Below are 142,070 nucleotides of genomic sequence, written 5' to 3'. Positions count from 1 at the left end.
ACTATTACCAGCCAATAGCCACGCCTAGCCTTAAAATGGGCCATTGAGCAGTTTTCTGGTTCTAAAAACCATCGCCTTGGCCAAAGTTACGCCAGGCAAGAAAACTATAAACTCTTTTACCAGCCAATAGCCACGCCTAGCCTTAAAATGGGCCATTGAGCTCTTTTCTGGTTCTAAAAACCATCGCCTTGGCCAAAGTTACGCCAGGCAAGAAAACTATAAACTCTATTACCAGCCAATAGCCACGCCTAGCCTTAAAATGGGCCATTGAGCTGTTTTCTGGTTCTAAAAACCATCGCCTTGGCCAAAGTTACGCCAGGCAAGAAAACTATAAACTATTACCAGCCAATAGCCATGCCTAGCCTTAAAATGGGCCATTGAGCAGTTTTCTGGTTCTAAAAACCATCGCCTTGGCCAAAGTTACGCCAGGCAAGAAAAGTATAAACTGTATTATCAGCCAATAGCCACTCCTAGCCTTAAAATGGGCCATTGAGCTGTTTTCTGGTTCTAAAAACCATCGCCTTGGCCAAAGTTACGCCAGGCAAAAAAAACTATAAACTATTACCAGCCAATAGCCATGCCTAGCCTTAAAATGGGCCATTGAGCTGTTTTCTGGTTCTAAAAACCATCGCCTTGGCCAAAGTTACGCCAGGCAAGAAAACTATAAACTATTACCAGCCAATAGCCACGCCTAGCCTTAAAATGGGCCATTGAGCTGTTTTCTGGTTCTAAAAACCATCGCCTTGGCCAAAGTTACGCCAGGCAAGAAAACTATAAACTCTATTACCAGCCAATAGCCACGCCTAGCCTTAAAATGGGCCATTGAGCTGTTTTCTGGTTCTAAAAAACCATCGCCTTGGCCAAAGTTACGCCAGGCAAGAAAACTATAAACTATTACCAGCCAATAGCCATGCCTAGCCTTAAAATGGGCCATTGAGCTGTTTTCTGGTTCTAAAAACCATCGCCTTAGCCAAAGTTACGCCAGGCAAGAAAACTATAAACTCTATTATCAGCCAATAGCCACGCCTAGCCTTAAAATGGGCCATTGAGCTGGTTTCTGGTTCTAAAAACCATCGCCTTGGCCAAAGTTATGCCAGGCAAGAAAACTATAAACTATTACCAGCCAATAGCCATGCCTAGCCTTAAAATGGGCCATTGAGCTGTTTTCTGGTTCTAAAAACCATCGCCTTGGCCAAAGTTACGCCAGGCAAGAAAACTATAAACTCTATTACCAGCCAATAGCCACGCCTAGCCTTAAAATGGGCCATTGAGCTGTTTTCTGGTTCTAAAAACCATCGCCTTGGCCAAAGTTACGCCAGGCAAGAAAACTATAAACTCTATTACCAGCCAATAGCCACTCCTAGCCTTAAAATGGGCCATTGAGCTGTTTTCTGGTTCTAAAAACCATCGCCTTGGCCAAAGTTACGCCAGGCAAGAAAACTATAAACTATTACCAGCCAATAGCCATGCCTAGCCTTAAAATGGGCCATTGAGCTGTTTTCTGGTTCTAAAAACCATCGCCTTGGCCAAAGTTACGCCAGGCAAGAAAACTATAAACTATTACCAGCCAATAGCCATGCCTAGCCTTAAAATGGGCCATTGAGCTGTTTTCTGGTTCTAAAAACCATCGCCTTGGCCAAAGTTACGCCAGGCAAGAAAACTATAAACTCTATTACCAGCCAATAGCCACGCCTAGCCTTAAAATGGGCCATTGAGCTGTTTTCTGGTTCTAAAAACCATCGCCTTGGCCAAAGTTACGCCAGGCAAGAAAACTATAAACTATTACCAGCCAATAGCCATGCCTAGCCTTAAAATGGGCCATTGAGCTGTTTTCTGGTTCTAAAAACCATCGCCTTAGCCAAAGTTACGCCAGGCAAGAAAACTATAAACTCTATTATCAGCCAATAGCCACTCCTAGCCTTAAAATGGGCCATTGAGCTGTTTTCTGGTTCTAAAAACCATCGCCTTGGCCAAAGTTACGCCAGGCAAGAAAACTATAAACTATTACCAGCCAATAGCCATGCCTAGCCTTAAAATGGGCCATTGAGCTGTTTTCTGGTTCTAAAAACCATCGCCTTGGCCAAAGTTACGCCAGGCAAGAAAACTATAAACTCTCTTACCAGCCAATAGCCACGCCTAGCCTTAAAATGGGCCATTGAGCTGTTTTCTGGTTCTAAAAACCATCGCCTTGGCCAAAGTTACGCCAGGCAAGAAAACTATGAACTCTATTATCAGCCAATAGCCACTCCTAGCCTTAAAATGGGCCATTGAGCTGTTTTCTGGTTCTAAAAACCATCGCCTTGGCCAAAGTTACGCCAGGCAAGAAAACTATAAACTATTACCAGCCAATAGCCATGCCTAGCCTTAAAATGGGCCATTGAGCTGTTTTCTGGTTCTAAAAACCATCGCCTTGGCCAAAGTTACGCCAGGCAAGAAAACTATAAACTCTATTACCAGCCAATAGCCACGCCTAGCCTTAAAATGGGCCATTGAGCTGTTTTCTGGTTCTAAAAACCATCGCCTTGGCCAAAGTTACGCCAGGCAAGAAAACTATAAACTCTATTATCAGCCAATAGCCACTCCTAGCCTTAAAATGGGCCATTGAGCTGTTTTCTGGTTCTAAAAACCATCGCCTTGGCCAAAGTTACGCCAGGCAAGAAAACTATAAACTCTATTACCAGCCAATAGCCACGCCTAGCCTTAAAATGGGCCATTGAGCTGTTTTCTGGTTCTAAAAACCATCGCCTTGGCCAAAGTTACGCCAGGCAAGAAAACTATAAACTATTACCAGCCAATAGCCATGCCTAGCCTTAAAATGGGCCATTGAGCAGTTTTCTGGTTCTAAAAACCATCGCCTTGGCCAAAGTTACGCCAGGCAAGAAAACTATAAACTCTATTATCAGCCAATAGCCACTCCTAGCCTTAAAATGGGCCATTGAGCTGTTTTCTGGTTCTAAAAACCATCGCCTTGGCCAAAGTTACGCCAGGCAAGAAAACTATAAACTCTATTACCAGCCAATAGCCACGCCTAGCCTTAAAATGGGCCATTGAGCTGTTTTCTGGTTCTAAAAACCATCGCCTTGGCCAAAGTTACGCCAGGCAAGAAAACTATAAACTCTATTACCAGCCAATAACCACGCCTAGCCTTAAAATGGGCCATTGAGCTGTTTTCTGGTTCTAAAAACCATCGCCTTGGCCAAAGTTACGCCAGGCAAGAAAACTATAAACTCTATTACCAGCCAATAGCCACGCCTAGCCTTAAAATGGGCCATTGAGCTGTTTTCTGGTTCTAAAAACCATCGCCTTGGCCAAAGTTACGCCAGGCAAGAAAACTATAAACTCTATTAGCAGCCAATAGCCATGCCTAGCCTTAAAATGGGCCATTGAGCTGTTTTCTGGTTCTAAAAACCATCGCCTTGGCCAAAGTTACGCCAGGCAAGAAAACTATAAACTATTACCAGCCAATAGCCATGCCTAGCCTTAAAATGGGCCATTGAGCTGTTTTCTGGTTCTAAAAACCATCGCCTTGGCCAAAGTTACGCCAGGCAAGAAAACTTTAAACTCTATTATCAGCCAATAGCCACTCCTAGCCTTAAAATGGGCCATTGAGCTGTTTTCTGGTTCTAAAAACCATCGCCTTGGCCAAAGTTACGCCAGGCAAGAAAACTATAAACTCTATTACCAGCCAATAGCCACGCCTAGCCTTAAAATGGGCCATTGAGCTGTTTTCTGGTTCTAAAAACCATCGCCTTGGCCAAAGTTACGCGAGGCAAGAAAACTATAAACTCTATTACCAGCCAATAGCCACACCTAGCCTTAAAATGGGCCATTGAGCTGTTTTCTGGTTCTAAAATCCATCGCCTTGGCCAAAGTTACGCCAGGCAAGAAAACTATAAACTCTACCATCAGCCAATAGCCCCGCCTAGCCTTAAAATGGGCCATTGAGCTGTTTTCTGGTTCTAAAAACCATCGCCTTGGCCAAAGTTACGCCAGGCAAGAAAACTATAAACTCTATTACCAGCCAATAGCCACGCCTAGCCTTAAAATGGGCCATTGAGCTGTTTTCTGGTTCTAAAAACCATCGCCTTGGCCAAAGTTACGCCAGGCAAGAAAACTATAAACTCTATTATCAGCCAATAACCACGCGTAGCCTTAAAATGGGCCATTGAGCTGTTTTCTGGTTCTAAAAACCATCGCCTTGGCCAAAGTTACGCCAGGCAAGAAAACTATAAACTCTATTACCAGCCAATAGCCACGCCTAGCCTTAAAATGGGCCATTGAGCTGTTTTCTGGTTCTAAAAACCATCGCCTTGGCCAAAGTTACGCCAGGCAAGAAAACTATAAACTCTATTATCAGCCAATAGCCACGCCTAGCCTTAAAATGGGCCATTGAGCTGTTTTCTGGTTCTAAAAACCATCGCCTTGGCCAAAGTTACGCCAGGCAAGAAAACTATAAACTCTATTACCAGCCAATAGCCACGCCTAGCCTTAAAATGGGCCATTGAGCTGTTTTCTGGTTCTAAAAACCATCGCCTTGGCCAAAGTTACGCCAGGCAAGAAAACCATAAACTCTATTACCAGCCAATAGCCACGCCAGCCTTAAAATTGGCCGTCGTGCTCTATTTTCTGGTTCAGAGAACCATGGGTAGTATTAAACCTAGGAAGAGAGGTATAGATAGATATGTGATAACAGCCACTAGCAATCCGAATACCTCATGAAATTTCCTTAGTTTCACAATGATTTGACAGATTTAAGCATACTTTCAATCTGCCAATCAGAGCATTATAGACCATGCGAAGTTCTTAGGAAAATTCTAAAAGTCCAGTACACTTACAAATTAGCCATCACGCAGCACATAGACATAAACCGCTTCTCCACAAGAGACAATCAACAAGCCCAAGGCAAGCAAATTGATCCTAAATTAATATGAGACCAACACACAGTAAATAATGCCCAAAGAAATAGCCAGAATGTTCAAGAATAAATCGGAGAAATGTTGGAAGTATCACCAGATGCCGGGATCATATTACCATGTGGTGGACATGCGGCGAAGCCAAAAGATATTGGACTAAGATACACAAGTGTGGAAAAAATGATAGACACATTGACTTTAAACCAGAAATATTTTTATTAGGGATCTTACCAGAGACATATAATAGAGATTTGCAATATTTAATTGTGAATGTTTTATCAGCGGCTAGAATTGTATTTGCAAAAAACTGGAAAGGAGAGAAAATACCTACCGATGGAGAAATTATTAAGAAAATAATAGAATGTGCTGAAATGAGTAAATTGACATTTGAAATAAGAGAACATGAAGATAATCAATATTATTTATTTATTTATGCCGCCCTTCTCCGGAGACTCAGGGCGGCTTACAATGCGTTAAGCAATAGCCTTCATACTTTTGTATATACCTGCTTAGTAGGGCTTCCGGCCCCCCCTAAGCGGTGTTCTTTTTTATACAAAGTCAGCTTATTGCCCCCACAATCCGGGTCCTCATTTTACCTACCTCGAAAGGATGGAAGGCTGAGTCAACCTTGAGCCTGGTGAGATTTGCAGGCAGCTGGCAGTTATGTGCTACTTTTAACAGCACTTTAGTCTGCTGCGCTACCAAGGCTCCTTGGTGTTTTATACGAGGTATGTTTTATTGTTGGATAGGTAACAAAATATGGAGATGAAACATGATATATGAAGTGAAATTAAGATACATTGTGTAAAAATTTGTTTTTTGATAACAGTGTTACAGATTGATGTTTTGAAGATAATGTGAGCACAAAAGGATACTAACTGACCGATACACTGTAATTGTTTGAAAGGATATTTTTATGTTATTTTTGTTTGAAAATAAAAAATAATTTGAAAAAAAAATAATGCCCAAAGAAGTGCCAAACATGTTAACAAATAGCTCAACCAAAGAACCTCCAATACTACTTCCACCAACACTAAAACAAGCCGCCACTAAAACATAAGTTGAGAGCAAAATCTTTCCCTCCTAGCACTTCACTTGTTGGTAATGAAACATCTGCAAGAAAACCACCAAGCTCAGAGAACACCAAGAACCCCTCATTTAAAAACTGAGCCACAAATCTTGTCCTGTATTGTATACGGCATCGTATTAAAATGCATTACCAGGTTTACTTCCAGTGGTAAGAAGTCTGACTGGTACTGGCATTCTTTCTAAGGGAGTGAAGGTGAGATGGAGGTGATCCAAAAGGATTCCCTTCCAGTCCGAGTACTGAGGGGGTCCTCAGGGACTGGAGGCTTGCAACTGAGCACTCTTGACTCCTCTAGGCTGATTTGCCCTCACTGCTCACTCAGTGACTTGGAAGGGTCACCCAGTGGAACCCCAAAAAGACCATCCAGCGTGAGTCTTCCAGTGTGTGTGTGTTCAGGGATTGAATGAGATAGGCAGCGGCCGATTACCAGGCTCATTCAGTCTGAGTATCAGAGACTGGAAGCTCAGGGACTGAATGACCCCCCACAAGTAGGGGAGATCAGTTAGAAATGTATATGTTTTAGATACATTTATCACATTCATGCCTACTGTTTTATACAGCAAAACTTCACTAAAGCAAGCCTTAGGGTAAGCTTTAGCAAGGCCCAAAGGTTTTTGCCATAATTAATCTCATGTTGCCAACAGTACCTGTCAGGCTTCTTGGCTAAATGCGGTGCTGGATAGTTAATGAAACCAATGACTTACCTTTGATGTCTTCAGTTTTGACTGATTTTACTCAGTGAGTGCCTCTGAAATAAAAAAAAAAATTAAAAAATCAACATCACCAAATGTCCACCTAATGTTCAAAGACTAGAAAAACCGATTCAACAATTTCACAAATAGGCTTTTATGTGCTTTATCCTACCAGTGAAAAAAGATACAATGAATTGGAATGTTGTGCCCTTGAAAATACCTCAAACCCACAGGTTTCTACTGTTCCCAAAGATATGGCCTCCAGCCCTGAAGCAATTTTAGTTAACTTTTGCCTTTAGTTCATTGAAGAAGCTAGTCTCCTGCATGTTTTGCTTTTTTTAAGGGCTTGAGCCTTAGTTAGAATTACCTCAGGTGCCAAGAATTGACTTTATTTTAGAGAGCAAGATCAGCTCCTGGACTTGGAGTAATTTTTGGTTAACTTTTCCTTAGCCAACGTAGCTAATCCTCTTCACATTTTGCTTTTTTTTTTTTTTAGTTTAGATTAGAAAATGGAAGCCATAGGCCTTATTGGCCAAGTGTGATCAGACACACACAGAATTTGTTTTAAGAACTTGAGCCTTGCCTAAAATTACCTCAGGTCCCAAGAATTCACTTTATTCCAGACAGCAAGGTCAGCTCCTGATGTAATCTTACCTTTAAAACTATTTTTAAATCCGCCTCACCATGGTGGTTTGGTCCTTTTTAACATGGTCAAGATTTACCTCAGCCAATATTTTACTTTTAAGAACTTGACTTAAACTTGACTTATTTTACTTTAAAAACTCTAGCCTTGGCTAGAGGGTCTTATTTTCAGGAAAACATGGAGGGTCTTATTTACAGGATCTTATTTTTGGGAAAACATGGAAGTTAACTTCTTTAGAATAGAGTACTTTATTTGGCCAAGGAATTTTAGGAACTTGAGCCTTGACTAAAAGTACCTCAGATCCCAAGCATTCATTAATTCCTGAGAGCAAGGTCAGCTCCTGAGGTAACTTTATCTTTAAAGTTACTTTTAATTCTGACTTGCCTGTGGTTGTTTGTCCCTTTCAACAGGACATGGCTGAGATTACCTCAGGTTCCACCAATACTCTAAAAATTTAAGTTTTGGCTAAAATTACCCTCAGTTGACTATTTCAAGAAAGTAAGGTCAATTCATGGACATGAAGTAATTTTGCCTTTAGTTACTTAAAGTAGCTAGTCCTCTACATGCTTTGCTTCTTTTAAGAACTTGAACTTTGGCTAAAATTACCTCAGGTGCCAAGAATTAAACTTTATTCAAGAGAGGAAGGTCAATTCGAGAGATTGAAGCACAATTTTGCCTTTAAGGTGATTTTAACACTTCCACCTGTGGTAGTTTAGCCCTTTTAACTGCACCTGCCTAAAATTTAGCTCAGCTTTATTCATCCTAAGCTAATTTTAACTCTTGCTCATCTGTGGTAGTTTGGTCTTTTTTTTTTTTTTTTTAACAAGGCATGGCCGAAATTACCTCAGACTCCACCAATATTTCACTCCCTAAAAACTGGAGCCTTGGCTAAAACTATTCAGGACCCAGAAGTTTGCCTCATTTCCCTGAGGGAAACCACTTCGTGGGACTGACTGAGGTAACTGACCCTAGGTGAGCTGTGGTAATTTGGAGTCCTTTAAATAAGATGCAGAGATATTACCTCAGCCATCCCTGGCACTTTACTCCTAAGAATATTTTTACTCCTAGAGTATTTTTTTTTACTCCTAGGAGTATGTTTTACTTCTAAGCATTAAAATTACCCTAGGTGCTATACCTTACTCCCAGAGAATTGACTATTCACTAGCGCCCCTCTGTATCCCACACCACCTCCAAGAGTCTCCGCTCTAGAATTACCTCAGGACGGAAGAGGCTACGGCACGGTCCATGGCACGAAGTCTTCGGCTGCGGAAGCGCAGATGGGAGAGAGGGGTTTTGTTCTCACCCCCTCTCCCGCGCCCTTGCAGCGGCGTCTCTTTCGAAGGAACAAGAGACGCAGCGTCTCTGGAGAGTCTCGGTCACCCAGGTCAGGGTTGTCCCATGACCTGAAGTTTTGTTTTGTTTTGTTTCCCTCTCAAAGAGGCAACCGGGACTTTCTCTGTTTTTTCTTTCGAAGACCTTTCGCTTCTCCGAGAGACGCAGCGGCGCTTGCTGCTTCTGCAGCGCGCTCGCTTTATTTACCTCAGCATGAGGAGCCCGCCGGCTTTTTAAACTGTCCCCACCCCTCGGAAGGGAGGGGGGAAAGAGAGAGAGAGGGGGGGGAAGCCAATCAGCCAATCCGAGGGAACGGGTTTCCAAAGCAGCCAATCAAACAGCCGAGGGGGGCGGTCCGAGAGCGCCGGGCGGGAAAAGCAAGCGCGTGAGGTACACAGGTGGGACCGCTTTCGGCTAAGCCAAAGTTGCCATGGAAACGGCGCGCGAGGCGGCTCCTCCTGGCCAGGTGGGCCTCGGCCGCCCAGGTGAGGGCGATTGGAGGCAGGCAGGCAGTTTATGTGCACGTGTGTGTGAGTGTGCAAGTGCCTTCTCCTCCAGGCATCGCCCCACCTGGGGAACCCTTCGCCGACAGCCACACTTGTCTCAAATTGTATAGGTTCTTCATTCATTTCATTTCATTTCATTTCATTTCATTTCATTTCATTTCATTTATTGGATTTGTATACCGCCCTACTCCCGAAGGACTCAGGGCGGTGAACAGCCACAAAATAAAACACATAAATACAAAATTTAAAATTTAAATTTAAATTTAAAAACAGAATAAAACCGAATTAAACAATTTGGCCGATTTGCTTCAGCAGAGGGTTGGACTAGAAGGCCTCCGGGGTCCCTTCCATCTCTATTCTGATTGCTTTTAACCCATTTCAGATTGATGACCTGGGCCAAAGCTGGCTGAGGAATTCTGGGAATTGAAGTCCACAAGTTTTAATTTGCCAAGGTTGGAGACCCCTGACTTGGGCAAATGTGAAGCACTCTAGGCCACATTTCAACGAGTTGTAAGGAGGCAGATGCAGGGGTGAAATCCAGCAGGTTCTGACAGGTTCTGGAGAACCAGTAGCAGAAATTTTGAGCAGTTCAGAGAACCTGCAAATACCACCTCTGGCTGGCCCGAGTGGGGTGGGAATGGAGATTTTGCAATATCTTTCCCCTGCTATGCCCACCAAGCCACGCCCATAGAACCAGTAGTAAAAAAATTTGGATTTCACCACTGGGGAGATGCATGCCTTCTCCTATGAGTAAGAACATGTTTTTATTACCATGTGTCTGCTATGAGCACAGAGCACATAAGAGCCAGACACATGGACAAACATTTCAGTCCTATTTATATAGTTCTTCTACATGCTGGTCATAACATGATGCAGTTGCATAGAAACTAGAAATGTGAGTTTCTGCTGGCTGGGACTGTCACTGTTCAGCAATGGTGGACCCACTCGTAATGTTGGCCATGGAGACCTGCTGGAAATGACACCTCCTTAGTTATTTGAAGCTGCCTCATCCCAGTTCAAATGATTATCTGGCCAGATAGCAAATAATTCCCTAGCTAACTGTCCAGGTTTCCAGGGAGATGTTGGTCATATCACCTGCTTTTGACTCTCAAAGCAGGGGAAAAACAAAAGTCTTCCATACATAAACCCAAAGCTCCAGCATTCAGGCGTTTTGAAACTCAGTTAAGGAGCAATTATTTCTGTTTGCAAGTTTTCATACTATTTATTAAAAAGTTTAATCCCACCTTTATTACTTTATAAGTCAAGGTGGCAATCATGCATAATATTTTTCTCCTGTGTTCACCACAAAACAACCCTGTGAGGGAGGCTGGGCTAACAGAGAGTGACTGATCCAAAGTCACCTAATCTGCTTGCATGCTCAAGGTGGCACTAGAACTCACTGTCTCCTGGTGATTGGCCCAAAGTCACCCAGTTGACTTTCACACCTAATGCTGGACTAGACTCTGTCCCTGGTTTCTAGACTAATACCCCTAATTACTACACCAAACTGACTCCTTTATTGCAGAATCTGTTGTAAACTTTCCTCTTTTCATTCCATGAATCTGATTAGCCCTTTCACTAAGTCAATAATTTAGAAACTGACCACACACACACACACACACCTTCTGTTGGTTTAGAGATTGATGGGCTGCTTTAACACAGTCACAAGGAAAGCGGCTAATGAACAGGCTCTAAAACAATATAATAAATATCTCCTGGACTACGAAAACAATCAAAGCCACTAACTCAATTCCAAAAGTGAAGGTGCTCCACTTAAGTTATATTCTATCGAAGGCATTCATTTTCTTAACTTCCTGTTGTCAGGAATCCATTTGCTTGGATTTATTCCACCAATAACCAGAACATTTGCCAATTCTAATCTTCAAACTACTATAAAGCTGTCAGAATCAATGTAATTTAGCTCACATAACAATTACATATTCCAAAAGGTATTATTTATTTATTTATTTATTTATTTATTTGTTTGTTTGTTTGTTTGTTTGTTTGTTTGTTTATTTGTTTGTTCGATTTATATGCCGCCCTTCTCCGTAGACTCAGGGCAGCTTACAATGCATTATAGCAATAGCCATCATACTTTTGTATATACCTGCTTATTTAGGGCTTTCGCCCCCCCCCCCCAGCAGTGTTGTTTTTATACAAAGTCAGCTTATTGCCCCCACAATCCGGGTCCTCAATTTACCTACCTCGGAAGGATGGAAGGCTGAGTCAACCTTGAGCCTGGTGAGATTTGAACTCACACTAATTGCAGGCAGCTGGCAGCTAAGTGCTAACATAACAGCACTTTAGTCCACTGTACCACCAAGGCTCTTTATACTTTTTATGACTATATTATGTAATTCTGTCAAGCTGCAAAAACCAAGAAAGATACTCTGAGGCTCTTCTGGACAGTATTCTTTATTATTCTTCACCCAAAGACAGAAATCTTGCCAAAATAAAGCAAACTACACACATGGTTAAAGAGATATTCTGAGAAATCCTAAGGAGGAGCCATCTTAACTCTCTTCCACTCAACCAAACCCTCTAAACTTCGCTGTCTCTTGGTCCTCTGGAATGCAGCCCCTCCTTCCTGGGAATCAACTACAGGTCATCCTCAACTTACGATCACAATAGAACCCAAAATAAAGGAGAATATTTGTAGCTCAGGATTGAAATGAGTTGTCTTTGGTGCTCTCTGAGCTTGCTTGTTTTCTTGCAGACGTTTCATGACCAAACTAGGGAACATCATCAGTGCTAGCATTGATGATATTACCTAATTAGGGTAATGAAACGTTTGCAAGAAAGCAAGCAAGCTCAGAGAGCACCAAGGACCCCTCAGAACCCAAAATTTGTGTCGCTGTGAGACAGTTTTTAAGTGAGTTTTGTGCTATTTTACGACCTTCCTTGCCACGGTTGTTAAGTGAATCGCAGTTGGTTAAGTTAGTCACATGGTTGTTCAATGAATCTGGCTTCCCTGTTGACTTGTTAGAAGACGATCACATGACTCTGGGACGCCACAACCATCATAAATACGAACCAGCCACCAAATGTCCGAATTTTAATCACGTGACCATGGGAGAGGCTACAACGGTCGTCCCTTGTCCCTTGTCCCAGTGCCGTAACTTCAAACGGTCACTAAGTGAAGCATTGTAAGTCAAGGACTACCTGTACATTCCACTCCAAAATCAAACCAAAGGACAGCAAATGTTTGAATCTTGTTATTAGAAATTGCTTTCTAACGGCATCCATTTACGGGTGAGCAGCCAAAACACATTATGCCAGTGTTACAATACAAAGTTGTGTACTTTTGTACACGTACAAAAGATGTACAATTCCTGTTTCAACCTCGCCTTCGCCCTCTGGCCATTTTCTGACCTCCCTGCGGGGCCTCCTGACTGCTTGAAATGAGGTTTCCTGATTTTATTAAAACATAATAAAACTTGACAAAGAAAAAAAAAAATCACAGCTATGAAAGAAGCCATTATCTCAGTATTACTAGATAACAGCAGACAGCTCCTATGAAAGTTGGGGAAGGTAAAAAAGAGAACGTTTTCGCAACAAATGTCGGCTCCCGAAACAATATCGGAGATGGATTTTTCTAGAGCTGATTTCCAACAGGAGAAAGGTAGCATAAATGCCAAGGTTATACTTTCCGATAGAAATGCATCTCTGGAGGTTCGTGGCAGTTACAAATCCCCTAACACAATTAGCCAATTGTTTTGCAAGGCAAATCTTTAATTCCCCAATAAGCATTTTTTATGGGAAAAGGTGGTAATTGGCAAAAGTTTTCCCATATACCCACCCACCTGCATTTAAGTAAATGATCAAGGTGTCTACAAGGTGTCTACAAAATTTTCTCATTTTAACCTGCGTGTTCCCACATTTATTTTTATTTATTTGTTTCTTTGTCAAATGTATACAAGATAACAAGTATAGATATGAACATAAACTTAAACAATGGAGACAGTAAGACAGTGAAGGGAAACAATAATAAGGATATAATAAATAATACTAGAATATGATATACTGGTATACTAGATTCTGTAACCATTAGGTTCCTGTAATACATATATGCCTTTGTATTTGTATCACATATATTATGCCTTTATATTTGTATCTCCTGTAACAAACATATTCTGTTATTAGGCCTCTGCAATGTATCTGGTATTTGTCAAACATATGTCCCTGCCATTTGACCTGAACCCATATCAATCTTCTTCCTGTTTTTCTTGTGCCATCTAAAAGCATGGTACGTATCTCAGTTGAAACTACAGCCATCAACAAAGGGATAATTTACACCTCAGCCTAATTTATGTTTTGATCTGGATAAACTCCTGTCTTCCAGAGCCAGGGGGCTAAGTGGCCAATTGAGTAAACAAAGAAATGCTTAAGATAAAACTAATTGGGAAGTTTCTATTCCCCCTTGCAGGGCAACAAGGAATACACAAACCTAAATTAGGCGGCCAGAGTTGGGTACTAAGCTGACATCTCTGAGGGTATAAAAGGATGCCATACCTTCCCCAAGGTGTGGCTATCTCCTCGCATGCATTGTATCTGTGTGTTCTGGATATAGTTCCACCCAGTATTTTGTTTTTGGCCATAAATAAAATCTGCTTTTTTGCAAGCCTCGTCTTGAGTCTCTCTCTTTGGCATTCTGGTGACTCAAGTGTATTTTGGGACCTTACAACAGGAACGGTAGCAGAGGTGGTATTCAGCAGTTTCTGACCAGTTCTGGAGAACCGGTAGCGGAAATTTTGAGTAGTTCAGAGAACCGGTAAATACCACCTCTGACTGACCCCGCCCCCATCTATTCTCTGCCTCCTGAGTCCCAGCTGATTGGGAGGAAATGGGGATTTTGCAGTATCCTTCCCCTGGAGTGGGGAGGGAATGGAGACTTCACAGTATCCTTCCCCTGCCACACCCACCAAGCAACGCCACACCCACAGAACCTGTAGTAAAAAATTCTGAATCCCACCACTGGGTGAGTTCTACTTACCACAAACAAATAGGTTTTGAGAATAATAGCCACCACTATTGTGTGTATAAGATGCACTATCTGTATTCAACAGAGACTGTAGAGATTGTACCCAGATAGTATACGGTTAATATAGAAATTTTATACATAACCAAGAAAATTGTACAATAAAATAAAAATAACCTCGATAAAGGGAGCCCGTCTGAAAGAAGTTCCTAAGGATTTTTTTTTTTAATTTGCTTTTTTTAAATCAAAGCTAAGCAAAATAATGATCACAAATCATCATAATCCCTTGCGGGGTGGAGTGTATTAATGGCCGGATGCCCTTCCTGTCACCAATGCAGAGTTTTGTTCAACAGATATATTCTCAGAATGCCCAGAGAGAGAAATACCTGCCTCTACCTAGGATCGAACTCACAGCCTCCTGATTTGATTGTGAGGCGAGAGCACCACCTCTAGGCCACCTCACCACTCCAAATAATGATCACTAATGAAGGCGAATATATACATGTCTTAGGATAATGTTGCGGGATCCAATCTGGGTCGGTCACCAGGGTCCGAGGTTTTGTCTTCCGAGTTTTCGGACTCATACTGGAGCTCATCTTCAGGGAAGCTCTGCTCTGCTAGAGAAACGATTCCTGAAAATGGGCTTTAGCACAAATCTGAAAATTTGGAAGACACAGACTGGATACTGCAAAGAATGAACAAATCTTTATAACTGTAATGACATTTTACTGTGTACTGTAATGACATTTTAATATCAAATCAAATTCATTTCATCGCATCTAAAGCATTGCTTTCCAGAATACAAAGATTTTCTGTATTAAACCAGAACCAAACAAAATGCATTATGATCTGATGTATTGTTGCAATGCTTTTAATGACGGCTTATCCAGCAAACTGTGGTTCAGTAAACACACGGCTATCTAGGATGCAGGAAGTAGTTACAGGGCAGGGATAATTCAAAATAGATTGCACTGTGTAGTCATTGAAAACATTTTTTTTCCCCAAATTCAGCCCTGCATAATCCTGAACCCCTTTATTTAAGGATGAAATAAATAGTGTTGTCCCATGGACAGTAACTAGTTTCGGGGGCCACATTATAACATTTTTTTGGGGGGGGACTTGATGTGTTGCAGAAGCAGAGCAGGGAGGCAAAGTGGGTGAGGTCCTTTTTAAAGCAGGGGTGAAATCCAGCAGGTTCTGACAGGTTCTGGAGAACCGGTAGCGGAAATTTTGAGCTGTTCGGAGAACCGGTAGCGGAAATTTTGAGTAGTTCAAAGAACTGGCAAATACCACCTCTGGCTGACCCCAGAGTGGGGTGGGAATGTTGATTTTGCAATATCCTTCCCCCAGGAGTGGGGAGGGAATGGGGATTTTGCAGTATCCTTTCCCTGGAGTGGGGTGGGAATGGAGATTTTGCAACATCCTTCCCTGGAGTGGGGTGGGAATGGAGATTTTGAAGTATCCTTCCCCTGCCACGCCCACCAAGCCACACCACGCCCACCAAGCCACGCCCACAGAACCAGTAGTAAAAAAATTTGGATTTCACCCAATGGTGGGTTGCCACTGGTTCGGACCGGTTCTATAGAACCAGTAGTAAAACCAGCGGGAGGCTCCGCCCACCGACCCCGACGTCATCAGGAAGCTTCTGCTCGCACACATGCAAACCGGTAGTAAAGGTAAGTAGAACCCACCCCGGATGTCACCACTGAAGGACATAAACCCTCCATTTAACCGTGTTAAGAGCAACATTACAGAGTTACTCAAGTCACTCAATTCCTCCCTTTGCAGGAATAAATAGACTGCATTGTAAAGCTATTTTAAGAACACAGCCTTGACTTTGCATGTTGTATACATATTCTCGACCCATATGGTGCCTCTGTGTTTCGTTCAGTTTTATAGCTCACCTACCAGCTCTAAATAAACAGGATTTCCATTCAGGTGAGAGAGAACAAATAGATAGAAGAGGGAGGTGGGGAAAAAAAAACCTTATAAGTACCAATAATAACTGGAAGCCTAAATTTTGTGAGCTTGTTTTCAAAATCTGCGTAGTATCTCTTGCACACACACACAAAAAAAGCAGTTCAGTCTACAACACATCCTGTGGCAAATTCTTTTTTTTCCCTTCCTGTTTACTACTTCTCTGTTCTATTTTCTCCCTGCTTCAGAGCGAAACAGACTTCAGGTATCGCTAGTTGGATGTGAAGTCTCGCGCATTGCACTGCTCTATCCTTCCTCCTGTATCGCTCTTTTATCCATTTTGTGCTTTCTTTAAAAAAAGTCCCCCTGCCCAAAGATTATCTGAAGAGTTCTACAGTAAGACTCCCAAGCTTCGGTTTGTGCGAGCGTTTAAATTTTTTCAGGACGTCAAATGTGATTTATTGGGGAAGAAGATATTTGGGACTGTAAGATTAGTCGGATCACTTCTACAGTAAACAAAAATTAAAAGCAGATCTTCACGTTGAACGAAGCACCGGGGAACAAGTCAACAAGGATCCAAGAAAGGTGATGAAGGAAACGAGTTTATTTTCTCTCTATGAAATGCAATTCATTTTTCCTATCGCTTCTTTCCATTTTTATCCATCACTGCACAAGATGTTCTGGAACATCGGCTGCATTCTCCGACGTTTATTAAATCCCATGATCTTGTTTCAAGCAATCTTGGAAGACCTAGGCATTCTTATACCAAAAGCCTCTGTCATTTGCCTTGTAATCATAGTCCATTCTGGTCAGGGGTGAAATTCAGCAGGTTCGAACAGGTTCTGGAGAACTGGTAGCGGAAATTTTGAGCAGTTCAGAGAACTGGTAGCGGAAATTTTGAGCAGTTTGGAGAACTGGCAAATACCACCTCTGGCTGGCCCCAGAGTGGGATGGGAATGGGGATTTTGCAATATCCTTCCCCCGCCACGCCCACCAAGCCACACCCACCAAGCCCACCAAGCCACGCTCACAGAACCAGTAGTAAAAAGATTTGGATTTCACCACTGATTCTGCTCCATTCCAACAAAAAGGATGACTCAGGAGTAAGGCCAGGAGATGATTGGCCCCTCCCATAAGGCTTAAAAGACCAGCAACAGCTCTTGGGCTCTTTGTTGGAAAACAAATTTGATAGATTTGTTTCTTGTCTTGCTGCATTTATTTCTTGTCGGCGTCTTCTGCTTCTGAACTTTTGCCAAGAAAAGCCTTTGGCAGGTTGCCTAATTAAACCAAGGTTGGTGATGAGGCTGAAGAATTGTGTTATGAAGAATTTGTTTTGAATTAGTTTGGACTACGCTGAGAATGAGTTAATTCTCAGCTGTTCTAATAAAGTCTGTTTGTTTTCAAACTGATTGCGTCTGATAATACCTACTTGGGCCTGGGTCACAACAATCCTATTGAATAAACAGGATTTTTTCCCTCTGTAATCCAAGGTTAATCTCCAGGTGGACAAAATCGCACCCATGATCGTGAAGGGAAGGCAGAGACAGAGGTGGTCAGGGATCAGAAATGAGGACAGACCATTTCATGCTGGTTTTCTTTTTGGCTGATTTGGGACTGGGATGATCACACTTCAGTGGGGACAAGCTGCACCTTATCCTGCTGGATAGGGAAACAACCTACCGTATACGGCACTTGCTGTCTTGGTAGTTTTGGCTGGCATCGAAGACAAACGCAAAGCTGAGTAAAAAGCGACTTGGAGACAGTTCTCAATCAATCGAACTATTTCGGTTGCGAGTGCCTTCTTTGCTGATTTTGTATTTCACCATGTCCATTCAACAATTCCTCAGAAAAGTGAAGAAGGTGGCAAACAATTCACAGGGGGAAATGTACATTGGGTGACCGACAGGGATCAGACATCTTCATTCGCTAAATCCATAATTTGGCCAAGGAGGACTTGGAAACTTGGACGCTCTTCTGCTTTCTGGAAGAAAGAAGAGAAAGAGAGAGGAAATTGTTTCAAAAAGAGATAGACAAGGTAGGGGTGTTGTAGCCTAAATAAAATTCTTTCCCCTGGGAATCAAGGACATTGGTGCAGGTGTTCGAAAGATGGAGACTGAGGTCACCTAGCAACTGGACTGTATGCTGATTGGTCCATGTGACTGAAGACTCTGGGGGGGGGGGGAGAGTGATAAAGTTTTATTTTCATTGGGTGTAAAACCAGCGGGAATTTAGAGCTGTTTTTTTCCACCAGGAACATGCCAATTTGATATGTCCCAATAAAATGTTCTTTGAGGAATTTGCCTGCCTCAGAATTCTTACTGAATGGGATGTATTCAGAAGTGGGCTTCAGCCGGTTCGCACCGGTTTGAGCAAATCGATTGTTAACTTTTTGCCCAGTTCGGAGAACCGGCTAATCCCACCTCTGGCTGGCTTTGCCCACCCCACCCCTCCCAGGAGTCCCCCCAGCGGACCGTTTTGACTTCCAGGTTGGTGCAGGAGGCCGTCCAGGCCCAAAACAGGGCGGGTGGGGGGGCGTTGTGCACCCCCCGCCACACCCCGTTTTGATTGGCAGAGTGCTGCAGGAGGCTGAGTGCTGTCCCGCCCCTGGCCACGCCCACCCAGCCGGTCATTAAGGCAGAGAACCAGTTGTTAAATTATTTGAATCCCACAACTGGATGTATTACTTGGAACCTTGACATTGTCTTTATCTCCTCTCCCTACAGTTCATGGCAGTCTGTCACTGGATACCAGCGATGCCCCGCAAGCATAAAGTGACAGGCTGACATGGATTTCCTTTTGAAGCATCAGAGATCATTAATTTCCAACATTGGAGCCTTTGAAAATTGCTTCTCCCCCCCTTCAGCAAAGAGATATTTCCTCACACCTCCTCCTCATCACTGGGACGAATGAGACGGAAACCTACCTCATGCCAACAACTGTACATGATGGCGTAGACCCTGTCAGAGGCCAGCTGGGGACGGTAGAGGCGCAGCCCTTTGATGACGTGGTCAGTGGTCTCGCTGTTGGTGAACCTCTCGTAGGGCATCTTCCCCAAAGCATGGACCTCCCACATCAGAACACCTGTCCATGGTGAAAACATCACAGAACATCTGAAATGCCACTCAATTCTGCGTATAAGATTCCTAGCCTCTGGACCACAAAGTAGAATAGAATAGAATAGAATAGAATAGAATAGAATAGAATAGAATAGAATAGAATAGAATAGAATAGAATAGAATAGAAAATATGGAATGGAGTGGAGTGGAGTGGAATGGAATGGAATGGAATGGAATAGAATAGAATAGAATAGAATAGAATAGAATAGAATAGAATAGAATAGAATAGAATAGAATAGAATAGAATAGAATAGAATAGAATAGAATAGAATAGAATAGAAAATATGGAATGGAACGGAACAGAACAGAATAGAATATCTTCTTTATACTGTAACTGCTATTATAATAGCAAATCTTTAATAAAAGTTATTTCATTACATTCTTGATTAAATTATCTTTCCATTGATATATAATTTTATGGTACTACTCCCCCCAAAAAGTGATGTTATTAGCTAGTTTTAGAAAATACACTTTTCCCAAAAGATTTCCCAAACGACTGAATTGGAACCACCTTTTCCCCATGTCTGTTCTGGGACCTGGGAGCCGTATCAGTGGTACACTCTGTGGCCAAGAATATTTTGTCATTACGTTCATCAGCCATGATGGTTTCTCCCTCTGGTACATCATCTTCTATGCCCATACTTTATAAAGTACCATTTTATAAAGCCATAGTAAGACCACACCTGGAATCCTGCATCCAGTTTTGGTCACCACATTACAAAAAAAGATGTTGAGACTTTGGAAAAAGTGCAAAGAAGGAGGAACTAAGATGATTAAAGGCCTGGAGGTTAAAACACATGAAAAAATGGTTGGAGGACTTGGGTTTGGCAAGTCTAGAGAAAAGAAGGACTAAGGGGACATGATAGCAGTATTCCAGTATTTGAGAGGCTGCCACAAAGAAGAAAGGGTCAATTTATTTTCCAAAGCACGGGAGGGCAGCACAAGAAACAATGGATGGAAACTAACCAAGGAGAGAAGCAACCTGGAATTAAGGAGAAACTTCCTAACAGTGAGGACAATTGACCAGTGGAACAGCTGGCCTTCAGAAGTTGTGGGTGCTTCATCACTGGAGATTTTTAAGAAGAGACTGGACAGCCACCTGACTAAAATGGTATAGGGTCTCTTGTTTGAACAGGGGGCTGGATTAGAAGACCTCCAAGATCTATTTTGATTCTGATTCTGCTCACCAAAAGCCCAAACGTCTGATTTACTGCTGAACTTCCTATAGAGAAGAACCTCTGGAGGAGACCACCGGACTGGAAATTTGGTTCCCACGGAGCTGACGTAGTCATCATCCAAGACGTACCTGCAAGGAGAAGGTTGGGTTGGGCAACTTGACGCTATAATCCTCAAGCCAATAACTCAAGTGGCTCCCAGTCCATTGGGAGTCCAGTTCTCGACGTTGGCAACTTACTATCCCAAACCTGCAGACCCATTTAGCACTGAAACTCACCTGGAAAGGCCAAAATCGGAGACTTTGACCACTCCTTGTTCGTTGACCAAGCAGTTGCGAGCAGCCTGTGGCAGACAGAGGAAGCTTCTTATAAATAGTGTGATATCAATATTTGTTACAGTCATGAACCAGCATAAACTTAAAATTAACATATTCTGAGAGTCAGGATGCCCAAGCTTGTTACAAAGATTCTCTGGATAGAGAATTGACTGTAAATATTTTAAAGAAAGAAACTGTGAATTTTGGGGCACTTTGGGGCATCCTGGTGGCACTTTCACCCCTGGTCATTATCTCAGTTTGAGCAATCCTGATGGCACTTTCACCCGTTCTAGAACCTCCATCATTATGCCAGTTTGAACAATCCTGATGGCATTTTCACCCGTTCTAGAACCTGCTCTAGAATCTCCATCATCATCCCAGTTTGAGCAATCCTGATGGCACTTTCACCCACGTTGTAGAACCTCCATCATTATCCCAGTTTGACCAATCCTGATGGCAATTTCACCCCCATTCTAGAACCTCCATCATTATCAGTTTGAGCAATCCTGATGGTACTTTCACCCCATTCTAGAACCTCCATCATTATCCCAGTTTGACCAATCCTGATGGCACTTTCACCAGTTGTAGAACCTCCAACCTCCCTCATTATCTCAGTCTGAAGATCTGATAGCACTTTCACCCCAGTTCTAATATCTCCATCATTAGACTGAGGGTTCCTGATAGCATTTTCACCTGCGTTGGAGGAAGAAGTTATGGTCTTCCAGTATTGCCAGACAACTCCAGAATCCTGTACTACTAGATACGTTGGCTAAGGTCACAGAGATGTGTCCTGCAGCAACATCTGGAAAGTCACAAGTCATCCATGCCTCATCCATGACAAGGTCACCGGTGGTAGCACAACCCAAAGACATTGACTTGATTTTGCTCCCTTGGTGAGTTAAGCAATGCGTCACCTACCAGGTCCCTATGTAGAAACTGTTTGGATTCCAGATACTCCATGGCTTCACAGACATCCTTGCACATATCTAAAAGCTCAGTGGCCTGGAAGGACCGCCGAGTATCCCGCAGGTAGGTCAAGAGGCAGCCTTTGGACAGGTACTCTGTGATAATCAAGATTGGTCTTTCCTTCGTGCAAACCCCAAACAGCTGCACCAGGTTGGCATGGGAAAGATTCCTGAAAAGGAAAGCAAGGACCTCATTGGTTTAGAAATTCACCTTTGTCCTTCATCCCTGTTTTTCCCCATCCAATGGCGAAAATAAGGAGCAGATCAAAGCCATCATATAAATTGTTCAGCTTGGCCTTACCATGTTTCAGGAACTCAGCTGTGGCCGTTCAGACAATCAATATGTTGTGTTAAGCACCGACTGTGGTTTATTTAAGGAATAAATCCTGATTAAACCAACTTTAGTTGGCCTGGTGTGCAAACACTCTAAACTGGCTTTTCATAGAAGTGGCAGGAAGGAAAAATGTCCAAGAGTAACATTCAAATCCATTGCAAAGATAAGTCTTACTTCTAGCTACAGACAGAAGAGCATTGACTTCAAGTTAATAATTGAGAAGTATCTACCCAAGTACACTTCCTTTCACGACAGGGCTCCAACAAGAGCTGAGTTGAAATACGTTTGAGTCTCCAACATGTGTGATGGACCACACTGGGCAATCTGAAAATCCAGAGATGCCTTCAGAATTGGAACAGAATCCCAGCAAGCGTACCAAGAGGGGAAGGATGTGTTGTGGCCCGATGGCCACTGGCCCCTCCAGCACCCTAATCGGAGGAGGAGGAGGAGGAGGCGTGGCAGTCAGGGTCAGCATCAGGGCAACCTGAGAGCTTCGAGGAGGAAGAGGGAATGGAGCTGACAGAGAGAGAGAAAGAGACAGAGGCGGAGCCTGGGCCGTCCGTCAGCCCTCAGATGGAGAGTCAACTGTCTGGTTTGGTTCTACAACCCAACAGGACAGATACGGACTTCAGAGGATAATTAGAACTGAAGAAAAAACAATGGTTATCAACCTGCCTTCCATTGAGGTCCTGTATACTGCACGAGTCAAAAAGAGGGCTGTGAAAATATCTACAGACCCCTCGTATCCTGGACATAAACTGTTTCAACTCCTACCCTCAAAACGATGCTATAGGGCACTGCACACCAGAACAACTAGACACAAGGACAGTTTTTTCCCCAACGCCATCACTCTGCTAAACAAATAATTCCCTCAACACTGTTCAAACTATTCACTAAGGCTGCATTACTATTAATCTTCTCATCGTTCCTATCACCCATCTCCTCCCACTTATGACTGTATGACTGTAACTTTGTTGCTTGCATCCTTATGATTTATATTGATATTGTTTCCTGATTACTTATTTGTACCCTATGATTATCATTAAGTGTTGTACCTTATGATTCTTGATGAACGTATCTTTTCCTTTATGTACACTGAGACCAGATGCACCAAGACAAATTCCGTGTGTGTCCAATCACACTTGGCCAATTAAAAAAAAAAATCTATTCTATTCTATTCTATTCTATTCTATTCTATTCAACAGCCCCCAGGTCTGGAGGTGGCTGATGAGGAAGAGGAGGAATAGCTGGGTCCAGTGCCTGACATGCGGATGCATAGAAGGCAGAGGAGAGGAGAGGAGAGCAGTGGAAATCCATGGGTTTGACCCTTGGGAAGGAAGAGCTACCACTGCTAGCAACGCCCCACCCTAATTCTGAGGATAAAAGGCAGGGGGTGGAGATGAATAGATGTGGCAGACAACTACCGTATTTTTCGGAGTATAAGATGCACCGGAGTATAAGACGCACCTACCTTTTTTGGTGAGGAAAAGAAGAAAAAGAAATCTCCCTCTGCCTCTGAGCAATTTTGCCTCGTTGCAGCAAACAGCAAACAGCCTGCTTTACTTTCACTTTCGTTTTCAGCATAGTTTGATTAGCACAAGGGGGGAAAAAAATCTGCTGCAGCAATTTTCCTCCTTGCAGCAAGCAGCAGAGCCCTGCGCAAAACAGCTGAGAGCAAATCAGCTGAGAGTCGGGAGGCCGATCCAATCAATTTGTGCTAATTAGGTTGTGCTGAAGCTGAAAGGAGCTGTTTTTTCTTGCTGTTTGCTTGCAAGGAGGTAAACTGCTGGGAGGCAGAAGCCAAAAGGTGGGAGCCAGTGGGTGGGCGGGGCTACATTTGGTGTATAAGACGCACCTAAATTTTCACCCCCTTTTAGGGGGGAAAAAGGTGCATGTTATACTCCGAAAAATATGGTATTCATCTTCCAGCCAGATGGACTTGTTAGCCTGCGAGAGAAACTTTTTGCCAGGGCTGCCAGCATTCCTAATAAAGGAATCCTTTGCGTTCACGTCAGAGGGTTTGTCATATTTGGGGAGCTGGCTCAGAACAGGATGTTGGGAGTAGAAGTTGAACAACATCTGGAAGGTTACAAGTTCTTTACCCTGATCTAAAGGAAAGTCTTGATAGAGAGAAGAAGAAAAGGAGAGGTTGGCTCACATCATGACTTTGGCTTCATCGATAAAGGCATCTTCTGACATGCAGCCTTCTTTGATCATCTTGATGGCCACGTTGTATTGACCTCGCCACTTGCCATGCTTCACCACTCCAAACTGGCCTGTCCCCAACTCTTTCAGAAATGTCAGTTCTTTCAGGTCAATCTCCCAGGCCCCTAAGGATGACACAAAGCCCGGGGGTGGGTGAAAAATCCAGTTGGACGAGAAGAAGTCCACCACGGACCATTTCCAGCAATGTCCCAAAACATCTAATATAACGTCACTGAAGACCTTGTAGGAAGCCTTTGAGTCAGAACCACACATCAAATATAATATATAGGCTGTGTTCACTCAACGTGCTATTGAATTAACTGGGTTCACACAATATGCCCAACAAGAACTATAGAGTAGAGTAGAGTAGAGTAGAGTAGAGTAGAGTAGAGTAGAGTAGAATAGAATAGAATAGAATAGAATAGAATAGAATAGAATAGAATAGAATAGAATAGAATAGAATAGAATAGAATAGAATAGAATAGAATAGAATAGAATAACAGAGTTGGAAGGGACTTTGGAGGTCTTCTAGTCCAACCCCCTGCCCAGGTAGGAAACCCTACACCACTTCAGACAAATGGTTATCCAACATCTTCTTAAAAACTTCCAGTGTTGGAGAATTCACAACTTCTGGAGGCAAGTTGTTCCACTGATTAATTGTTCTGTCAGGAAATTTCTCCTTAGCTCTAGAATAGGATGGGATGGGATGGGATGGGATGGGATGGGATGGGATGGGATGGGATGGGATGGGATGGGATGGGATGGGATGGAATGGAATGGAATGGAATGGAATAGAATAGAATAGAATAGAATAGAATAGAATAGAATAGAATAGAATAGAATAGAATAGAATAGAATAGAATAGAATAGAATAGAATAGAATAGAATAGAATAGAATAGAATAGAATAGGAATAAAAAGAAGAAGAAGGAGGAGGAGGAGGAGGAGGAGGAGGAGGAGGAGGAGGAGGAGGAGGAGGAGGAGGTGGAGAAGGAGAAGGAGAAACAGAGAGTTGGAAGGGACTTTGAAGGGCTTAGAGGTCTTCTAGTCCAACCCCCTGCTTAGGCAGGAAACCCTACAGACAAATGGTTATCCAACATCTTCTTAAAAACTTCCAGTGTTGGAGCATTTACAACTTCTGGAGGCAAGTTGTTCCACTGATTAATTGTTCTAACTATCAGGAAATTTCTCCTTAGTTCTAGGTTGCTTCTCTCCTTGATTAGTTTCCACCCTTTGCTTCTGAGAGTGCACAGCGCACGACATGCCAACGAAAGGAAGGAAAGCTTAACAACTGCTAAGTTGTTTATGGATCTAGTTCAGTGAACCCAACCAAAGGCATCACACAGTTAAAGACATCCAGGTATTACCATATCCAAGTCCTGCAGTGGAAGGAGCAGATTTCTGTTGTGTTGACACAGGATACTTCAATCGGGAGATAAGTCCTAGTGGATAAAAATAACGAGGTTATTAGAAGGTTATTCAACATAAGAAGAGCCTGTTTGGTATAGTAACTGAAGGCGCTGGGCTAGAAACCAGGAGACTGGGAGTTCTAGTTCTGCCTTGGGCAAGGAGTCAACTGGGTGACTTCAGGCTAGTTCCTCTCTCTCAGCCCTAGGAGGAAAGAGGCAAGAGGAAACTATTTCTGAAAACACTGCCAAATAATAATTAATAAAATCATAAAATCGTATTAAAATAAAATAAAATAATAAATAATAAAAATAAAATAATAAAAATAATAAAAAATAAAGAATAGAATAAAATATAAAAAAATAAAATAAAATAAAAAGAGAAGAGAAGAGTAGAGTAGAGTAGAGTAGAATAGAATAGAATTATGGAATAGACTGGAGTAGAGTAGAGTAGAGTGTAGTGTAGTGTAGAGTAGAGTAGAGTAGAATAGAATTATGGAATAGAGTAGAGTAGAGTAGAGTAGAGTAGAGTAGAGTAGAGTAGAGTAGAGTAGAATAGAATAGAATAGAATAGAATAGAATAGAATAGAATAGAATAGAATAGAATAGAATAGAATAGAATAGAATAGAATAGAATAGAATAGAATAGAATTATGGAGTAGAGTAGAGTAGAGTAGAATAGAATTATGGACACCTTTACAAAACAGCTGCTCATCCTCACCTGCGGAGTTGTGTTGGTGATAGTTGATGAGCTCCGGGATAGTGCTGAAGTGGTGCTTCTCAGCCAGGAAATATTTGTTCTGGGGTGTCGAGCACACCACATAATGGCGGATGGTGCCCTGAGGTTCCCTAAGGAAGGAATCGGGTGTTTAAAAAGGGATCCCAAGAGAAACAAAGACCGTGAGGTGAGAAATTGGGACATCCGGAGGAAGGAACCCCTGCAAAGTGATGCCTTGTAGTGTGCTTAATTATTCTACATGAAACAACACTCACCCAGAGGACTTAGCAAACACAGAGACGGTGTATTTGCCTGTCTTGCTGACAGAATCTCGAACGATGAAACCACCATCTTTGCCCTGAAATATAGAAATGCCTAAATTTTTCAGTGGTGAAGATTGGAGAATGATTAATTTCTCAGTGTAAGACAAAGACTCGGGTCTCTCGATGGAAGCCCCTCTTGTGAGGTTGCTTCTAAGCCCTTGGATAAAGCCACGCTACATCCGGCTAAAATGCTGGATTACTAGCCCTAGTATAAGGTGACCAACTTTTTTACAATGAGAAGGAGGACACGTGCGTGTGTGCTGTGTTGTGTTTCGGTAAGAAGTAAACAAAACGTAGCGCACTCTCTCAAAACAATTCTCCTGTACGGAGCACATGCGTCTCATCATCACATCTCGCCACACTGTACCGAGCCTTGACAAATTGTCATGTCAAATACAAATACGTCACATCACACGTAACGGATCGGATCAGCATTGATTGAATACGGAGATTTACAGATTAGTCTACAAATATCAAAAAGGAGGACATGTAGGAGGACATTTTTCGAGAGAGGACAGAATTTACAAAAGAAGGACGGTCCTCCCTAAAAGAGGACAATTGGCCACCTTACCTAGTAGCAAGTAGTAGTTAGTAGTAGTAAAACTTAAGTAGGTTTGCCTGAACTCTACGCCTAAATCTACTGCACCCTTCACAAGGATTATAAGCAAAAAGAAATTCTTGGCATACAATTTTGGATCTTAGAATGAAATGATATGCTATACAAACTAGTACTCGGTCACATTAGCTACTCCTGATTGGATCCAGAAGCTAAGCAAAAATAAAAGGGGTACAAAACATACACGGTGTACACCAGAGGTCTTCAAACTTGGCAGCTTTAAGACTTGTGGACTTCAACTCCCTGCTGGCTGGAGAATTTTGGGAGTTGAAGTCCACAAGTCTTAAAGCTGCCAAGTTTGAGGACCCCTGTACACAGTCAAAGAGGTTTCCCCCAAATCCTTACTTCAACTTCCTTGCAGTTTCTTAAACTTGGTCAGTTGAAGATGTGTGGACTTCAACTCCCAGAATTCCTCAGCCAACAAATCTCCCCAAATAAAAAGCTGGCTGGGGAATTCTGGGAGTTGAAGAAGTCCACACAACTTTAATTTGCAAGGATCGAGAAACATAAATTCCTTGCAATGAAAGGAAGAGGAGGAAGGGCGGGCAAGACAGACACGAGACAATACCTCTTTCTTCAGCAATTCTTCTGCTTGCCTTCTGGTTATGTTTTTCAAATACCACCTAAAACACGATAAGATAGTTGTCAAGAAAGAACACCGAGGATGAAGGTCAAGCATAGAGCCTCGTGGGAGGGATTTATTTGGAGTAAAGAATGAAAATGAAATTCTCCAAAATTGTTCTGACCTAGGCTTCCTTAAAAAGCATGAAGAAGAGTCTTGCTCCCGGCAAAAGCCCTTTTATTTACACAACTGTGAATTCCTTTCATTCACAGTCAGCAAGGCTTGGCAAACAGTCTTTCAGAGGAATATTTATCAACACAGACCTTATCTCGCTTGGAAAGCTGCCAGATAACTAGTGTCCAAACACAGGGTAAGGCAAAACTTGGCACAGTCTCTTAGAGTCGCGAACAGAATTTTCCACTCTTGAAAGGACCGAATGAACAAATTGTTTCCTGCAAAAGTCCACTCCCCATTTGCTCCTCTTTTGTTTCCTATGGGAGGGGTCAATCACCTCCAAGGTGTGGCTCTACTCCCAAGTCGACCCTGCTTTCTGAGTTGTTCTTGTCTTCTGGCAGCTCTGAGCATGCGCACGCTGGGAACAGGCTCCAGCTGTTCCTCTGCCTCACTGCTGTCTATCTCCCTCTCTGCCTCCAATCCAGAGCCCTCATCTGAGCTTTCCCCAGCCCCCAGGACTGGCCCATGTTCCTCCCCAACCTCCTCACTGTCCGACTCTGCTGCCAGCTCCTCTGGCCACCAGCGGCCACAACAAAAATATTTGATTAGTGGTTTACAGTCACAGACCTTATCTGGTTTGGAGAGCGGCCAGGCTGATATCTTGGCAAGGAGCCTCTGAGAGTCACGAACCAATTAAGCGAACTAATTGTCTCCTGCAAACCCCACTCTCCTTTTGCTCCTCTTTTATTCCCTCTGGGAGGGGCCATTCATCGTCCACCTGTGGCCTTATTCCCAAGTCGACCATTATTCTTTAGCTGTTCCCTTTGTCTGACAACTCTGCACATGTGGACACTGGGAACAGGCTCCAGCTGTTCGTCTGCCCCACTGATGTCCGACTCCGAAGGCAGCTGACAACTGGCATACGGCCCTGGCCCCCTCTCTGCCTCCGACACAGAGCCCTCATCTGAACTTTCCCCAGCCCCCAGGACTGGCCCATGTTCCTCCCCAACTCTCTCGCTGTCCGACTCTGCTGCCAGCTCCTCTGGCCACCAGCGGGCCACAACAAAAATATTTTATTAGTGGTTCATTCCCAAACCTGCCCTCCTGTTTGATGCCAATATGGGACAAGACAATGTTGAGCATCTGGTCCCACCCATCTTATTACTAGCTGATCTTCTACGTCTGAAGTCCAGGTTGACAAGCTATAATCTCAAATGGTGGAGGAGGCATGAAACATCTGGAGAAAGAAATGACTGAACTGACAATGAGGCAGAAGATCCCAGACTTGGACTGAATAATAATACAGTCCGTCACTCTTCTGCCATCTGGACTCCATTCGATGTGTTAGAGTATATCTGTCATCTCCATGAATGGATCAAGCCCATGGCTCAGAGGACACTCACTCAAATATCTCCAGAGAATCTCTTGCTTCGGTGATGTAATTGGAGGGGATGTAACCTTGTTTCCTGGATGGAAGGAAGTAGAAGGGGCAGAGGAAGAGGAGGAAGGATGATAAGACCATTAGAGTTCTCGTGCAGAACATTTCAGGCTTCCTTTATTGTCTAAGATAATGGCAAATCCAAAAACTAGAATCTTGATGCTTACATATCATTACAAGTTGAATATAGGCATTGCCTTACTGAACACTGCTCAAAACTGACATTGTTTAGAATAGAATAGAATAGAATAGAATAGAATAGAATAGAATAGAATAGAATAGAATAGAATAGAATAGAATAGAATAGAATAGAATAGAATAGAATAGAATAGAATTCTTTATTGGCCAAGTGCGATTGGACACACAAGGAATTTGTTTTTGGTGCATATGCTCTCAATGTACATAAAAAGACAAGATACATTTGTCAAGAATCATAAGATACAACACTTAATGATAGTCATAGAATAGAATAGAATAGAATAGAATAGAATAGAATAGAATAGAATGGAATGGAATGGAATGGAATGGAATGGAATGGAATGGAATGGAATGGAATGATTTATTGGCCAAGGGTGATTGGACACACAAGGAACTTGTCTTGGTGCATACACTCTCAGTGTACATAAAAGAAAAGATACATTCGTCAAGAATCATAAGGTACAACACTTAATGATAGTCATAGAATAGAATAGAATAGAATAGAATAGAATAGAATAGAATAGAACAGAAGAAAACAGAAGAGAACGGAATGGAATGGAATGGAATGGAATGGAATGGAATGGAATGGAATGGAATGGAATGGAATGGAATGGAATGGAATTATTTATTGGCCAAGGGTGATTGGACACACAAGGAATTTGTCTTGGTGCATACGCTCTCAGTGTACATAAAAGAAAAGATACATTCGTCAAGAATCATAAGGTACAACACTTAATGATAGTCATAGGATACAAATAAGCAATCGAATCATATTAGGAAACAGTCAATATAAATCATAAGGATACCTTTTTTGCCAGTCCAGTGGGAAATTCCCATGATTAAAGGACTCAAGTCAGAAGGGATGGAACAGATATTTTAGCTGTGCATCTAAACTAAAGGCATTTGCATACACCCCCACACCCTTCAAAATAAACTCTTGGGAACTCTAGCAATAGCATTTAGACTTATATACTGCTTCACAGTGCTTTACAGCCCTCTCTAAGCAGTTTACAGAGTCAGCCTATGGCCCCCAACAATTTGGGTCCTCATTTTACCCACCTCGGAAGGATGGAAGGATGAGTCAACCTTGAGCCTGGTGAGATTCGAACTGCCAAATTGCAGGCAGCCGGCAGTCTGCAGAAACAGCCTGCAGTGCTGCACTCTTAACCACTGTGCCACCACGACTCTATCTCCTGAAATGCTAAGCCAACAGCAATCTAGACCAGTATGGTTGGCTGGGGAATTCTGGGAGTTGAAGTCCACGAATCTTAAAGTGGCTAAGGTTGAGAAACACTGATCTAGACCATAAACGAAACTACAATGAAGTCCAACCCAAGACAATCCAGCCATTGCCCTTCTCCCATCTCATACCCATTCTGGTCTTGTGCTCTCCACCATGATTCACTGCTCTCCTCCAGGATGAGATATTCTTCTCCTTTCTGTAGCTGCAAATCCTGGTCATTCACGGGGGTGTAATCGTAGAGAGCGATCACCTTCCTTGTCTTAGAAGGAACGCTGGGTATTGGTTTGGGTGGCAAAGGCTTCTTCATGAACTTTGGAAGGATGGGAAAAGCAAGGAGGAAAATAGTAAGGCCTTCCAGGGATCTGGCTACAAGATTGCCCAGGCATCAGTGGTGTCGAATGTACCCACACCAGGGGGACTGCGTTGGCTCACATGGTTAAGACACTGAGTCAAAAGACCACTGAGAGATCGACAGCTCAGCACATTGAAAGTGAAGAATGAGCCAAGTCATGGAATGAGCTCCCATCAGTTTGCTCCAGCTCCAGCAGTTCAAAAGCGTGCAAATGCAAGTAGATAAATAGGTACCACTTCGTCGGGAAAATAACAGGGGTGTGAAAAGAGCCCCCTCGAGCGACCCCTGGGCAACTGTGATGTCACCAGCTAATTCTTTCAATCCGGAAGCGCCTTAGAAAAGTTGCTTCCGACATGAATGTAGTAGCAGTAGTTGGGGTTAGGGTTGTAGTAGTAATAGTAGCCACACCAGCCCATAAAGTTACCTGATTCTCCTCTGGTGTCGGGGGCAATGGCTTTTCGGGCTTCTGAAGTGAACGGCCAGTTTTGAAACCTTCAAGGAAAGGACAAGTGTAATTGATTGATTGATTGATTGACTGACTGACTGACAGACAGACAGACAGACAGACAGACAGACAGACAGACAGGCAGGCAGGCAGGCAGACATGATACCCTACTTAGACTGGCTGACTGGCTGGCTGGCAGACAGAGACAGACAGATAGACAGACAGATGTGATACCCTGCTTAGACTGGCTGTCTGACTGACTGACTGACAGACAGACCGACAGACGTGATACCCTGCTTTTCTGGCCATAGGTGGCTAACCATTACAGGTAGTCCTTGGCTGAGGATCACAGTTGGGATCAGAGTTTCCACTGCTAATCAGTGGATAGTTGTTCAGTGAGTCCCACCCAATGTTATAACCGTTTTTGTCATTAAGTGAAACATGGGGCGTTAAGTGAATCCACCTTCCTTCCTTGACTTTGCTTGTCAAAGCCAACTGGGATGGTCGCAAATCACACGACTCCAGGATGCCGCAACCATTATAAAACCATGCCAGCGCCGTGACCAAGCACCTCATTTTGGATCACATGACTGTGGGGAAATGTCCTAAGTGCCAGGAGGACCAATTTTTTTCAGTAACTCTTAACAGCCACTAAACAAATGGTTGTAATTCGAGAACCTACCTGCACAAATAAAGGATGAAGGAAGAAAGGATGGAGGTTGAGATCAGAATGAAGACACAAGGAGAAGGTGAGAGATGATTTCTTACTTTGACTCCTGCCGGCCAAAACCTTGCAACCCATGGCCATTTTTGCAGTCTGGAAGCAACAAAGATATTGTCCATCCGTCCAGAAACAAGGATGATACTTCTGCACCAGGTTGCTGTTATAGTAGGTCACTGCAGCGAAGATGGAATAAGAGAGGAGCTTTCTGAAGAGCATGCCAAGAACTAACTCGGACATTGCGGTATGATTTGTTAAAATATTCACTTAGCCATTTGTCGGTGTAATGCAGATTTAAAGCTGACCAGCTGCTGTAAGGCTATAAAATGAGACGGTGAAATGAGAATGAAATCAGCAGGGTTATTGCCCCTTTAAGAAGCTGTTGTTGTGACCTAGGCTTCCTGAGTCATTAAAACACACGAGTAGTCCCAAAAACCTCTTTTATTGCAACAGCTGTGAATTATGTTCATTCACAGCTGAGTTCCAATTAGTTGCAAAAAGTCCTTCGGGAGAAGTCCTTCGGGATAATCACCAGCCTTTATTTCCCTTGACACTCTGCCAAAGACCTACTTGGCAAAGCCACACAGAGTCCAGAATCAAACAGAGATGCCGACTGGGAACAGAATTAACAACGTTGCTTTCCTGCAAAGGGCCCATGTGCCTTTGCTCCTCTTTTAAGCCCGAGGTGTCCCTTTTGTTTTAACTGTTCGTGCCTTCTGGCAGCTCTGCGCATGCGCACACTAGGAACAGGCTCTTCCTTTTCCTCTGCCTCTCTGCTGTCTGACTCTGGAGGCTCCGGAGTCTGCGCATCACTCCCAGGTGGCCCTGGCCCCATCTCTGCCTCCGACGCAGAGCCCTCGTCTGGGCTTTCCCCAGACTCCAGGACTGGCCCATGGTCGTCCCCAGCCTCCTCACTGTCCAACTCCGCTGCCAGCTCTGCAGGCTGCTGGCGGACCACAAGAGCTGTCTATATAAGGGAGGCCATGAGAAGGCATATCTCGCTCCTCGTGTATCTCTTTCCTCATCATGTTCTATCTGCATTGTAGTTCTCCGTGTAAAGTTGAAGATTGATTGCTTGCCTGGTATGTGCCTACCACGTATATGTCTGTATATAGAAGTCTTGTACATAAACCACTGTTTGTAATTACAAAACCTCTTGTCCTGTATTTTGCTCCTGCGTTGTCTCAAAATAGTAGTCACACTGTAAACACTCTGACACAATTCAACATTATGTCTATGTTCACTCCCCTTTACTTTAACCCTGTCTCAACAAAATACAAGGATTGTTTGCTGATCATGCAATGAGCCCAAACCAATCAATCATATTATTAAAGCTTAATCTGATGGCCTGATTCACATCTATTACCTAAAAATTGTCCTTTTAGTTGAATCTTGTACAAACCCAGCCATTATACCAGTGTTACGACTAGGAAGCTTGCTTGGTTGCAACCATCACTCTCATAATAAACCTCTTGTTCATTTGTCCCAAGGGTGCTTTTTCAAGAGGCAATTGGACTTTTCTGGTTTTTCTTTGAAGACGTTTCGCTTCTCATCCAAGAAGCTTCTTCAGCTCTGACTGGATGGTGGGGAATGGAAGGGTTTATATTCCTTGCAGACAGCTGGTCCTTTGCATCTTTTTAGAGAGTTGTCGAAGCACTTGGAGGTTTATCTGTGTCCTCAATGACCCTCTAAAAGGATGCAAAGGACCAGCTCTCTTCACGCCCACCACACCACACCACACCACGCCCACCAAACCACACCACACCACGCCCCCAGAACCGGTCGTAAAAAAAATTGAATTTCACCACTGGTGACAAGACAGCCTTTCTCTGATGCCACAACAGTTACACCTGTTTTAATCACATGGATACTGACTGTTCTTCAGTTGGTGAACCCAACGGGTCCGTAGTTCCTCCATGGGAGAGAAGACATAGAGGGGTCCTTCATCGTATACCACCTTGGGGACACACAAAGCAGAGATGACGAACAGTGGTTAAAATATGGATAGCCTCAACTTACAACCGCTGGTTTTAGCGACCTTACTACAAAGCTACGAGGGCACTGAAAAAAGGAGGAGTTATGATTGCTCCTCATGCTTCCGACTGTCGCAACATGGGTTACGTGATCCCCATTTTGCAACCTTCTGACGAGCATAGTTAATTGGAGAAGCCGGCTGGGGAATTCTGGGAGTTGAAGTCCGCCAGGCTTAAAGTTGCCAAGGTTGGAGACCCCTGCTCTAGAATAGTATTTCTCAACTGTGCCAACTTTAAGATAATAATAATAATAATAATAATAATAATAATAATAATAATAATAATAATAATAATAATAATAATAATAATAATAATAATTTTATTTCTATACCGTCCTTCTCCTGAAGGACTAGGGGCGGTGTACAGCCTATTAAAAGCACAAAGACAGACATCAATTAAAGATGCCTGGACTTCAACATCCTAGCTGGGAAATTCTGGGTATGGAAGTCCACACTTCTTAAAGGTTAAGTCTAGGGGTGAAATGCTCCCGGTTCGGACCGGATCACCCGATCCGGTAGCGATGGAGGCAGGTGGTTCGGACAACCGGTAGCAAAAATCCCTGTCCCCCTCCCCATGCCCAGCTGAGCTGCACAATCTTTTTTTTTACTTCTAAAAGCATTTTTTCTACAATCTCTTCAGCCGAAAAAATGCTTTTAAAAGTAGCTTCTGATGATCATGCAGCTCAGCTTGAATCGTCAGAGGCTTTTTAAAGATAAAAAGCCTCTGCAGATCAGGCAACTCAGCTGGGATCGTCAGAGCCTTTTGAAAGCATTTTTTTACAACCTCTTTGCTGAAGAGGTTGTAAAAAAAATGCCTTTAAAAGTAAAAAAAAAAATTGGCCACGCCCACCCAGTCACATTAAACCAAGTCACGCCCACAGAACCGGGAAGCTGATAGGAAAAAGAAACTTACTTGGAAGGGATAAGGAAACCTTTCTATAATGGAAATCTGCTCGTGGTCATTTGCATCTTCTTTTCGCTGCATGCAAAAGAGTTTGAAAATGAAATACATCCATCCATCCATCCATACATACATACATGCATGCATGCAGGAATGGGCTTCAAAAATTTTAGCAAGGGGTTCTCTGCCTGGTTGTTTGGTGGCTGTGGCCATGTTGGGCGTGGCCTAATCGGCCTCCTGCACCACGGCAGGGGGCCATTTTTGCCCTCCCTGGACTCCGGAGGCTTTTCTCGAGCCTCCAGGAGGGCAAAAACAGCCTCCCCAGGCTCCGGAGGCCTTCTCGAGGCTGGAAACAGGTGGTAGGTCCATTTTTTGCCCTCCCCGAGCCTCAGCGCATGCCCTGCACTTACCTGCATCCAAAATGGGCCATGTGGGGACTCCTGGAAGGGGAGGGGAAGAGTGGGTGGGGCCAGTGGGGAGTGGGATTTCAGGGCTCTCTGAACTGCACAGAATCTTAGCTAGAGTTTCTTCTGAACCCCTGAGAACCCCCAACAGCTCACCCCTGCATCAGAGGTGGGTTTCAGCAGGTTCTGACCAGTTCTAGAGAACTGGTAGTGGAAATTTTGAGTAGTTCGGAGAACTGGTAGTAAAAATTCTGACTGGCCATGTCTCCATCTATTCTCTGCCTCCTAAATCCCAGCTGATTGGGAGGGAATGGGGATTTTGCAGTATCCTTCCCCTGGAGTGGGGTGGGAATGGAGATTATACAGTATCCTTCCCCTGCCACGCCCACCAAGCCATGCCACGCCCACCAAGCCACTGATAACTGATAGTAAAAATTTTTGAAACCCACCACTGCCCTTCATGCACGCATACATACATACAATGAGTACATCAAAGCTAATTCTATGCTTCCGCATCAGCCTTCTGGGAAATTTGAAAAGTTGGGAGCGTTCCACCTGGCTCTCATAGGCAAAATGCAAAAGCATTTTAATTTTCATAATCTAACTGTGAAATTTCCCTCCTGCCAAAGCCAGTTAGACATCATTCTTTGTGGTTGGCTTTTCATTCCTAGCCATGGATCCTAATTTGGATACGACAGTAAAAAGCAAAACAGCAAACAAATGCTTTTTTTCATCGCTTGACTGACAGCTCCCTATAAGCAGGAGGGGCTGCAGTGAAAATGGCTCACCCACATGCCACGTATCTGGGATTAAACCAGCATTCTTAGAAGAGGAAGAAATGTCTGATTACCGATACCCGCCGTTCCGGAGGAGGGTTGTTTTCTGGAACCACAATCTCGACGCAGGTGATTTTATCAATGTCCACCGAGCCCTTCTTACTTCCTCTGCGCTGTAGGAAGACAGTGAAAATATTTGGAGGGTGTTTTTTTTTTTTTTTAAGAGACCTAAAATTTCAATCTACAATTTGTGCAGCTGGAGAGATGATACAGATTAACAGAGTTGGAAGGGACCTTGTAGGTCATCTAGTCCAACCCCCCGCCCAAGCAGGAAACCCTACACCATTTCTGACAGATGGCAGTTTGGTCTCTTCTTGAAAGCTTCCAGTGATGAAGCTCCCACAACTTCTGAAGGCAACTTCTGTTCCATGGGTTGATTGCTCTCACTCTCAGGAAATTCCTCCTTATTTCCAGGTTGAATCTCTCCTTGTTCAGTTTCCATCCATTATTCCTTGTCTGGCCTTTGGGTGCTTTGGAAAATAGTTTGACCCCCTCCTCTCTGGGGCAGCCCCTCAAATATTGAAAGACGGCTATCATGTCTCCCCTGGTCCTTCTCTTCACTAGACTAGCCATGCCCAGTTCCTGCAATCGTTCTTCATATGTTTTAGCCTCCAGTCCCCTAATCATCTTGGTTGCTCTTCTCTGCACTCTTTCTAGAGTCTCCACATGTTTTTTATAAGGGTAGTGACCAAAACTGGATGCAGTGTTTTAGGTGTGGTCTTACTAAGGCTTTATAGAGTGGTATTAGTACCTCCCTTGATCTTGATTGTATCCCTCTGTTAATGCAATTTAGGATTGCATTGGCTTTTTTGGCTGCACACTATTGGCTCTTATTTAATTGGTTGTCCACTAAGACTCCAAGATTCCTCTCACAGTTGGGTAAAATAGTGTGACCTAATCCAGTAGTAATCTCAGTAGACAAGATCTGCACAGCCATCCTGATCGGCAGAGACATTTTTTCTTTTAAATGCCTCTGACGATAAGGCAACTCAGCTTGGATCGTCAGAGGCATTAAAAAGAAAAAAAGTCTCTGCTGATCAGGCACCTCAGCTGGGATTGTCAGAGCCTTTCGAAAGCATTTTTTTACAACCTCTTCACGCCCACCCAGTCACATTACACCCCCCCCCGCCCCCACCAAGCCACATCCACAGAACCGGTAGTAACAAATTTTAGATTTCACCCCTGCATCAAACGTGCGCACGTAGTGCACCCCAAAAGGAGGCATAGGGTAAGTAGAACAGCGCGCGCAGGGTGGGTGATCAGCTTTGGTGCGCAATCTTTTTTTTTTTTACTTGTAAAAGCAATTTTTTACAAGCTATTCGGGTGAATAGGTTGTAAAAATATGCTTTTAAAAGTAAAAAAAAGGCTCTAATGATCATGCAGCTCAGCTGTCATCGTCAGAACCTTTTTTTTTTCTTTTAAAAGCATTTTTTTACAACCTATTCACCCGAATAGCTTGTAAAAAATTGATTTTAAAAGTAAAAAAAAAAGAGGCTCTGATGATGACAGCTGAGCTGTGCGATTGTCAGAGCCTTTTTTTTAATTTTTAAAAGCAAAAAAGCAAAACCTTCTGCACATGCGCAGAGGGTACAAAACACATTACCTCCTGGTTGTCGTTACTTCCAGGAAGTAACGACAACCAGGCGGGTGGGCAGAGCCTCGCACCATGATCGCTACCCAGTTCTCCGAACCACCTGCCACGATCGCTACCGGATCGGGCAATCCGGTCCAAACCGGGAGCATTTCACCCCTGCAACCAGGTTACTAACTTATCAACTGCATGTGTTTCACTTAACAAATGGGGCAAAACTCACTTGACAAATGTCTCACTTAACCACAGAAATGTTGGGCTTAATTGTAGTCATAAGTGAGGACTATATGTACTAACAAACTGAGGGATGAAACAGGTGATAGAGTGAGGGGATCCGGTTGTTGGATGTTTCTGAGACTTAATCCCTTTTTCCCTTCCAATAAATCTGGTTAAAGAAGACTTTGCGCCAGTCTTGTTTTCTGTCGTTAAGGTCTCCAAGACTCACCCCACGTTCGAAGTCGTATTCATAGTAAGAGAGCTTGCTTTCTGTCAGCAGAAAGAGGCGCTTCTTGAAATTCAGCGGAGAAGTCTTTTTCTTTTGCTGGGAACGTTTCAGGAAGATGCTCTCTAGGATAACATTGGACATGGCTCCTCTCGTCCTCCTCTTCCTCCTCTTCCTCTTCCTCCTCCGTGATCAATTTGCTGAACTGCCCCTGCCAACAATCATAAAAACGCTAAGCAAAATTGAACAGCGGGATGTATTTCTGTCCAATTATATATATATATATATATATGTGTGTGTGTGTGCCAAATTCTGTAGCCTTAAACAGTAGTATTTATTTCTATCCAATCATAGATAGATAGATAGATAGATAGATAGATAGATAGATAGATAGATAGATAGATAGATATAGAAAGATAGATACATAGATCATAGATAGATAGATAGATGATATAGATAGATGATATAGATGATATAGATAGATGATAGTTAGATGATAGATAGAGTAGATAGATAGATGGATAGATGATGGATAGATAGATGATAGAGATAGATGATAGAGATAGATAGATAGATAGATAGATAGATAGATAGATAGATAGATATAGATAGATAATGGATGGATAGATAGATAGATAGATGATACAGATGATAGATAGATAGATCATAGATAGATGATATGGATGACAGATAGATAGATAGATGGATAGATGATAGATAGATAGATAGATCATAGATAGATGATATAGATGGCATAGATAGATAGATAGATAGATAGATAGATAGATAGATAGATAGATAGATACAGTAGATAGATAGATAGATAGACAGACAGACAGATACCCTTTCCTACCCTTATCTATCCTTCCACCCCCCCCCCACCACCACCACTCCCCAGCCACCATTAGAACCGAAGAAACTGGATGAGAAGTTAAACGTCTTAAAGGAAAAACAAAGTCCAGTTTGTTTTGAAAAAGCACCTTTGGGACAACTATGACCTGAATGATTGAGAATCTCCGCTTGAGATATTGTAGTAGAAAGAGTGCAGAGAAGAGCAACAAAGATGATTAGGGGACTGGAGGCTAAAACATATGAAGAACGGTTGCAGGAACTGGGTATGTCTAGTTTAATGAAAAGAAGGACTAGGGGAGACATGATAGCAAGTGTTCCAATATCTCAGGGGCTGCCACAAAGAAGAGGGAGTCAAGCTATTCTCCAAAGCACTTGAGGGCAGGAGAAGAAGCAATGGGTGGAAACTAATCAAGGAAAGAAGCAACTTAGAATTAAGGAGAAATTTCCTGACAGTTAGAACAATTAATCAGTAGAACAACTTGCCTGCAGAAGTTGTGAATGCTCCAACACTGGAAGTTTTTAAGAAGAAATTGAATAACCATTTGTCTGAAGTGGTGTAGGGTTTCCTGCCTAAGCAGGGGGTTGGACTAGAAGACCTCCAAGGTCCCTTCCAACTCTGTTATTCTATTCTATTCTAAAAGTCAACTAGATAGAACTTGCTTCTGAGTCAATCTAGGCCTCTACAAAATGCCCATGCAAAATAGGAAGAAAGAGTGCTCCTCTCTTGAAAAATGCACGCATCTGTTAGACAGCGCAGCTGCCTCTTCTGTGTAATTTTTTTAAAAAAATGAAGAAGCACCTTGTAATGCATGAGTTATAAGCTTTCAGTCTGCCTAGAGTGGACAGCTGCATTCTCAGAGATTTGCAGGGCTGCGTTCCCAGAAAGGTGCCACGTTAGAGGAGCATGCAACAGACAGACACATGTAAATATTATGTAAATAAAATGTTGGCACTGAATTCATTTCTTCCCCAGGCATTAACCCAATACTGATATAGAGCAATGGTTGCCATTGCTTAAAAGTTCTTTCCTTGCTAGAATGAAGAGAGAGAGAGAGAGAAAGAAAGAGAAAGAGGGAAAGAAAGAAAGAAAGAAAGAAAGAAAGAAAGAAAGAAAGAAAAGAGAGAAAAGGATAGAAGGAAGGAAAGAAGGAAAGAGAGAGAGAGGAAAGGAAGGAAAGAAGGAAGGAGAAAGAGAGAAAAGGAAGAAAGGAGAGAGAGAAAAGGAAGGAAGGAAGGAGAGAGAGAAAAGGAAGGAAGGAAGGAGAAAGAGAAAAAAGGGAGGGAGGAAGGAGACAGAGAGAAAAAGAAGGAAGGAAAGGGAGGAAAAAGGAAGGGAGGAAAGAGAAAAGAGAGGAGGAAGGAAGGAAGGAGAAGAGATAGATAGATAGATATAGATAGATAGATAGATAGATAAAGAGAGAGAGACAGAGACAGAGACACACACAGAGAGAGAGAGAGAGAGAGAGAGAGATGATAGAGGAAGAGGTAGAAGTAGAAATAGAGGTAGAAGTGGAGAGATAGAGATAAAGAAACAAACTTACTTACTGGCTATTTCCTCTTTCTTTTCTTCCTCAGATTACAGGCAATCCTTTCAGCGAGGGCCCCCCAGATTCTGGCAGAGGTGACCCCCCCACTGCCTGTCTGATACTTGAGCAGAGGGTGACAGCGATGGCAGTAGCCGGAGACCGATTTGAAGAGCCGCATAGAACAACATGCAGCAGTCCAACTCTCATCTGAGCTAACCCCACCCTTTCAGTTCCTCTTTTCTCAGTTTCTGACCAAGCTGTCTCTTGTTTCCTCTCACCGAGAGGCCACATGGGTGCAGGACAAGATTTTTTATTTTATTTTATTTCTTTAGTTTCGGGGGGAGGGAGGGATCTCTAGTCTCTGCCCCCTACTCCAAAAGCAACGAAATCATCTCCAGGTCTGAAAAGGCAGCTGGACAACTGGATAGATGTGGAAGCCAACTATGGAGACCAAAAGGGACCAACAAAAGGTTTCCACGTAAGGGTTGCATACAGTATTCTTCTTCCAACTGTTAGATTGGAAGCGTCCTGTGGCATTCAAAAGCTTGCGACTACCAATCGCCCTTTGGAAGAACTGATGGCACAGCAAAGCACAAAAAAGACAGCCGAAGAGCTATGTTTGGGATGCAGAGTTTAGCTGAAAAGGGGGAACAATCCAAGGTAGACACTAATAAAGGAAAATATTTGTAGCTTGGGGTTGAAATCCGGGGTCCTTTGTGACTCTGAGCTTGGTGGTTTCCTTGCAGACGTTTCCTGACCCAACTAGGGAACATCATCACTGCTAGCACTGATGATGTTACCTATTTGGGTAAACACTGGATTCATTCACACACACATCAAGTCCTGGGATTGGTTGCGGTTTAGCTGTATACTGTGTAGTTCCAGTTCATACACTCCATCCATACTCTAAAATGTATGGCTCCCATAACCCAGCGAAATGAAGCTTATTCAGTAAACCAGGGATAAGCCAATAATAATAGAATAGAATAACCGAGTTGGAAGGGACCTTGGAGGTCTTCTAGTCCAACCCCCCTGCTTAGGCAGGAGACCCTATACCATTTCAGACAAATGGTTCTCCAATCTCTTCTTGAAAACCTTCAATGTTGGAGCACCCTCAACTTCTGAAGGCAGATCGTTCCACTGATTAATTGTTTTCACTGTCAGGGAATTTCTCCTTAGTTCTAGGTTGTTTCTCTCCTTGATGAGTTTCCATCCATTGCTTCTTGTCCTGCCCTCAGGTGCTTTGGAGAATAGCTTGACTCCCTCTTCTTTGGGGCAGCCCCTGGGATATTGGAAGACTGCTATCATGTCACCCCTGGTCCTTCTTTTCATTAAACTAGACACACCCAGTTCCAACAAACGTTCTTTACATGTTTTATAAATGGTTTGGTGTGTGGTACGAAGTCAATCCACAGAGGACATTCCTTTTGCAGCTTGAACTGGAGGTTTAATGTTAGTTGTAAAGATCCAGTTATAAGGGTCTTGTACAATAAGTGTCTCTGACCACGTACAAATTGTATTTACTGCATCTCTTTAGCACTGATTTTAGCCACAGCCTGTCTCATCTTTTCGCAATGATCAAAATTAAAAACTGGTTTTTCCGAACTGGTCTAATTCTACAAGGTCTCTTGTCGAAATTGTTAACCTGACTCTTTACTGCAAACCGAAAAATTTTATCATGACAATTCTTGGTCTTACAGACAGAGGAATAAACTGATTGATTATATAAGCAGGAAGAATCGAAATGGGGGTTTCAAACCAGAGGAAATAATTCCAAGAAGAGAACGAGTTTTCAAGATACATCAACCTCAAATCAAAATTCAAAAATTTTCGAAAATAAAAGCAGAGGGAGGAGCAATGCTGAAGAAGAAACTATTACTGAAGAAAAAGGACTGGAAAAAATATAGAAAGAAAGGAAGAATGGAAGATTAATTTCTTATTAATCTTTAACTTAACTAATCTTAACTAATTAATTAGTAATAATTATTGTTTTATTGAAGTAAAAAGGCTTAATTAGAATTGGTTAGCTTTTTGAAACTTACTGAAGTATTAAAATGGTTAACTTAAAAGTTAATGGATAGTTTTTTTAAAAAAAAAGTTTTGAAACTTATATTTTGAAGAATGTCTTATTGGTAAGAAGGTAGGGAAAGGATCCTAGCAACAATTGTGAAATGTGATAAGAGAAGATTAATTTCTTTTGAGGAGGATTTTAGTAATAAATCTGAAAAGTTTACTGTCTCATTGAAGTAAAAAGGCTTAATTAAAATTGGATAGCTTTCTAAAACTTATTGAAGTATTAAAATGGTTAACTTAAAATTTAATGGATAGTTTTTTTAAAAAAAAAGTGTTGAAACTTGTATTTTGTAGAATGTCTTATTGATAAGAAGGTATGGAAAGGATCTTAGTAACAAATGCGAAATGTGATAAGAGAATTTATAAAAGGAAGGTTGATGAATAATCTTTAAAAGTGGAGTTAAAGAGTGTGAGGGAGTTTTGAATCTAGTAGTAAGTTAGTTTATTTTAGCTTATGTTTGTTAAATGTTATACCCTGTTTTTGCTCTGGGAAGTCGGGGGGGGGGAGTGGGGGTTGAGGATAAAATTGTTGAAAAAACTTTTTTACTAAAATAAAAAGATAGATAAATGTATTAATAGAAAAGTAAGAAATTTGGGGGGAACGTTACAAGAGCCTTGATAGTACAGTGGTCTAAGCACCCTGTTATTAACACAGCTGCCTGCAATTTCTGCAGGTTCGAATCTCACCAGGCTCAAGGTTGACTCAGCCTTCCATCCTTTCTAAGGTAGGTGAAATGAGGACCCAGTTTGTGGGGGCAATAAGCTGACTTTGTATAAATATACAAAAGTATGAAGGCTATTGCTTAACGCACTGTAAGCTGCCCTGAGTCTCCGGAGCAGGGCTGCATATAAATCAAATTAAAATAAAAAAAAAATGAAATGATAAAATTAAGATATGATAAATAGTGGCGGAATAACAAGAAGATACAAAAGATGTACTCAGATGATACACTGTATGATTGATTAAGAATTGTATGTTTTATAAAAAATAAATTGTATGTTTATAAATAATTGTATGTTTTATAAAAAAATAAAAACTTTTTTAATACGAAATTGTTGACCTTACTTTGGTAGGCTGGATTCTGACATCTGGCTTGGCCCCCTTTGTTCAATCATGACTATAAGTCACATCTGATTGATTTCAAACCACAGACTAAGGCAAAAATAAACCAGCGGCCTTCTGGCTTGTTCTGTGCATGTGGTAAACCTGGCCTCAACTCGGATTGAAGTCCTAAGGTTGCAAAGCCATCCAGGCTTCCTCTTTCCGCGAATTTCGCTCCCAAGAAGCAATGACCTGTTTTATTTTTTTTTATTTTCTCTTCCAGAGAAAGATGTCAAACAAAAAAAGAAAAAAAAAGAAAAAAGATAAGGGTGGGAAACCACCCTTCTGCTTTTTTGCTTCTCTGGCACTTCAACACGGTTCCTCCTCTGGTCATTTGAGTGATTTGAACCTATATCACTGACCGCGCTTTCACGAAACGACGAAAAAAAAAAAGGGAATTATTATTATTGCAGTATTTGCTCTTGTACACCGCCACTTCCTCGCCTTTTCCGGCAGGGGGCAGCCGAGGTTTCCTCATTTCTTCCAAACTGTGTGGGCTGGGTATGGCACTCTATCCTCCAAGCTTCCTTCCTTTTCTGCTCTATGGTCTTTACTTCCGCTTCCGGCGAGAGCCTCTTTCTCTGGGCGCCGCTAACGTTGGCAAGATGGTGAGTTAACCGAATCCGGTTTCATCCGCCGCCGGGAATGAGGGTTAGGGCCTCGGAGTGGGGCCCAGGGAGGCGGCCAAGACCGAATAACGTGGCCGTGGGGCTCTCGTGGGACGCGGGGAAAAAGGAACGTGATTTTATATACGGTAAAGCCGGAGCGAAATATGGAAGGAATAAAAGACATGGTTCCCTTAACCGCTAACAACAGCATTGCCTTCGCTTAGGCCTAGTTCCCAGTGCAGTGGCCAATCAGATCGTTCAAAAAGACTTAAAGAACCGATCCCTGAATTTCAGTTTTCCGTCTCCCGCCCGTCCCGTTTTCCTCTCTTGTGCATCTTAAATTGTTAACAGATTTAACAAGAGTTGGAAGGGACCTTGTAGGTCATCTAGTCCAACCCCCCGCCCAAGCAGGAGACTCTACACCATTCCTGACAAATGGCAGTCCAGTCTCTTCTTGAAAGCCTCCAGTGATGAAGCTCCCACAACTAATCTGTATCTAAGGTTCTGAAGGCAACTTCTGTTCCATGGGTTGATTAAGTTTTAGCTGTTGATCCCCAAGCCTGATTATGCAATGCAATTCAATTGCATTCAAATTGAATTCAATTCAATTCAGTTCAATTCTTTATTGGCCAAGTGTGATTGGACACACAAGGAATTTGTCTTTGGTGCATAGGCTCTCAGTGTACATAAAAAGAAAATATAACATTCGTCAAGAATCATAAGGTACAACACTTAATGATAGTCATGGGGTACAAATAATCAAATCGTACTAGGAAGCAATATAAATCGTAAGGATACAAGCATTTTGAATGTTTCTTATTGGGCCAGCGTTGGCTTTTCCAACCCTGTTTCTTGTGAGTTAGGGATCGAAAGATCCTCACGGATCTCTCTAAGGATCAGTGAATCTTGACCATCCAGATCCAATCCAGAAATGAGTCTGGATTGTGGGTCATTTTGCAGTGCAGTGAAATGGTGAGAAATGGAGCTTTGGACAAAGTACATCAGCTGTAGAAACTGAGATATTCTACTCTTCTGGAGGAGAAAGACTGAAATAATTCCCTTGGGTGTGCTTATTGGAATAGCTCCTTGAGAAACCAACAAACTGGGTTAGAAGTAGCTTTCTCCCTGCTGTGGTGAATATCAGACTTAATATTGTCATTGCCAGGAACTGTTATCGTCAGGAAGGGTACAATCCAGAAACGTTAGTCTCGGCCCAGGTTTAATGGCTAATATTATTCTTACAAGGTGCTGAGATGATTAGCCTTGTTCCTAAAATGCTTCAAAATGCAAAATGTTTGCCTGTTCCTTTTGCACTGGTAGAAGAATGACGTCATGTGCAGCAAATTGGGAAGCTAATCCAGATTGACAGTTGCAATTAACAGAATAGCTAATCGTACAACTAGTACAGAGGCAGAATTTGCAACAAAGGCTAAAGTAAAAAATTGAGATTGGTAGTTTGTGGTTCTGCTTGTTGCAGGAAAGACCCTCTCTATCTTAGTAAGTTGGTGAGTCCTTCGTGGCCTTGAATTATTTATAAATTAATACAGGCGGAATAAAATAAAATAAAATAAACCTTGTTTCTTATGAGCCAAAAGCTTTTCCTAAGTTTAGGGACTTCAAAATTCCAAGCAGCGACCGTACTAGCAGGCCATACTTCTGGAGTTGAAGTTCATACCCTCAAAACAATGCTATAGAGCACTGCACACCAGAACAACTAGACACAAGGACAGTTTTTTCCCAAATGACATCACTCTGCTAAACAAATAATTCCCTCAACACTGTCAAACTATTTACTAAATCTGCACTACTATTAAACTTCTCATCGTTCCTATCACCCATCTCCTCCCACTTATGACTGTATGACTGTAACCTTGTTGCTGGTATCCTTAAGATTTATATTGACTGTTTCCTAATATGATTTGATTGCTTATATGTTCCCTATGACTATCATTAAGTGTTGCACCTTATGATTCTTGACGAATGTATCTTGTCTTTTTATGTACCCTGAGAGTCTATGCACCAAAGACAAATTCCAATCATACTTGGCCAATAAAGAATTCTATTCTATTCTATTCTATTCTATTCTATTCTATTCTATTCTATTCTATTCTATTCTATTCTATTCTATTCTATGACTATCATTAAGTGTTGTATCTTATGATTCTTGACGAATGTATCTTGTCTTTTTATGTACACTGAGAGCGTATGCACCAAAGACAAATTCCAACCACGCTTGGCCAATAAAGAATTCTACTCTACCCTACTCTACTCTACTCTACTCTACTCATATTTGTCTGAAATATGGAGGGTTTCCTGCCTAAGCAGGGGGTTGGACTAGAAGATCTCCAAGTTTCCTTCCAATTCTATTTGATATTGGGAAAAAGAGCAGAGTTGGAGAATTCTCCCTGGAATATTTGCATGCTTTTCCCCTATATGGGGAAGGTAGAATTCTGTTAATTGGTGTAAAACTGATTCCTTGACAGGTGAACGTCCCGAAAACCCGCAGGACTTACTGCAAGAAATGTGGCAAGCATCAGCCTCACAAAGTCACCCAATACAAGAAGGGCAAAGAGTCTTTGTATGCACAAGGTGAGTTGTTGCGTTTGGCGCATTCTTTGTCTCTATAATTAGCCCTCCATGCATTAAAGCACCGGGTTCTCACTTCCCGATTTCTTTTAATTATGAAAGCAAGGGGGCCTTATTTCCTTTCCACTCTTCGATTTATTCTTAGGCACAATTGCCGTTTGCATCAGTTTCTAAATATATACGCAATATATTTCTAAATATATACACTTTTTTTTTAAAGCCTTTTGTTTCTTCTCTATAAGAGGCGAAAAGGACTGCCCTCTCAATTCATTTCCATTCTAAACCAGAAATACAGAGGTCACCGTTTTCACATTGCGCTACATTTTTTTTTGTAAAGAAAAATGTTTAAACCGCTTATGCATATTAAGAACAAAAAGCCTCAAAAATGGGGGCAGGGGAACCTGCGATTGGGCATTCTGAAAAGTACGGGGGCAGAAGGGACTTGAAGCACTGAAACCCCCCCATAGAGCAGGGGTCTCCAACCTTGGCAATTTTAAGACTTTGCTGGCTGAGGAACTCTGGGAGTTGAAGTCCTCAAGTCTTAAAGTTGCCAAGGTTGGAGACCCCTGCCATAGAGAATAGTAGCCATATACATTTCTAACTTTCAGGAGAGCCATAGGATAAAAAAACCTTAGTAAATAAAGATGATTGGACCGACGTAATTGGTCATGTTTGTTCACTCGTGAGGTTTGCAGTTGAGAAGAAATAAGACTATGATTTTACCTGAGGCAACTTTTTTTTTTTTTAGGAAAGCGGAGATACGACCGTAAGCGCAGCGGCTATGGAGGTCAAACAAAACCCATCTTCCGCAAGAAGGTAAGCTTCACTTGGCGGTTTGTTAAATCTTATTTGAAGCATTAATGTTGGAAGATAGATTTTTTTAAAAAAAAATAGTTTTATTCATTTACAGTATGACATACAAAAGCAAATATAGGGATATTAGGAAAGGAGAAAAGGAAGCGGAGAGTGGAGGAAAGCAAGGGGGAAAAAAAGGCATTGACTTCTGACTCCTTTGGTGCAGTAAAATAAGGCATTAAGATCTACCCTAACCTTTTTTACTTTTCCATAATAATAGAAGCTAGCCATTTCTATAAAAACGGAAGACACAGAATTTGATCCTTTTTGTTAGGATGCTAACGGGCTGTAGAGGGATTAAGGTATGGTCTTCAAAGGACAGCAGATAAGAGTTGCTATCAAGACCATCATCTTTTAATGACCCCATAATCCCTTGCGGGATGGAGTCTGGGCAATTGAATGGAACTGAGTGTTTACTGGCCAGATGCCCTTCCTGTTGCCAAGGAGGAGTTTTATTCAGCAGATATATTCTCTGTGTGCCCAGAGAGAGAAATATCTCCCTCTACCTAGGATTGAACTCACAGCCTCCTGATGGTGAGGCGAGAGCTCCTCCTCTAGGCCACCGCACCACTCAGTTTTTATCAAGACAATGATTCAATAAAAGGGTCTTGAGCCCAGGCCAAGAAAATAACAGGTCCCAGACAAGCTCCTCCAGTTATGAAGATAAAGTGGAGAAGCACATTCAGACTTGCCAGATTCTCTTACTGTAAGGTAAAGGTTCCCCTTGCACATATGTGCTAGTCGTTCCCGACTCTAGGGGACGGTGCTCATATCTGTTTCAAAGCCGAAGAGCTGTCCGAAGACTTCTCTGTGGTCATGTGGCCAGCATGACTAAACACCAAAGGTGCACGGAATGCAGTTACCTTCCCACCAAAGGTGGTCCCTATTTTTCTACTTGCATTTTTTATGTGCTTTTGAACTGCTAGGTTGGCAGAAGCTAGGACAAGTAACGGGAGCTCACCCAGTTATACACGGCACTAGAGATTCGAACCGCTGAACTGCCGACCTTTCGATCGACATGCTCAGCGTCTTAGCCACCACGTCCCCTTTTACTAGCCTTCAAAGTCCGAAGCTCGCAGCAGACATGGAAGGGAAAAGTTTCTGAAACAATAGTTTGAGGATGTATGACACCACCTCATTCCTCCTTACAGGCAAAGACCACAAAGAAGATTGTGCTGAGACTGGAGTGTGTGGAGCCAAACTGTAGGTCGAAGAGGATGCTGGCCATTAAGAGGTGCAAGCACTTCGAGTTAGGAGGAGACAAGAAGAGAAAGGTACCGTTTGAGCAATATTCTGGGCATTGGTTGGTCTGTTACTTTAGTGTTACAAAACAAGACTGGCCTGTTTGGATGAATATGTGCTTAGCAGTTCTGGAGAAAGTACTGTATTTTTCAGACTATAAGATGCTCTGAAATATAAGATGCACCTAGCTTTTAGGGAGGAAAGCAAAGAAAAAAAAAATCTGCCTCTGCCTCCCAGCAATTTGCTTCCTTACAGCAAACAGTGTGCTCAGCTTCAGCACAGCCTGATTTAGCACAAGCAGCTGATTGGTGGTTGGATCTGCCTCCCGGAATATTTCCTATCAGCTGTTCCAGGCTGCAGGGATTGCTGCCGTCCATCAGCACTGGCACCCCCCATCAGTGCTGTCACCTATCGCTGCCTCCACGCACCCCATTTTCGGCTTCCATGCGTCCCATTTTTGGCCCGTTCCAGGTGGCGGGGATTGCCACCGCCTGGAATGGGCCAAAAACGGGGCGCGTGGAGGCTGAAAATGGGGCGCACAGAGGCAGCGATAGGTGATGGCATCAATGGGCAGGGTGATCCTTGCAGCCTGGAACAGCTGATAGGTATTCCGTGAGGCCGATCCAACCGCCAATCAGCTGCTCATGCTAAATCAGGCTGTGCTGAAGCTGACCACACTGTTTGCTGCCAGGATGCAAATTGCTGGGAGGCAGAGGCCGAAGGGTGGGTGGGGCTTCAGCAACATTTGCTGTATAAGATGCCAGACATTTCCACGCACTTTTTTGCGGGGGAAAGTGCATCTTAAACTCTGAAAAGTATGGTAGTTTTCATTTGGAACACCAGATTAGCCATTGAATTGGGTGGAATGCAAAGAATAAATGGGAAGCATTTGAGTAAGGAATATATAGAAATGTGACAAATTGACTAGTTTTCTTTTACTAGGATAAATGTTTGAAGTTATACCTTTGATTGCTTTTTGAAATAATATCCGGATACATCTGTAGGCATTGCAGCCCATTTTTTCACATTTGGAAAAAATGGGGGAGAACCAGGTTAGAGAATGTTATCAGAGACTTTCCATGTCCCAAGATTCTGAGTTCATAAATTTGTAATCAAAGTCTAGGAATATTTTTTCAGTTTTCTAAAAGGAGGATTCTTTTCAAAATTGAAAATTCATTGAACGAAATGTGTTTTCATTTGTCACTATAGCAGATACTTAGTCGATGTCTTGTTTTTCTTTTCACAGGGCCAGGTCATCCAGTTCTAGATATTCTTTGATATGGAACCCATTAAAATTGTGTCAGAATACAATGACTTCTTTTGTACTTTGCCATTCATTGTTGGGATATACCCTTAAGAGTTCATTTGATATGAAGACTGTTCTTGCCACAAAGTGCACATTGGTAACCAAACAAAGAATGTGATTAATAAACTGCCCAATTTGGGAAAATAAGTGTGGGAGGGGAGGCTTTTTCAGTTGTCTCCTGCCTTTTGGGTAAGTTTCTATAATTCCAATTTTACACATTCTACTTCTACACATTTATTGTTTAACTATTATTTGGCACATTATATTCAAAAGCATATTGTTGAAAGCATATTAAAAATTACTCAAAATATATTATGTTCAACGTCAAAGAAGAAAAACTGTTCCACAATCATCCTCTTCAAGACATTAATTGCAATTTTTAATGTACGTATTTATTAAAAGAACATGATGGAAGCTATCTTCCGTTTGAAGAAACATTCACAAAACTCTGACATTCTCCTCTCCTTCCGCGAACTGGCTCAAAAGAATTGATTAGATTCCTTTGGTCTTTGTTCTCCTTCAAGCAGTAACAGCAACTGGAATAAATGTGACAGTTTTGCTGACTTGATCATAATCTGGGCCCTCAATTAGTGGCTGCCTTGGACATCAGTGCAGGCAGAAAAGATTTATTGAAACAATGGAGAGGGAAATATTGGGAAAAGCCTTTTAATGAAATGCAAAATTCAGGTTCAGACGTTAAGGGCTTGAATTCTCAAGGTCAGTGCCGAAGTAGTGCCATTCCGATGTAGGTGCAGAGCCTCCAGTCCCAATATAGAAACTTTTGCAACTTGCCAAAAGCCCAAAGTTGTTCCAAGTTATGTAGTACTTTTTAAATCCTGTCTGTTGGATTTTAGGAGTAGCAAAGTGCACCCAAATCCTCTTTTAAAAATTTCTTTGGTTATTGCACAATTTACCCGTACAGCTATTATATCCTTACATATCTCTAATTTTCATCTAGTGATTGTTGAGAAGCAGTTGCAAGTATATACAATTGCGGTCATCTTTTTTGAGTCCCGGCAAAGCCCACAGCACAAGAAAACAGGCTACCATTGTAATACAACAGTTGTGTTTGTATAAAACCACTTGACAAACACGGTCAAGTGAGCTAATTTTGGTCCCAGCTGTGCCTCCAGAAAGAAAGACAGATAATGTCATCCTTTTGAGGTTTAAAAATCTCAGAATCCCGAAAAGACCATATCAGCATCCGTCTCTTGAAGCAAAGACTCTGCAGCGATTTTCCTTTGATTTCTTCGGGAGGTTCTTTAGCCTTCAATCCTCTCGAAAGAATTTGCAAGGGGAGAATGTTGTCATGTTATAAGAGATCTTTAGAGTAGCTTCTTCCATTGCCAATAAAAAGCGAGTTTGTATTCACCACTATCTTCAGCAGAACAGTACCCGTTGGGTTCACCACCAGCTTCAAAAACGAAACCCAGTTGTGTAGCCCCAAGTCTCTCCTGGTAGGCAGAATTTGCTGGATCAAACAACTGGGATTACAAGCTAAACCATTGCCAATGATCATGGTAGCAAGGACATACGCCTGGGGCCCACCCATCTCCTTCCGGTTTAGTACAGCTACGGCAAAAGCTCCTTCAGAGAGCGGGCGTTCCCACAGCTCAAAGGTATTGTCCTGGAGAGAATAACATCAGTCAGAAGAAGCATGAATGCACCTTTAATCAGATTACACAGAGACCAAGAATCCTCTTCTTTTAATGACCCCATAAACTCTTGCGGGGCGGAGTCTGGGCAACTGAATGGAGCAGAGAATTTTAATGGCCAGATGCCTTTCCTGTCGCCAGTGCGGAGTTTTGTTCAGCAGATATATTCTCAGTGTGTCCAGAGAGAGAAATATCTGCCTCTACCTAGGACTGAACTCACAGCCTCCTGATTGTGAGGCGAGAGCTCCACCTCTAGGCCACCATACCACTCTACCCAAGAGACCAAGAATGGCTGCAATAAATAAATCAAGTCTACCTATTTGATCTTGTTACATTAATAACCTGATTGCAAAATTGATCAGCACTGAAACTTACCCCTTCTTAGTTCTAAAAGTTAACCATCACCAAGGATACACACCAGAATGCTCTTTTAAGTTACTATCAATTCCTTGTAAACAGGCAGTGTATTTCAAGTATACGCTTATTACACAAAATGCAAAGTATATTAAAGCTAATGGAATGTATTTGAGGGAGGGTGGATCTACTCAATTCTAAAATATTCATGGTGATTATCATTTGTGCAATGGCACAGGCCAATGGCGAAACGATGCAAGCAACGTAAATATAATTTAACATACATTTAAGGGCTTTGTCTAGACTGGATGCCAGAGACTTGTATGTTTATTCAAGGACAAAAATGCTGGCTGTATTCAAAATCGGATAAACGGGAGGGAGGTACCTTTTTTTTTCACAATTATAGTGTAATGTAATTCTGTCTTCGCATGCCGCTGACAAGCACTTTCTGCAGCTGAAATCTCCATGGATGGACTTACCTTGGTAATTCGGTAGCCCTGCTTGCCCAGCGGATCCTGGTTGATCGCTATCACTTCCTTGTTCTGGAGGAGACCCTTGGCCTTGGAGCTGATCTGACGCAGGTCATTGGACATCATTAGTGGGGCCGCCATAATAGTCCAGAAGGCCATCTGTGTTATTTGCTGGTCCCAGCTCAGCCCAAAATTTCCAATCACTAGCTGGAATAAGAAAAGTTTACAATAGATGCCTTTCAGGCTACAAAATTCAGCTGGAGAGCAGGAACGGAAAGACTCTGGCGACTTCCCCAGGCCCATCAAAGATCATAGAAGAGTCCCCGACTCAACCCCTGGGAAGATCGCCTTCAAAGAATCCATTTGGAGGTGATGAAATGGGAAGATCTCTTGGAAACTTGAGTTGACACACTGTTAAGCCCAAACTCAAAGAAACCAGGTTATGGATTAGTCCATACCAGATACTGGTGTTCAGACGTAGGCATTCCCAAACCAGGCAGCAAGACTCCTTATCCCTACAAAAATCCTTTTTTATTTCTCTCGTTCACATTCAGCAAAGTCTTTCAAGGGTGAATTTACAGTCGCAGGCCTTCTCTGGCTTGGAGAGCTGCCAGGCCGATATCTTCAAAACTTGGCAAGGAGTCTCGGAGAGCCACGAACCAATTAAGCGAACTAATTGTCTCCTGCAAACTCCCTTCCCTTTTCGCTCCTCTTTTATTCCCTCTGGGAGGGACCATTCACCGTCCACCTGTGGCCTTACTCCCAAGTCGACCCTTGTTCTTTAGCTGTTCCCTTTGTCTGGCAACTCTGCGCATGCGCACACTGGGAACAGGCTCCAGCTGTTCGTCTGCCTCACTGATGTCTGACTCCGAAGGCAGCTGACAACTGTCAGACAGCCCTGGCCCCATCTCTGCCTCTGACACAGAACACTTGTCAAAGCCCTCCCCAGACTCCAGGACTGGCCCATGTTCCTCCCCAACCTCCTCACTGTCCGAATCTGCTACAACAGCAGCATTAAAATAGCGGTGAATTGTTCTGCAGCTGCAGCTTCTACATTGGACGCAGAAGAAGGGAACAAGGCTTACAACTAGTACGCAGTAGGGACATAAGAGGGTCTGTCTACCTGCCACCAGAGGATGGTAGAGGACAGGAAGGCCTGGAGGAACGTTGTCCATGGGATCGTGATGGGTCGGACACGACTTTGCAACTAACTACAACAAAAGTGATTTTATTTTGATTTTACCATTTCTTTGATGAATACGGAGGCTATTAACAGATGCATTTACGCTGGATGGGATAAAGAGCCTCAGGGCATGTTTTCTTACCATGTCTGGGTCATTCCAGCCACCTGGCCCTGCTATGTCGATCAGAACGTCTTGGTTAGAAGAAGTCCAGTCTAAGATATCCTTGATGCTGCTCCAGGCATCAGAGATGTCAGCGTAATTCCTCCAGTAATTGCAGTATTGCTTAATTTCGGTATAGTTGACCTGCCAGGAAAGAGGCAAAGGAGAAACATTAATTTCACACCCTTTGGCCCTAAACGTCGACTTGAAGAGACTCCAGAGTCAAAAAAAAAAAAAAAAAAAAAAAAAAAAAGGAACAGAGTGGTTTCTGTTCGGGTTGCAAACTGAGGTTTAGGAAAACCTCAGCAATAAATACTACAATTGAGAAATCGTAGGAAGCTGCTTTAATACAGATCCCTGCTTGACACAAGTACGTATGTTGTGATGGCAGCAGTGAGGAGGTTGGGGAGGAACATGGGCCAGTCCTGGGAGCTGGGGAAAAGCTCGGACGAGGGCTCTGCGTTGGAGGCAGAAAGGGAGATAGACAGCAGTGAGGCAGAGGAACAGCTGGAGCCCGTTCCCAGTGTGCGCATGCTCAGAGCTGCCAGAAGACAAGAACAACTCAGAAAGTAGGATCGACTTGGGAGTAAAGCCCCACCTTGGAGGTGTTTGGCCCCTCCCGTAGGTAATAAAAAAGGAGCGAACAGGGAGTGGGCTTTTGCAGGAAACAATTTGTTCCGTGACTCTGAGAGACTGCCAAGTTTTGCTTTGTACTGCGGTTGGAAACAAGTTACCTGGCAGCTTGCCAAACGAGATAAGGTGTGTTGAGAAATATTCCTTTGAAAAACTGTTTGGACAAACCGTGCTGACTGTGAATGAACGTAATTCACAGTTACGTAAATAAAAGAGGTTTTGCCGGGACCAATTCCTGCCTCCTGCTTGTTAAGGGAGCCTAGGTCAAAACAATGTATTCTTTACCAGATACGTACAACCTGGTGACCATTTTCTCTTAGAATGAGCTCAAAAGAATTCCCCCCCCTTACCTTTTGAAAGGGTCTCTGGTAAAGTGGCCATTCACAGGAATATACAATACTTCTGCCAGTTTTATTCAAAGCCGAGGACATTTTCTTATAACCTGGTAGGAAAAAAGAAGCAACCCCCAGCCATTAAAATATTCCAGACTTTTCCAACATCCGCAACAAAAGATAGGCCTCCGTCAGCCAAGCTTGACTTCAGATAGTCCCCGTTTAGTGACCACAGTTAAGATTGGCAACTCCGTCACTAAGTGAAGCAGTTGCTAAGTGAAAGAAACCGCAACTCTGGTTACAATCTTACTTCAGCTTTCCTTTGCTTAACAGACCTGCGAAGGTCACAAATGCGGGGATTGAGTTGCCAAATTCCCTTTTCGTCGTCGTTAACTGTGAATGGTTGCTAAACCAGGCAGCTGCTAGATAAGGGCCATCTTTATTTAGACACAGGATCATAGGATTGGAAAGGAACATGGCGATCTTTTAATCCAACCCTCTTCCCAAGGCAGGGCTCCTCAGATCTTACCAAACCAACGGTAATGAGTGGTAGAAGCACTCATTAAAAATGGCAGGAAGTTTAAGATGGTATTAGTGCCAGTCAGGTGGCAGGAAAGCACAAATATCAATAGCCAAAATCTAGATCAGTGATGGTTAACCTTTTCCAGACCGAGTGCCCAAAGCGCACGCACCTGCACCCTCAAAATGCAATGTGCGTGTGGCCCCACACATGCACTGCTCCTCACACATGTGCACGTGCCCCCCGCATGCGCCCCGCTCCCCCACATGTGCATGCACTCCTCCTGTATATCTCCCGCCCATTGTTCTGCCCCAGCTCCGGATTCCCAAGGATATTGACACACACCAACGGTCCTTATCAAATTTATTAAGTTGCAAAAATAAAACAAAGTCTGGCAAAGGTTGGCAACCAGCCCAGAAAACAAGATACGATAAGACTTTTCCAAAAATGCTCTGATGATAATTATAAGTTGTTTCCAGCAAGAAACGTACTAACGGCGTGTGACTTAAATAGGCTAAGGGAGTGGCCAATTATCCTCAAGCCTTACTCTCAAGGAGACCTCCTCCTCCTGAGTAGCCACTCCTGCCTTTTGGCAGCCCTGCGTGCTCAAGCATTGAGAAGAGGCTCCTCCACTTCACTCTCTCCACTTGAAGGAGCCTCTGGAGGTTCTGAAGGCCCTGGCTGAGTCTCTGCCTCTGGCACCACATCCTCTTCAGCCTCCTCGCTGTCCGACACGAGCGCCGGCTGCGCAGGCTGCTGGCACAACACACCAGCCTCCTTGTCGTCGGGATCAGCCACGATCCACGCAGGCTGCTGGCAGGCCACAATGCCCATGCATGCGCATACGCGGCAGAGACCTGAGGACCAGCTGGCCGGCAGGAGATGCGCACACATGCACAGCAGAGTTGAACTGGGGCAACGGCTCGCGTGCCATCAGAGAGGGGGCTGCATGCCACCTCTGGCATGCGTGCCATAGGTTCACCATCACAGATCTAGATGGTACTGGCATCTATTTATATGGCTTTCCATATAAACTAACAAAACAGAAGCCAACAGTGGCTTGTCAGTTATACTTTATTCACAGGGGTGCCCAATCTTGGCAATGTTAAAAGCTGTGGACTTCAACTTCCAGAATTCCCTGGCCAACAAGCTGTCAACATTGGACAACCCTGCTTTATGAGATATTGGCTGTGTGAATCCTTCCAGCCGTGGCTTATTCAAGAGATCACGGGAACACCAGAAACACGTCTTAGCATTTTTGCATGAACATAAGGAACAAACCTTCAGCCATCTCCTCCAGAGTCCCAAAGTCACATCCGTCGAATTTGAGCAGATCCACCTCCCAGCTGGCAAAGGTCTCTGCATCCTGTTCGTAGTGGCCGTAGCTTCCGGGAAAGCCAGCACAGGTTCTGTTCCCAATGTCTGCATAAATGCCCAGCTTCAGACCTTTGGAGTGGACCTTTGAATCACAGGAGCCAACAGGAAAAGCAAAGGCAAGATCAGAAAATGGCAGGCAAGTTGTACTTCCTAAGGATTCCCCCAAAAATAAAACATACTCAAACTAAAGTATCTCAGAGCCTGGCATTCTCCAGATGTGGGCCTACAACACTCAAAATTCCACAGCCTAAAACATCTGGCCCATCTTTGGATAGGCTGCTTTTAAGGGGCAGAGGGAGGGAGGGAGGGAGAGGGAGAGGGAGAGGGAGAGGGAGAGGGAGAGGGAGAGAAAGAAAGAAAAACGCCAAGAAAAAGCATACCACCACTCAGCAGCAGGAGCAGAAATCCAGATTAGAGATGCAGATTAGTTTTATCAACACATACTAGAGGAAATACCCAAGTAAAGCCATCACCCACAGTTGCAGTCTACCTCTAAATATCAGTTACCAAAGACAGAGAACAAGGAATCAGATGTCCCATTTTCCAAGATTTGAGAAAAACAATCAGAGTCAGAGATTCAAACTCCATCCCAGGTTAGATCTTTTTGATTTGACCCAGCATAATTATTCTTATCTTAGTTGGTTGATGACTTTAATGAAACTAATGATTCTTAGTTGGACCATAAGGAAGGCTAAACGCCAAAGAATCGAGGCCTTTGAAATATGGTGCTGGAGAAGACTCTTGTGAGTCCCTTGGACTGCAAGATGATCCAACCAGTCAGTCCTAGAGGAGATCAACCCTGATTGCTCTTTAGAAGGCTGGATCCTGAAGAGGAAACTCAAATACTTTGGCCACCTAATGAGAAGGAAGGACTCGCTGGAGAAGAGCCTAATGCTGGGAAAGACTGAGGGCAAAAGAAGAAGGGGATGGCAGAGAACGAGGTGGCTGGATGGTGTCACTGAAGCAGTCGGCGTGAGTTTAAATGGACTCCAGAGGATGGTAGAGGACAGGAAGGCCTGGAGGAACGTTGTCCATGGGGTCGCAATGGGTCGGACACGACTTCACAAATCACAATAACAACAATGATTCTTAAGGAATTGTAGAGAGAGTGAGTTAAGAGAGTAATTTATGTTAGAAATTAATACAGAAGGTAAAGTATAAATGGTGTTGCTTAGGAAGCCTCTCCCACCTTTGTTAGAGAGAAATTGGATTAACAGCACCAGCAGTTTCCATCAATCCGGCATTCCTGAATTTTCCAGCTGCCCCAAGTTGGAAGAAGCTCCCAGGAGAAAGTTCCCAAACACCCAACTCACATAGTCTGCGAGTTTCTTAATCCCGCTGGGGAAGCGTTTGGGGTCTGGCTGCAGCCGTCCCTGTTTGTCGCGGGTGGGAGCCATCCAACAATCATCGATGCACAGGAAACGGTACCCGACGTCTTTCCATCCCTCCGACGCCATCCGGTCAGCCATCTGCATGAAGAGCTGTTCGCTGGGAGAAGGAGAGGGAGGGCAAAAGGCCTGAAGTGAATAAGGAAGTAGAAACTGAAAAACAGAGAACAGTCATTCATTCCTTGGAAAAATTTAGATTGTATATTCCAGTGATGGCTAATCTTTTCTGGACGAGTGCCCAAAGTGTGCGCACCTGAACACCCAAAATGCAATGTGTGCGTGCCCCCCGCACATGGCCCCTAGATGCATGCACGCACGGGCTCCATGCATACATGCGCAGGGCCCCCATCACACGTCCCACCTCCACGCATGCGCAACAGAGACCCAAAGACCAGCTGGCTGGCAGGTGGCGCGCGCAGTAGAGCTGAACTGGAGCAATGGCTCACATTAGAGAGGATGCTGTGTGCCACCTTTGGCTTATTACTGTTCTTTGCTAAAAAGGGACTGGAGCATTTTCTCTCTAGAAACCATCATATTCTATGCCGTTTGAGGAAATGATTTTCTGTTCTGTAATTGGCCTTATGTATTGACATCCCAATATAAAAACATATCATGAGACACTCGTCTCAAGTCATTGAAAGTTTAGGGAATGAGTCACAGATCTTCCTAGATTATGAATTGCTTACTGGCAGGTTCTGCAACCTTCAGAGGCAAAACTTGATAATTGCCACCAAAGGAACATGCTGGTTCTTGTTGGTTGTTGGCTGTAAATTTGTTTTTATTCCGTTTTCTTGTACTGTATGTAATAATTGTTTTGTTTGCTAAGAATTTTTTTTTCTTCTTGCTCTACAAAACAGCCCAACTGTAATTGCAAGAAAGGATATAATGGATAATTATAAGTGTTTTTAATTGTTTTGTTTATCGTTTTTAATTAATGGGGCCAAATTTATATATATCTTTTAACTGTATTTTAATATTTGTATTTGATGTTTTTACTTGGCTGTTCACCGCCCTGAGTCCTCAGGGAGAAGGGCGGTATACAAATTCAAAATAAAATAAAAATAAATAAATAAAATAAATGACCAAGTTTGCTTATTTGGATCTTAGTTTTATGTACGAATCAGTCTTTGCGATTTCTAAACCGTGTTTCATGACTTAGCATTTTTTGTGAACCCATCATTTCAGATAAATCCCCATACACTGCATTAAAATGTGGTTTGTTTAATAATAGTTTTATGAAACTATGATTTAAAATTTAATGGATAGTTTTTTAAAAAAAAAAGTTTTGAAATTTATATTTTGAAGAATGTCTTATTGATAAGAAGGTATGGAAAGGATCTTAGCAACAAATATGAAATGTGATAACAGAATTTATAAAAGGAAGGTTGATGAATAATTTTTAAAAGGGGAGTTAAAGAGTGTGAGGGAGTTTTGAATCTTGTAATAAGTTAGTTTATTTTAGCTCACGTTTGTTAAATGTTATACCCTGTTTTTGCTCTGGGAAGTCGGAGGGGTGTGTGTGTGGGGAGGGGGGGGTTGAAGGATGGTTGGGGATAAAATTGTTGAAAAAAATTTTTTTTTATTAAAATAAAAAGATAGATAAATGTATTAATAGAAAAGTAAGAAATTTGGGGGGAATGTCACAATAAATGAAATGATAAAATTAAGATATGATAAATACTGGAGGAATAACAAGAAGATACAAAAGATGTACTCAGATGATACTCTGTATGATTGATTAAGAATTGTATGTTTGTTTGTTTATAAAATAAAAAATGTATGTTAAAAAAAGAAAAAAAAACCAAATGAATCAACATGCTGAAACGAATAAATGTGCTAAACAATAAATAAAGGTGCTAAATCAGTAAAAAAAAATGTGGTTTGTTTAATAATAGTTTTATGACACTATGATGTCATACTTGGCTGACTGTTCACACAAAACCAAAGGCTACGGCCAAACGAGCCCCTTATATCTTAGCACAATGTTACTTCAACTAGTGCTTTATTCTGGTGTAAAATAACTAGGAGATAGTAAAATAACTATGCTTCACTCTTATTAATGCTGAGGCTTGAAAACCTGTCCTTTTCAGCCAATGGGAAAAGGGTGCGTAAAAAAAAACAGAACCGCATGGGGATTGGTCAGCTTCTGGACTTCAGGGCCAATTAAACGGTCGCGCTTAGGACCAATAAAACGGTTGAGTCCGAAACTGGACTACCAATCAGACGGGAGCTAGAATGGAGGGAAAAGAGAATAAAAGGGGTTCACCGCTGACAGAATGGGTCAGACAGCCTGGAGAAGAGAGGAGAGGAGAGAGAAGGAGCTGGAGACAAGATAAGGCTGGCGATGGACCAACTGAGGCACAAGAGCTATGAGAAAAAGAGCTGAAGCACTGAAGTTCCCAAGAAAGGAACATATATTGGAGCCTATGGAGAAGTCACTTTGCAAACCAGCTGGACTGGTGTCCTGAAGAAGATCTGAAGCAGCCAAGATGCCTCAGCCCCTTCTGCCAGAAGCACAGACTGATGTTACAAATTTCTATTGTACTTGAAATACAGTTTGACTCTTGACTCTTTCTTGTGGGGCTCCTCCTTGGCGGGATTAAGCACGCAGCCTAGTTAAGATGTGTGCTTTGTGAGTGAGGAGTGTGAGTGTGCAAGAGCGAGGGGTCCCAATGTATGTCTGAGGGGGAAAGACTTAGCACAGTCAAGTTTGGACAATTCAGACTTTAGAAAGGAGGCAGTTAAAGCGAGACCTGCCTTGGAAGCTCCATGCTGCTTTTCATTAGCAGTTAGCTCATTCCTAGATTTAACCTTTTCAAGGGGAGCCGAATTGACGCATTTAATCCTACATCCAGCAGTGCAGGATACTGCTTATAAGCTCTATATGCTTAAGAGCTCATAGCATTGTTACCGATCCCACACACACCCACTTTACGGTTTGTTTCGGTCGCTCCCCTCTGGAAGGAGGTTTCGAAGTATTTCTAATCAAGATGGATTTGATTTAAATCAAGTTGATTTAAATCACAATTTAAATCATGATTTAAATCACTAGTAAAAAGACTTGATTTAAATCAACTCGATTTAAATCATAATTTTTAAAGAGCAACTGTCATCTCTGCTACTCCTTTGACCCACTGTTGACTCACAATAGTCCCAGTGTTGCAGAATATACAGCCTCATGCTACATAACTCAGCTCCATTTCATGCTGAATAGACTAAATTATTTATGTATCTTAAATAGAAAACTATCTTACGATCGATTTTTACCCCAAAAATTTTTTATTACAATAAATTCGATAAAAATCAAAAAAATCCGATTTAAATAAAAAAAATCCGATTTAAATCAAAAAAATCTGATTTTTTTTTTAAAAAATCATTGATTTTTATCCACCCTGTTTCTAATAGGACTACCTGATTCTCTTAACAGTTTTGTTCCCTAGGCCATCCATCTGGTAAACTCAGAAGATTCATTTCTCTCATGCACATGTACACATCTGGACTAGACCGTTGTTTCTCCGTGTCATATATACTAGTGGCCAAAATTGTGGAAACCTTTTGGGAAAAGTGTATTTTTGAGGTTTGATGGCTAATAACACCACTTTTTTTGGGGGGGGGAGTTTCAAGATAATCCTATTCCACTGCTGGAATGGCCTGGGAATAGCCCAGACCTTCACCCAATTGAAAATCTATGGAGCCGACTAAAGAAATTTGTTAGTCAGAAGCGAACCAGCAATAAAACCCAGTTAATAGAAGCCATCATTCAATCTTGGTTTCACATTAGAACAGCTGCAGAACTAAAAGACTTGATTCACTCCATGGGAAGCCATTGTAAGGCCGTCATTCATGCTAAAGATTCTCCAACTAAGTATTAACTGATATGGTGATAGTTTTTGTATATCTCGTTTTTTCTGTGCTGATAATTTTTATATATCTCGTTTTTTCTATGTGTTTCACTTTTCTTCTTTATACTGTAACTGCTATTCTAATAGCAAATCCTTCATAAAAGTTATTGCATTGCATTCTTGATTAAATTATCTTTTCATAGATAATTAGATAGATAATAGATAGATAGATAATTTTATGGTACTACTAAAAAAAAAAAAGTGATGTTATTAGCTAGTTTTAGAAAATACATTTTCCCCAAAAGATTTCCACAATTTTGGCCACTACTGTAACATAAATGTGGGTAGATGCATAATTTTTATATTTATTTATTTAGTCATGTTTATGTGGTATATATTGGAGGTGTTGACCCTTTGGGAGTTGTATGCAATGAAATTTCATTTTTAATGTATGCCGATCAGTGTACATTCAAAGTGACAATAACTATCCCATCCCATCCCAACTCTACATTCTATATTCTATTCTGTTCTGTTCTGTTCTATCTACATTCTAATTCTATATTCTATATTCTATATTCTAATTCTATATTCTATTCTGTTCTGTTCTATCTACATTCTAATTCTAATTCTAATTCTATTCTATCTCTACTCTACATTCTATTCTATTCTGTTCTATTCTATTCTATCCCTATTCTATATTCTATTCTATTCTATTCTATTCTATTCTATTCTATTCTATTCTATTCTATTCTATTCTATTCTATTTTATTCTATCCCTAGTCTAAATTCTATTCTATCCCTAGTCTAAATTCTATTCTATTCTATTCTATTCTATTCTATTCTATTCTATTCTATTCCTACTCTACATTCTATTCTATTCTATTCTATTCTATTCTATTCTATTCTATTCTATTCTATTCCTACTCTACTCTACTCTACTCTACTCTACTCTACTCTACTCTAGTCTCTATTCTATTCTATTCTATTCGTACTGTACATTCTATTCTATTCTATTCTATTCTATTCTATTCTATTCTATTCTATTCTATTCTATTCTATTCTATTCTATTCTATTCTATTCTATTCCTACTCTACTCTACTCTACTCTACTCTATTCTGAGGAGTGCTTTGGGGCTTCTCTGCCAGGGTTTGGTAAGGCAGAGGGGAGGAAGGAAATCAAACCAAATGTCTGCCATGAATGTCAAGGCGACCTCCAGCGGGAGCACAGTCCAAGGTGACTCTCCAAAGAGGAAGAAGCCACCAAATTCCAGCCCTGGACGAGAGGGAGCCCCACCACTTTCTGGACTACAAGTCCCATATTCCTTCCCCCTGGGGGTGGGGGGGGGGGAAATAAGGCAGGCTTGTCCCAAACCAGTGGTGGGAAAGCTTCCAAGAAGAGACCCAAACTGCCACCTGTCAGAAATGGTGTAGGGTCTCCTGCTTGGGCAAAGGGGGAGGGTTTGGACTAGATGACCTTACAAGGTTCCCTTCCGAACTCTTATTAACCTGAACCCCAAGGAACCGCATCCAGCATCCCCTCCGCCTACCTGATGCAGTCGCGGGGCTCCCGCTCGCAGTCCGTCTGGCAGAGGAAGCGCTCCCAGTGGAGCCAGCCCATGGGCGGCGTCCGAGCCAGCCCGTTGTCCAGCGCGGCGGTCAAGCCCAGGACCGCCAGCAGCGCCGCCACCTCCGCCGCTCCGGCCATACCGGTTTGTTTCCTTCCTTCCTTCCTTCCTCCCTCACGATTCACAGCCGGACTTTCCGAACGATTCGCTTCGGCCAATCGCAGCTCTCCGTTCCCTCCTTGGCAAGCCAATCGCAGCCTCCTGCTCTCGCCCCTTCAGCCAATCGGAAGGCTCTTCGGACTCAGCCAATCGTCTCCCGCAGGAGGAAAAGTAGTTTAAAAAAAAAAAAAAAAACTTGCGGACTTTTTCCCTCTTGTGATGGAAGCTGGGTCACGTGATTGAGGGCAGGTGTTAACCCTTTCCAAGCCTGCAGGCCGGTTTCACCTTTAATCCCAAAGGTGGTGGGTTTTTTGGTTTTTTTCCCCCTAAAAGGGAACTGGACTTTCTGGGGGGGGGGTTCTTTTTTTTTCCCCCATTTTTTTTTATTTTTTTTAAACATAAAATACATCGTTTTAGAGCAAACGTCCGGCATAAAATGAGTATAATTATTCACATTCCCTCAATCAATTTTCTTCCAAATTTTATCCATTTACATCTTTAAAAAAGAAAAAAAAATCTTATTCTAAACATTTATCATTCTACTATTACACCCAAAATTCTAAACAATAAACACTATTCTAAATCTTTATCATTTTAACAATCAATATTTCATATATATTCCTCAATCCTAAAACCCATTACCTCAAATCTATATTTTACTTCTCTTAAATGACATCTAATATTCATAATCTTGACAAAAAGTATTTTCCTCCTCTCTTAAAAGTCATTTCATAAACAATCAACATTTCCTTCTATAGTTAATTACTTCCACAATACTTTATTTTATTTATTTCAAGTTTATTCTCATATTTTATTGAATCTAATTTTTAACTGGTTCATAATTTAAATATCTATTTCCCAGCTGTATTTTCCAATACTCCTGTTTGTATTTATTTAAACTGGTTCACAGTTTAGCTACCATTCTCCAGTAAAACCTCTTCCACTTCCTCCTAAATTTATTTTTTAGCTGGTTCGCATCTTAATCAGCTGCTTTCCAGCAATGCTTTCCTCCACTCACCTTTAATCCCAAAGGTGGATTTTTGGGGGGGGGTTTTCCCCCCTAAGGGGGAACTGGACTTTCTGGCTTTTTTTTCTTTGAAGATGTTTTGCTTCTCATCCAAGCAGCTTCTTCAGCTCTGACAGGATAGTGGGGAATGGAAGGATTGATAGGCTTTGCAGACAGTTGGTCATTTGCAACGAAATTTCATTTTTTTTTTGAAAAGGATTTTTTATTTTAAAACAAAAACAAAACATAAAACCATCATCATTCCAAACAATTACAGACAGATTGATTGGCATTCTTTTGTGCTTAATTAATCCCATCTCCAGAATACCAATTTATAACAAAAACTTATTTCTCATAAGAAAGAACTTCACATATTTTATCTTTATATCAACCTCATATTTCATATTTCATCTCCATGTTTTATTATCTATCCATTGATAAAACAAATCCCATATCAAATAATATTGTTTATCTTCCTGTGCTCTCATTTCAAATGTCAATTTACTCATTTCTGCACAATCCATAATTTTCTTAATAACCTCATCGTCAGTAGGTAACTTTTCTCCTTTCCAATTTTTAGCAAATACGATTCTAGCCGCTGTTAAAACATTCACAATTAAATATTGCAATTCTCTATTGTATGTTTCTGGTAAAATCCCTAATAAAAATATTTCTGGTTTAAAAATTCCATTTTTAATATATGCCAATTAGTGTACATTCAAAGTGGCAAACTTATTCTATTCTATTTGCAACCTTTTAGAGAGTCGTTGAGGCCACTTGGGAGATTTATCTGTGTTCTCAGAAGAGAGAGAAAAATCCACCTGCCTCTTGAAAAAGCACCTTTGGGACAACCATGACCTGAATGACTGAGAATCTACAGACTTTTAGCTATATAATTTGGGATGGATGCCCTTCGAATGGTGTGGGAGGAGGAATGGATTTCCAGAGGGAAAAAAAATGCTGACTATAGGAACCAGGAGCACCACTCAGGTGACCCTGAGGACACAGATAAACCTCCAAGTGCTTCAATGACCCTCTGAAAAAAGGATGCAGATCACCAGCTGTCTTCAAGGAGTATCAATCCTTCCATTCCCCATTGTCCTGTCAGAACCGAAGAAGCTTCTTGGATGAGAAGCGAAACGTCTTCAAACGAAAAAACAAGAAAGTCCAGTTGCCTCCTGAAAAAGCACCTTCGGGACAACCATGACCTGGATGACTGAGAATCTCTATAGATTCACCTCTAGCATAATATAAACTTCATTTTTGACCTATACAACGGACTTCATTATTATCATTCTTCATTATTTTGCTCTGAGAAAAATAATCCCCAAGCAGGACTATGCAACAAGGAAAATGCAGGATAAATTCATACATGAGGAGTCTTTGGTGCTCTCTGAGCTTGCCGAGGTTTCATGACTCAAACTATCTGATGATGTTACCTAGTTTGGGTCATTTATTTATTTATTGGTTCGATTTATATGCCGCCCTTTTCCGGAGACTCAGGGTGGCTTACAATGCGTTAAGCAATAGCCTTCATACTTTTGTATATACCTGCTTAGTAGGGCTTTCGGCCCCCCCAAGCGGTGTTCTTTTTTATACAAAGTCAGCTTATTGCCCCCACAATCTGGGTCCTCATTTTACCTACCTCGGAAGGATGGAAGGCTGAGTCAACCTTGAGCCTGGTGAGATTTGAACTTGCAGTAATTGCAGGCAGCTGGTGCTATTTAAAAGCACTTTAGTCTGCTGTGCCACCAAGGCTTGCAATGTCTGCAAGAAAACAAGCAAGATCAGGGAGCACCAAGAACTCCTCATGTCAAGCCTGAGCTACAAATATTCTCCTTTATTAAATTCAAACATACGTAAGTACATAAATGCGTGGGCACATTTGAGCTTTTGCTTTGTTTGGATAGCCGAAGTAGATCGCCACTCAATATTCATTTTGTGTCACAAGCAGGTAACAAAATACTTCGCTATTTCTGTATAAACTGACCTCCCAAAAGAACCAGGACAAACTGGGAGATCTACATACTGTATTTTTCGGAGTATAAGACGTACCTTTTGCCCCCCTAAAAGGGGGGTGAAAATTTGGGTGCGTTTTATACATTGAATGTAACCCCACCCACCCAGTGGGTCCCACCCTATGGCCTCTGCTTCCCAGCAATTTACCTCCTTGCAGCAAACAGCAAGAAGAAACAGCCCATTTCGGCTTCAGCACAGCCTAATTAGCACAAGTTGATTGTCCCTTGGATCGGCCTCCCGACTCTCAGCTGTTTCAGATTGCAGGGATTTGCCATTGCCTATTACTGCATGGGGCTCTGCTGCTTGCTGCAAGGAGGTAAATTGCTGGGAGCAGATTTTTTTTTCTTGTGCTCATCAAGCTATGCTGAAAGTAAAGCAGGCTGTTTGCTGCAAGGAGGCAAAATTGCTGGGAAGCAGAAGCAGAGGCAGATTTCTTTTTCTTGTTTTCCTCACCAAAAAAGGTAGGTGCGTCTTATAGTCCGGAGCGTCTTATACTCCGAAAAATACGGTAATGTGGAATAATGTCATATATATTGGAGCCAGTCACACACACTGAAAGAAAAGCCAAGTCTTTCTTTTTTCACAATGCTTGAAAAGCAGAGAGAAAATCAAAGAGTCAAAAACTCCTGGCGTAGCGTTTAACATTTATTATTTTCGCCCTTCCACCATGATTATGTGATATCCAAACTTGGTTTTAACAGGGGGATCTGTGTACACTGGTTTGTCCATGCTGCTGACGGGCAAGGCAAACGCTGCCTCCTGGAAGGGCCCCACCATGGAGCCTCTGCTCATCCAGCCCAGATCTCCCTGGAAAACAAGCACAAGAGAATGATGCAAAGGGCGGTGAAAATGACCTATTCCATTCTATATAAATTCATTTGTTAGAATATTCTATATATACATGCATTGATTTTACCTTTCAGTTCTTATAATTAAGGAACTTTAGAAACCAAATTTGGGGCAAAAACAAGAGAAAAGGTAAAGTGATAAGTCATGCAACTGGAGAAAACATTTTATTCATCTTAAGAAATGATTCTGTAAATGTTGCTCTACTTTGGAGAAGAAAAAAAGAACTTACCCCTTGTCTGGCTTTGTCCTCACTATACTGCGCAGCGACCTCACTGAAACGCACTCCAGCTTTGACTTTCTCCAAGGCTTCTAGAGCTCTGCTGTGTTTCTCACACAGAATATGCCTCACCTAAAAATAAAAAAAATCCAACCCAAAACAGAAATTAGATACATAGAGAGAGGTCCTTCCACATTTAGCTTAAGAGTACTGGAGAAGATGACAGACTGGGTTTGAGACCTGAGTTCTGCGCAATGGGGTGAGCTTCTGTTTCTTGCTTCAGCTCCTTCTCACTTAGCAGTTCGACAGCATGCAAATGCAAGTAGATTAATAGGTACCACATCGGTGGGAAGGTAACAGAGTTCCGTGTGCCTTTGCCATATAGCCATGCTGACCAATGACCAGACTCTAGCACTGTTCCCTAGAGTCAGACATGACTGATAGGGAAATTTTACCTTTACCTTTATTCTTAGAGTTACCTTCCTCAGTACTTGGTAAACTAAGCCACAGTACCATTCACCTCTTGCTGGCTAATTCTTGATATAGTTTCTAGTGTAGTTTCCCAATTTATGGCTAGTTGACAAAGGATGGTGAGAGGCTAAGAAGCAAGCCATTTTAATCCAGGGTAATTGGTTTCTAATTGTCAAAGAATGCCTTTGCATAGAATTAGAATTAGAATTAGAATTAGAATTAGAATTAGAATAGAATAGAATAGAATAGAATAGAATAGAATAGAATAGAATAGAATAGAATAGAATAGAATAGAATAGAATAGAATAGAATTCTTTATTGGCCAAGTGTGATTGGACACACAAGGAATTTGTCTTGGTGCATATGCTCTCAGTGTACATAAAAGAAAAGATACGTTCATCAAGAATCATAAGGTACAACACTTAATGATAGTCATAGAGCATAAATAAGCAATCAGGAAACAAGGCAGATAGTCCTAAGATTCACACTTTTGTATTTTTCAGATAAAGAGATTGAGTAGCAAACAACCAGAGATTTGCATTAGCAGAGCTTTATTTGACAATAGCATTTAATTTAATGATTAAACCACTTCTGAAAAAGTGCTGCCCAGAAAACTTGCAGGGAGTTGTCCATATCACCGCCAGGAGTCAAAACTGATTTGAAGATACTGATTTCTAATCTCTAATGTTACTTACTGAAAATAAACATATTAATATATTTAGGATATTGAGCATTTGGGGAGGCAAATCCAGGTCTCCGCCAGTTTCTTTCTGAATTTTTCCCCACTCTGAAATATTTTTGGCTTGGAGAGAACGACGCCTCATTCTACTCTCACAACCTGTTCGTGACTGGAATGGCATCCTTGGATGCTATCTCAAACTGGGTGACCAGAAGACCTACCTTCACGGAACTGCCTCCTCCTTTTGGCCCCTGAGCTTTCTTGTCGGCTGCGTCACTGCCAGAAGATGCTCCTCCTTTAAAGACACAAGAACACAAAGCAACAGTGAATCGGGGTGGAGAGTTCACCTGATTTGCGCCTCCATTTGCTGAATCGGATGGGCAGGGCTGGACTGAATGTTTTGGGTGCATCTGAGCTCCCGGCTATCATGGCTCACCTGGTGGAATCAGACAGCAAACAGGAAAATGTTGTTAGTTTGAGCTTCGAGCTTGGTTGCAAACGTTTCGTCCCCATTCAAGGAGACATCACCATGGCGGGCTCTATAGGCCAAAGGGGAAATGCAAAACCTAGGTATCTGTCTGAGCTAATTTTTTCAACCTTTTGTTTCTTGTTACCAGAGTTTCTGTCTTGACCCAGTCTTTCTGAATGGATTACCAAATCGGCATTTCTAAAAGCTGGTTTCCACCTCCCTTAAGAGCATATTTCTTCCTTTGGGGAAATATAATATTCTGTTTCTTTTTAAAGGTAAAAAGGTAATGGTTCCCCTCACACATATGTGCTAGTCGTTCCTGACTCTAGGGGGCGGTGCTCATCTCCGTTTCAAAGCCGAAAAGCCAGTGCTGTCTGAAGACGTGTCCGTGGTCATGTGGCTGGCATGACTCAACGCCAAAGGCGCATGGAACGCTGTTACCTTCTCACCAAAGGTGGTGCCTATTTTTCTACTTGCATTTTTTTTTACGTGCTTTCGAACTGCTAGGTTGGCAGAAGCTGGGCCGAGTAACGGGAGCTCACCCTATTACGCGGCACTCAGGATTCAAACTGTTGAACTGACGACCTTTTGATCGACAAGCTCAACGTCTTAGTCACTGAGCCACCGCATCCATTTCCTTTTAATACTTCCCCATATATTTCATTCTTCAGGGGGTTGTTGGGTTTGGGGGGGGGGCTTTCCACAATACACATGCTTGTTGTCATCCTTTGGGGCTTCCACCCCAACGCACCGTGCCCATAAGGGCCATTTCACTTAGCATCCAGCCAAAAAGGGAAAGTTTTGACAGAGGAGAAAAGCTATTTTGTGAATTTTTCCCCCTATTTTGTGAATTTTTTTCCCTATTTTGTGAATTCCCCCATTTTGTGAATTTCCCCATTTTGTGATTTTTCCCCTATTTTGTGATTTTTTCCCCGTATTTTGTGATTTCCCCCCCATTTTGTGATTTTTTCCCCTATTTTGTGAATTTTTCCCCCTATTTTGTGAATTTCCCCCCCTATTTTGTGAATTTTTTCCCCTATTTTTGTGAATTTTTGGCTGCCCTGATGGCAACGAATGGAAGCCCTGCGCATCCCAGCTACCTGCTTATGCCTCCCATTCTATGCTACCAAAAAGCGATGCATTTGTCCCAGCTAAACAGGGCGAGCCCCTTTTTCAGGCCTCTGCAAGAACTACAACTCCCACAATTCCTTGCCTGGCCACCACCTTAAGGCGAGACCGCTTCATGCTGGCCGAGCAGAACTGGCCGGCTCCTCCTCTCCCAGTAGGAGTGGGAAGCAGAAACTGGGAAAGAGAAGAAGTCGGAGGCTCCGGTCTCCCATCTCTCACCTTTTGCCGCTTTGCCGCCGCCTTTCCCTTTCGGAGGCATCTTTTTACGGGTTTCTTCCTGCCTTTCTACAGCACGGAGAGGCGCTTTCCTGTGACATCACCGCGCGCGACTGAAACAAGCAAGCCCCGCCCCCGGTGCAACTGCCCTGGGAAATGCCTGCAGGCAGACTTTTAAGTAAACAATCCCAGCACCTAAGATGGCAAAAACTGCTTCCTGTGCCCATTGATTCAGAATAGATGTGTGTGTGTATATATATATATTATATATGTATACACACACACATTATATACCATTATATATTAATATACCATTAATATATAATGGTAGTTTAATACTCTGACAATGTTAGCAGATGGCTGACGAAAGCTTAGTAAAATAAAATTTTAATTATTTTAAAATTTTAAAATCTTAAGTTCTGGAGTTCGCAGTATGTCTGCCTCTTTTTTTACCAATATACCTGGAACTCGTATTTTTAGAATAATTTGCAAATATATATATATATATATATATATATATGTATGTATGTATGTATGTATGTATGTATGTATGTATGTATATATGTAAACACACACACATATATATACACACACACACATATATATATACATACATATACATATATATATATATATACATATACATACATATACATATACATATACATATACATATATCTTAATATTCCAATGGACCAGTGGTGAAATTCAAAAATTTTTACTACCGGTTCTGTGGGCATGGCTTGGTGGGCATGGCAGAAGGATACGGCAAAATCCCCATTCCCTCACCACTCCAGGTGAAGGATACTGCAAAATCTCCATTCCCACCCCACTCCTGGGAGAAGGATATTGCAAAATCTTCATTCTCACACCACTCTGGGGCCAGCCAGAGGTGGCAATTGCCGGTTCTCTGAACTACTAAAAACTTCTGCTACCAGTTCTCCAGAACCTGTCAGAACCTGCTGGATTTCACCCGTGCAATGGACGATTCCTCATTACAGGGCTCTTTTTCGTTTCTTCTCCTACCAGGGCATTTCTTTTGTTTTCCCTAAAGGAGAAACATGTTTCTAAAGACAGAAACTCAGAGCCTCAGCTCTCTACCCCATGTTAGTAGAATCTAAGGCAGAGGTCACCAAGCGGTGGTATGTGGACCACTGGTGGTCTGCGAGAAAATTTTGGTAGTCCGCAGAAAAATTATTTGCATTTTTTATATTTGAATCCCTAGCATTGCATAACGGAGTGAGCTCCCGTTACTTGCCCCAGCTTCTGCCAACCTAGCAGTTCAAAAGCATGTAAAAATGCAAGTAGAAAAATAGGGATCACCTTGGTGGGAGGTAATAACATTCCGTGCGCCTTCGGCATTTAGTCATGCTGGCCACATGATGACGGAATCGTCATCAGACAGCACTGGCTCTTCGGCTTAGAAATGGAGATGAGCACCGCCCTCTAGAGTCGGGAACGACTAGCACGTATTGCGAGAGGAACCCTAACCCTAACCTTTATATTACACTAAATACTATTTATCTTTTTTAAAAATCCATATTAGTGGTCCGCGGGATTTAAAATTATGAATTTAATGGTCCCTGAGGTCCTAAAGATTGGGTGACCCCTCATCTAAGGGGCCAACTTTTAGAAATGCAGATTTGGTAATCCATTCAAGACAGGATTAAAACCCCAAGGAAGCCAATATCTAGGATTAATTACATTTGTTAAACAAGATTTTAAAACCCCAACTCATTGCTTTCCTGAGACAAACTAATTAAAATCAAATAACAAAATACACATAACAAGCCTCTAAATTACAAAATGCTGTAGAACAAACTGTATAAAAATCCATGTATTGACCAAACCAATTGGTCAGCTGCCAGGACCTCAAACCCATGTGGTTCTGTTCATCAATAAACCATTTTTCCAATCAGCCTCCGTGTTTCCAGTGTCTTTTTCCCAACTTGGAACTGAACCAGATGGATATTTCTTCCAACAACACCGATTCCGCACGACACATTCTTGTTGCAATGTTGCATCATTTTCTGCTTCTAAATATTGAGCATCTCTATATTATGAAACGATGTGAGAGGCCAGAAAAGAAATGTCTCCAATGCCATTGAATATTTTATTTTATTGTATTGATTTTCTTTTAGCTGCTCTCAATGGTAAAAACATTAAACAGAGGCCTGAGTGTGTCATGTTCAAAGAAACTATTAAAATGTTTTTAGCCAATGGGAGTTGTAAAAAGTATCAAAGATCCAAAAGACAGGGTCGGTATCAACCCAAAATTGTGCATGATAGTCCTTTGAAAAAAGGCTTGTTAGCGTAATGAACAAAACAAACAAAACAAGAACCACAACCTTACAGTCCTTAAAAACTGGCCCCCAATTTTCTTGATGCAGTTCAAGGACTGGCTTTCCCAAAAGGAAACTCGTATCTATGTGTACTGCAAATATTGCACATTCTGTTAAGAGTTCAAAGGATTCCTGGCTTCAGGTTCAGGTGATAGTCTTCAATCCTTCAAAACCACAAAATTTCCATCTCTTCTCTAGACTGGCTCCAACCCCATTCATCTCTTGTTTGAAAGTATGCTGGAGTCGTGTCATGAGGTTTTCCACTTCAGTGGCGCAAATCTACAAAAAAAAAAAAAAAGTGGCATGTCACTAAAACGAATGAACAGGGATAACCCCTCAACGTTTGGGTTGGTAAAACTGCCATCAAAAGCATCTGGTTAAGTTGATTGCCATGTTAAGACAATAAATTACTTTTCCTTTTGCCTTTTGAAGATTTTAACCAATTTCATTGTGTACATGATGCTTTCATTTAATTTGGAATACGCCGAGAATGAGTTAATTCTCAGCTGTTTTAATAAAATATGTTTTTTGGAACTGTTTGCATTTAATATCAACTATGTGGGCCTGGGTCACAACACTTAACAACCGTGCTACCAACTTAACCACTGCAGTGATTCCCTTAACAACTGTGGCAAGAAAGGTCGTAAAATGGGGCAACATTCACTTAACAACTGTCTCGCTTAGTGACATAAATTTTGGGCTCCATGGTGGTCGTTAAGTCGAGGACTACCTGTGCTTGGCTCAAGATGAACCACTCAAAGGAAAAGAGGCAGTCTAAAAGCAGAAAAGGCTGTTTGGGTAGCAAAAGTTTGAGATGCATTTAAAGTTGGCCAAGATTACCTATAAGTTTACATTTTAATATACCTACCTTACTGTCTAGGCGCTGGAGGTAGGAACAGATGTATTCGATGCTGGCCCCAAAAGGATGAACGTGCAGAAATGTTGAGATGATCCCTAAAAAAAAAAATCGGGGAGGGTGTTACTCCCAAGAGATGGGGATGCCAGCACAGAACACACCTTAATTTCTTATAAGAGCCGCTCCGTATTTTGGAATGCAAAGTAGGAAAGGTTGTGGTCATAAGCCATTCTGTACACAGAATAGCTGTTTTAAGATGATCGGGGCCAGGACTGAAACATGAGCAACCTGTCTTGTTATATAGGTGGAACAAAATGGGGTTCAGATTAACAGAGTTGGAAGGGATCTTGTAGGTCATCTAGTCTAACCCACTGCCCATGCAGGAGACCCTACACCATCCTGACAAATGGCAGTCCAGTCGCTTCTTGAAAGCTTCCAGTGATGAAGCTCCCACAACTTCTGAAAGCAAGCTGTTCTATTGGTTGATTGTTCTCACTGTCAGAAAATTTCTCCTTATTTTTCAAGTTGAATCTCTCCTTGGTCAGTTTCCATCCATTATTCCTTGTCTGGCCTTCGGGTGCTTTGGAAAACAGCTTGACCCCCTCCTCTCTGTGGCAGCCCCTCAAATACTGGAAGACTGCTATCCTGTCTCCCCTGGTCCTTCTCTTCACCAGACTAGCCATGCCCAGTTCCTGCAACCGTTTGTCAAATGTTTTAGCCTCCATTCCCCTAATCATCTTGGTTGCTCTTCTCTGCACTCTTTCTAGAGTCTCAACATCTTTTTTATAGTGTGATGACCAAAACTGGATGCAGTACTCTAGGTGTGGTCCCACAAGCTTTGCTTTCAGGATATGTTTGATCAGATTCAGGCCCAAAGAGAAATAGCCCAGCTCCACAGGAAACCTGGGAGGATCTCTTAGAAGTGTGTGGACCTCTCGGAGCTAACTAAATGGTGCCTTATGCAAGGCAGCTTCCGATGGTCCTAATTTAAATCTAAACCTCAAGGATCCTGCAGCTCAGAAATCCTTACCCACTAGTAAAGCTTCCCTCTCCAATCTTAAAGGGTTGCAGTGAAGTCCTTTCTCAAGCAGTCTTTCCTTCTCTGGACTCATTGAGCAAATGCTTGACAAGTCACTGTCCTAAAAGGAATTAAGGGGATCAACAAAAGAGTTTCTGTCAACAGTCAATATCCAGATAAACAGGGATTAACACCAGACAAACAAGCAAACAGAAAACTGAAAACAGTATCCCAATGAAGGACCTACTAAGCAGAAAACCACATCCCCAGCAATACAAAAAGGGCAAACTATTGTATATAAACATGGAGCAAACTCCATTCTCAGTAGCACTGATGATGTTACCAAGTCAGGTAACTTGGTAACATCATCAGTGCTGATAATGTCTGCAAGCAAACGATCAAGCTCAGAGAGCAACAAGGACCCCACAGAATTAAGAGTAATCAATATATTGCCCAAGATTTGTCTCTTAACAACACATTGATTTTTTTAACTGTGCTCTGCAGACATTGGAATAACTATACTGCCACAGTCAATTAACTTAAATGACATTACTTAAAAAGTAGGCTGGGGGATCATACTTCACTCCCAGTTGAAATTCTCATTTTGTGTCACACGGAATAACAAATAAATATATCAGGTGCAATGGAGTCGCAATGCAAAGAGCAAGTACTATCATGGATAATGTTCAGGAGACAACTTACGACTTGATCTTTAGCTTCCGTTGAGTCTTTCTCTCTGTCAGATCCAGCTGCCAGTTCTTGCTGCATTCAGTTGGAAAAAGGAAAAGTTATAACCTCCGGAGTGTATAATTCTTCATGCAAGATCCTTCTGCCTTCCTGATGGTTCAAATAGGCTTAGCTTTGCTGCCAAGTTTAATCAGGAATTTACCAGTACGTTAACTTGGCAATTCAAGGAAACAAAGCTAGCAGAGCAGCTAATCTTTTTCAAAGTACATGTATGCAGTGACCCGCTTCTTAATTGTACTAGTAGTGACTTGGTTGCTTTGGATTTTCATTTTTGTAATGTTTGTTAATTGTTTCCATTTTATTTGAATTCTGTTTGCCACCCAGAGTTCCTTTCGTTGAGATAGGCAGCTGAGAAGCATTGTATAAAAAGGCAAGCTGCCATAAAAAGCAACGTTGCTCTAAGTCTAAGACAAAACCAAGATTTATTTCTTTATATGAAGAACATCCAAATTCTCCAGTGGAAATACAAAACGTCAAACAAAATATTGTAATTGACAGGCACCTAAGGGTTGCTGTACTCAAATAATCAGACATATGAAATGTCTGCATTTATCCAAACTGAAAATTTCCTTGGCATAGAATCTAGACCTGAAGGTTTTTTTCCCTTTCTTTTTCTTTTTCTTTCTTTCTTTCTTTCTTTCTTTCTTTCTTTCTTTCTTTCTTTCTTTCTTTCTTTCTTTCTTTCTTTCTTTCTTCCTTCCTTCTTTCTTTCCTTTCTTTTCCTTTCTTTCCTTCCTTCTATTCTTTCCTTTCCTCCTTTCCTTCCTCTTTCCTTCCTCCCTCCCTTTCTCTTTCCTTCCTTCCCTTCCTTTTTCCCTTCCCTTCCTTCCTTCAGTCCATCCTTTTTTCTTCTTTCTTTCTTTCTTTCTCTTTCTTTCTCTTTCCTTCCTTCCTTCCTTCCCATTCTTTCCTTTCCTCCATTCCTTTCTCTTTCCTTCCTCCCTCCCTTTCTCTCTCTTTCCATCCTTCCTTCCTTTTTTCTTTTCTTTCTTTATGATTCTTTCTTTCTTTTTCTTTCTTTCTCTTTCCTTCCTTCCTTCCTTCCATTCTTTCCTTTCCTCTCTCCCTTCCTCTTTCCTTCCTTCCTTTCTCTTTCCTTCCTTTCCTTTTTTTTCTTTCTTTTTTCTTTTCTTTCTTTCTCTTTCTGTTTCTTTCTTTCTCTCCTTTCTTTCTCTCCTTTCTTTCTCTTCTTTCCTTCCTTCCTTCCTTCCTTCCTTCCTTCCTTCCTTCCTTCCTTCCTTCCTTTCCCCTACTTCTCTGAATACATTGCCAAGTTCCACATGTTTGATTTCTGAGCTGTTACTGCTCATATATTTAAAATCATATTCTTTGAAATCTCAGGGGAATAGAAGTGAACATTGCAAAATTATTTGTTTTCAGCAAAAATTGCGTAACAGACTATTTTAAAGCTCCATCAGCAGACACTACTACCGATCTATGACAGCCTCCTATCCTGAAAAAATCAGAGAAACCCACTGTCCAAAACTTGATATGGAAAATGTAGCCTGTAAGATTATAATGGTTAGCTGGGGAATTCTGGCAGTTGAAGTCCGCTTATTTAAAAAATTGCCACGGTCGAGAAACAGCGCCGTGAGATCATAATTAAGCCAAGAACAACTTCTACCTTCTCCTTCAGTCTCTCAAGCAATTTATCAAGCTGTAATTTTTCTTCTTTCGCTTTTTCCAATTCAGCCTCTCTTCTCTCACAGTCCTCCTGCAGTTTCTGAAGATGCTGGAAAGGAGAAAGGAAATGCGGTATAGCAATGTGCTACTTATGGTACTACTACGCCATGTAGTAATTTAAGACAATCCCAACCCAGACAATGCAAAAGTTACGTAATGCACGAATAAACAGAACAAAGGCCAAGCTTAGCTCTAGAGATGATTACCGTGTTTCCTTGAAAACAAGATCCTGTCTTATATTTTTTTTGAACCCCCGAAATAAGCGCTTGGCCTTATTTTCGGGAAGGTCTTATTATTTTGAGGCGTGTGGAGCAAGACGGGGATCCTCTTGCCGTCTTATCTGATTTCCAGCTCTGTCTCCTTAACCCTAACCAGAGGAAATGGCAGGGACTGGCTGCACATGTGTTTAAATATTTTCGGGGAGGGCTTATTTTCGGGGGAAGGTTTATTTCCAGAGGAGGGCTCATTTTCGGGAAAACACGGTACATCTAGTACAGCCCCATCTTGGGAAGACTCAACCTTCTTTTCCTCGTTCCCATGTTTGATTTTATTTTAAATTATCTTCTTTTTTTTTAAATGAAGAATTGGGGAGAACTCAAGTGTCTGCCTACTGCAGTGTGTAATCTGAGTTGGTCCTAAAAAAAGGCAGAGCCCAGCTGTACCTTTTATTTGGGAAAGAAGGTTTCCGATAAATTACAGGAAATCCTTGACTTATGATCACAACTGACTCCCAAATTTTTGTGACTAAGCAAGACAGTTGTTAAATGAATTTTGCCCCATTTTATGACCTTCCTTGCTACAATTGTTCAGTGAATCACTGCAGTTGATAAAGTTAGTAATACGAATGTCGCAAAGATGCTTTTTTCAAGAGACAACTGGTGTCAACTCGCAATGCATCCCTGGCCTACTCTCAAGTTGCCATAGGCAAGGGGGATGGGAAACCGACGAAGCAGCACGGCAGCCAAAAACAGAAGTACATTCCAGACATCTCTCTCTCAAGGCTGTCTCCCAGGGTTACCTACAGCGGCCGGAGGGGAGTGATCTCTACAGCCCACGAAATTGCTCCATTGGCAAATGGGATTGATGACACACCCTAGGGGGAGTGGGGGGGAAACAGGGTCATGATTGGGGCGTAAATTACGTGGGGTCAGAGTTGGCTTCACCTGGAATGTACTGACATGAAGCTCCTAATAAATAACTGGATTTCTTTTGAAGCTTGGCTTGAGGCTCATGATTTAATTAGGGCATCCGCCGGAACTCTGACAGCTGGACTGTCTGGTTTTTCTTTAAAGACGTTTTGCTTCTCATCCAAGAAGCTTCTTCAGCTCATCAGCTTAGTAATACACATGTTCAGTGAATCTAGTTTCCCCCATTGCTTGTTGAAAGGTCGCAAAATGGGATCACATGACCCCCGGGACACTGCAACCGTCATAAATAGGAGTCAGTTGCCAAGGGCCTGAATTTTCATCATATAGCCGTAGGATTGCGGCAATGGCAGTAATGTGAAAAACGGTCATGCCACTTTTTTTAAAAAAAGTGTTGTTGTAACTTCAAACGGTCACTCAATGAACTGTTGTAAGTCGAGGACTAACTGGACACCTCTCCCCATGAGATAAGCTTGTGCTCCAAGGACAGGACAAAGAGGAACCATTTGAGCATGACAAGAGAAGAGAGCTCTGTCAGTATATTCATGAACTGGAATAGGGCATAGCAACAGGTCAGCCAATGGGGGCTGTTTGGATAGACATGGTAACAGGTCAGCCAATGGGGGCTGTTTGGATAGACATGGTAATAGATCAGCCAATGAGGGCTGTTTGGTAACTGAAACATAGTATTTGTTGCATGGGATCATAAGAGACAGTTTGGAGCCTGGGCGTGGCTTAACTGTTCTGTGTATAAGCTTGCGAGCACTAGCTTCTCTCTCTCCTCCATTTTGCCTTCTCCATTTTGTGCTTCCATTTTGTGCTGTGTTTGTACTCGCTATTTCTCTTCTCTACAACATGGAAAAACCTGCTTTTTGGCTATCGTATACTAACTTCGTGTATCATATTATATATAAAGAGAAAAGTTAATGAATCCTGCTTAATTGTCTGATTGTGTGTGCTGCAACAAACTCTGACAAGCTCCGCCTCCCCACGCCCCTTCCCCACCTGCTGCATTCCTTGTAAAGTCTGCTGGAGGATTTTCAGCTGCTGCTGATCCTGGCTGAGGTCATCTTCTCGTCCCGCTCTGCCCTGCTCCTGCTTCAAGAGCTCGACTTCGTTTCGATAGGCGTCCAGCTGGCACCGTAAGCTGTTGTTTTCTTCCTTCAATGCTTCTGTTTGTGAAACTAAAACTGGGACGGATGAAGACAGAAAAACCGAGATGAGCTAGTTTTCCTTATCACAAATTTCAGCTTATAAAATTCCACCCTGTGCAAATATCTTTTAGGTGGTCTTCTTCTAAGTCGCGGTGGCACAGTGGTTAGAGTGCGGTACTGCAGGCTACTTCAGCTGACTGCCGGCTGACTGCAATTTGGCAGTTCGAATCTCACCAGGCTCAAGGTTGACTTAGCCTTCCATCCTTCTGAGGTGGGTAAAATGAGGACCCAGATTGTTGGGGGCAAGATGCTGACTCTGTAAACCGCTTAGAGAGGGCTGTAAAAAACAGCCAGAAGTGGAAGTTCCCCCTCCTTCTCCCTCCCATTTCACTAAGGTTGTTCCTTCCTTCCTTCCTTCCTTCCTTCCCTCTCTAGCTGATTTGTTGGGCCCTAACTGTCCCAGGTGTTGAAAAACCTAGGATGAAAACTCCTTCTGTGTATGGGCTGCGGTGAAGCGCCTGAGAGGGAGTAGCTGTGGCCATTGTGCCGGGGCGAAAGACTGGCGGAGGGCCAGCTGAGGAGAAAAGTTTGTGGCTAATAACCCAGAGGCGAAAACCTCAGGGCAAAACAGGCAAGGCGAAGAGACCGAGCCGAAAAGTCCTAGACCCCTCTGTGGGCAGGGCATGCTGTCGTCAACTGCTCTTCTGGTTTCAGGCCAGCTGGTCTTCACGGGCACCAGAGAGCCAGAAAATGGCCTGAAAACAGCCCCAAAACCGGCCAAAAATCAGCCTGTTTTCAGGCTGTTTTTCAGGCCAAAAACAGCCCAAAAACGTCCTGAAAATGGCCCGAAAAGCAGGCATGCACGCACTGGCCAGCTGGTCTTTGGATTTCCGTTACTCCGGCCTGCACATGCACACATGTTCCAGTTTGGGCACTCAGTGCCGAAAAGGTTCGCCATCACTGAACTAGGCCATATTTTGTTTTTATATTGTAAGCGTTCCATAGATACCTGACTCTTCCGTTTCTTTGATCTCAGGTGACTCCGTTTCATCATCAGACATGTCCATGGCCTCCTCTCTGCGAATGTCCATCAGTTCATCGTTCTGAAGGTTACGGAGTTCCTAGAATTTAAAAAAAAAAAAAATGCTTGTTACGAGCCACTTTGGGCATAGTCCATCATGAAAAAGAGCATATACACCAACCCAGTTTGACTCAGCCGATCCACCACTGTCGCTGATTCGGCCCTTCCAGCCTATGTTCCATGGTGCTTTTTATTTTTATTTTATTTTTAATGGCATTAAAATGTCCATTGGGGGGGGGGAGCATTGGTTGTTTCGCTTGTTTTAAAGGACAACAGTAAGACCCAAATATTTTTTTGGGGGGGAAAAAAAAGATATGAAAACGTTGCAGGTATTAGAATATTAATTCCCTTCTAGGCAGGATCCATATTTCACTTTGTTTCAATTCCCAACGAACCTTTAACCGAAATAAAAAGAGTGAATTCTTACAGGATAAAGCCTCACCCTGAGAGACAGGTTTCCTGTCAGACAACTTACCTGAACATTCTTGCTGACTGCAATCAACGTCTTCGTTCTGTATGTGATTATTTGAGTGGTTTGGAAGACTGGGAGATGTTTACCCCTCCCAGCAACCAGCTCTACAGTTTACTGATCCTTCTGAGGCTGGGTGAAAAGGCCTTTTGGTTGACAGCTGTCATTGCGACTCAGCCTCGTCAGAGGTGCTACTTTTGGCAAAACTGACTGAACAAGAGCTTGCACGACACACTTAACCAGGTCGCTTACAACCTTAGTGGCTGCATGCAGAGGACGGCATGTCCAGCTCGGCATCTGTCTGTTCAATGGTATAGCTTGATGCTTGTACCCCGGCCGTGTTGATTAGCTTATGGAATCGTGTAAAATCCCCAACTATAGGGGAAGGAATGGCAGAGCTTGGCAATACCCTGACTCTGGAAACCGCTTAGAGCAGGGGTCCTCAAACTTTTTAAACAGGGGGCCAATTCACAGTCCCTCAGACTGTTGGTGGGGGAACTGGACCAGTTGGCGGGGGGGGGGGGGGGGGCTAGATCAGAAGTCAGGAACCTGCGGCTCTGGAGCTGCATGTGGCTCTTTCATCCCTCTGCTGTGGCTCCCTGTCATTCAGAATATGTGTCACAACCGCCAATGTGCGACACCCACCGGCATGTGATTTATTGAGCTTTTCAACCCCTGGTAGGCTAACCATGGATAAATCCAAGAAAAGAAAAGCTTCAGAAGAAAACAGAACGTTTAATTCAACTACATATGCTAATTTTGTGGCCTCTTAAGAAATAGTCAGGCATGGGAAGGGTTTTGTGGTTCCCGGTGTTTTCTTTTCTGTCCCGTTTTTGGCCTCCTGAGGCCTCCACGCGTCCCGTTTTTGGCCTCAGCCTCCAGAAGGCGGGTGGGGGCCGGCAGGTAGGTGAAGCGATGTGGGCGGGGCATCCTCATGGTCCCCCATGGGCCAGATTAATGGCTTCGGTGGGCCGTATCCTGCCCGCGGGCCATAGTTTGAGGACCCCTGGCTTAGAGAGGGCTGTAAAGCACTACAAAGCGGTATATAAGTCTAAAGTGCTATTGGGGTGTGTGCGCGCTGCCACTTACCTTGCAGGCCTAGGGTTGAATAAGTCCATCCTTTTGTCAGCCAACCTAGAGGTGCTACTAGAGCTAGGAGAAACGTCCTGGAAGGTACCCACCTCAGCTTGCTTGCACCACACGCTGATGTTCTTACGCTGCGCTTTCGTGAAATGGTCCCAGGCCTTTTGTTTGCAGGCAGAATGGTACACGGCCACGATCTGCTCGACTGCAGGTTCAAATATCAGCAGGCAAAACCGGGCCACAATATCATCCAAAGGTGTGGGGGGTGGGGTGGAAGGGGCAAGAAAAAGGAGTAAAGGAGTAAGAAAGCGCAATTTTTTTTTAAAAAAAAATGATGTTGTTAGAGAAGGCCGAGTTCCCCAGGAGGAAAAAAAAAAATCCAGTGTTGCAGAAGTAGTGTTGCCAGCAGCAGCAGAAGCAGCAGCAGCAGCATGGAGCACCTGTAGGGGTTTGATTTGAGGGGGTTCAGTCCAATCGAGGAGATGCCAAAAAGGGCTTACGGAGGAGGAATGGCAGAGGAGGAGGAAGCAGAGGAGGAGGAGGAAGAAAAGGAGGAGGAAGAGAAGGAATGGAAGAGGAGGAGGAGGAGGAAGAGAAGAGGGGAGGAGCGGGAGGAAGAAGAGAAGGAATGGAAGAAGAGAAGGGGAGGAGGAGGAGAAGGAGGAAGAGAAGGAGAAGGAATGGAAAAGGAGGAGGAATGGAAAAGGAGGAGGAAGGGAGAAGGAGGAAGAAGAGAAGGAATGGAAAAAGAAAAGTAGGAGGAAGAGAAGGAAAAGGAATGGAAGAGAATGAGGAGGAGGGGGAGAAGGAGGAAGAGAAGAGGGGGGAGTGGGAGGAAGGGGAAGAAGAGAAGGAATGGAAAAAGAGAAGGGGAGGAGGGAGGAAGAGGAGGAAGAGGAGGAGAAGGAATGGAAGAGGAGGATGAGGACGAGGAGGAATGGAAGAAGAGGAGGAAGAGGAGGACGAGGAGGAAGAGAAGAGGGGGAGGAAGAGAAGGAGAAGGAATGGAAGAGAAGGAGGGGGGAGGAAGAGGAGGATGGCAGCAAAAGGTAGGGAAAGTAATGTAAGGGAAAAGGAGACAGGATGTCTCTGAAAACTGGAAGGAAGGAAGGAATTTGGAAAAAAAGCATTGCTTAGCCAGAAAGAAGCTCTCTTTTGCAAAGGTGAAGGTAAAGGTTTCCCTGCCAATCCTGTCCGACTCTAGGGCAAGGTGCTCATCTCTGTTTCTTAGCCAAGGGATCCAGTGTTGTCCAAAGACATTTTCCTGGTCATGGGGCCAGCACAGGTCACACATCCAAGGCGCACGGAACGCTGTTACCGTCCCACCGAAATGATTCCTATTTATCTACTCGCACTTGCATGCTTTAGAACTGCTAGGTGGGCAGCTGGACCGGGAGCTCACCCCCTTGCATGGAGCTCGGGGTCTCAAACCCGGGCTCTCCAGCTGACCAGCTCAGTGTCTTTTAACCCATTGAGCCATCGCATCCTCATTTGCAAAGAGAAGATCGCAATTAGCGCTGGGGCTGTTGCAGAAGGCTGGGATTGCAAACGCAAAGCCCTGCTCCATGACTATTCCATTTCCACGACAATCCTTTTGCCTGTAAGGCTACAAGAGAGGGCCGAAAGCAGACCCACATTTTGGAAACCAAAAACACAAGAGTGTAATTTCTAGCAGGGAGTTGAAGTCCACCCTTCCTAAAGCGGCTAAGGTTAAGGAACACTGGCTTACATCTACCAGCTCATCTGAAGCTCTGCCAGTCAGCCGTATGAAGGTGAGCCTCGCGCTTCCCGTTTCTCCAATGGATCCTTTCTCAATTTCTGGTTTGTCTCAGGTTAGGAGAAGCCCACTGCAGCCTGGGGTAGGGGAAGGCTCTCCGTCCTAGGGGACCTCAGCGGAGCAGTGAGGGTATCTGGACTTGGGCACATCCTCCTTTGCTCCTTGGAAACTTTAAGACTTGTGGAGTTCAACTCCCAGAATTTCTCAACGGCTGGTTGAGGAACTCTGGGAGTTGAGGTCCACAAGTCTTAAAGAATTGCCCAGGTTAGTCTCCCCTGAATTAGTACAGACCAAATGATATTCACCATCAGATCATGGAAAGTTGGAAGCAACTGTAGAACTTCTAAGAAGATCAGTCTTCAAGAAACATTGGGAGCAGATCTCATATCTGGAATGGTAGGGACATTACCAACCAACATCCCTTTATCAAATTTTGGGACCTTCCTGCCGCTATGACAACTGTAGAGTCTTCACTTGGTGGAACTAGTTGGTCAGAGAAGTTTTGGGAAGAGTGAAGGAGGATTACTCCTTCTGCTTCTTCCTCCCCGTGCTCCCTGGAGCTGAGGGTTCAGGTGGTTATTATTTCAATCATAATTCCGTTTTTTTTAAAAAAAGAAAATTCAAAGTAGCTTAGCTGGGCAAGGCCTTTAATTTTACCCTCTCCCCCAACAACTGTATAAAAGAAGGACTAGCCCCTTTGTTTTCTTCTTGTGCCATATCCGTCAACAGACGTTGGCGATCATGTTGGCAATCCTGTTTTTGTCAACAGCCGCATGAAAAAGTGCTGCTGAGTTTTGTCCAAACCAGTCCCTTAGATTTTGAAGCCATGATGTTCTTCTGCTTGGACCTCATTTGCCTTCAACCTTTCCCTGGAGGATGAAGTGAAGGATGCCGTATTTTTCTGAGTGTCGCACCACATGCCCGGAATATTCTAACTTTTGCTTTTTAATGGCTTTGTATTATTTCTTTATTTATTTATTTTTTAAATTTTTATACCGCCCCCTCTCCCGAAGGACTTGGGGTGGTGAACAGCCAATAATTAAAAACACACAATGCAAACATTAAAATACTATAAAAACGAAATTAAATTTATCTTTGGCTTCCCCAATTTAAAACCCCTTACCCATAAAATTCCCCAATTAAAAGATTTTTAACCAAGCCCGGCTTGCTGAAATAAAAGTCTTCAGGGCCCGGAGGAAGGTCCGGAGGTCCGGGATTAGTCGTATCCCTGGGGGTAGCTCATTCTAGAGGGCGGGTGCCCCCCCAGAGAAGGCTCTTCCCTGGGGGGTCGCCAGCCGACATTGCCTGACCGACGGCACCCTGAGGAGGCCCTCTCTGTGGGAGCACATTGGCCGGTGGGAGGTTATCGGTGGCAGAAGGTGGTCTCGTAAATAACCGGGCCCTAAGCCATGGAGCGCTTTAAAGATGAGAACCAATACCTTGAAACGCACCCGGAAGACCACTGGAAGCCAATGCAGCTCGCGCAGGAGAGGTGTCACGTGGGAGCGCCATGTCGCTCCCATCATCACCTTGATGATTTCCCTTAGGTTTCCCAGGCGGCTTATCACCTCCTCATTTGTGATTTTGTTACCCCGGCTTATACATAACGGCTGTCTGTAAATCCACATTTCAAATGCTTCTAGTTTCTTCAAGTGGTTTTCTGTCAGAGACCAACTCTGGGACTAGCCCAGGAGTATCAAACTTGATTTCATTGAGAGCCGCATCAGGGTTGTGTGACCTCGGGGGAGACGGGGGCTGGGAGGGGAGGTACGGCCAGTTTGACGTCACTCGTGTCGGGGGCACCTGTGGTGGAATCCTCCCGCAATCCTCTGCAGGCGGCCTTCCCGAGCTCTGTTTTTGCTGGCAGAAGGCTGCAGGAGGCTGTTGGGGCTGAAAACGGAGCCTGGGAGAGCTGCATGCGGCTCTCCCGAGCTCCATTTTCGCTGGCAGAGGCACTGTGGGCCAGTCCTTCACTATTTCTAGGGTGGCCCCACAGGCCAGATCTAAGCACCTCGCAGGCCGCATCCGGCCCCTAAGCCTTGAGTTTGACAGGCCTGGACTAGCCTATAATGTTATCCAAGGAACTATCTAGTCAGAGGAGTGCCTTGAGCTTTGAATGGAGGGCTGTAGCCATTTCTCTGTAGATCTTGGGGATGGATTCTGGGGAGAAACAGGGGAGTGAAAATCTCACAGCATCACCAAGGGTGGAGAAAGCATCAAAGGACCAGAATAGGATTTCGGAACATGGAAAAGGAGTGGGGGGGAGGAATACAGCAGAATTACATTACCTGGAAGTCTCAAACCTGTCAATTAGAAAAATGACCTGCAGATCTTCAAGTGAAAGGAAGAGTGGATGGGGAGGAGGACTGGGCTAGCCACCTACCTTGGTTACCTAAGCTCCTTTCCAATCAGCAAAATGTTAGGGAGGATTGTAGGAAGCCCCATCACTAAGGCAGAAAACAGAGCTGAGACAGATTGGGGGTAGGGGGTGGGGAGAGGCGTCATTCACCTTAAGCCTCTTCCCTCGAATTACCCAGAAATTCGTCTGGCAAAAAACGGAGCTGCCTTCTAGAAGTGGTCAGTGGCATGACCTGCCTGCTGCAGAAAACAGCACAGAGAGTCCTCAACTTACAACCGTTCGCAGTTACAACGGTACCGAGAAAAGTGACTCGTGACCGGTTTTTCACACTTAACAACCGCTGCAGCATTCCCCACAGTCACGTGATCGAAATTCAGGATGCTCAACCACCGACTCATATTTACGACGGTCGCAGGGTTCCCCCGGGGATGGGAGTGGTGGGGTCAGGTGAAACCCCCTTTGGCGGCCTTCTGACAAGCCAAGTCAACAGGGAAGCCGGCTTCACTTAACACCCGTATGACTAACTTGACAACCGTAGCGATTCGCTTAACAACGGTGGGCAAGAAAGGTCGTACGACGGGGCGAGAGTCACTTAAGAAATGTCTCGCTTAGCATAGAAAATGTTGGGCTCAGTTACGGTCGTACGTCGAGGACTCTTTGTAGCTGGCCTTCCGATGGGATGAATCATGGCTTGGAAGTCCATCTGACCTTTGCTGACCCTTGGTACCTGCCTTCGAAAGCCAATAATTGCCTGCAGAACATGGCCTTCACGTACCTTAGTTCTGGAATCAGCCATCGCTTCCGGCCTCGGTGGCAAAGGAGTGAGGTCACCTCATCATCACCAGAAGGAAGGAAGGGCCCAGATTCTGCAACCTACATATTCCTTACTCCGAATGGTGGAGAATTTGGACTTGGAGGTGCTTTTTTTCCTTACCCATCAAAAATTGGGGAGGTGAAGGAGGGAGAAAGACTGGGCTCAGGAACATACTCCATGTATCTACCCTGTTTCCCTAACCCCAACCCCCAAAATAAGACCCAACTGGAAAATAAGTCCTAGCATTTTTCAGGATGCTCATAATATAAGCCCTACCCCCCCGACCCAATAAACCCCAGTTAAGACTGTCAGCCAGATGGATGCATTTAGTACTGTATTTCCCCCAAAATAAGACCTAACCCGAAAATAAGGCCTAATGAATCTTTTGGAGCAAAAATTAATATAAGACCCGATCTTATTTTCAGGGAAACACGGTATCTCTTCCTTAGAATGGCGGGATCTCTTAAGGCATGCACAACAGGTGGATCTAAACGCCTTCCCTAAGCAGGTCAACACATATTTTAAGATGTAATGTTTTAAATGTAAACAGGGAAATGCCCATGTTTTGCAGGCTGAGCAAAGCCCCCGGCGTTGCAAAGAGTCCCCTGGCACTTACACTGAGCAAGGATCCCTGACAAAGCCAGTTTGAATTTCTCCTTAGCTTCCTCCATTTCCTTATCGTGGGCCGCTTTTTCATTCATCAGCCGGCGAATGTGGCTGTTGACCGATTGGACCATGGTGTAGAAGCTGTTGGCCGTCCGCCGATTCACTTCCCCCCTCTCCAGCCAAGCCAGCAGCGTCTGAACGGCTTCCAAAAACTTGGCATCCACTGAAGGGAGAGGGGAAAAAAACAATCCCAGTTGGGTTACAAGAGCGCCCCTTGTGGGCTGGGCACGTGGATTAAAGCCGTCCATCCCTTTGCGAGGAGATATTTTAAAAAGCACAACCAAGGAAGAGATTTCTCGTGGAGGGCAGAATGAGGTGGAACCGTCCACTCCAAGCAAAACGCAAAGTTGGATGAGGAGGTGCACCCCATCAGTGAAAATATCTACAGACCCCTCGCATCCTGGACATAAACTGTTTCAACTCCTACCCTCAAAACGACGCTATAGAGCACTGCACACCAGAACAACTAGACACAAGAACAGCTTTTTCCCAAACACCATCACTCTGCTAAACAAATAATTCCCTCAACACTGTCAAACTATTCACTAAGTCTGCACTACTATTAATCTTCTCATTGTTCCTATCACCCATCTCCTCCCACTTATGACTGTATGACTGTAATCTTGTTGCTTGTATCCTTACGATTTATATTGTTTCCTAGTATGATTTGATTGCTTATTTGTACCTTATGACTATCATTAAGTGTTGTACCTTATGATTCTTAACGAATGTTATCTTGTCTTTTTATGTACACTGAGAGCATATGCACCAAAGACAAATTCCTTGTGTGTCCAATCACACTTGGCCAATAAAGAATTTTATTCTTTTTATCTATCTATCATCTATCTATCTATCTATCTATCTATCTATCTATCTATCTATCTATCTATCTATCTACCTACCTACCTACCTACCTACCTACCTACCTACCTATCTATCTTTATGTTTGTTGTTTGTTATGTGTGTTGGACCTGGTCTTTGGGTATTAAGTGAATTTCGTTGTATGGGTATAGTGTGTATACATGTACAATGACAATAAAGTTGTTGTTGTTGTTGTTGTTGTTGTTGTTGTTGTTGTTGTTGTTATTATTATTATTATTATTATTATTATTATTATTATTATTATTATCTATCTCATCTATCTCTCTTCTCTCTCTCATCTATCTATCTATCTATCTATCTATCTATCTACTCTCTCTCTCCTATCTATCTATCTATCTATATCTATCTATCTATCTGATAACTGGCATACGGCCCTGGCCTCCTCTCTGCCTCCGATGCAGAGCCCTCATGAGAACTTTCCCCAGACTCCAGGACTGGCCCATGATCCTCCCCAACCTCCTCACTGTCCGAATCTACTACCAGTTCCGCTGGCTGCTGGTGGGCCACAACAACTATTCATGCCTTGGTATGTATAAATAATATAAAATAAAAAAACTTGAAAGAAAGAAGTCAAGAACTATCTATAATAGGTTGTGTGAACCAGTCAACGGAAGTTCACTGAAGATTTACGATACGTCAATCACCCTTTGCTCCAGGGACAGTGCTTATGCTTTCATGATCACTTTCCCAATGAAAAGTATTCCCAAATACCTTTTAGCTTCTCAACCACCAGGCTGCACTCATAATCTGAATAGTTCACCACGGGAGGTGGGGAGGGCGGGAGGAACCGCTCTTCCGTCTTCCTCTTGCGATGGCGCTCTTCTCTGGCCAGCATCCGCTGCTTGCATTCCCACTCGTACAGATCGTCCCGGGCTTCAGCAAAATCCACATGGAGGCGTCCCTTATCCTTTTTGTCGGTGCTGGAACCCAGCCGGATGCGATAACCTGGTGGGGACAAATTCATGAAGCCTCTGGCGGGGCCAGGCAGCAGATCGATTCTTCTTGGCCTCTCAATGCTTACAATGGGTGTCAGCAACCAGTGGCTCTGGAGCCGCATGCGGCTCTTTCGTCTCTCTGCTGAACCCACCACTGGCTGGCCCCACCCGTCGCTCTCCCCTTCCAGTCACTCCTCACCTGGCCTGAGAGAGAGAAGAGACGAGAGAGGTTTTCGCCCTCCCCAGGCTCTAGAGCAGTGGTTCTCAACCTGTGGGTCGGGACCCCTTTGGGGGTCGAATGACCCTTTCACAAGGGTCGCCTAAGACCATTGGAGAACACATATTTTCAATGGTTTTAGGAATAATTTTATTGTTGGGGGTCACCACAACATGAGGAACTGTATTAAAGGGTCGCAGCATTAGCAAGGTTGAGAACCACTGCTCTAGAGACTTTCTTGGAGCCTGGGGAGGGCGAAAACGGCCTCCCCCACCCGCTTGGAGGCTCTCCGGAGGCCGGAAGCGGCCGGTTTCCCAACTTCCGGTGGGCCCAGAAGGCCCGTTTTTCACCCTCTCCAGGCTCCAGACACATTCTTGGAGCCTGGGGAGGGCAAAAACGGCCTCCCACAACCCCCTTCCCGGAGGCCAGAAATGTCCCGTTTCCTGACTTCCGGTGGGCCTGGAAGCCCAAAAATCAGCTGGCCAATGCGTGCATGCGTCCTGGAGCTGAGCTAGGGCAATGCTTGCATGCCCACAGATATGGCTCCGCATCATAGCCACATGAAATACTGTCTGACCTCGCTTCATTTCGTGTTTATATTTATGTTAAGTTTCATCCAAATCCGAGTTTCACAATCATCTATATAACATACTTTTGGCCAGACGCTTCCCGAGAGCTGTCTGTTGTCCAGCTGCACAATTATTCACAGAATTTACCTACAGTTTTTGTAGGTTTACTGTGGTTTTTCTACAAACGTTGTCCCTTTCCCTCCGAAAGATACTAAGGCAGGAAAGATGGAATAGCTGCATGAACATCCCGATTTAGAAAAGAATGTTACTATGAAACTATTTCTTATTTATACAGTTGGGATCAGAAAAAATATACTGTATTTTTTGGAGTATAAGACGCACCATAGTTTTTGGGGAGGAAAATAAGAAAAAAGCTGATTGGTGGGTGGATGGGCCTCTTGGAATACCCCCAATCAGCTGTTCCCAGAGGTGAATTTTATCAACAGGTTCGTTGGTTGTGAGCTCTGTGCCTTGCTTTTTTTTCTGCCTCTGAAAGCCTCCGAAACAGAGCTTCAAAAAAAAGCCCCTGAAACTTACTTTCAGAGGCTTTTTTTCTGAACCTCTGTTTCAGAGGCTTTTTTTCTGAAGCTTCCTTTCAGAGGCTTTTTTTCTGAAGCTCTGTTTGGAGGCTTTTTTTTTTTTGAAGCTTCATTTCTAAGGCTTTTTTTCAGCCTCTGAAACCTCCATTTGAGAGGCTGGGCAGGGCTACATTCAGAGTATAAGATGCACCCAGATTTTCATCCTCTTTTTTGGGGGAAAAAGGTGCGTTTTATACTCCGAAAAATACAGTAAGTGCGCAGTTGGGAAATGCCAGCTAGCTGACATGGCAGCTTCTGGCCAATGCAATTCTAAATACCTAAATTATAAACTAAGGTTGTTCCTTCTCTGAACAACCTAAAGTGCAGACAATAAATAACCACCTGACAGATAAACTGCTTTATCCACCATATATTCCTCAGCAAAACGGATATGGCAGAAGTGTTTTTTACTCTTCCGAAGAGCTATGATCTCTCCGCACTTCTCAAAAATCTCCACGATGGTCTCTTCCGTCGCATTTTCTGGCAGCCCTCCAACAAACACCGTCTTGCACCCAGGAGGCCTCTCCCTTGTCGTGGGAGGAGGAAGATCTAGAAATACAAGAGGAAAACTTTCCATGAGCAAAAGGTAATCAAGGTGGTCATTTACAAACAGATAACAACTGTCAGGGGAAAAAAAAACACCTAATTATTGAGAATAAAAGATAAAGGTTCTCCTCGCACATAGGTGCTAATCGTTCCCGACTCTAGGGGGTGGTGCTCATCTCCATTTCAAAGCCGAAGAGCCAGCGCTGTCCAACAATGTCTCCGTGGTCATGTGGCCGGCATGACTAAATGCTAAAGGCGCACGGGACGCTGTTACCTTCCTACCAAAGGTGGTCCCTGTTTTTCTACTTGCTTTTTTTATGTGCTTTCAAACTGCTAGGTTGGCAGAAGCTGGGACAAATAACGGGAGCTCACCCCGTTACGCGGCACTAGGGATTCGAACTGCTGAACTGCCGACCTTCTGATTGACAAGCTCAGTGTCTTAGCCACTGAGCCACCGCGTCCTTCAATTATTGAGCATAGCTGCACTTAATAACAATTGAACAGACAGCGCACCATAAAGCATCTCACTTAGGATCCAGAGGTGTATTAGAATTTAAAGCATAGCAAACAAAGCCTTTCCTGTAGGCACTTACATCACGTTGAAATGAGGGTCAATTGGACAAGCAGTCAAAAGGGACGGCTTGAGGCCGATTGGCCACCTCCCATTATTCAACATTTCATTATATACCTTAAAACCACAAAAACAATGTCATCACTGAGTCTGTCATCTGCACCTCCATAACTGTCTGGTTTGGCTCTGCAACCCAACAAGACAGACACAGACTTCAGAGGATAATTAGATCTGCAGAAAAAACAATTGCTACCAACCTGCCTTCCATTGAGGACCTGTATACTGCACCAGTCAAAAAAAGGGCTGTGAAAATATTTACAGACCCTTCACATCCTGGACATAAACTGTTTCAATTCCTACCTTCAAAACGATGCTATAGAGCACTGCACACCAGAACAACTAGACACAAGGACAGTTTTTTCCCGAACGCCATCACTCTGCTAAACAAATAATTCCCTCAAGACTGTCAAACTATTCACTAAGTCTGCATTACTATTAATCTTCTCATCATTCCTATCACCCATCTCCTCCCACTTATGACTATATGACTGTAACTTGTTGCTGTATCCTTACAATTTATATTGATAATTTTCTAATATGTTTTGATTGCTTATTTGTTCCCCATGACTATCATTAAGTGTTGTACCTTATGATTCTTGACGAATATATCTTTTATGTACACTGAGAGTATATGCACCAAGACAAATTCCTTGTGTGTCCAATCACATTTGGCCAATAAAGAATTCTATTCTATTCTATTCTATTCTATTCTATTCTATTCTATTCTATTCTATTCTATTCTATTCTATTCTATTCTATTCTATTCTATTCTAACAAGACTTTCAAGATTCTGCCATTGAGCATAGCAGCAGAGCCAGTGGTCCATTCCTCCAACCTAAATGTTACAACATGGCTATTTTTTTTTTACACGTACTTTTAAGTTCCTCTTTGTCCACAACATTTTGCAAGCTAAGCAACTGTCAGTGTGGCAAAGCATCATTTTGACATACTTAAAGGTCACAATTGCAGCACCCAGATTAACACTGGTTTTATTTCAAGCCCTTCAGCCCTTAATATACAGGACAGGGCAGGTAAACAGGCTTTTATTAAAAAAACAAAGGTGTACATTAAAAAAAATTTCCCATGCCTGCAGCTGGTCAACTTGATTCTATCACCTCCCACCTCCTTCAAAGATTTCTGAAACCAGATCTCTGCAACACCGCAAGCCTCCCCTTGATCTACCGTTAGACCCAGGCAACAGCAGTGGGTGATTTCCTAATTCCAAGGATTTCCCGCAACCCTCCAGGGTGGTCACAAGCATTCAGGCAAGGCTCACTAGGGTTAGGTGGAAAGAGCGTGCAGCTTTTGCAGTGAACAATCTCCTTGGCCATCGGCATATCGGACAGTATGGGCGGTGGCACGATTCCCAAGCCAGGCATCAGTGGATTAATCGGCGGGATGCCCGTCATCATTCCAAGGGCCGGGTCGAAGTCTGAAAGACATAAAGATCTCAGACATTAAGCGCACAAGAATCCCAATAAAGATTCCAAATGGATTTACGCACCCGTTACGAATCAAGAGGCCCAAGATTGTGAGAGATTCCTAAGGCGACGCGCTTAGAAAAGTTGAGCTTGTTTGTCAGCATGGAATCCATCTCACGAAACGGGCTCTTTTGGTTTGGGAAGAGTAGGAGATCTGGAAGAGGAAGCATCCACAGCTTGCCTCGTCACTTCTCAAGTTGCCCTCCATCCTTTCTTCCTGCTGTGTGGCTAAAATGAAAGCTGAAGGATGCCAACATGCTGAACACCAGAACGGGACAACTCGCTGCAGCCAACTCACCCCGGGACAATTCAACAATTCAATTTAATTCACCATCATCATCATCTTCTTTTTTTAACAACCCCATAAGGTTGCTATGCAGGGCGGAGTCTGGGCAACTGAAGCTAGCAGAGTGTTTGGCCGGATGCCCTTCCTGTCGCCAATGCAGAGTTTTGTTCAGCAGATATATTTTCAGTATTTCCCAGAGAGGTGAGAGCTCCACCTCTAGCTCCACCCCATAAGGTTGCTATGCAGGGCGGAGTCTGGGCAACTGAATGGAGCTAGCAGTGTGTTGGCCGGATGCCCTTCCTGTCGCCAATGCAGAGTTTTGTTCAGCAGATATATTTTCAGTATTTCCCAGAGAGGTGAGAGCTCCACCTCTAGGCCACTGCACCACTCCCAACAATTCAATTTACTTTTTGTCATTCACATTTCATTTTGTCCCTCCTTCGGCATCCTTTATTTAATGATTCTATACCCGTGATGACGAACCTATAACACATGTGCCACAGGTGGCACACGGAGCACGCGAGCGTTGTCCTAGCTCAGCTCCAACATGCATGTGTGCACCAGCCAGCTGATTTTTTAGCCTTCCGGGCCCATGGGAAGTTGGGAAACAGGCCGTTTCCAGCCTCCGGAGGGCCTCCGGGGTGTGGGGGAGGCGGTTTTTGCCCTCCCCAGGCTCCAAGAAAGCATCTGGAGCCTGGGGAGGGTGAAAAACGGGCCTTCCGGGCCCACCGGAAGTTGGGAAATGGGCCACTTTGGGCCTCCGGAGGGCCTCCAGGCGGGTGGGGGAGGTTGTTTTCGCCCTCCCCAAGCTCCAAGAAAGCCTCTGAAGCCTTTGAAAAGATGACTTCCAGGCAGCAAGAACCCCAGTCCACTTGAAAGAAGAGAAGAAAGCAAACTTCAGCTCAAACTGGGTGGAGTACAATAGCCTTTTGCACATCAAAATACGGTACTCCCCAAATCACCATTTTCAATACCCTCCAATTAGAATCTGTATTACAAAAATTGATTACGATAAGAATCCCTGGGATTCTTGATAGTTGAAAGTTCTGCCACCAAGAAACCAAGCACAAAAAACTGCTTGTGCATATAAATAGCCCATCATAACTTGAACCACTGAGCCAAGTCACGGGTTGCAGTGAAACTAAGTAGGAAAAAAAATAAGAGAACAATTTGTATGTGTCTAAATAACTCATTTTTACTTATTTTCCTTATTAATATGAGATGGGGAGTAGGAGATGAGGAGTATCACCAGTGCGTCTGCAGCATAACAGCACAAAGGTATTTATTTTCATTTTTACTTAATTTTATTTATACAATTTTTTTTAACATACATAAGTGCTTAGTAAACAGTGTATTGTCTGGGTCAATTTACTTGTACATAATAATAGTAATAATAATATTATTCGCTTATATCTAGTAATAATCTTCCAACTTCTAATTTCTACCTCCATTGATAAAACAAATCCCATGTTAAAAAAATATTCTGTGTCTTCTTTGTCCTTAATCTTTAATGTTAACCTATCCATTTCTGCACATTCTAGTATTTTTCTATTTTCATCTGTAGGAGTGTCCTCATTCTTCCAGTGTTGTGCGAATACAATTCTTGCTGCTGTCAAGACATGTAGTATAAAATATATATTCCCTTTGGTATATTTTTTTGGGGTATTATAAAAATAAAAGTAAAAGTATTTATTTTTCATGGAGAAGGGAAGGTTACATCTTTCAGGGCAGAATTCTCATTTGGGGTGTATTCAATTCTCTAAGAACGACGTTACTTGACCAGGGATGGGCTTCAAAAATTTTAGCAAGGGGTTCTCTGCCCCGTTGCTGGGTGGGCGTGGCCTAGTCAGCCACCATGCAGGGGAGCTTTTTGCCCTCCCCAGGCTCCAGAGGCTTTCCTCGAGCCTCTGAGAGGGCGAAAACGGCCTCCCCAGGCTCCAGAGGCCCTCTGGATGCCAGAAGCAAACCCGTTCCCGGCCTTCCCGAACTTCCAGTAGGCCCGTTTTCTGCCCTCCCCGAGTCTCCACGCACGCCCTGAACTTACCTGCATCCAAAACGGGCCGCGTGGGGACTCCTGGGAGGGGCAGGGTGGCTGGGGCCAGCCAGGAGTGGGATTTGGGGGTTCTCTAAACTGCACAGAATCTTAGCTAGAGGTTCTCCCGAACCCCTGCAAACTCCCAGCAGCCCATCCCTGTATTTCACCCATTTGCACTCTTCTGGATCAGGGGTGTACTTACTAGGTAAAGGGGGATCTGCTGTCATTCCCATTGGAGCCATCCCTAAATTATTCATCGCGGTGGTCCAGGCTGTTGGGTCAGACATGCCCAAGTCCATCGGAGAAGAGTCAAGATTCAGAGTTTGGATGTTGTCTGCAGAGAAGGTCACAATTAGCAAAAGGATCCAACGTGCTTTTGAACCTACTGAAGATGAAGGAAGATCTTTTTTTTTTTTAACTGGTATCTTTCTTTGGGGGAGGATATGCGATGGGAGCCAGAGAAAAAAACATTATTTGGATAAAGAGTAGGAGCGAACTCCAATTACAGAACAGGATGTAACAAGAGATTCGAAGTCCTTTACGCCGAGATCTCAATGGAAAATATACGACCCCCCTGCCTCGAATAAGGACGTGGTCTTCGCAACGCCAGAACTCAAGGTGTCAAGGTTTCGAGCTCAAAATAGATGTTTACAAAATAAACAGAAGTGCGGGCACCTCATTGCTTCTAATGATCCGCTGATTGGCAGGCGCACAACCCCTTAAAACGCAGGCCATGGTGGTGTGGTGCCATGTGTTATTTGCACCCAGGAAGCCATTTGGCAAAATTCCCTTAAAGAAGGGTTCTTGCTTGCCAAATTCCTGATCAGAAAAACAGACCCAGATTAAGAACAGAGTAAGAACATCTCCGTCCCACGGTAACCTAAATTCAAACTCATCAAGGGACGGGAAGGGAGACAGTTGCTGTGGCGTCATTCAACCACAAGACAACAGTACAAATTTCTTGCCTTCGTCAGGAAAATGTTTTTCTGTTTCTTCCCCTTATTCTTAGCATGGCTCTCGTCTTGTTTAACAGTGAAGAGAAAACATTGAGGACTTGAAACTTTGCTCAGGGCTACATCAGGTCAGGGTTTGCCCTCCAGATCTCTTGTGTTCTGACCTAGGCTTCTTGATATAGTAAAAAGCACACAATTAATCCCAAACCCCCTTTTTTTTAATTTTAACGGCTGTGAATTCCTTTCATTCACAGCACGTGCTGAATCACCAAGAGTGTATAAATAGTCCAACAGATGTCTGCCACAGTCCTTCGGGATAAGGCTGGTAAACACCCACCTTTATCTTCTTTGACACGCTGCCAAAGACTTAATTGGCAATTATCTTGGCAAGGCCACACGGAAACACAGTGTCAAAAACAGAGCTTCAAAGTACAAACCGACACCATCCACAACGTTGCTTCCTGCAAAGGCCCATGTGCTCTTCCTTTATGTTTTATGGGAGGGACCAATCATCTCCAAGTCTTACTCCTGAGTCGTCCCTTTTGTTTTAACTGTTCTTGCCTTCTGGCAGTTCTGTGCATGCGTGCACTAGGAACAGGCTCCCCCTGTTCCTCTGCCTCTCTGATGTCCGACTCTGGAGGCTGCGGAGTCCGCACATAACTCCCAGATGACCCTGGCCCCATCTCTGCCTCCGACGCAGAGCCCTCGTCTGAGCCTTCCCCAGACTCCAGGACTGGCCCATGTTCCTCCCCAGTCTCCTCACTGTCCGACTCTGCTGCCAGCTGCACAGGCTGCTGGCGGACCACAACACTCTGGCCCATACATTTAACATCCTAAAGGGCTACTACACAAAGGAAACTCCAGTGATCTTCTGATTATTTTTGGACTCCTGCTTCCATCCGGCCATAAGAACACATCTCCTTGGAGAACTGCACAAACCCATTCTTCTTTTTTTTTAATGTTTTATTTGTTCTATTTATATAAGATTCAATTTCCATCAAACAGCGTGGCCTGGGTACAGTTATGTTTAAACAGTCGTAATACACATATTTGCTGTGGTATTCATCACCATACTATTGATAATATAATAATATAATAACATTAATACTTTACACTTAACATCGTCTTCTTTAACAACTCTCCACTTTAGCATTTCCTCTTTTTATATCGCCTCCTTTCTAACTTCTGTTTCTGTTGTCCAGCCATTGATAAAATATGTCCCATACCAAAAAAATATTTAGTTTCTTCTTTATCCTTAATAGTAAGCGTTAGTCTATCCATTTCTGCGCATTCTAATATTTTCTTATTTACATTCCCCTCAGACGGAATCTCATCATTTTTCCATTATTGCGCAAATACAATTCTAGTTGCGGTTAATATATGCAAGATCAGATATGTAGCACAAACCTATTCTGAACCACCAAGGAACTGTCTTCTCCAATCAACTCTTCTGTAGCAGCCAACTTGATATCAGCTTAGGATACTTTAGAATAGAACAGAGCCGGAAGGGACCTTGGAAGGTCTTCTAGTCCAGCCTATACCATCTCAGACAAGTGACTGTCCAGTCGTTTCTTAAAAACCTCCAGTAATGGAGCACCCAAGATTTCTGGAGGCAATTTATTAGACAATTACAGTTTCTTCTATTTCTCCTTTCCTACTTTCTCCTTTCCTACTTCATGGCACCAACAGTAGCTGCTCTCTGTAGCACTTTGAGGGTCTTTCCAAAGGAGGGGTAGGATCACAAATCCTTCGATTTTACTCAGCTGATCAAACTGACTAATCCAAATAAACCCAGGTATACAGACTCAAGCATGGACAAAGTTTTACCTTGCTGACTTCTACCTAACGGATGAGCAGCAACAGAAATCTCAGAATTCAGGCAGCAAATGAGCTAGAAATACCAAGATTTCCCCCTGCTCCCAATTCTGAGAAGGGTGTTGGTTGTGTTCCTTAGATCTCCCCACTTCGCTATCAAATCCCTCCAAGGAACAAGTTCAGTTCATTTTCTATATTCCCCCAAACAGGCAGCCCAATTTACCAGTTTACCTGGCAGCAGATTAATTCTCTTCTGCTTCTGGCTTCTCTTCTCTCCATTTTCAGCAAATCCTGCCCTGCTGTTGGGTGGCAGGGGGTAACTGCTACCAAGGTCAGAGGGCAGCTGGTTTAGCCCTAAGAGAGATGGAAAAAATAGGCTTAGCAATATTTTTTATTTATTTATTTATATTTTTATTTTTATTTATTTTTATATGCCGCCCTTCTCCGGAGACTCAGGGCGGCTTACAATGCGTTAAGCAATAGCCTTCATACTTTTGTATATTTTATACAAAGTCAGCTTATTGCCCCCACAAACCGGGTCCTCATTTTACCCACCTTAGAAAGGATGGAAGGCTGAGTCGACCTTGAGCCTGGTGAGAATTGAACTCGCAGTAATTGCAGGCAGCTGGATGTTAAATGCTGCCTTAGTAGGAGGCATTAGCCTCCTACACCACTCAGGCTCCTACTATTTTCCACGTAGCCTACATAGAACGATAAAAATATTCAAAAGCATCTGAAGAATTCTATGCAGAGCAGTTAAGAGAAAAACAATACCCATGTTTCCCCGAAAATAAGACTCTTATATATAAGTCTTATATTTTTTGAACCTCAAAATAAGTGCTTGGCCTTATTTTTGGGGAGGCCTTATTTTTTGGGGGGCATGTGGAGCAAGACGGGGCTCGTCTTGCTGTCTTACCTGATTTCCAGCTCTGTCTCCCTAACCCTAACCAGAGGAAATGCACATGCGTTTAAATATTTTCGGGGATGGCTTATTTTCAGGGAGGGCTTATTTTAGCGCATGCACTCAAAAGCTCGATTGGGCTTATTATCAGGGGAGGTCTTATTTTCAGGGAAACACTGTACAATCAAAGAAGGCTGTATAATTTGAGAAACAGAAAATATCAAACGGCTAAAAAGAGGGCCTTAAAAATCTGGGAGCATCAAGACTTCACTTGGCGCCCCAAAATATTCCGAGTCAGTACCTTTAGCATGAGTTGCCTTATGATAGTAAGTAGCCCCTCTCCCCAACCTCTCTCTTGGTATCCCCCAGGTTCGCTGTCCACCTGCCTTTCTTAAAAGGATAAATAAAGTCAATAGAAAGCCACAAAGCAAAATATTATGAAGCAAAATACCAGCTTAACCATACAGCTATTTCCTTTGGTCCCTCATCGGTCTCACTCCAAGGTGCAAATCTTGTGACTGAACATATCCACCACCCACTCTCTGAATTTCAAGTGTGCCTTTTGCTCTAAAATATTGCCTGTCCTTACTCTGTAAAGATGCATTCAATTATCTGGTGGCTGTCTCGGAGAAGACAAACTTCCTTCAGATCTAAAGATCTTCAGAAGCAGCTATAGAAACATCTCTAAAAGGTAAAGGTTCCCCTCGCACATAAGTGCTAGTCGTTCCCGACTCTAGGGGGCGGTGCTCATCTCCGTTTCAAAGCCGAACAGCCAGCGCTGTCCGAAGACGTCTCCGTGGTCATGTGGCCAGCATGACTCATAGCCGAAGGCGCACGGAACGCTGTTACCTTCCCACCAAAGATGCTCCCTATTTTTCTACTTGCATTTTTTACATGCTGTCGAACTGCTAGGTTGGCAGAAACTGGGACAAGTAACGGGAGCTCATCCCGTTACGCGGCACTAGGGATTTGAATCGCTGAACTGCCAACCTTTCGATCGACAAGCTCAGCATCGTAGCCACTGAGCCACTGCATCCCTTTAGAAGCATCTCTGACAATCCCCAAATATGGGAACAGGGAACCCAGCTGGTTCCAGATGTGTGGGCTCTTTAGTGATGAGGATGTTTACCTGGTGGGTAATGAAACATCTGCAAGAAAGCAAGAAAGCTCAGAGAGCACCAAGGACTCCACGGCTCAATCCAAGGTTAAAATAATGCAATCGTAAATTGCATTAACAGAGGAATACAATCAAGATCAAGGGAGGTACTAATACCACTCTATAAAGCCCTAGTAAGACCACACCTAGAATCCTGCATCCAGTTTTGGTCACCACACTATAAAAAAGATGTTGAGACTCTAGAAAGAGTGCAGAGAAGAGCAACCAGGAAGATTAGGGGACTGGAGGCTAAAACATATGAAGAACGATTGCAGGAACTGGCTAGTCTAGTGAAGAGAAGGACCAGGGGAGACATGATAGCAGTCTTCCAATATTTGAGAGGCTGCCACAGAGAGGAAGGGGTCAAGCTATTTTCCAAGGCATCCGAAGGCCAGACAAGGAATAATGGATGGAAACTGAACAAGGAGAGATTCAATCTAGAAATAAGGAGATTTTTTCTGACAGTGAGAACAATCAATCAGTGGAACAGAAGTTGCCTTCAGAAATTGCGGGAGCTTCATCACTGGAAGCTTTCAAGAAGAGGCTGGATAAGACGCTTGTCAGAAATGGTATAGGGCCGTGATGGCGAACCTATGGCACGCATGCCTTCGGAAGTTGTGGGAGCTTCATCACTGGAAGCTTTCAAGAACAGACTGGACTGCCATCTGTCAGAAATGGTGTAGGGTCTCCTGCTTGGGTGGGGGGTTGGACTAGATGACCTACAAGGTCCCTTCCAACTCATTTGTTAATTTGTTATTCTCTTTGTTTAGTTCCTGTTGAATGTTTTAAGAACTCACTCATGAATGGGCAAAAAAGTCCACTTTGGTCTTGCAGCCTTTTGCACGAGTCCCCTGAAATGGAACTCTGGAACTTTTATCGCACTTGAACTTGGGGTATCTCCAGGGGTGGGTTTCACTTACCTTTGCTACCGGTTTGCTCGCGTGTGCACCACTTCTACGCATGCACAGAAGCTTCTGCGCAGGCACAGATCATATTTGATGACGTCCGGGCAGGTGGTGGAGCCTCCCGCCACTGCTGCTACCGGTTCGCCCCGAACCGGGGCAAACCGGTAGTAACCCACCACTGGATATCTCCAACACCTCTAACTTAGCCAATGTACGACGTTAAGGGCCACAGCCTGGCCAATCCTGCAAAGCTTTGAAAGCTACAAGAACGCTTCCTTAAGGAAGCTTGTACCTCAGAGACCACCAATGCCAGAGGAGGTGTCTGGATAAATGGGCATTTTATTTTTTATTTTATTTTTTTTATTTTATTTTGAATTTGTATACCGCCCTTCTCCCTGAGGACTCAGGGCGGTGAACAGCCAAGTAAAAACATCAAGTACAAATATTAAAATACAGTTAAAATATACATATATAAATTTGGCCCCATTAATTAAAAACAATAAACAAAACACTTAAAAACACTTAAAAAATTAGGCCAGCCCGGCTTGCTGGAAAAGGAAGGTTTTAAGGGCACGGCGGAAGGCACCGAGGTCTTGGATTCTCCTTATCTCTGGAGGCAATTGATTCCAGAGGGTAGGTGCCCCCACAGAGAAGGCCCTCCCCCTGGGGGTCACCAGCCTGCACTGTTTGGCTGATGGCACCCCGAGGAGGCCCTCTCTGTGGGAGCGCACGGGTCGATGGGAGATTGTCGGTGGCAGCAGGCGGTCTCGAAGATAGCTAGGCCCTATGCCATGGAGCGCTTTAAAGGTGATAACCAACACCTTGAAGCGCACCCGGAAGACCACTGGGAGCCAGTGCAGCTCGCGCAGGAGCGGTGTTACATGGGAGCGCCAGGCTGCTCCCGTCACTACCCGCGCTGCTGCATTCTGGACCCGTTGGAGCCTCCGGGTGCTCCTCAAGGGGAGCCCCATGTAGAGAGCGTTGCAGTAGTCAAGGCGAGAGGTGACGAGGGCATGAGTGACTGTGCACAGGGAATCCCGATCAAGAAAGGGCCGCAACTGGCGGATCAGGCAAACCTGACAAAAGGTCCCCCTGGTTACAGCCGTCAGGTGTTCCTCCAAGGACAGCTGCCATTCTCGATCAGTCCCTGGGATCTACTGAAATGATCTCCTGTGGAGAGGTCCCTGCTGTCAAGTCCCATTTCGAAACAAACCTGCCTCTTGCTGACAGAATTCTTACAGGACGGTGTCAAGTCACACCATACTAATCCCGAAGCCCTCGAGAGAGAGTAGCAGTAACGAACCTCAGCCATGCCTGGAATGGTTGGAAAGATTTAGGCACTTCAGAATGATAAACATTTACTGTAATAATGGAGCCTTTGCTTCCTGTATGGAATCGGAACGGAGGAAGCCACTGTCTCTTTTCTCACAAAGAACAGAGAGGGGTTAGGATGAATGACCCAACTTGTAACCAACGCAGCACACACCAAGTCTGTACAAACCTTAGTTTGCTAAATTAAATCAGTCTTTTTCAAACAAAGGCTGTTAATTAACTTTCTTAACAGCCTACAAGAATCCAAAGAATAAATAATATTCTTACTATGGTTGGCAGAAAGCCCAGAAGCAATTTGCAGGAAACTGATAAGAGAACTAAGATCCAGACGCGAAGGAGAGTGAACCAAGTTGTTCCCTGCAAATTGTCTCAGTCATCATCCTTCCTTAAATAGGCTAAGGGAGTGGCCAATTAGCCCCAAGCCTTACTCTCGAGGAGACCCCCTCCTGAGTAGCCACTCCTGCCTTTTGGCAGCTCTGCGTGCCCGTGCATCGAGAAGAGGCTCCTCCTCTACTTCCTCTTCACTTAAGGGAGCTTCTGGAGGTTCTGAAGGCCCTGGCTGAATCCCCGCCTCTGGCACCACATCTTCTCCAGCCTCCTCATTGTGTGACTCAAGTGACAGCTGCACAGGCTGCTGGCACAGCACCACACCAGCCTCCTCGCTGTCAGAATCAACTACTAGCTGCACAGGCCGCTGATGGGCCACAACACCAACGTTGCCCACAACGTTGTCCTTACTCTGGAATGATGCATTCATTGCATCATTTCCTGACTTCCAGTGGGAAGTCAGCCCATTTCCTGACTTCCGGTGGGCCTGGAAGGCCGAAAATCAGGTGGTCGGCTTGTGCATGCGTGCTGGAGCTAAGCTAGGGCAACGCTCGCGTGCCCACAGATATGGCTCTGCGTGCCACCTGTGCCATAGGTTTGCCATCACGGAACTAGAATATTTAGAAATTGGGAGAGGTAGAAGGATGAATTTCCCTTAAGGGTTTTTTTTCCCCTCAGTAAAAGCCAACTGGAAAAGAAATTTTTCTTGGATCAGTTGGTGGCTGTACTGTCCAGGCATCTGAGAATTGTATTCTTAGCACAAATCAGGAGGCAAGAGCTGTACCTTAAATCACAGCATGGTAGTGCGACACGGCATCTGCCTCTAATTCAGCAATTTTTTTGACAGCTAAATTTGATATTCCCTGAGGCAAAAAATATAAATCAGTGATAAATGACAAGTCGGAATAACTGGTGCTTCTAAAAATATTTTCAGCAAGGAACATTTGTCATATCACCTTCGTAGCTTTCTTACATTCTTTCCTTGGCCAAGAGCTAAAACTGATATCATGTACTTGCGATAAGTGGGAGTAAAATCCAGTAAATTTAGGGAGATTTGTATTTTACTGGAGAGAACCTTCTGAAGTGGAACGTTACTTATTGCAATTTCCCTTGAAAAGCCTTACTCTTTTAGTATTTATCAAAATCTTTCAGACCTTGTGTGCATCAGAACAAGACTTTCCACCATTTTCAAATAGTTCTTAAGAAAAAAATATACATTTACGCTCAGGCTGCTCTTTGGATTTCTATTACCACTTTGCTGCTCTCTACGTTTTTCAGCCAGAAGATCTTATAATGAACAAGAATAGTCTACAGACTAAGGTGGAATTGACACGGCATTCCGTGTTGGTGACCACCTTTAAAGCGCTCCATGGCTTAGGGCCAGGGTACTTACGAGACCGCCTTCTGCCACCAATAGCCTCCCACCGGCCAGTACGCTCGCACAGAGTGGGCCTCCTCAGGGTGCCGTCCGCCAGACAATGTCGGCTGGCGACCCCCAGGGGGAGAGCCTTCTCTGTGGCGGCGCCCACCCTCTGGAACAACCTTCCCCCAGAGTTACGTATAATAACAGACCTCCGGATTTTTCGTCGGGCCCTGAAAACCTATTTATTTCAACAAGCTGGGCTGGCCTGAGTTAAATTTTAAATTGATTTTAAATTGGGTTATCTTAATTTCGGCCAAAACATTTAATTATTTTAATATTGTTCTTAAATTTTGTATGCTTTGTTTTTATCTTGGCTGTGCACCGCCCTGAGTCCTATTTGGAGAAGGGCGGTATAGAAATTTAATAAATAAATAAATAAATAAATTCCGCTTTTTGGGTTTAAATATAGTTTGTTGAACAAATTATGGTAGTTAGATGCAACCCATAATTAAGCCAGAAGTCATGATTTACCAACCACAGCGACTGGTATCACATATCATGCTAATTCTAAATTAATCGAAGTACATATAGTATTGACTTAGATTGAATCTGTAGAAGCTAGCTAAAAAAAAACCCCACCCTTCTTAACTACATACTTTAGAATCCGTAAATCTACAGGGTTTATCGCCTGCCATCAAAACACTCAGCGGAAGATTTTCACAGAGAAAAAAAATCCTACCATATTCATACAGCAAGTTTGTGAAGAATGGAATCAGCCTTCAAATTACGGATCCCTGTAAGATAACTATATATCTTCTACAGAGATATATCTTATAGAAGATATACCTTGTAGAAGACAAGATATATGTCTTGTCATAGAGCATTTCCATGGCCTACTGCATAAAATACAGAGCTTAGTTTTCAATAGGAGTGATTTAAGGAAAGCCGAGCTTTTTACGGTATTTATTTCTCAATCGTTGAAAACTGAAAGTTTAAAACCCCCCAATTACCTACTTCCTTCGGTTCCCTGCGCTTCAAGCCACAATCTTGAAATATCTTCCACCCAACATCAATCAGTGCCGAGAAACAGGTAAAAGGGATTTTAAATCCCTTGCTGACACACATCTCCCAGGCACAAAGAATCAGGAAATGTAAAAGGCGATGACAAAAAATAAAATAAAAACGAAGTTAAGAACGTTCTTTTGAAGATAAAAACCCTCTCTGTAAATCCAGGACTGATTTAGAAAGTTAAAAGAGGAGAACTCTGCCTTCGGGACGGCGTAATTACCAATTTAATCGAGTGCAGATTTAATTTAACAATGTCACCTTTTAAATGGCATCCTTGCAAAATGCATGTAATCTGAGAATAAAAGATCAGGGATCAAAGACTAAGCATTACCCTCGAGGGCCTATGTGGAATACTGATTTTTTTACGTGGCTTTAACATCGCCAGCCCTTGATAAGTATTGCTGAAAAACCAACCTTTCAGCGAGAAAGACTTCCTGAGTTGTCGATCTCACCGTCTTCCAGAATTCACACCCTTACCTGTGAACTGCACCACAAACATGGGGCCAAGCGAACCCTTCAGTCCCAGCGAAGATTTTGCAATATATTCAACAGACACACAAAACATCATCCAGGAAGTCCCACACTGCAAACCCTCGGGTCCCACAACAAGTCTCTCTAAAGAAAAAAACCCAAGCGCCAGGAATAAGAGTAACAAGAGGAGAGCTTAACGTCAATAAAGCCACAACGATAGCAGCCAACTGGGAACACCAGGATGCTAAAGAGCAAGAGGCCGGAGACTTTTTTTTTTTTAAACTGACCAGCTGCCCAGTTCTGCACCTGTCCTTGTCATTTTACCAATCCGTGATACTTCGCAGACTTGAGTCCTGGTCTATTGAGGAGAAGACACTCAAGAAAGCAGATGGCGATGCAATTAACAGCATGCTCATCTGTGAATCTGCAAAGGATTTGGTTTCGGGCCTCAAAATTGCTGAAAGATAGAACCGCAGCTGGCCAGCCCCGATCTCGCTCGGTCATCTGGGAAGCAGTCGTTTTAACAGACAAGTTAAACCCCGGCTTGACAGCCCGAAGGACCCACCCCTTCTCAGGGTGAAATTCAATATTCAGTTCACCGAATTTAAAATGTGCAAATTCAGCATTCAAAACTGGGATTCTGCACGCCGCCGCCCCCCAAAAGGACACCCCTGGAGTGGAAAACGGGCACGAGAAATCCAGCTCTACGGATCAACAGATGCGCAAAGTTTAGCATAAATTAGAAAACGGGATTTGGGTGGTTGCAGGAAATACCTGTTGCACAGCTGTTTATTTTTTTTTTTTTTCTTTGCTACCAGCATTCACAATGTAAAGTTCAAAAAGTTGTACCCTGCTTATCCTGCGGCTATCATGTATTGGAATTTGGGGTGGCTTATTAAAAGCACAGGAAGCATTTACTACACTGTGTTGAACAGCATCAATACAGGAAGGAAGGAAGGAAGGAAGGAAGGAAGGAAGGAAGGAAGGAAGGAAGGAAGGAAGGAAGGAAGGAGAGAGAGAGAGAGAGAAAAGGAAGGGGGAGGGAGGGAGGAAGAAGGAAGGGAAAGAGAGAGAGAGAGAGAGAAAAGGGAGGGAGGGAGGAAGGAAGGAGAGAAAGAAAAGGAAAGAAGGAAAGAAGGAAGGAAGGAGAGAAAAGGAAGGAAGGAAAAGAGGAAAAAGGGAGGGAGGGAAGGAGGGAGGGAGGAAGGAAGGGAAAGAGAGAGAGAGAGAGAAGGGAGGGAGGAAGGAAGGAAGGAAAGAAAGAAAAGGAAGGAAGGAAGGAAGGAAGGAGAGAAAAGGAAGGGAAAGAGAAAAAAGGAAGGGAGGGAGGAAGGAATGGAAAGAGAGAGAGAGAAAAGGGAGGATCAGAAACTCTCCTCAACTGTCCATTGTTTTAACTAAGTTCCAGACTCATTTATTTGTAAAATGTATTTATTTTATTTTATTTATTTATTTTATTGAATTTATATACCGCCCTACTCCCGAAGGACTCAGGGCGGTGAACAGCCATAGAATAAAACATATAAATACAAAATTTAAAATAAAATAAAACGAATTAAATAATTTGGCTGAACAAATTTAAAATCCCAATAATTTAATTTTTGGGTAACTCTGGTCTTACATAGAAATGTTTGTATAGCCTAATACTGATAATGAGTTCAAAGATTAAGGGTAACACATTTAATATTAAAGTCTTTCCCATCCTCGGAGTCTGATTTCAGAGAGATGCCATGCACTCTTCGCAGATTAAAATAGGAACAGGTTTAACTATCTAATTCTCATGCCAAGAATACCAAAGTTTCAGCGTTCACACTATATACTGTTTAGAGTTTTATCCTGCATTGTTAAACCTCATCAAAAAAGGGTCAGGATATCAAACTTGACATTCCAATCAGATTATATCTACATAAAATTACTACAACATGCTCCATATGAAAGTTTTTGGAAACCGTACTTGCTCAGAATGTAGTAGCATATAGTCGTGGCCAAAATTGTGGAAACCTTTCCACAATTTTGGCCACTACTCAGTGGTGGGTTGCTACTGGTTATCCCCGGTTCTTGCGAACCGGTAGTGGAAATTTTGAGTAGTTTGGAGAATCGGTAAATACTATCTCTGCCTGGCCCTGCCCCCAATCTATTCGCTGCCTCCCGAGTCCCAGCTGATCGGCCAGAAGGAAAAAATCAGAGCTCACTTGACAAAGAAGAGAAGAAGAAGAAAAACAAGACACCGTAGCTTTAAATTGAGAAGCCAAGAAGCCTCCCAACTGATCGGCTAGAACTGATCCGCTCCTTGTAAACCGCTCGGTGGTGGAAGATTGGCAATTGAGGCCAAGCTGCCTGAAAGCGGTTTCCGATGCTCTCGGTGGTGGCAGAGCGGCAAAAAACTGTTTAAACTCTTGCCGCGGCGCTTCAAACATCCCCATCAGTCAATTGCAAAAAGGCAGCTTTACATGAAACAGCTTGCATCCTGCAAACAACACCTGTCCCAAAGGTGCTTTTTCAAGAGGCAACTGGACTTTCTGGTTTTTTCTTTGAAGACATTTTGCTTCTCATCCAAGCAGCTTCTTCAGCTCAGAAGCTTCTTGGATGAGAAGCAAAAGGTCTTCAAAGAAAAAACCCGAAAGTCCAGTTGCCTCTTGAAAAGAGCCCCTTTGACCTGAATGACTGAGAATCTCCATAGACATCAAACAACAGGAACTGGGCACGGCTAGCCTAGTGAAGAGAAGGACCAGGGGAGACAGGATAGCAGTCTTCCAATATTTGAGGGGCTGCCACAGAGAGGGGGGGGGTCAAGCTGTTTTCCAAAGCCACCCGAAGGCCAGACAAGGAACAATGGATGGAAACTGATCAAAGGAGAAATTCAATCTAAAAATCAGGAGAAATTTTCTGACAGTGAGAACAATCAATCAATGGAACAGAAGTTGCCTTCAGAAGTTGTGGGAGCTTCATCACTGGAGGCTTTCAAGAAGAGGCTGGATAAGACGCTTGTCAGAAATGGTATAGGGCCGTGATGGCAAACCTATGGCACGCATGCCAGAGGTGGCACATGAGCCATCGCCCCAGTTCAGCTCTGCTGCGCAGGCATGCATGCCTCCCGCCAGCCAGCTGGTCTTTGGGGTCTCTGCCATGCATGCACGGAGGCCAGGAGCGTGCGGGGGGGGGGGGGTGCACCAGGAAAGGGCCTGGTGGCTCAGCAGACTGATAGCATTGTGATTAATACCAGCTGCCTGCAATTACTGTAAGTTCGAATCTCGCCAGGCTCAAGGTTGACTCAGCCTTCCATCCTTTCTAAGGTGGGTAAATTGAGGACCCAGTTTGTGGGGGCAATAAGCTGACTTTGTATAAAATATACAAAAGGATGAAGGCTATTGCTTAATGCATTGTAAGCCGGCCTGAGTCTCCGGAGAAGGGCAGCATATAAATCAAATTTAAAAAAAAAAAGATTGTGGTGATATAATAGAGTGGTAAATGTTTAGATTAAGATATAATTGTGGGGAAAAAAGATTGTTTTGGTTTTTATTTTGAAAGATGCAATGGTGGAGATTTGGGAATGAGCTCAATAAAGAGGAGAAAGCGATTGTACTTATTCTTGACCGGATCAATGCTTCATTCTTAAAATATTGTATTTTATGTTTATGTTTTTAAATAAAAAATAAAAAAAAAATTAAAAAAAGAAGAGACTGGACTGCCATCTGTCAGAAATGGTGTAGGGTCTCCTGCTTGGGTGGGGGGTTGGACTAGATGACCTACAAAGGTCCCTTTAATCTGTTAACGCTCTAAATCTCTGCTGGGATGCTGAATTGCAACTTTCTCTTAAACATCCCAGGTCTTTGGGAAGGCTCCCATAGGTGGACAGGAATGCCAAATCCGGTCTGAACATCTGGCTTGACTATGCAACCAACCGTAATCATCGTAATAATACATTAAGACCTCCTAGGCCACCCAATTCCCAGCATTTTAGGAAACAGGCTAGCTAGTCTAAGAGAGAACATAAATCTTGGGTTCGAGTCCCAGGATCTGAATTCAGATCTCTCCATCTCATTCTTTTGCCTTTTTTTTTTAAGTGCCAAAATTGCAGCAACCCCCCCCCCAAATGCACTGGAAGTTAACCATGCAGACCCGGTTGAAGCAGGTAAAGGCTGCAATCAATGCATTAAAAAGCCAGACGGAACACACCTGGACACGCCTTCCGGATGCACCGGGACTACAAAGCCCATGCTTCCCAGCCAACAGAGGGATGCGATGCAATTGGGGACGGCTGGCATCTCCCCCCCCCCGGGGGAAAGCAAGTCCTTTCATTCCCAGCCTGTAAGGCTCTAGCACGCCCTTCCTCCAGATCTGGCTGGGGACCATGGGGATTGTAGTCCCCCGGGGCGCCTGAGGGGAGGGGGGTGGAGGTGGCTGGTTTGAGCCATTGGAACGGCCTTCCCTTCCCTTCCCCCTCACCTTGCCTTCCCACGCGTCCGCCGACCAGCCCCACCGGCTTCCGTCCGCAGCTCCTCCCCAGAGACATCGGGGTCTTCGCCCGCAAGCTCCTCCGCAGCTCCCGCCCCGCTGGCCGGGGCCTCTCCCGCTTCCCTCAGCCCCGCCTCCAAGCAGCCTCCGCGCGCCCCTATTGGTGGGCCGGTCTCTAGGGGCGTGGCCGAGAGGATGGAAGCGTCAGAAGGTTCTGCTCCGCCCTCGCTGATTGGCCAAGTCGAGTGGCCACCTTGACGCTTTTTTTTTTTTTTGTCTCGGGAATTCTGGGCAATGTAGTTTTTAAGAGAAGATGGTGCTTTTTTTTTTTTTTTTTGGTAGGGAGGGATAAATGGCAGATTAGAAGAGAATAAAGCTGGAAGGGACTAGTCCAGCCCCCTGATCAAGCAGGAGAAACTGTCCTGTAACATTTCAGATAAGTGACTGTTTAGTCTCTGGTAATGCAGGATAAAGGTGCTTTCTTCACTTCTTGGGGAGTTTTGACAGAATAGAATAGAATAGAATAGAATAGAATAGAATAGAATAGAATAGAATAGAATAGAATAGAATAGAATAGGAGGAAGAGAAGAGAATGGGAATAGAATAGAATAGAATAGAATAGAATAGAATAGAATAGAATAGAATAGAATAGAATAGAATAGGAGGAAGAGAAGAGAATGGGAATAGAGAATAGAATAGAATAGAATAGAATAGAATAGAATAGAATAGAATAGAATAGAATAGAATAGAATAGAATAGAATAGAATAGAATAGAATAGGGGAGGGGGCCAGGGCCGTATGCCAGTTATCATCTACACAGATAGATAGATAGATAGATAGATAGATAGATAGATAGATAGATAGATGGATGGATGAGAGAGAGAGAAAGTGGATAGATAGATAGAGAGAGATGAGATGATAATAATAATAACAACAACAACTTTATTGTCATTGTACGTGTATACACAGTATACCCATACAACGAAATTCACTTAACACTCAAAGACCAGGTCCAACACACATAACAAACAACAAACATAAAGATAAATAGATATAGGAGATAGATAGATAGATAGATAGATAGATAGATAGATAGATAGATAGATAGATAGATAGAAAGAAAGAAAGAAAGAAAGAAAGAAAGAAAGAAAGAAAGAAAGAAAGAAAGAAAGAAAGAAAGAAAGAATAGAATTCTTTATTGGCCAAGTGTGATTGGACACACAAGGAATTTGTCTTTGGTGCATATGCTCTCAGTGTAAATAAAGGAAAAGATACGTTCATCAAGAATCATAAGATACAACACTTAATGATAGTCATAGGGTACAAATAAGCAATCAGGAAACAATATCAGTATAAACCGTAAGGATACAAGCAACAAAATTACAGTCATACAGTCATAAGTGGAAGGAGACGGGTGGTGGGAACGATGAGAAGATTAATAGTAGTGCAGACTTAGTAAATAGTTTGACAGTGTTGAGGGAATTATTTATTTAGCAGAGTGATGGCATTCCGGAATTAGAGGTGGAAATATATCATCGGATCTGTTCCTCCTCCTTTTTTTTTCCCCTGCAGAATTTGTATCTATTTATTTATTAAATTTATATGCCAACCCTCGCGCTGCGAAACGACTCTGAGTGGCTGATGATGATGGGAATTGTCGCATACACCAGGTGGCCAAGGAAGGATGGATTACAGCTATTATCAAAGACTTGGAACACATTTTAAAGAGAAACTAGACAAGTTAAAGGTAAAGGGGTGCGGTGGCTCAGAGGCTAAGACGCTGAGCTTGTTAAAGGTCGGCAATTCGGCGGTTTGAATCCCTTGTGCCGTGTAACGGGGTGAGGTCCCGTTACTTGTCCCAGCTTCTGCCAACCTAGCAGTTTGAAAGCACGAAAAAAAATGCAAATAGAAAAATAGGGACCCCCTTTGGTGGGAAGGTAACAGCGTTCCGTGCGCCTTTGGCGTTTCGTCATGCTGGCCACATGAGCACAGAGACGTCTTCGGACAGCGCTGGCTCAAGCAGGAGATCCTATGCCATTTCAGACAAATAACCTTAATGAACACACTGTCACAGGGGGTAAAAAACTACTCTCTCCATTTCCAAAATGTATTTCTGTATGTATTCTGTATTTATACCAGTGGTGGGTTTCAAAATTTTATACTACCAGTTCTGTGGGTGTGGCTTGGTGGGTGTGGCATGGCTTGGTGGGCGTGGCTTGGGCATGGCAGGGGAAGGATACTATAAAATCTCCATTCCCTCCCCACTCCAGGGGAAGGATACTGCAAAATCCCCATTCCCTCCCCACTCCAGGGGAAGGATACTGTAAAATCTCCATTCCCTCCCCAATCCAGGGGAAGGTTACTGCAAAATCCCCATTTCCTTCCGATCAGCTGGGAATTGGAAGGGAGAGAATAGATGGGGGCAAGGCCAGTCAGAACTTTTACTACCGGTTCTCCAAACTACTCAAAATTTCCGCTACCGGTTCTCCAGAACTGGTCCGAACCTGCTGAAACGCACCTCTGCTAGTGCTCCCAAAAAAGAAGGGGGACGGATTCTTATATGGAGGTGCCGTCTTTTTATCTGGGTGCCTTTGTTTTGATCCCAGAGAATTCATTTAATGGGTTGGGAACATAATGAAATCATTTATGAGTTCAAACACATGCACACACACGTACTGTGAGGTCATCTGCAGAGGCCAAAGACCATTTTGCAAATATTCTTGAAGAGCCAAATGCAGCCTTCAGCGGCTTCGTTTCACGTTGTCTGGAAACCAGGGGTGGGACAATAGGCAGAGCAATAGCGATATTGTGCTCAGCCGAAGGCTGCAGAAGGGAGATTGCTTAGGTTGGCTAAGGATGCACCCAGCCTTCCACTTTCTTGAGTTCTGAGCTTTTACCAGCTGGCTACTTGACCTGGAGAACCTCCTTGCAAGACGCTTCAAGAAGGGTCTGCGTTTAGATTTATTTTTAAAGGACTACGCCCACCTTGCTCCAGGAAAGGAATCCTCAGTATGGGAAACGTTACCTTTGGCGTCATCCTTGCTTTGCTGGCTTCACTGATTATGCTAGTCAATTGTGTTGTGGTTATTGCGCTGGTGAGGCTGGTGTGGAAGAATCACTGCCCTGGCCTGTGCTTTGTTTTAAACCTCGCTATCTCCGACTACTTGGTGGGCTTCACCATCACGGGCCTGGTGAACGAAGAACTGTCTGGCCCCGAGTACCAGACCCCTCAGCGGTACTGCGTCTTGCAGATGGCTTCCATCACCTGTCCCTCGGCTGCCTCCATCTTCACGGTGATTTTGGTCACCTTTGACCGGTACTTGGCTATTACGCATCCTTTCCGCTACTTGAAAATCATGTGTGGCCCGGTGGTCGGGATTTGCATTGGAGGTCCTTGGCTGCTGGCTTGTTTGATCGGCTTCCTCCCCGTGATGGCCCACAGCTTCCAAGAGAAGGACTACCAAGGTCTGTGCACCTTCTTTGGCGTGTTTCAGCCCACGTACACCCTGGTGGTCTTCTGCGTCAGCTTCTTCCCGGTTTTCTTCATCTTCCTCTATTTCCACTGCCGCTTGCTCAAGATTGCTTCTCTGCACATCCAGCACATCCGAGAACTGGAGCCCGCGGGCCTGCCGGCTGTCTGCCCGACCTCTCAGCCTTCCAACGATACCAAAGCCTTGCGTACTGTGGCCATCTTGGTTGGCTGTTTTGCCTTCTCCTGGTCCCCTTTTTTCGTGGTGAGCATGGTCCAGATTGCCTGCCGACGCTGTTACCTCCATCGCCTGCTGGAACACTACCTCTGGGTGTTGGGGGTGTGCAACTCTCTAGCGAATCCCCTCGTCTATGGATATTGGCAGAAGGAAGTCCGCCTGGAGATCTGCCAGATGTGTCTGTGCCTGAAGAACAAAATCTTTCCTCTTTTGCACTTGGACAGTCAGCCTGATGCTGCTCCCACCCAGCCTGGTGGACCACTCTTTATCTAATCTCACTAGCCCACCTGAAGGACTGATGTAGATTACTAAAAAAAATGCCACTCTGGGCACATCTCCTGGAAAAGGTTCTTCTTTTGTATGTGTCACCAAGTCTTCTGTCCAGAAGCAATGTTATCCCATGGTAAATTGGTGCAGAAATTACGTTTCCTGATTTCCCGCCCCGGTAAGATGATCAGGGTCACTTTGAATGCTGTATTGTATCTCCAACTTACAAAGCCATTTATTTCTTCATAACTGTACATCAGAGGGACACGGTGGCTCAGTGGTTAAGACGCTGAGCTTGTCGATCGAAAGGTCGGCAGTTCAGCGGTTCGAATCCCTAGTGCCGCGTAGCTGGGTGAGCTCTCGTGACTTGTCCCAGCTTCTGCCAACCTAGCAGTTCGAAAGCACGTAAAAAATGCAAGTAGAAAAATAGGCGCCACCTTTGGTGGGAAGGTAACAGTGTTTTGTGCGCCTTTGGCGTTGAGTCATGCCGGCCACGTGACCATGGAGACGTCTTCGGACAGCGCTGGCTCTTTGGCTTTGAAACGGAGATGAGCACCACCCCCTAGAGTTGGGAACAACTAGCACATATGTGCGAGGGGAACCTTTACCTGTACATCGGGGGTGTCAAACTCGATTTCATTGAGGGCCGCATCACGGTTGTGTTTGATCTCTGGGTGCCTGGGGGGGCATGGCCAGGGGTGTGTGGCCAGTTCGACGTCACTTTTTTCGGGGGCACCTGTGGTGGTGGGGATCCTCCTGCAGCCCTCTGCCAGGCCTCCCGAGCTTCATTTTTACTGGCAGAGGCACCGCAGGCTGGTTGTGCGTTGTTTCCAAGGCGGCCCCGCGGTCCAGCTCATGAGTTGTGACAAAAGGGTAATGACAGCTGAGTCATAACGTACAGTTGATTTTCTATAGAGGGTTAATTGATGCTTTTTACAAGGACAGGGTCAACTAAGGGTGCATCCCTGCAGTCAGTTGAGGTCAACAGTCTTGAGGTTTTTACTCTTTGGCTCCCATAAACATAGCACAATAAAAAAAATGGGGGAAATACAGTACCGTGAAGTTGTTCCTTTCCGACGAAAAAAAGGAACACATTTTATTTTTACAATGCAGCCAACCCAGCGTGGAGTTCCACTCCATTAAGTTTATAAAATGACTTATATTTTCCACCGTTCGCGAAGAGCTCGCATCCTGACGACTTCCTGTCCGATTAGATGGGCAGATGGACCATGTTTACTCCCCGACCCATTAATCGCTTGGATCCTGATAAATGAGTCATGGAAAAGCAGGAAGTGGAACCTGGAGGTTTCAAAAGCTTCTAGTTATATAACGCTTGCGTATCTTCTCTATGGAAACGGAAGGCAGGTATCACACCTTGATGAATACAAACTGGATTAGCCTTGTTTGTGCATTACTAGTGATAATATAGGCCACATGATACAGCAGGACCAAGCAAGCCGGAGTCATAAAAGGCCAAAGTGGGAAATGTTTAAATTGATGTCTGGTGCAGTGTGAGATTAAGATGGGGATGTTCAAAGGCCACATTTACCATTGGAAGGATGTCGAGAGGAGATTTTTCCTTCCCTCTGGCAGCATCCAATTGTTGCCCATGTCTTTCAAGCTGATATTCCTATATAAGGATTGCATGATAATTTTAATGCATTTGCACCACAACATGGCAGCAAACTGTCAGCGAAGACTCCAAGACCCCAGCCAAAGTAGTTGAGGGCTAAAGTTTGCTCCTGCAGCCAGAAGTTCCTAGTTTATGCTTTTTGTCTTGGCCAATCCTGAGCAGAAGGCCTTAACCCAGGGGTGAAATCCAGCAGGATCTGACAGGTTCTGGAGAACTGGTAGCAGAAATTTTGAGTAGTTCGGAAAACAGGCAAATACCACCTCTGGCTGGCCCCAGAGGGGGGTGGGAATGGAGATTTTGCAATATCCTTCCCCCAGGAGTGGGGCGCGAATGGGGATTTTGCAGTATCCTTCCCCTGGAGTGGGGTGGGAATGGAGATTTTGCAGTACCCTTCCCCTGGAATGGGGCGGGAATGGAGATTTTACAGTATCCTTCCCCTGCCACGTCCACCAAGCCATGCCACACTCACCAAGCCACGCCTCTTGAAAAAGCACTTTTGGATCAACCTAATCTACTTCACAATGTTGCTGTGATGGAGAAAGCAATGAGGTCCATTATCATTCTAACTCCCGAGAAGAAAACCATAAGAAAATTAAGCATGCAAACGGAGGACGGGACACAAGCTGATGTCAATGTCCTCCAGATCTTACAATCCCATGAATTAGGGATGCTTTATTCTACCCTGCAGATTGCAGCCTAGAAGGCAACAATGGTTTACAGCAGGTCTCCAAATCTTGGCAACTTTAAGACTTGTGGACTTCAACTCCCAGAACTCTGCTGGGTGGGGAATTCTGGGAATTGAAGTCCACGTGTTTTAAAGTTTGCCAAGATTGGAGGCTTCTGCTTTACAGGGTTTTCTGGCAGTATTATCATTTGGTTATCCCTGTAAATAATTCTCAGTTCTAGGCGATCATAGTGGGGACGCACTGGCCAAGACACTGAGCTCGTCGATCAGAAAGGTCACCAGTTCAGTGGTTCGAATCCCAAGCGCTGCGTAACGGGGTGAGCTTCCGTTACTTGCCCCAGCTTCTGTCAACCTAGCAGTTCAAAAACACGTAAAAAAAAAAGTAGAAAAATAGGGACCACCTTTGGTGGGAAGGGAACAGCGTTCCGTGTGCCTTTGGCGTTGAATCATGCCAGCCACATGACTACGGGGACGTCTTTGGACAGCGCTGGCTGTTCGGCTTTGAAACAGAGGTGAGCACCACCCAGAGTCGGGAATGACTAGCGCATACGTGTAAGGGAACCTTTACCTTTACGTGATCATAATATTGGGGGAAGACAGAGCAGAGGAGGAAATTAATGGCTTACGTTTTTCAATTCCTTCCAGGTGGTAAACAACCATTCTCTGCAAGCAAGCCATTGGCTAATGAAAAATCTTGTGGGATATCGCTGCTAAGGAAGGAGAGCATTTACCCAAACTTTAATAACTCTCGGTGCTTAATTGCGCCAATGATGCCAAGAAAACCTGGAGTATGCAAACATAAGCTCCGAGCGATTACCCATTGCGTCCGTTTTTATTGTCCCTTGATTGTGTTTGCCCTTACAAAAACAAACATGGAGGAGGGAACGATGGCTGAAGAAACCTCGAACGGGAGGAATATTAGCAAATGTGCTGGAGCCCATTAGGGGGGAAATCGAGCTGAAATGCCATCTGTGAGAGCTGCCGGCCGGGTCTCTCGTCGACAGTGGTTGGAGTGTTGTCCCCAAGAAGTTGTAACAAAGAAGATATCGGGTCCATCTGACCAGTGTGGGTGAAGGACTGTTGTGACTGGGAAAACTTCCAATGTCAATTCCACAAACCACTTCAGATGGACCTGTTGTGGCCCGCCAGCGGTCGGCGGAGCTGGCAGCAGATTCGGACAGTGAGGAGGTTGGGGAGGAACATGGGCCAGTCCTAGAGTCTGGGGAAGGCTCTGATGAGGGCTCTGCGTGGGAGGCAGAGAGGGGGCCAGGGCTGTATGACAGTTATCAGCTGCTTTTGGAGTCAGACATCAGTGAGGCAGACGAACAGCTGGAGCCTGTTCCCAGTGTGTGCATGCACAGAGTTGCCAGATGAAGGGAACAGCTGAAGAACAAGGGTCGACTCGGGAGTAAGGCCACAGGTGGACGATGAAGGGCCCTTCCCAGAGGGAATAAAAGAGGAGCGAAAGGAGAGGGGAGTTTGCAGGAGATAGTTAGTTCGCTTGATTGATTCATGACTCCTTGCCAACTTTTGAAGATATCGGCCTGGCCGCTCTCCAAGCCAGATAAGGTCTGTGACTGTAAATTCTCCCTTGAAAGACTTTGCTGGATGTGAAGGAATTCACAGTAACTTAATAAAAAGAGGTTTTGTCAGACAAGGAGTCTGCTTCATGCTCTTGGGAAGCCTAGCTCAGAACAGGACCAAGGAAGTGAGGATCATCCAATTCTATACATTTGCTAGGCTGTGACCGATATTGTGGAGATCCTGGCTATGCACGGAACTGTCACGCGTGTTTCTGCTTGCTTAAGGGCTGAAGAATCCATGAGGGGTGAAACTCTGTTCTATTTTCTTTCATAATTGTAACACCCCTCTCCCCAGGCACTTGCTGCATGGCTATTTTTATTGCCCACTGTGTTGTCATGCACCTGTTGTAGATGAATCGCGTAGTCAGGATTCATTGCTTTTTGCTAATGACATCTCTATCCATATCATGTCTTGGATAGCCACGATTCTGAAAAGCTGTTTTTATCTGCTCAATGTAAATGGTGATGGGAAATGTAAGGTTCTTCGTAGGAGAGAAGCTATGTTGATTGATTGTAAGTCAAAAAAAATCAGGCTTCGAGTCCAGGAGAATCAACTAACTGATTTTATTAAAAGACATGAGCTTTTAGGAGCTGCTAAAAATCAGGCTCTTTCTGATTTTTCGTTCTTCTCAGGCGAGTTATCTGGCAGTCAACCAGAAGCTACAATTCACTGGATGAATTGTGAGGATTACTCGGGTGAGCCTTTCTCTAGATTTCAATATGTTTGCAAAAATACCAGATCAGGATTCAGGGGACATTAAGCCTGGCAGGTGCATAAATCGTGTAACTGGACAGGCAATTCTTATTTCCTCCTTTTAAAAAGAGACCTGTTTAAGCAGGCAGGCGCTGCCTGTCCTAATTTAAGAAAAAATTTAATATTTGCAGAAATACAAATGCACACGCACCACAGGATTGGATTCCAATAAATAGTTTAATGGGGTTTATATGACAATGAAAGGAGACCTGCAGCAGCCCCCTTTTGCAGAATTGCCTACTGCAAAAGCCACATGGCAGTGAAAAGGATTTTTAACTTGCAGCTCTCTTCATGGAAGATACAAACACAGACCTAAGTGCTCTCCCTCCATGTTCCACCGTCTCCCGTGGGAGTGGGAAAGCACGTGCACCAGGCTCTGAATACTGTATTTGTGGACCCATCCTCCCCTTCCCCCTTAAGCCACCCTCCCAATACTGAGCACTCAGCACATGGGAGGGTAAAACAAAAGTCCATGTAGACAAAACAAAAAAAAAACCACATGAAGATGCAGGAATGGAGGGGAACGGAAAGGTAGCTGGATGACCAGGCACCTTAAAAAGGGAGCCTCTTCAGCTGCTCGTAGGTGATAAAAAACTGCCATTGAGTTAAAGAAATAAATTTCAAAAGGAAGAATTTCTAATCTTTCCCTTCCTCCCTCCTCCGGGTTTCATTTCCAGCTAAGTTAACACGTCTAGTTTTGCATTTCAACGATCCCAAGAGCCCAAGCGGACTTACGGCGGTTAGAATTGCAGAAATCAAGGGAATATGTTAGTGTGAAAAGAAGGCAAAAATTAAAAGCAATAAACAAATTAACAGCCCTGATTTCCCTACGCACACACACAAAATTTGGAATTATAATGGCTAATCATCATCTAGGATACTAATGCAGGAGAGCCATGGTAAGAAAAAGAAGGGGATAAGATATTTTATATCGCTCCAGTAGAAGGAACAGCTCTGGATAGCTACCCAAAGATTAGCTAATATCCTGAGTGCAACCTGGATATCAAATTTGGCAGGATTCTCCTATCACTTGAGCAGGAACCTATCCCAGGCCTGAAAGATCCAGCAACTAGATTTGATAAGGATAGAATCTACCCAGCTAGCTCTTCTCTGCTGCCCCAAAATGTGTAGAATTATTCAACTTCCGAATTCATGTGGGCTGGCTACATCAGCACGCCCCGAACAAAAATACACTGTTCAAATGTCTCTTGCAGAACAAATCATTCTAGGAGGCTAAATTGATCTTTAATTGTATGGGTTAAAAATTCAGAAGCTCCCTTTGCGCAGCAGGTCAAGGGTGCCTAAATTTGACCCTTAGCTTTCTACGCTTTCGGGATTCAGCAAGTGGTGTGAATCAAACGCGATCAATTAGTCACTCAAAACCTTGTGTAAACCCAGGAGGTTGATACAGCAATCCAAATTAAGTGCACAGAGCAAACTGTTGTTTAACTTTATGAGTTATTGTTCTGGTATATAATAACAAACAGGTTCACACAACATGCTGAATTAGATCAGAATAGCTTTGAGTAACTTCAGCATTTGCAGGAAATTTGCCACATCTACAAAACTTTTGGCTATGATGGATAATTGTTTCAGAAACATTCCCCAGCTTTCCCTACATGATGGTGCCTCTGGTCTTGTGTACAAAAGGATACAATGATATTCCAGGGACCAAGTCTCAACCAATTTGGCCAGAAACCTTTGTAAAGTGCAAAGAAACCCTCACTTTTCCAAGTCTGTAGAGGCGATAAGAAACCACATTAGAAATACGTCCTGATATACAGTTAGAAGACTGGGAGAGGGTATGGGAAAATAATTATAGTATGACAAAATCGGCAGCATACAAGGAGAATCATAGTTTGGAGCGCTGACAATGTGGTATAGATGGTATCTGGCTCCCTCAAGACTAGCTAAAATGTACCCGGATGTAAATCCTATTTGCTGGAAAAAGTGCAGAAATAAAGAAATATTGGAAAAAAAGAAAAACATGGAGAATAGAAATAACGGATCAAGAAATTGAATTAGAACTGGAAGTTTTCTTACTAGGCATGATAAAAAGGAATATTAGAAAAGACATAAAATACTTGATACTACACATAATTACGGCGGCCAGACTGGCTATAGCACAATTGTGGAAAACAGATCATATGCCAACAGATCAGGAAATAATACAAAAAATCTATACATGCGCAGAAATGGATAAATTAACTCTAGAATTAAAAGATAAGGAAGACTCAAAATATTTTATAGTATGGAATAGATGGTATAAGTGGATAAACCAAAGGAAAAAAGGGTAAAGATAAGAATTAGAGGAAATGCAAAAAAATAAAAAAAATGCACCGTCAGATAGATAGAAAAGGTAAATAAGTCACTGTTTGTATATTTGTATATATGTGTTTATAAAATCACATGTATTTAGTTTGTTAGTGTAATTATGGATTGAAAATGTAAATTTTAAGAGTGAAAAAATTTGTATATTTTCTCTTTTTGTTTTTGTTTGTTAATATTTTTAAATTCAATAGTTTGTTTTTTAAAATTAAAAAAAAATAGAAATACGTCCTGATTTACACCTTCTGTGTTGCCCCCAACATTTCTTAGATTTACATCCTGCCTTTATTTAGGAGCTTGGAGTACCCCATAAGGGGATTCCCATTTCACCCCTATATACTATATACCCTCACCTGAGGGTAGGACAAAAAGCAATGGGTGGAAACTAATCAAGGAGAGAAGCAACTTAGAACTAAGGAGAAATTTCCTGACAGTGAGAACAATTCATCAGTGGAACAACTTTCCTCCAGAAGTTGTGAATGCTCCAACACTTGAAGTTTGTAAGAAGATGTTGGATAACCATTTGTCTGAAGTGGTGTAGGGTTTCCTGCCTAAGCAGGGGGTTGGACTAGAAGACCTCCAAGGTCCCTTCCAACTTTGTTATTCTATTCTATTCTATTCTATTCTATTCTATTCTATTCTATTCTATTCTATTCTATTCTATTCTATTCTATTCTATTCTACTCTACTCTACTCTACTCTACGTTCTGTTTTCTGTTCTGTTTTCTGTTCTGTTCTGTTCTGTTCTGTTCTGTTCTGTTCTGTTCTACTCTACTCTACTCTATTCTGTTCCCACCACAGCAAGAAACGTAGGCTGTAGAGGAGGAGATAGGGACAAAGTCAACCATGACTTAGGGTGAGATTGAACCAGGTGCCCCTACTATTAGTCCAGCACCTCTGAACTACTACACCACACTAATCCTGACTCCCTCAAGATGGTTACCCTGTAGTTCTTACCTTTAACAGGCCGTCCATTGTTCCCCTATACAGGTCCACGCTTCCCACTATGGCTCGCTGATTCATCATGCGGGTTCGAACCACATCCACTGGATTGGAAGCTACGGCACCAGCCAGTCCACAGGTAAAACTGGAACTGGACAGACAAGCATAGAAGAAACCATTGAAAAGCCGGTGCATCTCAGAGAGTAACTAGAGATTGTGACTTCTTTCCTTCTAATGTGGCACTGATTTCAGGCCTAATACAATTCTTGGGAGAAAATGTGCGACGGAAAACCCAAGTTTTAGTTGCGGGTGGCAGAATGACCGATTCTTCCCCTGAGTTTTCCACAACTCACGTAAAGTTTTAAGGACAGTAATACTGGTGCCTCACCGGAAAATGGCTTTGACAGTGTAGTCTCTTTGCGCCTTACAATTTCTAACACGGGTTCAGATTTGTTCTCGCTCTATTTAAATGCTACAAGCTCTAGATTACGCTTAATATTGGGCCATAAATCTTGATTTATAGAGCTGGGTTCACATGTCATACTGAATCAAAACTAAACAAGTCCATAATGTGGCTTAGTGCAATACCGGTATCCACCCACTGGAAGGATGCATGAAGTGCAGAAGTCACAGGGGAAAATGCCAAAATGTTGAGCTCTTGACTACTCCATGCCCACAATCCATGCCTCATTTCACAAGCTACACAACTTGAGAAAAATACATTTAGGTTAACCAGCAGGTACTCACATAAAATGTGTCAGAATTGTGTCTCCCATGACTCCCGAAAGTATTAAATGTTTCTTGGTGATGTCATAGACTGGTAACTCAACTCCTACCACAATGGCAGCTCGCTGAGCCGTGGGAACCACACCCTAGCCAAAGAAAAGACCAGAAGTTAGAATGGCTTCAACCGCCACTTCTCCATCAATGACCCACTATCGTATAACTTCCATTTATCCCATCCTTAACTGTTTTGAAGTTTGCAGGTTGCTTCATTTTTTTCACAAGGAAAAAAACGGTCCGCTGGCATTTAGCTCTGATCTCAAGACTCTTCGTTTACAAAACCCCTTTAAAAAGGTAGATCTATACACCTGATTTATCAACTTCTCTTTCGACAAAATCCTGATTTCATTAAGAAGTGTCAATACCGAAAATTAAAAACTATTATTTGCTATGCATTATTCCGGTTTGCGTTATTTTGCTTTCTTCCTTTGCCATTGTCGTTCCTCTAGAGCAGGGGTGTCAAACTCGATTTCATTGAGGGCCACATCAGGGTTGTGTTCGACCTTGGGGGGCCAGGGTGGGCGTGGCCAGCTCGATGTCACTTGTGTCAGGGGGCCACCTGTGGTGGCCCAAGCGCTCGGCCAGCGAAAACGGGCTCCTGAGCTCCATTTTCGGCTGTGATGGCCTCCTGCAACCCTCTGCCAGCAAAACGAAGCTCGGGAGGGCCGTCCACAGCCCTCGCGAGCTCCATTTTCACTGGCAGAAGCACTGCGGGCAGATCTAAGCACCCCACGGGCCAGATTCGGCCCCCAGGCCTTGAGTTTGACAGTCCTGCTCTAGAGAATTAGGGTCTTACTGGCTGGTTCCCAAAAATCAAAAATAAGGGACCTTGATAAAGAAGGACAATGCTTCAATTGAGGGAAAGCATTAAAATTATTCCACTACTAGAGATCTCTATTTTTTTAAAAAAAATTGTGATTGCTACCACCATGTTTATAACTTTCTTTCATACACAACTGTTTCTAAAAATTCTAGAATCATATACATCTGTCTAAGGGCTGAATCTTAAATTCCTTCCATTCCCCTCTGTCCTGTCAAAGCTGAAGAAGCTTGTTGGATGAGAATGATGGACAGCACGTTCAAATCTCCACTGAACAGCACTTAGCACTTAGATTTATATACCGCTTCACAGTGCTTTACAGCCCTCTCTAAGCGGTTTACAGACTCAGCATATTGCCCCCCCAACAATCTGGGTCCTCATTTTACCCACCTCGGAAGGATGGAAGGCTGAGTCAACCTCCAGCCGGTCAGGATCAAATTCCTGGCAGTGGGCAGAATTAGCCTGTAACACTGCATTCTAATCACTGGGAGGGAGGGAGGGAGGGAGGGAGGGAGGGAGGGAGGGAGGGAGGGAGGGAGGGAAGGAAGGAAGGAAGGAAGGAAGGAAGGAAGGAAGGAAGGAAGGAAGGAAGGAAGGAAGGAAGGAAGGAAGGAAGGGCAATAGCTATACCACTTAGACTTATACACCGCTTCACAGCCCTCTCTAAGTGGTTTACAGAGTCAGCATCTTGCCCCCCAACAATCTGGGTCCTCATTTTACCCACCTCGGAAGGATGGAAGGCTGAGTCAATCTTGAGCCGGTCAGGATGGAACTCCTGGCAGTGAGTTGAATTAGCCTGCAATACTGCATTTTAACCACTGCATCACCAAGGCTCATAATAATGGAAGGCCCTGGTCAGGTTTGAGCCAGTAATACTCTCTTTTAGACCAACCAAACTCACAGCATTATTGAAGTGACCATGAAATGAGGATGCATGATTCTTTGGAACTATGAGTTCTCAGAGGGAAATCAGAGAGCTGATGAAGTTACCTAAATAGATAAGTGAAACACCTGCAAGAACACAACTAAACTTAAGAGAGCACCATGGACCCCACAATCCTCCTCCTCCTCCACTCCACAAACCCCACCCCCTTCTAGCATTGATGAAGTTACCTAGTTTGGTAATGAAACGCCTGCAAGGAAAAGAACCAAATTCAGAGAGTATTGCCACCCGAGGGAAGTCAGAATGTAAACGTAATAAAAACTTAGTCTTAGACAAGCCTTCTCCACATTTTCCTGTGGAAGCGACAACAAAACACATGGGAGAGTGGGAGGGAATACAAGAAGCTCTTACCCTCCAGAGGCCCCTCGTGCCTTCTTGCTGGTAGATGTCTATGAAGCTTCCTATCATGCCGCCCTGGAACAGGCTGCCCTGAGCTTGCATTCGAATCTAAAAATGAAGAGAGCAGGGAAGTTGGTGGAAATAGGAAAGCCACCCACGACCCAACATTATTGCTTGGAGGCCAAGCATGAATATTCATTCCCAGCCTTGTAGGGTAACCCAAGCTTTTACAGCTGCTTCCCGCTTTCTCTATCATCATTTCCTTTACACCGGCCTTCTTCCCATCTGGTGCTCTTTAGGTGGGCAGAGATCAGAGTTTCTAGAATCCCATGCTAGGATAGATTGGGAAAGGTCAGATACAGAATGCAGAGTAACAGAGTTGGAAGAGATCTTGTGGGTCATACAACCCCTTGCTCAAGCAGGAGACCCTATACTAGTGATGGCTAACCTTTTCCAGACCGTGTGCCCAAAGCGCGCATGTGTGCATGTGAAGGCGCGTGTGTGCACCCGAACTCCCAAAATGCAATGTGCATGCAGCCCCCTGCGCACGCCCCCCCCCTACACTCCCGGCCTTCGTGCATGTGCGGCAGAGACCCAAAGACCAGCTTGCCGGCGGGAGGCACGCATGCCTGCGCAGGCGAACTGAACTGGGGCGATGGCTCATGTGCCACCTCTGGCATGCGTGCCATAGGTTCGCCATCACGGCCCTATATCATTTCTGACAAACATCTTGTCCAGCCTTTTCTTGAAAGCCTCCAGTGATGAAGCTCCCACAACTTCTGAAGGCAACTTCTGTTCCATTGATTGATTGTTCTCACTGTCGGAAAATTTCTCCTGATTTTTAGATTGAATTTCTCCTTTGATCAGTTTCCATCCATTGTTCCTTGTCTGGCCTTCGGGTGGCTTTGGAAAACAGCTTGATCCCCCCCCCCCCTCCTCTCTGTGACAGCCCCTCAAATATTGGAAGATTGCTATCCTGTCTCCCCTGGTCCTTCTCCTCACTAGACTAGCCATGCCCAGTTCTTGCCATAGCTAGTCTAGTGAGTTGCCATTGCTAGTCTTTGATAGCTGGATCAAGTCTGCAAGAACAGGCTCTAAAACAGCGGTCACCAACTGGTGGTCCGCAGATCACTGGTGGTCCACGAGAAAAACTATTTGCATTTTTTATATTGCACTAAATACTGTTTATCTTTTTAAAAAATTCATGTTAGTGGTCCGTGGGATTTAAAATTATGAATGCAGTGGTCCCTGAGGTCCGAAAGGTTGGTGACCCCTGCTCTAAAAGTTTTACTAGGCAGATTCCTTAGGATATAGAAAAAGTCCTTGCTAGTCACTTAGTAACTGTTTGAAGTTAGAACAGATTCCCCCAAAAGGGACATCGCTGCATTTCAGATGCTTGGCAGCCAGCTCACCTTTTACAGCCGGTTTCAGAATCGCATGGTCACGTGACAAGATTTGTGACATTTTGGCCAGAAACTACCTCTCTCTCTCTCTCTCTCTCTCTCTCTCTATATATATATATATATATATATATATATATATATATTTTCCCCCAGCCAAAAATATCCCTAGGAAAGCACTGGTTCACTTAACGACTGCCGCAGAAAAGGTCATAAAATTGGGTCAGTTAAATGAGTGCCTCGACTTACAACATCATGACTGAAGAAGGCAATTCTAGTCTCCGCTTCAGTCATAAGTCGAGGCACCCATGTAACTGACCCGATTTTACAGGTAGTCCTCCACTTACAACCACAATTGAGCCCAGAATGTTTGTGGCTAAAGTGAAACATTCGTTAAGTGTATTTTGCCTCCATTTTACCACTTTTCTTGCTCTGCTTGTTAAGTGAATCACTGCAGTTATGAAGTTAGTAATGTGGTTGTTAAGTGAATCTGGCTTCCCCATTGACTTTTGCTTGTTGGAAGGTTGCAGAAGGGGATCATGTCACCCTGAAACATTGCAACCGTCATAAATAGAGTCTGTTGCCAAGCCTCCGAATGTTGATCACCTGACCACGGGGATGCTGCGATGGCCGTTAAGTATGAAAAACGGTCATCAGTCACTTGTTTCAGGGATGTTGTAACTTCGAACGGTCACTAAATGAACTGTGCTAAGCCAAGGACTACCTGTATTGATAGAGATAGAATCAAACCGTTTATAGAATTTGAAAGCTGCCAGAAAGTAAAATTTCTGCAACAGACCAGCAATAAGTACACACAGTGGCTAAGATGCTGAGCTTGTCGATCCGAAAGGTCGGCAGTTCGACGGTTCGAATCCCAAGTATAGGTCTCCTGCGTGAGCGGGGGTTGGACTAGATGACCTCCAAGCTCCCTTCCAACTCTGTTACCATTACTGACTTCTTACCTTTAGGACATCTGTTGGATTAGCCAGAGCAGACGAAATCACCCCCGATATCACTCCACAGATGACATTGATCAATAACGTCTCATCTGCAATTAGGGAGAACATGATATAAGGCAAAATTCTGCTCAAGGAGAAAAAGCAATAGAAGTAGATTACAGGAAGGGAAAGTAAAGATGAAAAAGAATATATCTTCCTTTATATATAAAAGTTATTATTTATTTTAGGGAAAGACCAGGTGCTCAGATTTTTCTACCCATCTCTTTCTTGTACCTAAAGATATTGCAAATCTTCAGGATTCCAATCAAACCATTCTTTTTACAGATAAGTTAAGAGTATAAAGCAGGAAGTAGATGTACCAATTTCCTCGCTTTTTTTCCCAGGATTGTTAAGATTCTAAAAAAAAGGAATGCCACCCAATCCCTCAAGCTTCCTGGGAGGTATGTACGCAGAAAGAATTTTTGATAGAAAGTCTGTACAGATTCTCAGTCATCCAAGTCATGGTTGTCCCAAAGGTGCCTTTTCAGGAGGCAACTGGACTTCCTTGTTGTTTTTTTCTTTTGAAGACATTTTGCTTCTCATCCAAGAAGCTTCTTCAGCTCTGACAGGATGGTGGGGAATGGGAGGATTTATATTCCTTGCAGACAACAGGAAATTTGCATCCTTTTAGAGCAGGGGTCTCCAAACTTGGCAACTTTAAGACTTGTGGCCTTTAACTCCCAGCTGGCTGAGGAATTCTGGAAGTTGAAGTCCACAAATCCTTTGGGACAATTTTTGATAGAGATTCAGTAGAATCTGAGAACCTGAATTAAAAAAAAAAAACCCCAGCCAACGTGATTAGAGAATTAGTTCAGAAAGGAAAAGCCAAGAGTTAGAGCAGAGTTAGGCTGGGGAGGGCAGGGGTACTGACCGCAGCACTCTTCAAAGAGACCGGGTCACTCTCTGCCCAGGGCCTGCAGGAAAACAAACATTTAAGACATAGTTTCCATAAGCAGAGACCACAACGCACAGCATATGTGATAGTGTAGGCAGGGGCAACTTGGTGGGCGATGAAAAGGCAGGCAGGGCAGCATAACACCTGGATTTTTATCGGCGTGACATTCCCCCGTTTTGAATTTTGGAACGAGTGTCAAAATGACTGCATCAGAGGTGTGTGTTTTTAAGAAGAAAAGCACTGGATTCTAATGCCTGTGGAGATTCTCAGTCATCCAGGTCATGGTTGTCCCAAAGGTACTTTTTTCAAGAGGCAACCGGACTTTCTGGTTTTTTCTTTGAAGACGTTTCGCTTCTCACCCAAGAAGCTTCTTCAGCTCTGACTGGATGGTGGGGAATGGAAGGATTTATATTCCTTGAAGACAGCTGGTCATTTGCATCCTTTTAGAGGGTCATTGAGGACACAGATAAGCCTCCAAGTGCTTCAGCGACCCTCTAAAACTCACGTTTTAAAAGCAGGATCGGATTGCGGCTTCTCGCCCTGCTTTTGCAGGGACATCCTGGCTCCGGAGCTTCTTGGCAGGCTGTCTGAGGAGCTCACACCCTCCAAGCCTCTGGAAATGATCCAGAGAGCTTTTGGGGGGCTCTACTCTTGCCCACCGGCTCTCCTCTCCTTCTTTTCCCGAAGGAGTGTTTTTTCAGCCGTTTGACAGCTGATTTGCGCTGTCAAAATGGCTTCTACGGAGACACAGGGCTGGCGGTCATAAATGACCGTCCCACGGAGCCTAGCGCTCTCTTTGGCCATCTTGGGAATCTGAAACTCCAAGCAGCTCAGGTGAGCCACAGCCAGATTGATTATCTATTAATTAATTGATCTGACACTTTATATCTTTGTGAAGGGGAGGGAGGAGGGAAGAGCCATACGATTTTCTTAGCATACCAACCTTCTAAACGGTGCACAAAAAGTCGTTTCAAACTCTGGTATATACCAATCTTTATAGTGCCGTAAGATGCTTGTCTTAATAATGCCGGTGCAATGCTGCAACACACAAAGAACAACAATGATCCAGCTTAGGAAAACAGCAGCACTCCCACACTTCATTTAGCCAAGCCCAACAACAAACAAGTCTGAACCTTGTAACTCATAGGCTAAAGTCTTTTGTGTGATCCCAACAATATTGCTGTACAGGTAGTCCTCAATGTACAATTGACCCCAAAATTTTGATTGCTAAGTGTTCTGCCTCAGCTACGGACCCCAAAGAACGCAGAACACACGAAGTCCGTTCAAGCCTTAGTTTACTAAATAAACCAGTTTTTTACAACAACGGCTGTTAACTAACTGCATTAACAGCCGCCAAGAATTCAAAGAATAATACTGAAAGCTTATTGTGCTTGGCAGAATGCCCAGAAGCAATTTCCAGGAAGCTGATAAGATAAGCAAGACAAGAAACGAAGGTATGTGAACGAAGTTGTTCCCTGCAAATTGCTTCAGTCGACGTTCCTCCTTAAATAGGCTAAGGGAGTGGCCAATTAGCCCCAAGCCTTACTCTCGAGGAGACCTCCTCCTGAGGAGCCACTCCTGCCTTTTGGCAGTTCTGCGCGCCCATGCATCGAAAAGAGGCTCCTCCTCTTCTTCCTCTTCACTTAAGGGAGCTTCTGGAGGTTCTGAAGGCCCTGGCTAAATCCCCGCCTCTGACACCACATCTTCTCCATCCTCCTCATTGTCCAACTCGAGTGCCAGCTGCACAGGCTGCTGGCGCAGCACCACACCAGCCTCCTCGCTGTCTGAATCAGCTACTAGCTGCACAGGCCACGTACGGGACACAATACTAAGTCAGAAGTTGGTTAAGTGAGTTTGGCCCCATTTTACAACTTTTCTTGTCACATTTATTAACTGAATCACTACAGTTGTTAAGTTAGTAGCACTATTGTTAATGATTTCCCCTTTGCTTGTCAGAAGGTTGCCAATAGGGGGATCACAAGGCCCCTGGGACACAGCAACTGCTATCAATATGAGCCAGTTGTCAAGCATCCCCATATAAATCACGTGACCATGGAGATTCTGCAGTGGTCATGTGAAAAAAACAGTCCTAAGTCACTTTTCTCAGTGCTCGTTGTAACGTCGAAAGGTCACTAAACAAAATATTGTAAGTCGACGACTACCTGTAGTAGGAAAGAAGCTGTGCATAACAGAAAATGGAAGCTGTACTTACCCAGAATACAATGCTAGAATGCCTTCTTCTCTGGAGATGCGGAACAAGGCATGGAACATGCCCCGATATTTGATCTCTCGGAAACGGGAATCAATGCTTTGACCTTGGACTTGAAGTCGTGTTTTGGTGAGATCCACAGGGAAGGTCCCTAGGATAGAAGAAGCTGCCGAATCACATAGCAGAAATGATCTAATGATTGCCCTAACATGTTAGCTGTACCGCAATTTGTAGGATTGACTACAGAACAGTCACAGACCCAGGGGTGGGATTCAGCCAGTTTGGACGGGTTCGGGCGAACCGGATGTTAATTTTAATCTGGTTCGCCAAACCTGTTGTTCCAAGGACTGGCTGATACCGCCCCCCCCCAGGAGTCTCCACATGACCTGTTTTGGATGCCAGGGTGTGTGCGGATGCTCTGGTAGGGCAAAAAACGGGCTTCTGGAAGTCCAGAAACGAGCCTGTTTCCTGCCTCTGGAGAACCTCCAGAGCCCGGGGGACGCTGTTTTCGCCCTCCTGGATGCTCCAGGAAAGCCTTCGGAGCCTGGGGAGGGTGAAAATGCCCCCCACCGTGTTGCAGGAGGCCGAGAAGGCCACACCCGCACAGCTATGCCAACCAGGCAGTGAACCGGTTGCTGAAATTTTTCAATCCCACCCCTGCACAGACCTGCCTTTTTTCCCTAGAGCCGAAGGGGGTTTGAGGCTAGCCAAACTGTCCATCTCTATCTAATAAAATTCTCCATGGTACAAGCGCCCCAAGAGTAGTAAAGAATATCAGGGGGGATTCTGCAATGGTCTTTGTCGTGAAATGTAGTCCAGATGCCCGGCAGGGAGGGAGTGCATTCCAGAAGAATGAGAGACAGTAAGTAGTTTTTGGTTTTAGACCTTCTCCGAGTATATATTTAATGATACAAGTAATTGCTTTAGTTTGGCAAGCTTCTGCCCAGTGGTGAGGAACAATAAAGGAATCTGCTTCAAAGTAACTCTGCACGTCTTTCTTGATTTTGGACTTTGACAGTCTTCCATCTTAAGTTTTGTGCAGACTGACTGATTCTCAGAATTACAACTCTAGTGGGTACAATTCTTATTAAAATTTATTAAGAAAATGTATACGGCTGCCCAATTCATAGTGATCCCGGACAGGTTACAGAAGTAAAATCCCAAATACAAAACCCAATTAATCTCAGCGCCCCAGGTGACAACAATCAAATCTACCCACTTCATGGGCTCCATCTCCCTGGTCCCCAACTCCATCCTTTCAAAAGAGTATCAAGGTGGAGAAATCTTATTTTTGCAGGGAATTCCATGGTCAGGGTTGTTTGTTGCGGGGCTCGCCTAGCAACAAAAAGTGTGGGGGCTCAATTGTGGCCATTAAGTCGACGACTACCTGTACTTATCCTAACTGTCAGATGAAAATGTTAGGATGAAAGGCTGGATAGTAAGTGTCACACCTGCCTGACTAGGTGGCTCAGTGGCTAAGACACTGAGCTTCTCGATCAGAAAGGTTGGCAGTTCGGCGGTTTGAATCCCTAGTATAGGTATCCTGCGCATTGGCCTAGATGACCTCCAAGGTCCCTTCCAACTCCGTTACTGTTACCTGCACATCGATGGAGATTCTCAGTCATCCAAGTCAAGGTCGTCCCAAAGGAGCTTTTTTTCAAGAGGCAAATGGACTTTCTGCGGTGGTTGTTTGTTGACGATGTTTCGCTTCTTATCCAAGTTTCTTCAGCTCTGATTGGGATGGCGAATCCTTCCATTCCCCCCCACCATCCAGTCAGAGCTGAAGAAGCTTCTTGGATGAGAAGCGAAACGTCTGCAAAGAAAAACAGGGAAGTCCAGTTGCCTCTTGAAAAAAAAAAAGCACCTTTGGGGTGCTTTTTTGTGGGGGTGTCAGCTTGCATCTGCACAGCAAGAAGCCTGGCATTGTGATGCTCTTCTCCAAAATAATGGGGGGAAAATCTCCAAAATAATGGGGGGGATATGAAGCGGTGTAGGGTTTCCTGCCTAAGCAGGGGGTTGGACTAGAAGACCTCCAAGCTCCCTTCCAACTCTGCTATTCTATTCTATTCTATTCTATTCTATTCTATTCTATTCTATTCTATTCTATTCCTATTATTTCTAATTCTATTCTATTCTAATCTATTCTATTCTATTCCTATTATTTCTAATTTCTATTCTATTCCTTTCTATTCTATTCCTATTATTTCTTATTCTATTCTATTCTATTCTATTCCTATTATTTCTAATTCTATTCTAATCTATTCTATTCCTATTATTTCTAATTCCTATTCTACTCTATTTCTTCCTATTATTTCTTATTCTATTCTATTCCTATTATTTCTAATTCCTATTCTATTCTATTCTATTCTATTCTATTCTATTCTATTCTATTCTATTCTATTCTATTCCTATTCCTTTCTATTCTATTCCTATTCCATTCTATTCTACTCTATTCCTATTCCTTTCTATTCTATTTTATTCTGACTGGACACCCAAGGTCAACTGCTGGACAGTAATTTGGGAGAGAGGGGGGGAGAGCTGGGCCAAAACCAGTCCGCCCAACACTTCCCTGCCCTTCTTCGCCCGGTCTCCGCGGACCGAGGTTGAGCAGGTAGGCCGCAGCGGAGTCGGGCTGGGGCGTTGCTAGGCACCGGTGGGGGGGGAAGGGCGTGGCCTACAGCCCGGTAAACTCGAAAGGGGAGGCCTCCTAGGAACCGCGCATGCGCGCGCGGCCCAGCCTTTCCCTCTCCATCTCACCCACCGAATTCGGCCACCAGCGAGGCCAATCCCCCGTAGACGAACGGCTTCCAGCTGAGGACGGACATCGCAGCTGAAGAGGAAGGGAGCCGCCGGGCCCCCTCCCCCACTTCCCGGTGCAGCTTCGTTCTTCCTGAGCGCCAACCCGCGCGCTCCCTCGTTTCTTTCCCCGGCCGGAGAGGATTCGCGCTTTGGTCCGGACGGCAGCCGGCAAAGGCCAAAAGTATTACAAAGGAGAGAGAGAGAGAGAGAGAGAGAGAGAGGAAAAAAAAAAAAGGAGGTTCGCTCTCAGCGGGCTGGGAAAAATGCGGAGTAGAATCTCGAGGCTTGCGATTGGACGAGCTGGTGGGTTGGGGCTAAAAGTAGCCAATGGCAAGAGCCAAAGTCTCGTCTGGGCGAGAGGCGCCTGCCCCGCCCATCCTCCTCCTCTGGTAAGGTGTTCTCCGCAAGATCGAGGGAGGCGTGGCTCAAGCGAGAGGGGGCGGAGCCTAGAGGGGAAGAGAAGGCTTTGATCTTGCCAAGGGCACCTTTCCATCAGCAGCAAATTGGGGAGCAAACCAGCAGGAAGATGCATAGGAGCCATCTTGGCTGGTCCTATGGCAAGGATGGAAGAGCAGGCAGCAATTCCATCTGTAATAATCTTGCTTATTCAAGTTTATTTTATTTATTTTATTTTATTTATTCAATTTATATGCCGCCCCTCTCCAAAGACCCAGGGTGGCATATTCCCTCTGGTTGGGTATGGAAGGACAGTTTTAAGAATATGATGGAGGGCTTGTCTGCATTCACATGTGCTAGATGTGTTCTTGCAGCAGGCAAAGCTCGGCTTAGCTTTTTAATTTTTGTGGCTTCGCACGTGAAGCCCGTTATGTTAAGTTTAGGGTTCAGTGTGCAGCGGGCAGCCTCAGAAAACGAGTTGTGCAAACCGTCATTTGCAAACATATTTTGGATTATTGCACTTTATGGCTTTCTCGCTCCCGTCAGTTTATCGGCACTTGCCAACCCCTTGTGAAATGCATGTCTCTTCTGTCAATAAAACAGAAAAGAATATTTGTGGCTCCGGGTTGACGTTTCATTACACATCAGTGTTAGAAGGGCAGCGGGGTTTGCGAATTCTGAAATCAAAATATCCTAGAATTCTTAATAAAATATGAATCTCTTCTCTGTAGGGGGTGGGATCAATGGTGGGATTCAAATAATTTAACAACCGGTTCTCTGCTCTAATGACCACTCGGTGGCTATGTGACTGTATGGGCATGGCCAACCCAATGTCAATCACGTCGATGGGCACTTCACCTTAGCTGTTACAATGTAATAAGGGTTAAGCGGAGAGGCAGTTTCTGTAAGCAGGGCAATAAAGGCTAGGCTAGAAACACCACCAGAATGTTTCCTTCCTGCCTTCCTTACAGGATTAGCCCTGTAAATGGAAAAAGACAAAATAAGATTTCTTCCAACAACTGGTTCTCCGAACTGCTTAGAAAGTTAACAACTGGTTCTCCCGAATAGGTGCGAACTGGCTGAATCCCACCACTGGGTGGGATTCAAAGATATCTTTATCCAAAACGCATTATCTTCTTCTGTTGATTAAATGTTTTAGGTCTTCACTGTTTAGGGTAGAAGTGTGCTGCTTGTTGTATTTCTACTTTATGTATTTACCCACTCTCGAAAAGGGTGGGGAAGCCAAGACAAATTCATGGATCTGTTTTTTCCTGCTATTTTTAAATTAAAAATAGAATGAATACATAATACGGTAATACATTTGGTGTGTTTAGTGATGTCCCGCTGGCATATTCAAAATTACAATCTGATCATTTGGAGCTCAAGACTCATGATAGGATTTTCGGCCTATCCAGCCCAGGGCTTGTGCCCCACTGGCAATTCACATCTAGCATATTTCCTCTGCTCAGCTATTTATGTATTGCCAAATCAGACCAGCTCATGACAGTTTAGCAGCAGAGAAACCAAACATATTACGAAGAGGCAGTGTTCATTGGCCAATGAACAATAACCCTCACCATTGTCATTCCCAATGTGCACAGCAAGTTATTTGTAACAGTAACAGAGTTGGACCTTGGAGGTCATCTACTCCAACCCCCTGCTCGTGCACGAGATCTATACTAGGGATTCGAACTGCCAAACTGCCGACCTTTCTAATCGACAAGCTCTGTCTTAGCCACTGAGTCACCTAGCCAGGCCTAGAAAAGTTCTGCTTAACTACCTACAATACTACAAGGATGCCAAAGTGAATAACAACCAAGCCATTTGGGGAGGGGGGAGGAACTGTTCTGCAAGGTGACAGCCTCCTCCCTTCCAAAACACATTATTGGTGAGCTCCTACCTCCCCTAACCTTTGCATCTCCACTTGGGAGAAAGGTCCAGAAGAAGTGAATTTCAATACAGAGGCAGCCTTGAAGAAATCTGGGATCAAAGGGGCTTCATCAATTAGTCAGCACTTTGAAATGTGCCTGGAAGCCAATGCAATGCTCACCACACTGAGAGGATTATCACTTCCCAGGAGGTGGGCAGCTGCATTTTGTATTGATATGCGGTTTTTGACTAATGTTCAAAAGCATGGGCATCTAAAATGTGTTCAGTAGCCTAGCTAGTGGCGATAAGGGCCTAAGTCACACTCCCTGGGGCCTTTTGCTCCTGATAAGGCTGCAAACGGCACATCTCCCTTATCAGGGGGAAAAAAATAAATCAGCTGCTGCTGGAAACAGAAACAGCGTGTTGTCTATATTTTCCACCACTGCCGGTAAAACAAAAACAGAAAAAATAAAGCAGGAAAGGAGCCGGCAAACATAAAGAGAGGGTGAGAGAATATAAACTGGCAGATACACACCGAGACAGGAGTAGAAGTATGGGTGCACCTGTGTGCAAGGTGAATGAATGAATGTTGGGATGAGAGAGAACCAGTGGTGGGATTCAAATAATTTTAACAACCGGTTCACCCAGGGTCAGGTTGGCGGTCGTGGCAGGCGTGGCCCATCCTCCAGCTCTGCCACACATATGTGGGACGAGCCTTCCGCGATGGCCAACATGATCCAGGGCAAATCGGTTGTTAAATTACCCTCCCCCCTCCTGCTATCGGAGTGAATCCTGGGCGCTGCGCTGCAGTTGAGAAATGGGAAACGGAGCAGCCAACGCGAGGGAAGGAGGAGCAGGGAGAAAAAGGAGGGAAATCAAGCGACCTTCTTCCCTCGCGCCAGCTGCTCCGTTGCTCGTTTCTCCATTACAGTGTAGCGCCCAGGATCCACTTTGATAGCAGTGTGTGTGTGTGTGTAATTTAACAACGGGTTTGCCTGAACTGGTGCGAACTGGCTGAATCCCACCACTGGAGAGAACATGAACCGAAGTTTCTGCTTTGCTCCAGTCAAGCTCAGGAGTGCGTATCCTGATCGCTTAGCTAAGGGAATGCAGCCCCTGTCTTGAAAAGACTGCTCATCCCTTGACATAGTTATACTACAACGAAGCAAAGGCAAAGGTGTTCCTGCGGGTTTTACTTCGTAGGTCGTAGCAGACTTTAGGAGGCGGTGCTCTTATCTCGTTCTTCAAGCCACTGAGCCCGTGTTGCCCAACGACATTTTGGCGGTCATGTGGCCAGCATGACAGCCTGCTGCAGTGCAAAACATACGGCAAAACACAGAACACTGTTGCCCTCCCACAAAAGTGGTACCTATTTATCTACCTATAATTATATGGCTTTTGATCTGCTAGGTTGGCAGGAGCAAAGGCAAGGGACGGGAGCTCACCCCATCCCACGGTAGGACTCAAACTGCTAGAGCACAGACCTTCTGCACACCAGAACTACTAGACACAAGAACAGTTTTTTCCCGAATGCCATCACTCTGCTAAACAAATAATTCCCTCAAGACTGTCAAACTATTTACTAAGTTTGCACTACTATTAATCTTCTTTTCGTTCCTATCACCCATCTCCTCCCACTTATGACTGTATGACTGTAACCTTGTTGCTGGTCTCCTTAAGATTTATATTGACTGTTTCCTTAATTATCATTAAGTGTTGTACCTTATGATTCTTGACAAATGTATCTCTTCTTTTATGTACTCCGAGAGCGTATGCACCAAAGACAAATTCCTTGTGTGTCCAATCGCACTTGGCCAATAAAGAATTCTAGTCTATTTTATTCTCCGGCCCTTTTGAAGCCATCACGCCTCTGTACCGCAACTTAAGGAGGATAAATGCAAAAGACCGAGCAGCAGAAATGAGTTTGGCACGGGATGCTGCAGACATAGCAACGGTTCAAAAGTGGATTTATTAAAAGCCTAGATTTTGAGGTGGGGACAGAAGGTTCATAGTCCTGCTTTGCATCTGGAATATCAGACCTTTACTGCAATTGGGAGGCAAAATAGCGCCTGGGTTTTTTTGGTGGGGTTTTTTTTTTTTTTTTGGTGGTTTTCCTTTCTGGAAAGACAAACCGCTGCTCCAAAGAGCACACCAGAGTTTCCTCCTGAGTTTTTAAATTTTAATGTTGCACTGTCCCCCTTGTCTATTTCACACAGCCAATGTTCTGACCACACAGCCTACAGCAGCACTTTCTCGCATGTGCGAGGAGAGAACACAGCAGTTGAGTTAATAACGACTTGAGGATTTCTCCCAGGAAGGCTTATCTCTATTTTCTGAACGATCACGTGATCTGCTTCCTGATGAGTAGTGTCTATCTTTCACGGCCTCTGTTTTCTTGTGCTCGCTGAAGGGCGTTCTGCGCTCGTGCCTGTCCCTTTCTGAGCCTCTTTCTCGAGGTCGCTCTGCCCCACTCTCATATTTGAGCTCGTGTCCTTGTGACATCCTACTCTGGTGGCGGTGCCCAGATGTGCTGCCCCAGGTTTCCTGGTTTGTCCTAGCATAGCGTTCATAATCCGGGTCCTCTTTTTCCACTTTAATCTTGGATTTGGAGAAAAGCACATCTGTAGCAGGTTCCTCTTTCGGATGTTTCCGATGCTCTCGCTTTTCTTTCTTCTTCTTTTTCTTTTTTTCTGAAAGTACAAGAAACGCCATCAAATATTGCTTAGCGCATTGTAAGCTGCCCTGAGTCTCTGGAGAAGGGCGGCATATAAATCAAATTAAAAAAAAAAAAAAAGGATTTCCACAAACCTCTCACTTCAGACGCTTTTCTTGGCCTCCTTTCGGGGTGATAATGCTACTGGTTCGGACCGGTTCGGGCCGTAACAGTAGCGATGGCGGTGGGTGGTTCGGAGAACCGGTAGTGACGGCAGCGCGAGGCTCTGCCCACCCGTCCGGTCGTCGTTACTTCCTGGTTTTAACCAGGAAGTAACCTGTTTTTTACCCTTTGCACATGCGCAGAAGGATTTGCGCATGCGCAGAGGGTCCACGCACACGTGTGCACTTCCGAACTGATAGGGAAGGTAAGTAGATTTCACCCCTGCCTCCTTTATATATTTCCTGATATTCCATCTTTCCAGACACTCTTTCCTAGCTTTCAAATGGCATACAGCTTTCTTTCAAAATGCTTTGAGAGGGAATGCTGCTAAAATCATCTGGCCCCAATCTACTGATCCTTTTTTATTTTTCTCTTTAATTTTGTATTTCTCCTGCTTAGCCAGAAATGTTGACTTGTTAACCCTAATATTTATTGTATCGCCTCTAACGGAAATGACCAGCACTTTCTATTTCATTTTTGCTCAGTTTCAAACAACTTTAAAATGTGTGGATTTCAATTCCCCAAATTTTAGCTGGGAAAGTGTGCGAGCCAAAGTACAGGCATCTTAAAAGTTGCTCAGAATGAGAAACAATGCTCAATTATATTTTATGTCACAACAAACCTTTAAAAATAGGGAATTGGACTTTTCTCCTTCTTGCCAAGATGTTTTTGGTTCTCTAAAAATCCTCCAGTTAATTGAGGCTGACAAACCGCATGTATCTTGATGCAGGTACAATCTACTCTCATCATTTAATAATCCCATAATCCCTTACGGGGTGGAGTCTGGGCAACTGAATGGAGCTAGCAGAGCATTTACTGGCTGGATGCCTTTCCTGTCGCCAATGCAGAGTTTTGTTCAGCAGATATAACGTATTTTTCGGAGTATAAGACACACCTTTTTCCCCCCTAAAAGAGGCTGAAAATTTGAATGCATCTTATACTCCAAATGTAGCTTTTTTGAAGCTTTTTTCAAGCTTTTTTCAGCCTTAACGAGGTGCTAATGATGCACTAGCGAGCGATCTTCCCAGCTTTGCCTGCTCCTTTGACTCTCCACTGTGCTTTAACTCCATGCTTTGCTCCGACTCTCAGCTGTTCTTTAGCTTTTTTTCAGCCCTAATTATGTGCTAGCCGAGTGAAGCGATCTCCCCGTGCTTTGCCTGCTTTTCTCATTGTTGCTTCCTCTCAGCTGTGCCTTAGAAGCTGTTTTTTATCCCTAAGCAGGGGATAAAAAACCAGCAAACTAATGTGTTGAAGCAGACTAAGGACGCTAGCCAGATGAATACCTGGTAGGCAGATTTTTTTTAATCCTATTTTTTCCCCAAAAAACTAAGCTGCGTCTTATACTCCGGTGTGTCCTATACTTCGAAAAATACGTGCTGAGAAAGAAATATCTGCTCTACCTAGGATCAAACTCACAGCCTCCTGATTGTGAGGCGAGAGCCCCACCTCTAGGTCACCGCACCACTCTGCAGGTACAATCCACTCTAATCAGATATAATTCAAAAGCCAGAAAACTAACAGGATTCTGGACCTCCAGGTCATTCTTCGTCATTGAAATGCTCACACCTTGTATATTCCTACATCTGGAAGCTTCCTACAGGTTTCAAGTTGAGATTTGCAGGCAGCATAGAAACACACAACAGCCTTGTTCAAATAAGACACATTGTAGCACCGCACGTTGTGTGAATCAAGTCAGTTGTGACTTAATCAAATGTGATTAAAGGAACTATGAGTTTTGCAGGTTGTATAATTCTGGCCACAGAAAGACAACAAAAAAAAAGACTTCTCACCTTTCTTGTGCCTTTTTACTTCCACTTCCTCATCTTCTGAGGGTTCAGCTGAACTTGGAGGAGGGGTTTTAATACCGCATCCTTTCTCTCGGAGAGCCTTCGTAATCTCATCTGTGTCCTCGGAATCTTTGGGTGGCCGGTAGTTGGCCACGTGGTCCACACGGATTGTCCTTCCTTTTATCTGCAAACATGAAATTACAAACATTCTGAAACAATGTTTTTTCCCATTGAAGCTACCGTATTTTTCAGTGTATAAGATGCACTTCCCCACTCCCCAAAAGTGGGTGGAAATGTCTGTGTCTTATACAGAGAATGTTGCCGAAGCCCCGCCCACCCTTCGGCCCTCACCCTTTCCCAGCAATTTACCTTGTTGCAGCAAACAGCAAGGTCAGCTTCAGCACAGCCTGATTTAGCACAAGCAGCTGATTGTGCTAAATTGTGCTAATTGGTGGTTGGATCGGCCTCCCGGAATACCGCCTATCAGCTGTTCCAGGCTGCAGGGATCTCCACCACTGTTGCTGCTGCCCATCGC

The 142,070-nt window shown here is 43.6% G+C and overlaps 8 protein-coding genes across 8 annotated transcripts in view; 2 read left to right on the top strand and 6 right to left on the bottom strand.

Moving 5' to 3' along the window:
* Nucleotides 1-17,977: 17,977 nt before the first annotated feature.
* On the bottom strand, nt 17,978-41,060 carry BTK (Bruton tyrosine kinase). Its single transcript, XM_070952174.1, has 19 exons — nt 40,979-41,060; nt 38,585-38,792; nt 36,563-36,661; nt 35,321-35,386; nt 34,251-34,332; nt 32,423-32,551; nt 31,634-31,701; nt 30,986-31,167; nt 29,382-29,444; nt 27,811-27,865; nt 26,579-26,661; nt 26,307-26,434; nt 25,547-25,621; nt 24,134-24,305; nt 21,595-21,811; nt 20,638-20,702; nt 20,372-20,490; nt 18,992-19,149; nt 17,978-18,049 (listed from the first exon to the last, which is right to left on the bottom strand). The coding sequence occupies exons 2-19, from the start codon at nt 38,723-38,725 to the stop codon at nt 17,978-17,980; spliced, it is 1,974 nt and encodes a 657-aa protein (XP_070808275.1). The 5' UTR covers nt 38,726-38,792; nt 40,979-41,060.
* A 3,577-nt stretch (nt 41,061-44,637) lies between these two features.
* Nucleotides 44,638-50,739, top strand: RPL36A (ribosomal protein L36a). Its single transcript, XM_070951762.1, has 5 exons — nt 44,638-44,742; nt 47,226-47,331; nt 48,077-48,144; nt 49,335-49,457; nt 50,672-50,739. The coding sequence occupies exons 1-5, from the start codon at nt 44,638-44,640 to the stop codon at nt 50,690-50,692; spliced, it is 423 nt and encodes a 140-aa protein (XP_070807863.1). The 3' UTR covers nt 50,693-50,739.
* Nucleotides 50,740-51,083: 344 nt separating this feature from the next.
* Nucleotides 51,084-64,514, bottom strand: GLA (galactosidase alpha). Its single transcript, XM_070951761.1, has 7 exons — nt 64,193-64,514; nt 58,729-58,903; nt 57,320-57,497; nt 55,537-55,628; nt 54,536-54,697; nt 53,220-53,417; nt 51,084-52,358 (listed from the first exon to the last, which is right to left on the bottom strand). The coding sequence occupies exons 1-7, from the start codon at nt 64,348-64,350 to the stop codon at nt 52,044-52,046; spliced, it is 1,278 nt and encodes a 425-aa protein (XP_070807862.1). The 5' UTR covers nt 64,351-64,514; the 3' UTR covers nt 51,084-52,043.
* Nucleotides 64,515-67,768: 3,254 nt separating this feature from the next.
* PIN4 (peptidylprolyl cis/trans isomerase, NIMA-interacting 4) lies at nt 67,769-71,520 on the bottom strand. Its single transcript, XM_070951724.1, has 4 exons — nt 71,427-71,520; nt 69,832-69,905; nt 68,473-68,592; nt 67,769-68,201 (listed from the first exon to the last, which is right to left on the bottom strand). Exons 1-4 carry the CDS (start codon nt 71,464-71,466, stop codon nt 68,043-68,045), a joined length of 393 nt encoding a protein of 130 aa, XP_070807825.1. The 5' UTR covers nt 71,467-71,520; the 3' UTR covers nt 67,769-68,042.
* A 2,002-nt stretch (nt 71,521-73,522) lies between these two features.
* ENOX2 (ecto-NOX disulfide-thiol exchanger 2) lies at nt 73,523-111,601 on the bottom strand. The gene is made up of 15 exons (XM_070952175.1): nt 111,515-111,601; nt 99,777-99,899; nt 96,980-97,111; nt 94,252-94,407; nt 92,141-92,347; nt 90,211-90,444; nt 88,568-88,780; nt 83,100-83,206; nt 81,378-81,489; nt 80,220-80,404; nt 78,011-78,118; nt 76,342-76,401; nt 75,652-75,760; nt 74,634-74,719; nt 73,523-74,044 (listed from the first exon to the last, which is right to left on the bottom strand). Exons 1-15 carry the CDS (start codon nt 111,579-111,581, stop codon nt 73,910-73,912), a joined length of 2,034 nt encoding a protein of 677 aa, XP_070808276.1. The 5' UTR covers nt 111,582-111,601; the 3' UTR covers nt 73,523-73,909.
* A 2,933-nt stretch (nt 111,602-114,534) lies between these two features.
* Nucleotides 114,535-115,503, top strand: GPR119 (G protein-coupled receptor 119). The gene has a single exon (XM_070952061.1). The coding sequence runs from the start codon at nt 114,535-114,537 to the stop codon at nt 115,501-115,503; it is 969 nt and encodes a 322-aa protein (XP_070808162.1).
* A 4,807-nt stretch (nt 115,504-120,310) lies between these two features.
* On the bottom strand, nt 120,311-135,280 carry SLC25A14 (solute carrier family 25 member 14). Its single transcript, XM_070951689.1, is given in 10 exon segments — nt 120,311-120,746; nt 121,808-121,888; nt 123,438-123,573; nt 124,170-124,294; nt 126,320-126,415; nt 128,670-128,755; nt 130,544-130,638; nt 131,813-131,960; nt 134,571-134,829; nt 134,832-135,280. Coding segments are annotated over 10 exon segments (1,386 nt in total). The 5' UTR covers nt 135,150-135,280; the 3' UTR covers nt 120,311-120,704.
* A 2,948-nt stretch (nt 135,281-138,228) lies between these two features.
* The window catches only part of RBMX2 (RNA binding motif protein X-linked 2), a 9,532-nt gene continuing 5,690 nt past the window's right edge, over nt 138,229-142,070 (bottom strand). The window contains exons 5-6 of the mRNA XM_070951690.1: nt 141,539-141,719; nt 138,229-139,563 (exon numbers count right to left, since the gene is read on the bottom strand). Coding sequence (XP_070807791.1) covers nt 139,160-139,563; nt 141,539-141,719 — 585 coding nt within the window. The 3' untranslated portion in view covers nt 138,229-139,159. The remainder of the gene's footprint in view (nt 139,564-141,538; nt 141,720-142,070) is intronic.

This window comes from Pituophis catenifer, unplaced genomic scaffold (assembly GCF_029215685.1).
Source record: "Pituophis catenifer annectens isolate HBS135680 unplaced genomic scaffold, rPitCat1.0.hap2 SCAF_11, whole genome shotgun sequence".
Taxonomy (NCBI): Eukaryota; Metazoa; Chordata; class Lepidosauria; order Squamata; family Colubridae; genus Pituophis; species Pituophis catenifer.
Note: the sequence above shows the minus strand (reverse complement) of the source record. Positions and strands in the feature narration are given on the sequence as shown.

Coding starts and splice junctions, on each gene's coding strand:
- BTK (XM_070952174.1), bottom strand. CDS start 38,725: ATGTCCAATGTTATCCTAGAGAGCATCTTCCTGAAACGTTCCCAGCAA. Junction 27,866..29,381: donor GATTCTCTGGAGATATTTGA/GTGAGTGTCCTC, acceptor ATCGTGTTTTAG/GTGGTATTTGAAAAACATAA. Junction 21,812..24,133: donor GATGAAGCCAAAGTCATGAT/GTGAGCCAACCT, acceptor TTTCCTTTTCAG/GAATCTTTCCCATGCCAACC.
- RPL36A (XM_070951762.1), top strand. CDS start 44,638: ATGGCACTCTATCCTCCAAGCTTCCTTCCTTTTCTGCTCTATGGTCTT. Junction 47,332..48,076: donor AGAGTCTTTGTATGCACAAG/GTGAGTTGTTGC, acceptor TTTTTTTTTTAG/GAAAGCGGAGATACGACCGT. Junction 49,458..50,671: donor GAGGAGACAAGAAGAGAAAG/GTACCGTTTGAG, acceptor TTCTTTTCACAG/GGCCAGGTCATCCAGTTCTA.
- GLA (XM_070951761.1), bottom strand. CDS start 64,350: ATGGCCGGAGCGGCGGAGGTGGCGGCGCTGCTGGCGGTCCTGGGCTTG. Junction 57,498..58,728: donor TTAAGAAACTCGCAGACTAT/GTGAGTTGGGTG, acceptor TGTGATTCAAAG/GTCCACTCCAAAGGTCTGAA. Junction 52,359..53,219: donor AGGGCTACCGAATTACCAAG/GTAAGTCCATCC, acceptor TATTCTCTCCAG/GACAATACCTTTGAGCTGTG.
- PIN4 (XM_070951724.1), bottom strand. CDS start 71,466: ATGCCTCCGAAAGGGAAAGGCGGCGGCAAAGCGGCAAAAG. Junction 69,906..71,426: donor CGGCGGCAAAGCGGCAAAAG/GTGAGAGATGGG, acceptor GTGTCTTTAAAG/GAGGAGCATCTTCTGGCAGT. Junction 68,202..68,472: donor AGGACAAAGCCAGACAAGGG/GTAAGTTCTTTT, acceptor CTTGTTTTCCAG/GGAGATCTGGGCTGGATGAG.
- ENOX2 (XM_070952175.1), bottom strand. CDS start 111,581: ATGTCTCTGGGGAGGAGCTGCGGACGGAAGCCGGTGGGGCTGGTCGGC. Junction 90,445..92,140: donor TAAAGCAGTTTATCTGTCAG/GTGGTTATTTAT, acceptor TGTCCCCACCAG/GTTATCGCATCCGGCTGGGT. Junction 78,119..80,219: donor CTTTACAAGGAATGCAGCAG/GTGGGGAAGGGG, acceptor TCTCCTTTCCAG/CATCTTCAGAAACTGCAGGA.
- GPR119 (XM_070952061.1), top strand. CDS start 114,535: ATGGGAAACGTTACCTTTGGCGTCATCCTTGCTTTGCTGGCTTCACTG.